This window comes from Alosa pseudoharengus, unplaced genomic scaffold, assembly GCF_046254945.1.
Source record: "Alosa pseudoharengus isolate Yale_2024_CS ecotype anadromous, Long Island Sound unplaced genomic scaffold, YU_APseudo_1.1 YU_APseudo_1.1_scf_1, whole genome shotgun sequence".
Taxonomy (NCBI): Eukaryota; Metazoa; Chordata; class Actinopteri; order Clupeiformes; family Clupeidae; genus Alosa; species Alosa pseudoharengus.
In genome coordinates, this window is record NW_027468564.1 from 2773708 (window position 1) to 2917886 (window position 144179).

Genomic DNA, 144179 nt, shown 5'->3' on the forward strand with positions numbered 1-144179 from the left:
TTTAAGAATGACTATTCCATACGGTCTCGCAAGCAGCCTCCTTCAAATGCGCCGTTGAATGCCAAAATACCGATGCATTTATTTGACATATCGCGCGTTGCGCCGTTAAAGGGAATGACAGATGTCATTCTCATTGGTTTAAAATGATGTTACGCCCCAAACACACCCATATGACTGATTAAAAGACCTAGGAACACCTTGTTACGCCATGCGCTCCACTTTTGAGAACGAAACCCCTCCCGATGTGAACTGGACATCCTACTAAATTTGAATAGACTTTTGACGAGTGACGATGCACTTTAGAATGTCATGATAGGGCCCTTTATGCTGATTAGCCTATAGCTTAGGCCTACTATTTCTATTACAACTCTACCACATTCAGCTTCTCTGGTTGAAGCCTGGAAATATTGTACACAAAGAAGCATAGTTGGCTAGCTTATCATAGTCTACTGATTGGACTGTTAAGTTTCCTCATGTGTGTTTAAGGTAATACTCTTCTCGTAGGGACAAGCCCTTTTGGGAAACATTGGTATTGAGATGATCACTCAACTTGAATGCAAGAGCTTTAACAAATATGTGCAGCATGCTAATGATGCTAAGCAGATTTAATAGTGTAATGATTGATGAGACAACGTTGTCTAATCAAAAGCTTTATTAAAGGTCGGGAGCAGGGACATCGGCACAGAACATAGCACACGCCAGGGAAGTCAAGAACACTCGCACCTTACACACATAGGGTTGGACGCAGCCGCACCATACAGGCACAAGCACACATAAAAACAACCCCAAAGTTCTCCCAGAATCCCCAGCGCAAACATTGTGGGAATCTCAAGCACAGTCCAGCACGCTGACGTTACACAGCTCCCCCAACAAGCCATTGACGTCCTCGGCACATTCAGTCCAGCAAAGTCTCTGGCACTGCCACACAGCAGGTGGGGTGCACACACTGCAAGAGCCCTACTCACCCAGGGGAACCACAACCACCAGCAGCCCAATGCGGGTAGTGCTGGCAGTCACCTGGCCTGTTGCCGCTCGTCCCCAGCTCCCTTCAGAGAACGCCCACAGGTCGCACTTTCGCAGTGTGCACCACCACAACGTTCCTCCAACACCTGGCGGGGCCTAGCCTCCACTGGCATAGACTCCCCACCACTGAACACCGTAACTGGCACCGTACCTCCAACGCTCTGCTCCGTCGTCTCGCCAGTCGAGGCAACACACTCCAGCTCCGTCGTAGCCGGACCACCCTGCGCAATCGGGCTACAGCTACCGACGTTGGTGTCCCTCCTCTGCTGCCTCGTCGCAGAGCTGTCCTCCGCTGCTCCCGGCCGCTCCACTCCGCCACGGTCGCGCCAAGACGTAGACCTTCTCTCTGGCTCGTGCCATCGAATTTCACACAACAAACTTTTTTCCCCCTTATTTTTCTAAAGAGCGCCGGCAAACAGGCCAACAAGAACAGGCACCCGCACAGCATGGTGCCTCCCACACGCACAGCATGGTGCCTCCCACACGCACAGCATGGTGCCTCCCACACGCACCCAAAGGCTTAGAGTTCTGTTTTTCAGAGGGCCCTTCTGCCGGAGCTGCCCAACCGTCGTGTCTCAAATGGCTCCGCCAACCGTCCATCCTCAAGGCACCACCTCCTTGCCGCTCCACCTCTGCTCTGCTCCGCAGACAGGGCCACCGCCAACTCCAACCTAAAGCTGCCTGGCGGGGCCAGGGGCTCAAGGTCTTCTCACGGTGAAGCAGGTCAGCGTCACCACCTCATCTTCCAAGGTCGCGTGAAGCCCTTCTCCGCCGTGTCCACTGCATCGAGATCCTCTTCAGGCTAGCACTCCTCCCGTAGCCAGGCCCAGGCGACGGCTGGTCTCCTCCCGCAGCTTCTACTGAAGGCCTCTTTAAGCTTGTTAGTACCCCTTACAAGGGCTCTCTTCGGATCCTTTTGCTTGGGCCTCCACCTAGCGGTGAGCATGGACGGATTATGAACTTTCGGGCCCCTGGGCCCAGATGTATTAAGGGCCCCCCACTAATTGTCGCATGTGGAAGGGGGGTTTGGGGGTCCTTCCTCAGAAATGTTTTAATTTGTTTGATGTGATTTCCTGTATACTGGTGCATTTTGGGGATGGACTAAATTCAATCAGATTCATACACCATACATCCTGATGTGTTGATATTGAGGCAATGATTTCATGCAAAGGCTTGGGCTTCAGGGCCCCCTGACCCTGGGCTCGGTAGGCCCGTGCAGTAATCCATCCCTGGCGGTGAGGCCTCCCATTCCCGGCTCCTCCAGCACTGAAGACACTGTCTCCTACAGAACGCAACTTACTCCTCCATGGAAAACATGCCCATCTACAGGTGCTGCTTTGGAAAGCAGCAGACCGCCCTGATCCACCGGCTGTGGATATCACCGCGTTTGGATGGAGTAAGAAGACAGATATGAAGAAAGGAGAGGAACTCGCCCACCCTCGATTCAAGTCCTGTTGCTCCTCCTGATTTGTTAGATGTTATCAGCTGTAACTGCAAAGCTGGGTTAAAACTGTGTATACATGTATCTGGAAAGTGCAGCTGTGCAGCTGCAGGCCTGGCCTGTACTAATTATTGTTTCTGCAAAGGCAGTGATGTTACATGTGGCAATATATTTACACAGCAAAAACAGCAGAAGGACAGGGATGAAGAGTCTGGAGAAGATGGCGACAGGACAACGGATGAGGACAGTGAGGAGTAGTAGAGGCTAGTTCTTCCCTTTGTTACTCAATTGTGAGTCACAGCAGAGGGCCAGTGAATAGCTATTTCCAAAATGATTGTGGAATTCAGAAATAACTTGTAGATCCAAATTATTCCTGAACACTGAACATTTTTATCCTCCAAAAATCCGTCTAAATCGCCCCCAAAAACTCAGCAAAATCAGCTTAATGACAGTAAGAACGTGACCAAACCATGTTAAAATAGTGATTTTGAGTCTTGATATGGACTAACATTGTCCATTTTGGCCAAGCAGCTCCTATAATATGATCAATATAGGCGATTATGCTACTTTATGCTAATTAGCTTAATTACACAAATTGCCCAACATATGCAAATTAGCATCCGGCAGTTTCTGCATGCTGGGAACCCATACTATATATTTCTATCATAAAACTTTGGTGTACTCAACATTTCCGGGTTCACCTTTCTGTCAACTAGACTATATGTAACCTACATATTTATGTTTTTGCCAGCTAACTTTTAACATGATCTTCATATTCATTGTGATGCTATATGGGCCTCATGCACATGAAAGATTAATATCATGCCATTATGTTGTTTAACACCGTGAAATAAAGTTTTCACCTTACAACTTTGCTGATAACATTTCAAATAAATGTCAGTTAGCGCATTAGCAAGGATATTGTGTAATGTATAGGCTAGCCTACTGTTGATGTTGTTTCATAGCCTTTTGCTTGTGTGTAGTTAGGCCCACTGCTAGATTTTGACAGGAGCTCGCAATATCGCTTTAAAGTAAGCTACTTGGGCTCACGCAAGCTGTCAAACACTGTCTACTTGCTTATGTGGTGCACCCCTCTGGTTTATACATCCAGTGTTTATCATATGTTAGCTAACTGTATCTGCATATGTTGCTATCAGAGCAAGACGTTAGAGATGGCGCATGACATGCAGTGATGCCTTGTTAAAAATGTGTAAAAAAAAAAACGCTATTTAAGCACCGAAATGAGGCACCGAAATCCACGTTGTTATTCGATGCAGTTACTACCGTTTGTGTCGGCACCGGTGCCATTTTAGGACCGTGTCTCGGTGCCCAACCCTAATCACATGGCAGTGCAAGATAATACTGAAATTACACTTTGTGTGTGTGTGTGTGTGTGTGGGTGTGTGTGTGTGTCAGTGAGAGGGAGGTGTGCCGTCAGATGTGTATCTGGTCACTACCATGGCCTGTGGGCCTAACCGGTCTGTGAAGATGGAGATTGAAGTCTTACCATTTAAGTCTTCGTGCATATCACCATCTTTTCTGACCTCCATCTCGATCATTTCTTTTGCCTCTGTAATTTTAGACTGAGAAAGATTTTAATCAACTCAAATTCTGCAATATATAGAAAACAAATTCTCCAAGTGAAATGGAATAGAAGTACAAAACAAAGTACATGAAAAACATGAAGTTGTGCTGATGGACTTTACTCTGCAATCAATTCAGATTAATCACCTCTAGCTCCCGTTTTGCCGCCTGGATGCGATACATGTCCATATTTGCCTGGATCTGTGTCTGATGGCCACTGATGACATAGGAAAGAGTTGGCATGACAATGGTGACCCTGTTTTATTTTACGTTGTTGGTGTTAGGGTTAGTTTAAAGATCATAAGCACGGTTGGGTATGTGTGTAAGTGTGTGTGTGTGAGAGAGAGTGTGTATATCCGTGTGTGTGTGTGTGTGTGTGCACTGCAAAAAATAAAATCTAACCAAGTGGTATTAATCTTATTTGAAGATCAAAAAATAGCGCTCTCTCGAAAGGTGTCTTAAGGTGTCTTTAAGGTGTCTTATCAAGACAAATTTATTTAACACACTGGCAGAAAAATGTGCTTGTTTTAGGACAAATTTGCTTAATGCTATTGTGACCATTAACATGTTTACTCATTCTGCAATTTGTGAATAATTACAAATGTATATACAGTACCCTAGCTCCAGAATTATTGGCACCTCTGCTAAAGTTGACTAAAAACCTAATAAATAATCTGTTGGTGATTTATTTTAATCTCACAATGAAAATAATAGGGAAAACATTGAAGGGAAGCAAATTTATTTTGAGAAAATGGAAAATCTCATAAAGAATTTTTTTTTTTTTAACAAAAACACTTAATTACTGGCACAATTATTGGCACCCCTGCTTGTAATACCTTCTTAAAGGAGAATTCCGGTGTGATATTGACCTAAAGTGTGTTGAAACATGATACCGAGTGTGAACGTATGTCTCATAGCTCATCTCGGCTTGTCCCCTGCACTCCGAAATCTGGCGCTAGTTAAGCCCTGCTTACACTGACAGACTTTGGAAAGATTTGCAAAGATTTGGAAAAGATTTTTGAAAGACTACAGTCTCAGACCCTCTCACATCTAAAGACAAGTAGTAGAGTTTTAAGTCACAGACTATGATTTTGCAATGACTAGGGATCTTGCAGGGTCACTATTTACAAGACTGCAACTAGATTCCTTTAAATTATTACCCATCGTGCAATAGACAGGAACTGAAATGATAACCTACTAAACTCAAAGTCGTATTTTCGTGTTTCTGCAGCATTGTTTCATGTATGACATCCCTAACCGATATAGAGTTGGTCTGTCACGTGGAAGAGCCGACTAAATATGTATAAGAAATGACAAGTATTATACAGACTTTCTGTATCCCATCTGTAAACAATTCTGGGTCTTAAATTTAAGTTGTATGTTTGCCATTTCTGTGCTACTGGTCCGTATGCATTTCCATGTTTGCAATGCACTGCTATACCAAAAAATATTTTTTGACTGTGGCGCCCAACTTTACGCACGGGGCGCACCTTGAAACAGTGTTTACCCAAATTCAGCCCTTCCCATAACGTGTAGGGTGCATTGTGCTTGCTAGTATGATTAGTTTCTTTTACCTTGTTGGTCAGCCAGCCACGGTCATATGACCTTTATTTCGAAGGAAAATTGACTGTGAACCATAAGTGTGAAATCATGTGCAAGCCTATATAAAATGGAGAGTGACGTCACCAGTCTAAATAGCTGTACCCCCCGAAGCTCACGGTATAATTCGAACACTGACTGACTCTGCCATGACACTCCTGTTCCTAGATACACTGAACCAAAGATAATTAATGCGTAGCAAGATGGGTCATCCTAGTTCATATCTATGAGGGCAAAGTGGAGTTCAGTCAGAGACGGACTCTGGTTCAGTTCCCGCTTGCACAGGGGCATGTCACTGACGTATGACTGACGTTTGAACGCCTCGGTTCCACGCCAGACAGAAGCCGGAGTACAAAACAAACTTGGTGTACCTTCATTAATGTTGATTTTCTCCCGACTGGAGGATCATACCGTCACGACATTCTCCTGAAATGGGGATGAGGGTTTGGAGATCATGATACCGTGTCCGAAATGTGCATCCATTGCTCAGAAAAATATGCTTTGACAAATTCTGGGAAATTCTTGGATTCTGCCATAGACCTCAATGTTAAAAAGGGAGCCCGATCACTGCATAAATGGGGGATAGTGGGCCCCTCTCGTGCGGGGCGTGTACTACTGCTACCCTATTTACATACATTTCCAGGGACAGGAAATGGCCTCTCAGGAAGTATCTTCGTAATCAACCATTTTTGACTGAACTGATTAAGTTCTGGAGAAAAGAGATAAAAAGAGAAAAAGCCCGCCTACACTGAAAACTGAGGATGCTCTCTGTCTTGACACGCAACACCCCTCTCTCTCCCCCCTGTCATGCACGCGGGATTTTAAGTCTCGGTATCGCGTGCGTGTCTCGCTCTTGATCGCTCGCTCTAGATTCCGGGAGATTTTATGTAATTTGCGGGCGTCAGGGAGCCGCTATCAATATGCAGATAATATGCCGGAACTTCTGGAAGACTTGGGATGTATGCTATGTATGCTAAAGCACCCCCCCCCCCCCCCCCCCCGATATAAAATTGAGGTTTGTATCGAACCGTGGGTCAAAAATCGTGATACAAACTGAATCGTGAGGTTGATATCGTTACAGCCCTAATACTCAGTGCCCACTTAGTAGGCTATGATTTTTCTCTGCTGGAGTTTTAACAACATGGTTCAAAGAAGCATTACTACATTTGTACTGCAATTCTGTAGTAGCAAGGTTAAGAATAAAATGCAGTTGTTTTGTGTCCAAAATATTGCGTTATCATGCAGATGTACTGCATTATTCAAATCAGCAGTATTACTGCAAGATTACTGCAGTAAAACTGCAGTTTTGATATTGCAGTACAATGCAGTTACGATAGACAGCTACTGGATATATGGTAATCTCTCTCAGATGTCTACTGGGACAAATGAAAAAGTTTCTAACAAAGAAACGGGAAACGAAATGAGTTTGATTTGATATCAATCATCTGGTGCACTTGATAACACCGTTCCGTTTCATTTTCACTATTCACTTCTTTCATTCACATTAGGCTACTGAAAAACTAAGAAAAATGCAAGTTCAAATAATGATTAGTGAATTTAACGAAGCAGGACAAACAAACAGTATTGCAGGTCTACTCACCAAGAAATAGGTTCCTGTAGGCTAGTAAAATATCAAGTTTCTAAGACGTCTACGATCTATAACCAACAAAGCCTGTCTGCTACACGCAATAACTTTACAACCTTTCACTTTCGATATGGGAGTAAGCGTCAGTTAGGTTTCTGTGGTCAGAATGACAGAGGTGCAGATCTGCCGCGGAGGTACCGTTTACAAATCTGACATGATTTTAAAAGGCTAATTGACAAAACATCAACAGCAAAAGGGTTTGCCAATGTTTTCTTAGTTAGCTTAGTTAGTTATAACATTTATATCAGATTAGTAAACAGAATGTGCCTTTGGAACATTGGATGAATGGTTGCTGATAATGGGCAATGTAGATATTGCATCAAAGATCAGCCATTTATTTCTACAACAGTCGAGAACCCTTTTGCAATTATGTAAGCGCATAATCTGAATATTCTGAATCTTGTAGTCTATAATGGAGTTTTTTAGTTTTTTTAGGAATTTCTTAGTGACCCCAAACTTTTGACCAGTAGTATTTATATATCTTGCATGAAAGTCTATGCTGAATATATTTAATTATAAGAAAATATAAGAAAATGGCCTATTGAATATTTACTCAATTTTTTTTTTATTGATAAATACATACATACAAGTATATTTATTTAACTTAGATGTGCTTATACCGCATGTCCTTTTTGGACCCCCAAAAATAGGAGGAATCATTTCGGACCCACTAATTAAATAGCGCATTGACCGTGGATTAGATAGATAGATAGATAGATAGATAGATAGATATATAGATAGATACTTTATTGATCCCTAGGGGAAATTCAAATCATTCATTTCAGACCCGTTATTCATCCGGCCGTTTAGGACCTGTTCATGAAGTAGTTCATCTGGTCCATATATCTTATTTTATAATGGCCAAAACTAGCACCTTATGTTTTACAGCCAAATGCCATCATTGTGTGAAACAGTATATACATGAAAATAGGGGTTTTACTAGCAGTACATTAATTATTATAATTTAATGAATATTAATAACATGTTCTAAAACACAGATAACCTTCATATCAGTCTAAGCATGGAGCTGTTACTCTTCAAAGAGACACAGCTCATCATTTCAGCTGCATCACATGTTGCTAGGCAAATCACAAGCTACAAGGTTCTTAACAATTCTCTTCAAAGTTATTTTGTCATGTAGGCTACATCTCAATGGTTACATAGGCTACATCTCATTTGTCACGTAGGCTACATCTTTTAGGTTTACAGGAAAGCCACAGACATTTGCTTTAAAACTTTGCTTTTCTCTGAGTCGAACAAACAAATAAAAGATGTTGGAGATGCCCTCACATACTCTAGCCTACCAAATGCCCAAAAACCTCATCAAGAATACCATCAATATCACGATTATACAAGTTGAAATTCTTACAATGTAGAAAAAAACATCATGATATACAGCACCCTCCACATCTACTGGTACCTCTGGTAAAGGTTCATTTGTCACATAGGCCACATGTCATTTGTCACGTTTCTTTGTCACAGGAAAGCCACAGCCATTTGCACAAGCATGTTTTTTTTCTCTTAGTAAAAAAATAAAAAGAAATGTTGCAGACACTCTAACATACTCATTTGTCACATAGGCCACGTCATTAGGCTACATATAGCACATAGTCTTTATCTTATGTTAGTAAAAAACATACTCTAGCCTACCATATGCCCCCCCCCCCAAAAAAAAATTATTATATCATCAATATCACAGTTATACAAAAACTGTGTATCATATTTCAATAGAGAGAAAGAGAGAGATCCAAAGTCTGTCTGATGATAAATCTTTATTTAAAAAAATCTGTATATTTTTAAACACTAGGCTCGACACAGCATTGAGAACATTGTTTGTAGAGTTGATTAAAAAGAAATGTTTTTGGACAACTCACTTCTTGACTGGCAAGATGACGGCGAGTGGAAAAAACAAGTGAGTAGTTAAAAAGTGAGTGGGAGATATAACGCTCGTGTGTGAGTTGCTGTTACAAGTGTCCGGTTTACTTCACATGGCCTGTATGTTACAGTATGTTGCCAACTTTCTCAACCTCAAATGAGCGCTGCTGGCGTTACATAGTTTTTCCACCAGATGGTGCAGCAAGACAGAGCCGTATTAGAGCTGTAGGACACATTCATTACTCAACTTCACGTCCAAAAACCACAATCGGACATTCATGCTTTCATAACTTCCAGACAACTGCAATGCCCTGCTCTTTGGTGTCTCAGCAAAGAGATTAGACTGACTACAACACATACAAAATTCCGCTGCAAGAGTTCTCACCTGTACCAGGCCCTGGCAACATATCACTCCCATCCTCCATCAACTACACTGGCTCCATGTACAATACCGTATTCAATTCAAAATCATCCCTCTTGTCTTCGAAGCCCAACATAATCCTGCACCCTCTTATCTTTCAAGCCTCCTGACCCCTTCACTGCGTGAAAAGTGTGATTTTCGTCCCCGTAAACGCCCGGAGATCTCCCTCATTTTCGGCAGTTGCCAACAATTTACAACCCGCGAATGTCGCGTTTGTCTGTGCCACAAATTGTCGGAACCGTATTATGACGTATGTGGAAACCGCCGGGTGAATTTTCTCTTACCGCTTTCACACCTTTAACGACACCGGTAAAGAAAAAACTTGCGTGCACACTGTAACCGGCTAAATGTGCTGTAGTGCATATGGCAGACCAGTCGATGGCGCCGGCCATGCATAAGCTTCACGTTTAATTTGCGTGAATCGCGTAGAAGAAGAAAACATTGTTGAAACAGTTTGTTAAGCAGTCGCATGAAATAAGAAGACTACAGACAATTCGGTTTTCAATTCAACTGTTAAACTAATAAAGTTCATTTTCAAGGTATATGACTGCTAGGTGAAATTTCAAATGCTTAGGCCTAGTCTACGCATTGCATTAGGTCTGAGCACCACTGGAGAAAAAATTAACATGCAGTAAGCTAATGTTTAACTAAGTTAAGCTAACGTGTGCTTCTAACTTAGCCACAAAAGGCTGATAGGCTACATTGTGCACATAAATCATGACAGGGGAAAGAAAAAATATTTTAATATGATAAATAAATGGTTTGGTTTGTTTTGACAAGCAGCGTGTCAGGTCGAGTGCCGTGTCTGAGTTGAGAGGTGGGGCTATGTCGTCATAAAATTGCCGGCTTCGCACCTACAGGCGTCTACATGGCGAAAGTTAGCCGGCGGTGTCAAAAGTTCCCACTTCGGAAGCCGGTTTCAAAAACTCTCGGTTACAGTCTCCTAAACTGCCGGCGTCGTATACACGCAAGGCGTAACCGATAACAAAACCTCACCGGTTTCACAAAAACCAGCGTCGTGTAGACCGCCCTTCAGTATTGGATGAAACCACTACTTTCAAACAAGAAAAATCACTCGTGATTGGTTGGCAGATCTGTTACTATTGGTCACCCTGGCTCATAATAAATGTTAACCCCAATAATAAAATAATAATGTATATGTAGTGGAATACTGCATAGTAGCCTAGTCGAGCAGGCAACCTTGATTAGGGGAAGGGACGAGCTGATTGGTTGTTAGACTAAGACTATTTAAGCCAGCCTGGGTCCTCCACTTGCGGGACATTTTCCCTCTATGGCGCTCTAGCGTGAACGCATTCACAGTGGTGAATGGCGGTAGGTAGCCTTGTCCCACTCGGTGTGCATCTACCGACATTAGAGGTCACTGAATTCGCTATTACTCCTTGGCAGCCTCCCCACTTCCGCATTTTGTATGGGTAGATATTGACGGCGCAGGGGTGCCATCAGCTGGTTGCTGTTTTGCCCTTGTGTAACTTTGTGTAATTGTTTGCTTTTGTCTGTGTTGGATTCCTCCCTCATGAGGCTGTGATTGTAACCCAACTGTAGCGCATGTATGTGTGAACTGTTTGTGAGCGGGTCAACTGGTAGCATAGTCTCTTTTTAAATGTGTAGCTACTGTTTCCTAGTTTGTGATACTAAGGCCTCCTGGCGTGGTGCGCTGTCTGGTGGTGGGGGTGTTCTTGTAGCTAGCCCTCCTCTTCACTGTGTGTAGTCGCACCTTACTCTTTGATCTCCACATTTTCTAGACTTGCAGTGTAGCGCATGGCGTGATTGTACCCACGAAACACCGGAGTGATTGCATGTGTTGCGAGGTTCCCTAGTGGTGAGTAGTGACACTCCACCCTTTTCCTCACAGGCAGCGCTGCTATTAATGATTTATTCCCATAGCTGCTTCCAGACTACGTTTGTTCCAAATTAATAAATGGCAGAACGAATAATTTCCGCCTCTGGTCTGCTTGTTCCTTCTTTTTTATGTAACTGAAATGGTATGGTTTGAGTTTATATAAACACCTGTGTCATTCTGTTAGATTCATATATTCATATTATATGTTATTATGCTGTAGGCCATTGTTTTCCAAAGACTGGGTCACGACCCAAAGTTGGGTCGCAAGAGATTTTTTTTGGCTCGCCTTGTCACGATGTAGGTCTGCAATATACCTTTCTGACACATGAGAGCTAGTTAGTCGGCGAATCCAGAGTTGTGTATATATACCGCTCTGGGCGAATCAATCGTATCTGCCAGCCCTGAAAGAGTGTAGGCTACCTGCAGATAGGTTTAAAATAAAGTTGAGAAATGCTTGCTTGGTGGTTGAGAAGGAAGGGTAAATGATGATAAATCAGCAAAGGTGCAGGTAAACACAAAGCATATGGGGAACAGGCAAAACTAAACACATGGCAAAACAAACAAAGGAGCACATGGCACAGGACACAGGAAGTTAACAAAGCAAACCGGAAGACACAAGAGGAGCAGACATGAAAGAAAACACTAAACAGGGAAAACAAAACACGACAGGACCCTTACAAAAGCAAGGGAAGTCAGGTGCCAATCCGCAATGAAGCTGCAACTAGTGTTAGCGTTGAAAATACAGAGGATGTAGGCCTATGTGAAAATGAGGCTAGCATTAAAGGGGTGGTTCAGGATTTTGGACATAAGACCTCATTTCCAAGTAAGCAAGTGTGATATTTATCAGTGGAGACGTTTTCAACACGTTTCATCCAGTCCTTCTAATTGCAGAGTTCGCAGGTGCTAGGCTAGCGCAAGTCAACGGTATGTGCTAGCCTGCCACTAAAGACAGTCTTACCCACTCCAAAGTACACCTGAGGCAAATTCCAGACAATCGATGTAAATGTCTGTGTTGATAGAATAGTGTTAGAAATACAACTACCCTCGCATCGCGTTGCAATAGTTATACTTTGGTCCCTGAAGTTGGTAGTAGTCATTTTGCATCTCAGCAGCGGACTGATATTACCAAGGCTACTACTAAGTATCCCCATTGGAGTGCGCTTTACTGTTTACTTTTCGGCGCAGTACTACTAACCGGAGCAAGTATAATTCCGTCGTGGTAAGAAACTAGTCCCTCAAAATGTAATGCGATCGTTGAAATGCAAGGATAGAATAACGTTAGAAATAACAGTATCAAAACAGACATTTACATCGATAGTCTGGCGTTATAATTCTTCCTGAATTTCCCCTTGGGGATCAATAAAGTATTTATCTATCTATCTATCTATCTAATTTATTTGCCTCGGGTGTACTGTGGAGTGGGTAGTGTTTTTAGTGGCAGGCTAGCACATACCGTTGACTTGCGCTAGCCTAGCACCTGCGAACTCTGCAATTAGAAGGACTGGATGAAACGTGTTGAAAACGGTCTCCACTGATAAATATCACACTTGCTTACTTGGAAATGAGGTCTTATGTCCAAAATCCTGAACCACCCCTTTAACGCTGCAGCACAGGGATCTGAGCCTCGGCCTCCTGCAAAGAAAAGAAAAAAAGCGACAGCGGCAAGGCCGTACAAAGACTTTTTGAATTATGGCTTTGCACATTGTGCTGGTCCTAGCCAGGATGCCAGACCAATGTGTGTCATTTGCAGTGAAAAACTGGCGAAGGACAGTTTGAAGCCAACTAAATTTAAGAGACATTTAGAAACTCTGCACCCCAAATTTCTGGACAAACCAACAAAACAGATATTTTGTGTCTTGTACGACTATGTGGTTAAGTGTGGACTTGACTGTGGCAATTGTGAGGGCATAACGAGCGATGGGGCCGCAAATATGACAGGCAAGAATAGCGGAGTTGTAAAACGAATAAAGGAGGCAGCAGGCAAGGAAATTACATGGAATCATTCATACACCGCCAGGCATTGGCATGCAAGGGTATACCCCCCGAACTTGACAAACCACTTAGCGAAGTTATTCGCGTTGTAAACTTCATTAATTATTTACTGATGATTGGCTGCTCAAATTGTCTTATCTGGCCGATATCATTTCATCGCTCAACGAACTAAACTTGAAATTACAGGGACGGCACGTCAATGTTTTCCTTAATTGGAAAAATGTTCAAGCTTTCCAGAAAGTCCTTGAAGTTGTGGCTTGCACGACTCAGAAGGCCAGACCCAAGTCTATACATGTTTCCCACGGTGTTGCAGCACGTAGAAGAACATGATGTTGCGGCCTGTTACGGCCCTAGTGTGTTTCGGCCGTCTGTCTCGTGTTTTGCCTTTGCCCTTGTCTAGGTCCCACCTACTGCTGATTGCCGGAAAATGAGTTCCTAATTGGGGTTGATTGGACAGCCCTTAAAAGACCCAAGATGGCATTAGTTCAGTGCCTTTGAGCCCGCCAGCATCCACGGCTGTGTGAGAGCCGTGGATGGCTGTGTGTATTGTGTTTATGTTTTATGTTGTGTATTGTCCTGAGCTGTTGTCATGCTGTGTGATCTTGACCTGCTCATTTTTAGACTACTACAGTGGTAGTGTGTGCCGAGTGCGGCAATTACTCCCAGTGGGGAGAGTGGCTACGATGTAGCAAAATACTGGCCTAGTGTGGCCAGGGTGTGCCGGGTTCGGCAAAAGACGTGCAGGGGGCTGACAATCCTGTTTGTTTTAGCTGTTCAAAGCCAATTGTTACTAGCCTGCTAACAGACCCATTCACCCATCCAAATTATTATTATTACCGTTTATTGCTTTTGTCTTGCTTTATTGCCACATTCAAAATCGATACCGAAACTGCAACATCATAATTTATTTGCTCAACTGGCCATTGGAGGGTCAGATGAATTTATGACATGTCATAAATTTTGGTCACCCCTCGTGACGGTATTGCGCAGTTGAACGAGAGCCATGAACTAATTTGCTGAAATTCACTTGATTTTACCTGATCTTTTGATGCACCTGTGCAAATATACTGTGACGATGGAGATAACTACAAACACGATGAAACGTGTGGTTTTGACAGAACCTGCAAGTTCTATCAAACTGGCTGCAATGTAATATAGGAATATATGTTGCTTAATTGCAAAATGTTGCTGGTTGTAATATGTAAACTACAATAGAGTTAAAGATCATATGACTGAAAGGGAATTCTTTTAGTAAAGTTTCTGCATAGATAGGTCATTTGTTACTGCATTTGGCATCAGAAGTTACATAAATATAGTCAAAATTCAAAAAGTCAAAATTTATAAAATATCTAAAAATTGGAAATGTCCCCTCAAAGGTCGTTACAATCCAACAAACAAAATGAGTGCATTATTAAAATGAGCATCCCTTTGTTTGAATCTTGAAAGCATTTATAGTACTGTGGGTTGAGAAGTGTCATTAGTGGGATAAGTAGTTACTTATCCAATGTAATCCAGAGAGAAGAAATACTCTTTTCTGATTGGATGGTGGGGTGGCTATTAATTCTGAATAATGGGACACCTATAAAGTAACCTGACTCTCGCCAGATGAATTTCGTCCTGCCTAGCTCCACTCACATCCATCCAGTGATTTCGGCACCAGATTTTATGGTAGAGCCAATCAGGACGCAGGACGGGAGTTTCATAGATGTGACGTAGCGTAGAAGCGACTGTGAGACTGTTCTCAGCGCCATGGGTTGGCTTCGATGTGAGTGGTTGAAGTAGCACATCAATATATGACAAACAAGTGGCTTATCCAATCAAGGATTTTTGATAAGCCCCAGCCTTCTGAAACACCACTCCAATGGATCGATCCAAGATGGATGAGTGGAGCTAGGCGGAACGAAATTCATCTGGCGAGAGTCAGGTTACCTATGAAGTACATCTGGTAAGAAAAGTTTAATCACCGTTTCATAGCAATGCTTAATGAATGGTAACTATAACAATCATAGTAGGACAACGGTACGCTAAATACGCTGAAGTAATTAAATACGTATTTCAAATATATAATTAAAATACTGCCCATGTCTGGTAACAGGTGATGCCCGATCCACAGCCAGCAGGAGCAGCTGACTGGTAAAGACCTCATCCCTTTAAGGCCCCCCAAATGATGAGACCAATAATTAGAACCACCACAATGGCTATCAGAATGCCGATCTTCATCCTCGACTTGTGCTGGAAATATATAAAGGGCCATTTGTGAACTGATACATTCATATTAAAGTAATTTATAACCCGGAGAGAAGAAATACTCTTTTCTGATTGGCTGGTGGGGTGGCTATTAATTCTGAATAAAAGGGCACCGTTCCATATCAATGCTTATGAATGGTAACTATAACAACCATAGTAGGACGACGGTTGCAGGCTTCACAACAATGGAATCAACTGTAAACAAGTTAACTGTCCATGCTATCGCTGTTATAGGGCCAACTAAAGTTGTACAAGCTGAACTAGTGAGCTTCTTTTTAAACGGAACCGCGTGTTTCCTTTGCTTTACAGTGGCAACCGGGTGATAAGCGGGATAACGGCCTTCGAGGTGTGTCCAGTTATATGGAATTAATGGACTCGGGCGGAGGCAACTTTTGCCCCTCGCCCTCGTCCATTAATTCCGTATAACAGGACACCTCGGCGGCTGTTATCCCTTACATAAATAATAAAGAAATACAAGGACACCCCCTGCTGCCGGTGCCCTAATCACCTGGTACATTACCGGGCTCCACAGGTCCTGGATTTTATGTCTCACTCTCACATTGCGGAGATGCACCTGTTGACCCTGCACCAGTGGTGTGCCATGGACATGTTGGTCATGGTGGGCCTTCCGGCGATCAGCAGCTATCCGCAATCGCTCCTGGGCTCTCTCAAAGCCTACCTGGAGCCGGGACTGGTGTTCAAGGATCCAATCATGCACCCTTTCAACCTCTTGCCCAACCATAAGGAAGTGAGGGCTCTCCCCTGTGGCTTGATGTCTTATAACAGAATAACAGCTGAGGAAGACAGGACACCCAATCCCTTTTCTTAGTCACAGGCAGAGTGCGCAGGAGGCCATGCAAAGGTGCGGTTGAACCGCTCGCACTGGCCGTTACCCTCTGGGTGATACGGGGTGGTGCGGGACTTCCGGACCCCATAGAGATCACAGAGCTGATGGAGGAGTAAAGACTCAAGACTCCAACCCTGGTCCGAATGGATCCGGGCCGGCACTCCAAACCTATAAAACCATTCTAACACTAGAACTTGGGCTACAGTGTTGGCCCGCTGATCCCTTGTGGAGATGGCCACAGTGTACTTAGTAAACACGTCGGTCACTACCAGGATAATACTTTTTGGGTTTTCTCAATCTCCATGAAGCTCTACCTTGAACGTTATTACACTATGCGCTAGGCTGGTGAGAAGGCTCTTTACCATTGGCTGCATTCACTGATTTGGGACATGTCATGGCAAATAATATAAAGATTACTGCTTTGCCTGTGAAGAATTGAGTTGGTGAGTCTTCAATCATTTGTTTCTTAAGCTAAGCATTTTTTTTTAACCTTTATTTTACCAGGAAGGTCCCATTGAAAATCAAAGGTAATGCACTCCACCGCCATGGCCTCTATGCACGCTCACCCCACATGACTCTTTTACTGAAGAAAAACATGTCGAAGCTCATTGAAAGTTTGCTACACAACATTTGGACAAGCCTATGAAATACTGAGAGAATGTATTCTGGTCAGGTGAGAGCACACATTTGGACAAGCCTATGAAATACTGAGAGAATGTATTCTGGTCAGGTGAGAGCACAATTTAAATCTTTGGATGTCATACTACACACCATATTTGGAGGAGAATTTGCACTTGCAGCATACATTCCTTGAAGCATACAGTATAGACAGTAATACAGTGACGGCCAGCATATATACAGCATACATATATATATATATATATATATATATATTACATTAATACACCTTATTTATAGCAAACTTCTTATCTGTTACCTTCCCTTTAATAATTGAGAGACTCCTAGACTTACTTGGTTTCACCTTCATTCTGGCCCATTGCAGATTACTATTTAACTTACCCAGCAACCTGTTGGTGCATGGAACGGTTGTCGTCAAGGTTGTCATGTCGTCCATGAAAGCCCGAATCGGGGGGAGGCGTGGCCCTCCCTGCAACTTCTCCCCGCCCACTACCCATTTTGAGGCCCTAATAATGACCTCCATTGCCATTGTAAAAGCAAGTGGGGAGATGGTACATCCGGCCATGATTCCTATCTCAAGTTGTTGCCAACCTGTGGTGTAATCAGCTGTAGTAAAACATAATTGAATATCCAGAAAGTATGCTTTTACTAGGCTTTTAATGCTACCTGGGATTCTGAAATAATCAAAGGCCTCCCACAACAGACTATGCGGCACAGACCCAAAAGCATTAGCCAAATCCAAGAACACAACGTGCAGGTCTCTCTTCTCACGCTTTGCTAATTGAATTTGGTGCCAAATCATGCTGGTATGCTCTAAGCACCCGGAGAAGCCAGGAATTCCAGCTTTTTGCACCGTGGTATCAATTAGTTTATTCCTTTCAAGGTAATTTGTCAGTCTCCGTGCCACCACACTAAAGAAAACCTTCCCTTCAACATTCAGTAGACTAATTGGCCTAAATTGATTAATCTCCACTGCGTCCTTTTCTTTGGGAATAAATATTCCCCCAGCCCTCCGCCAAGCCTTGGGAATACTCTGCTTTTTCCAAACTATCTTCATTAATTGCCATAAAAATCTTAAAACATCTGGTGCACTCTTATACAACCGGTAGGGCACTCCATTAGGTCCCGGGGCTGAAGAGGCCCTTGCACGTTTTATTACTTCTTGCACCTCTTTCCACCTTGGTGGACTATCGTCGCATTGGCTACTTAATTCACCAATAGGTGGGATATCAGCAGGAAGTACCATCTCCCTGAACCTCTCCCTATCTTTGTGCACTCCCTCTAAATACTCCTCAAGCTTCTGCTTAGGTTTCAAAAGACTACCACTCTTCTGCATTACGAATAAAGACTTAACAAACTTAAATGGGTCTTTATAGAATGCTAGTCGGGCTCGTGATTTCTTCTTCCTATTTTTCCTAATATTTTCAGCTCTTCTTAGCACTACTAACCGCTCCCTCACATCTGCCTGTAGACAGTCAATACCTTCCTTCTCATCATCTGTAGCTTTTCTCCACTGCTTCTTAAGCTGCCTCCTCTCCTTGATGTCCTTCTCTCAATAGTCCCAAATCTTTCCTTACCATAGCTATAAATAATGTCTCCCATTTTCTCTAATTTGCTTTCAGCCGTCCCCTTGAGCTGACCCAGGATACTGACCAAATCACTATTAACATCTTCCCACATTCTACATTCCGCTGCGCCTGGCCATCTAACCCCAGGCCTATGACCATTAATCTTCTCCCTCCTTGGCTGACTGGCCTCTCTCTCTGCCTCAGTGCTAGAACTTACCTCAACAACAGGGGTACTGATGTCCTGCGAACTGTGGGTTTCTTCCTGTCGCTGGACTTCAACCGACTGACTTGATGCACTTCTTAAGAAATAGCTATCAATGCCAATGTGACAATGCACCAATTATCAAAAATACAGTACAAATTGAAAATACACACTAATAGTGTAAATTATTGGCCTTTTGTTTTACTTTAGTCATGTGTGTTACATTTTTGTCATCATTTTAACAATCATGGGTAGTTGCGCCCCTGATGGTAGGCCAGGCCTATTTTCCTTTCGTAGCTCCTCTCTCTGAGTCTGATGTCACGTCATGTCACATTGTCAACATGGTACATGGATATATGAAGCAGAACATAGCGGGTCATATGTCTAATGCTTTCTTCTTCATAACACGTGTCAGACATCATCACATTTTTGCTTTTATTCATTTACATTAGTAAGCTACAGGACAGTGTTTTTCAAAACATGATCTGTGCTAAAGAGAAAAAAGAGTTGTTGAAGAGTTATGAGGTGTCTAAATGCTTTTCCACACTGGTAACATTTATGAGGCTTGTCTCCCAAATGAATTAGCATGTGGCTTTTAAGATTTTGAAAAAGATTTTCCACACTGGTGAATGTGGTTTTTAAGATGTGAAATTTGTGAAAATGCTTTTCCACACTGGACACATTTATAAGGCTTCTGTTCAGTGTGTATTAGCATGTGGTTTTTAAGATGTGAAATTTGTGAAAAGCCTTTTCCACACTGGACACATTTATGAGGCTTCTCTCCAGTATGTGTAAGCATGTGGCATTTAATATATGAACGTTGTGAAAATGCTTTTCCACACCGGGGACATTTATGATGCCTCTCTCCAGTGTGTACTCCCATATGACGTTTAAGGTTTGAGGATATTTTAAAAGCTTTTCCACACTGGTCACATTTATGAGGCTTCTCTCCAGTGTGTTTTAGTGTATGGCTTTTAAGAGCTGATCTTCGTGAAAAACGTATTCCACACTGGGTACATTTATGAGGCTTCTCTCCAGTGTGTATACGAATGTGGTGCTTAAGATTTGAGAGTTTTGTAAAAGCTTTTCCACACTGGGCACATTCATGAGGTTTCTCTCCAGTGTGTATTAGCATGTGGCTTTTAAGATCTGAACTTTGTGAAAAAGCTTTTCCACACTGGACACATTTATGAGGCTTCTCTCCAGTATGTGTAAGCATGTGGCGATGAACATCGTTGGAAGATATAAATGCTTTTCCACACTGGGAACATTTATGATGCCTCTCTCCAGTGTGTATCAGTACATGAGTTTTAAGATAAGAAACCTGTGAAAATGCTTTTCCGCACTGATTACATTTATGAGGCTTCTCTCCAGTGTGTATTAGCATGTGGCGTTTAAGACTAGATATTTGTGAAAAAGCTTTTCCACACCGGACACATTTATGAGGCTTTTCTCCAGTATGTGTAAGCATGTGACGTTTGAGATCTGTGGAGGTTATAAAAGCTTTTCCACACTGGGTACATTTATGAGGCTTCTCTCCAGTGTGTGTTAGCATGTGGCTTTTAAGATCTGAACTTTGTGAAAAAGCTTTTCCACACTGGGCACATTTATGAGGCTTCTCTCCAGTGTGTGCAAGCATGTGGTTGACTATTGAGGATGTTGTAAATGCTTTTTCACAATCAGAATATTTATGTGGCTTTTTGCGAGGCTTCTCATTTTCTGAGTGTGTTTGCTGGTGTTTCTTGAGTTCACTCAGGGCCATGAAACTCTTCCTGCAGACGGTACAGCGGTGCAGCCTTCCTTTGAGTTGCAGGTTGAGTTCATCATTCTGTCCATGAATCTTCTGTTGCATTACATGTTGGTGTTCTGGTACACCTGGAAGAGTTACAATATGCACTTAGATTGACAGATAGAGGTGCAGATACAGATAGATAGAAATACTTCTGCATTTAATTGCTATGTAAAACTAGGTATAATCATTTGTTATGACACATTATTACACTAGACATTACAGACCTCATATCATCTATTCTAACGGTTATTCCTTAAGAACCTATTAGGCTAGTTTGTGATATATAGTTCCGTTTAGAGGCAGTAGTAATCCAGATTTTATGATTTGTGTACTTGGCGGCCTTAAGAGGCAGTGCGGTATCTAAGATTTTATATCTATGGAAGAAACTATATACACATCATAAAGCCCGGCTGATTTATCGGCGGGCCGATATTAGGCATTTTCCAAACTATCGGTATCTGCATTTATAACTGCCAATAAATATTATAAAATTAAATAAAGGAAAACCGAATATTGATCCTTCATTAAGATTTCCAGTATTGTTGTTACGTGGTTTGTCCACCAGATGGTGCAACTTCTTTCTGCTTGACTTGGTTCCACTTCTGAGCCTACACAACGACAACGAATTGCAACTTCCATGTTTGTGTGTTCATGGTAGGATGATTTTCACATAAAATATAATTATCACCTCTTCTAGAAGCCTAAATAAACTTAAGAATGTTTATTGGACATGCTTGGTTTTTACTGCAGTAGGCTAGCGTTAATCTTAGAGCTTAATGTTACGTCCAAAGGTAAGGTAACTTTGGCATTGGTTGAGTGATGGAGGCTAATTTGACTGTTGTCGTATTTGTGAAACATAAACGCGGTCATGACCGAGTATATTGATAGCAGCACTCAGGGCCGTAGTCACCATAGACATTGAGGGGGACGTGTCCCCCCCAATATTCAAATATGACCAAAATGTCCCCCCCAATATACGGACATAGAAAAATAAAGAATAAAGCGCTATACTAGGCCTACAGGAAACCAACACGCATCTGAAATGTAATCAAACGTAAATAACGCACAAATTAGTGACCTATGGTTCCAGAGTAGCCTACAGTGGTTTGTCCTGGTGATTTTTTGTTAGTGGCGTGCGCAATCAAAAGCTTCCATTTACTGCACCCTACTGCGGTGAGGTAGGGCTGTCAACAATATCGCAAAAGCTACCGGTACAATTTTCACAAAACTTCTTGGAAAGGTGTAGCACAGGCTAAGGAAATCCCATACATGTTTGGAGCCGATCAGACTGAAAGGGAACATTTTCCATATTGTAGCCTATTCTCGCAATGATAGCGAACGTGAAACGTTTTATTTTAAATGATGAATTTGTGCAAGCCTGTGTCATTTCTTTCACGTCTTTCAACATAAATAATGCATTCATATGCTAGTAGTAATGCCAGAAATTACCGTTTATAGGCCTCTTGCATATTATTTAGATGCGCACTCAATCGCGCATCCATGCAGGCAAAACGTGATCAAATGTGGCGACGGCACACAAGTTGGAAAAAACGTTTACAATACGTGATAGCCTACAGTTAATGTGAATCGCGGACAATAACCAAAGAAAGGAATTTTCACCTCCATTCACCAATTAAAGGCTGTAGTAGGCCTAGTGTTTCTACATGTTTCTACATGCACAAAACGTCATTTCTGTCAGAAGCCAGTCTATAATGCATACAGGGGTAACATGAGGTGAGTCAGACAGAAGAGGGCCTGTCTTAGTAGCCTATTCCTGAATCCTGTCCCTTTCAAACTACGTTAAAATTGTGTGATTAGCCGCCAGCATAATAAAATCTAAATTAAAAGACAAAATCTTATTAGGCTCCGTATGAGTCTAAGCCTTAGTTTAAAAAAATCTTCAGGTGTAAGTAATAAGTCAAAGAACCACATTCTGTGTAATATAGAGGTTATCATAAAATACTCTAGTTTGTAATTTCTTTTAAAGTATACATTTTGAACACAAATGGAGTCACAGGTCCAGGGATGGATTACTGAATGGGCTTAATGGGCCCAAGAGCTCAGGGGGCCCTGAAGCCCAAGTTGCTTCTTCTCCACCCTTCTCTTTTCACAAAACTCACCAGAGGGGGGGGGGGGGGCATCTGTGTCCAGGGGTTCATAATCCATCCATGCCATGCCTATGTCCATCAAAAGTTTGGAATAACCTAATTGACTGACCTAACTAACAATTTGTTTGTGATTTTTAATAATATTTTTGCTTGGTATGAAATGTATTAAAATTCTGTTTGTGGGTCCCTCAGACCCCGCCACAGATTTGGTCCCCCCCAATGTTGACATCATGACTACGGCCTTGGCAGCACTATAATTGTCTCTTTCGACTGTCATCCCATTCATTTTCTGATCATAAAGAGAGGAGCTAAGTTAGTGCCAACATTTAGCCAGTGCCAACATTTAGCTAATGCCATGGTTCACTGGTGGAAATACGACACAACCTTGGGACAGTTCTGTTGGCTAAGACTGTTTAGCTGTTGTTGACTCATTCACAACACTGTCACATCTCTCAGACTGTCATTGGTGGTCCTGTCAGTGAGTGTGAACTGTTGTATTAAGCTCACAAAGACTGCACACAAAATAAATGTGAGCATATGAAACAAATCTTTTGAGCTAACGTTAATGCCCAAACACTCACATACTCCTCAGTTTCAGTGCATATTGATAACTCTCCTGTTGAGAATGTGTGCAGCTTTGAGTTTTTAGACATTCATATTGCTGACTCCCTCACCTGGTCCTTACATGTTATAAAGTGAGCACATCAGAGACTCTACTTTCTGAGATGTTTAAAGAAGTTCGGTATGTCAACAGAAACCCTGCTCAACTTTTACCGGTCCAACATAGAATTTAGAAAGCATTTTAACTGGCTGTATTACTGGTATGGTTGGGTAACATCACTGCACATGATTACAAGCTCCTGATGAGAATTGTCAAAACTGCATCCAAAATCATAGGCCCACCCCTACCGCAGGTAAATGACATGTACTCCACCCGCTGCAAGTAGAAGGCTCTCTCTATCATGAAAGACCCAAGCCACCCTGCGCACAATATTTATGATCCCCTTCTGTCAGGGAAGAGGTTAAGATGCATTAGCGCCTGGACCTCTTGCCTGAGGAATAATTTCTACCCTAAGGTGGTCAGACTGTTAAACAGTGGCTTTTAATTGTGGTTGTTGTGGTTATGTTGTGGTTACCGTGGTTTTTAATTACATTACATTTCTTTTTTTTTTTTTTGACGAAAGTGACTTATATATGTCAGCTATATTACAAGGGATTACATTGTTCCCGGAGCAACTTGGGGTTAAATTGAACCGACAACTTTCAGGCTACTGCACGCTAGCCCAGCTCCTTAACCACTACACTACCACAGTTTAATTGTGGTTGACTGTTACATTTTCCATCAGTGTGTGTTGTCTCTGTTTCCCTTTTTCACCCCTACTATTATTCTGTTTTTACAATGTCATGGTGTGAGCTGTACTTTTTTTTATTTATTTTACCCCCGAAGGGGGTTTATCTGACACACATAACGGCGTCAAAGCATAGCCTAGGCCTACTTTGTAGTTTGTAGTGACATTGTCAGAAAAGAGAGCGAGTGTGTATGCTAGTGTGTATGCTAAATTATCAGGGATGTCTACCAATACATAACCCAAAAAAGGCCAGTGTAAAACATTGTAATATTCCCTTTGCCCTTCAGCATGCACATTTTGCCCCTTTTTGCGCTTTGTAGATCAGCTATGCCACCAAACAAGAAAAGGAACAATCAAAGCTTTTTCATTATGCAGAGTCTAAGTAGGCAAAGTAACTACAGACTGTGGCAACTGGTGACAAGGCTTTCAAATGCGGATTTGACTAAGGAAAATAGCATTAACTGTTAGGATATTACGCAGGATATTGTTACAGTTAACCTAGCTTTTGTAATCTTTTAACCAAGGTTAGGAGTCATGTTGAATAGGGGTGTGGCGCACAGACAGTCTCATAGCACAGAATAGAAGTCACCATGTCACTGACTTTTAATTGGGCTACCAATCTTGCAGTCGCAATAAACAATGGATCCGAGACATTTTCCTGTTCCTATATTCTGTTGATGTAGGCTAATATATTTGTGAATGTAGGCTGCACAGTGCAAAGAAATAAAAGATAAACTATGGTGCATTTCCATACTCATAGAAATGAACATTGCAAGTCTCTTACGTAGGCCTATCTCCTTTTATGATCTCATTCAAGAAAGATTTTCTTAGTTTTTCTTAGTTTTTTGAAGATTTTCTTAGTTTTTTTCTAATGACATAGCAAACATGATGAATCCACATATCCTTGCACTATGCAAAACTATTTTCCACTAGCCTAAACCCGTGAGTCTGAAAGCTAATTGCGTTCATGTTCTCCTTAAAGTGACAGGCACATAATTAGACTTGCACACCACAAATGTGATGATATTGAAGACAAGTGTAGACTAATAATTTAAATATCAATATGATGTATTCAGATTACCAAATATGTTTAGCTATTAGTAATTATGCAGACCATAACATGCTATAAATAATTAACAATAAACAGTATATAACGTTTATAATTCCAAAATATGAAATAGAAACCTATGACAACCAGGTCCGTGTACCTTCTGTTCATTTGATTTTCAAATTCGAAACGAAAATTGAAAATCGAAAAACGACCTTATATCTGTATTTTTTAAAAACAAAATAGGAAATTCCCTCGTGTTTTTGTTTTGGATATTAAACTTTGTATCCTCACGACCAAAATCCAAAATACGCACAACAATAATGTGAAATCGGCACTTTCCTTTTCATTTGGCCTATCCCCGCTAGGCTGTTCTACATTGAAACCTATGACGTTTTAATTAAAGACATGTTTGTAAACAAGCTAACTTACGCAGAAATGTCAGCTACGTTGTATCAACTAGGAGCAAGGGGAGTGAAGCCGTTGAACGCAGAGCTGGAAAAAATCTTACAACAATTCACTGCGTGAGGCACGGAAATAATGCATTTGGGCTCCTCTGTTGTTCTGTATGCGCGACTAGCCTATCGTTGCCTGTATTATATTGGTAAAGGAGAATAGTAATGGAGAAAGAATCGAGAATGAGCTGTCCTTGCATTGGGGGGGGGGGGGGTGGTGCACGTGATAAGGCCTAAGGAAGCATATAGTAGCCAGCTGACCAAGGACGTAGGCTATTTGGTTATGGTTATGATAATGGTATTTCGCAGATGCTTCTGTTCAAAATGACATAGGCCTACAACTAATTTATATTTATATTCATATTGTAACAACTGAGGCAACAAGGTTAAAATCAGTAGCCTACATTTATTGGGTCAGGAGCGGGGAACACAGACAGGTCAAATCATCATTATAGAACACACAAGGCTAGTCACTAACACATGCGCAATACACGAACGGGTAGTCACACACAACACACATGAATAAACACATGAGGTACAACCATAGACTGTATATATATATACATATATGTATACAGTCTATGGGTACAACCAAGGGAAGACTACACATGCTAACACACCACAAGGTAAATGCAAATACAAAAGGCCTACTAAAACCGATATATCACATTCCAACATGCACATATGCATGTGCACGAGTCAAAGTCACCGACGTTAGATTTTTTTTTTTTCTTTTGCAGTTTAAACTGTTAAGCTAAGCCTAACATAGGCAAATAAATGCATGATGTCGATTGTCTTTTCAGTGACATTTCCCCTCTTTTTTCGAAGGGTGCACGCAACCTTAATCCCATCCCTAGCACACCTGGGACATAAATTAGGCCTACATATCGATCAAAATGAGAAGCTTGGAATGTTCTGGCGACTTTTCTATGTGCAGATCACTGTCCTTCAACATCACCATCTTGCTCCCTTTGATGAACATATAGGCTAGCAATTATCCATTCGGGCAGTGGCAAAAAAATGCTGTCAGCATGCAGTAGTGAATGTGGAGTTCCTGTTTTCATTTTTAACTTGAATAATGACTAATTGAAATTACAATATTGAAATTCAAACCCTCATTGTATATTTGATTATTTTTTCCACAAAATGCTTCAATATTTGTGTTTTATTTTTCTCTGGGAAGTACTGTTTTAGGTAAAGGTCTTCTAATCCGTTTTTTGATCACTGTTTCAACCTTGAAAATCAAATGAACAGAAGGTACACGGACCCAACCATCACTTTCTGTGTGTGTGTGTGTGTGTGTGTGTGCGTGTGCGTGTGCGTGTGTGGAGGGTCAATCAAATTCTATGATTGCCACTGATGTGAATGATCACACAATATTCAATATTACTGATGGCGTCAAGGTGGTGGGGGCCCCCAAACCGAATCAAATTTTTAAAAATCGTAAAGGTATCGAAATCGAGATTCTTCACTTGGTAAAGAAACAATAATGTTGGTATCGTGATAGCTGGAGTTGGGGATGTGTCCCCACCAAAGCTGAGACCAAACCTACGCTCTTGGTGGTTATCAAAGGTGAAGTCTGTACACTATTTTTTTAAAAATACTATATAAGAGTAGCCTGGGTTTTCCCATGCTGCCTTACGCGGGCAATTTTATTCACGCTGCTAAGCAGCCTGGATACCATGGAGCAAATTTTCGCCTCAGTTAGGGGACCAATCACAGAACGGAGGGATGGCAGCAAGACGATGACGACACACCGAAGCCGTTATGAGCTACGTACAGACGCATTTGATAGACATTCGTAGCGCCCAATAAATGGCTCTGGGTATTCGTAAACCACGTTTCAGACCGTTTGGGAAGTAAATTATGTTAATCGGTGGAGGAGATTATTGTTTGCATTAGCAAATAAATGGTTTATAGCTATGGAGCATGGAGCCCCAGGTGTACTGTTAGTCTATTCCCCCCAATAGACCTTTAGAGATGATGCGCCATCTAGGTTTCTATATCTGTTAGACTATTTCCCCCAGTAGACCTTTAGAGACAGGGTGGCATCTAGGTTTCTATATCTATTTAGGTGATGGTTTATATTTCTCATTAAGAGTCGTATTTAAAGGAAATATCTTGGATTAAAACAACCTGGTGTCTATTAATGGATGATAAAGAGTTCTCTTTTGTTTGGGAGCAAAATTATGTCAATCAGAGGAGTTTTGAGCTAGATAGTTATTTGCATTAGCAATGAAATGGTTTATAGCCTGTAGCTATGGAGCATGGAGCCATGTAAAAATAAATTCCTATTTTCAAACTACTGACGAGGCTCAAAATAGCCTTACACTTCGGTGGTAGCGTAGATAGGGTCCCTACAGACATACGGTAGGACTATTAACTTTGAAAGTTTTCATAGAGGCTATAACAAGGGTTGTTTCTGAAGGAAGCGCATTGCCTAACTTTGTGTTTCCAGCGTTGTACAGATCTGGATGAACGTGATGCATGTTTGTATAGATCCTTTCAACAATAAAAACAAAAACACGTTCTATTTGGTTCCAATCTACTTCCTCTGCATTAAGATAACATATGTAATGTTAAAACGGAGCCTTGTGGGGCCAACTATGATGCTGATAATGGAACTCTCTTGAAAGGGTCTATAGTAAGATTTATCCAGATCTGTGATTCAATGAATGGCTCCTCTGTTGAATGTCATTAAAAGAAACGCATCAGTATATTTTATTGAGCAAAAATTCAAGTTTACATTGGTTATAACCATTTCTCTCTAGAATCAATGCATTGCAATGAACAATGTGGTCAAAAAAATTGAAAATAAAAAATGAAATAAAAAACAAGAAAGAAAAAACAAGATATTAAAATAATAAAATAGTAAATTCTTGCTACTTATTTATAGTTATATAAAACATACATTTCACAGAAAAGATCCTTGTAGAGTTTGCACGTAGAAAGCAAAGATTGATGGGTTAATACTTTGCAGGAGCTGCAAAATCTGATATCTACTTACTTTCGCATACAACTATTTGACATAAAATAAGTCCAAATCTTCTTAAATTAAGACAAACAATTTAAGATACATTTACTTAGCCAATTGACAGATAATTTTACTTGTTTTTTGTCCTAATTTAATTAGATTTTGACTTACTTTGAGCTTTTTCGTAATATTATTTGGCTTAAAATAAGTATACTAAAAACAATACGAACTAGATTTTTTTTTTTACGTTAATATAAGATTATAACACTTGGCTAGATATCAATTTTTGCAGTGTACAAGTTGGTTTACTATCAAAAATTTGAAACTTTAATGAGTTTAAAAGAAAACTTACATAGTTCTGTAGTGTGTGCCATTATATGGTTTTGAAGATTTCAGCATGGATCTAGAATGGGGCTGGGGGTCTTCTGCCCCACCTAATGTGTCTTACATACTCAACGTTCCCGACCGGTAGCGCAACAATGTGACGTCAAAATGACGTAGATCTCGCTGGCGCGCCAGGATTTTGGCTAGTTCGCGCCAGGCCGTGCACCACTATTTTTTTCAGCTGAGGGCGCCAAAGCAGAAACCGTAAAATGGATTAGTTCGAGGGCAAGCAAGAGTTGCCTTTTTATGTCAGTACATACATTCTTGTAAATTGCTTAGCAATAGAGTATCCTTTCTATTCCATTTTCTATTTATTCATTTCAACTGATGACAGAAAACAAATGAATTGCATCCACATATCCTTATGAACAACTATTTTTCCAAACTCAAGCAAGCCTTCCTCAAAAATTAAATTACTCTCTTGCATCCTTAAAGCGGCAGACCACCAAAACAATGTAATATCATTAAATGATGTTAATAGTTTAGCTCACAGGGGTTAATAGTTTTCTGTGCTGTGCCATTTTATTTTATTATTTTTTTGTTTCATATGAATTTCTACCAATAATGTCCTCCGGTAAATGAAAAAGCAAAAGAAAACCATGAATAATCCTGTCTATGCTGATTTTTGTTGTGACTGATAATCCTTTGTAACTGCCATTTTTTCCATAGCAGATGCTTTGAATCGGTTGATGTTAGGCTGTGTCATATTTGCAACTTAATCTGTCCATTTCTTTTGACAAGACTCGCCAGAAGTCCTCATCTAAGGAGGCATTCAACATTTTCTTCTGGGGGAGTATGCCCCCCCTAGCATAACTGTGACTAACACCCTATTGCTGGAAAAAAATGTCTAGGGAAAACAATGATTTTGGGTTCCCAAATCAAAGTCTACATGATGTTTACTAGGAAAATTGTCCATTCATTGTGCCCCCCATCAATGATGAATGAGTCTTCACACTTTGATCAATGGTGAGGCTTCTCTCCAGTGTGTGTGTTTGCATGTGGTGTGTTAAATCTGCCATTCTTGGAAAAGATTTTTCACACTAGGCACATTTATTAGGCTTCTCTCCAGTGTGTGTGAGCATGTGACGTCTTAGGTCTGAAAGTCTTAGAAAAGCGTTTTTACACTGGACACATTTATGAGGCTTCTCACCAGTGTGTATTCGTACATGGGTTTTAAGAGCTGACCTTTGTGTAAAAGATTTTCCACAATGGACACATTTATGAGGCTTCTCGCCGGTGTGTATTAGCACGTGGGATTTCAGATGTGAAATTTGTAAAAAAGCTTTTCCACATCGGACACATTTATGAGGCTTCTCTCCAGTATGTGTGCGTATGTGAGTTTTAAGAGTTGAGAGGAGTGTAAAAGCTTTTCCACACAGGGCACATTCATAAGGCCTCTCTCCAGTGTGCATTAGTAAATGGTTTTTAAGATCTGAACTTTGTGAAAAAGCTTTTCCACACTGGACACATTTATGAGGCTTCTCTCCAGTGTGTGTTAGTACATGGTATTTAAGAGCTGAACTTTGTGAAAAAGATTTTCCACATTGGACACATTTATGAGGCTTCTCTCCAGTATGTATGAACATGTGGGTTTTAAGAGTTGAGAGGTATTTAAAAGATTTTCCACACTGGGCACATTCATGAGTCTTCTCTCCAGTGTGTATTAGTAAATGGTTTTTAAGATCTGAAATTGATGAAAAAACTTTTCCACATCGGACACATTTATGAGGCTTCTCTCCAGTATGTATGAGCATGTGGCTTCTAAGAGACGAGAGGTGTGTAAAAGCTTTTTCACACTGGGCACATTTATGAAGCTTCTCTCCAGTGTGAGATAAAATATGGAATTGAAGTAGTGAAACTATTGAGAACCCTTTTCCACACTGCGCACATTTATGAGGCTTCTCTCCTGTGTGTATTAGTACATGGGTTTTAAGAGCTGACCTTTGTGTAAAAGATTTTCCACATTGGACACACAGATGAGGCTTCTCGCCGGTGTGTATTAGCACATGGGATTTCAGATGTGAAATTTGTAAAAAAGCTTTTCCACACCGGACACATTTATGAGGCTTCTCTCCAGTATGTATGCGTATGTGAGTTTTAAGAGTTGAGAGTCGTGTAAAATCTTTTCCACACTGGGAACATGCATAAGGCCTCTCTCCCGAGTGTATTAGTAGATGGTCTTTAAGATTTGAGAGTCGCACAAAAGCTTTTCCACACTGGGCACATTTATGAGGCCTCTCTCCCGTATGTGTTAGTAAATGGGTTTTAAGATGTGAAGTTTTTAAAAAAGTTTTTCCACAATTGACACATTTATGTTTTCTTTTGCCAGTACTCTGGCTTTGATTAACACCAAGAGAGTGGGTTTGCTGGTGTTTCTCAAGTTCACTTAGGGTCTTGAAACTCTTCCTGCAGACTGTGCAGTGGTGAAGCCTTCCTTTGAGTTGCAGGTTGAATTCATCATTCTGTCCATGGATCCTCTGTTGTGTTACATGTGGGTGTTCTGATACATCTGGAAGAGTTACCATATGCACTTAGAATTACAGATGTTCCACATTCAGCAGTTAAATATTGATTCAGCTTCAAATAGAATTCAAATGATTAAGTATTTATATGTAAAACTTGGTATACAGTGCCTGTAGAAGTATTCACCCCCTTGGATATTTCCCCCTTTTTTGCTTTTAAAAATGGTTAATTAATCAAATATAGCCGCAAGCAGCGATGGTGGGCCCGAGTGACATTGTGACATTTCAGAATTCAACAATGCACTCACATTTAAATGTAAATCAGGTATATAGGCCAAGTATACTATACAAGCAATTTTATCTCTATAGTTCTCCCATCTACGAATTAGTGAAACACACAGAGCACAGAGAGGTGTTATGTAGGCCTATTTAAAATAAAATAGCCTACGAGTAATTTACATAGGCCTATTTAAAATAAAAAAACCTACGAGTAATTTACATAGTTATAATTAAAAAGGTATTCAGAATACAGTTACACTGATCAATTTAAGTGATTTTGGTTTGTGTAGCCTACTTTTGCGTTCATTCATTATTCTATTTTGGATGTGAAATGGAAAATGGAAAAACAAGTGGTAGGCCTATATTACTTTTTGTATGTTGCATTTTCATCTATTTCAGGGATTAGGTTAGAAAGACAATGGTGACTTAACTAAGATTACATGTCATTAAAATAAACTTGTCCTATATATTTTATTGATTTTCTTTTTACCCTGGAAAATCCAGAGTTCTCGCAAGAGCACAATTTGAATTGTCACTGCTAGACACTCTGGCAATGAGTAATGATGCATGTTACTTTTGCCACTTGTATCGCGGGGAGCCAATCAGACTGGAATCGGTCAGTAAACATTGGTCGTATAGTCTTATCCAATTGCGTGCAGTGAGATTTTCAAATGCACGCTTGGTGCCGCCCCTCGCGTTGGGCCATTACATTATTCGTGGCCAGACCTTTAATCTTTCTAGATTTCCAAGGGCTGGAATCTCCAGGCTAATTTCTTTCCTTACAATCAAGGGTTTCTTACTATGAACGATGTGGTCAAATAGACAAAAAATATAATAAAAACACAAGGTATGTTAATAAAAATGACCGAATTAACTTTTTTACAGTTAAATACACATTTTTAGAAAAACAATGAAAATAAAAAAATGAAAATGAAATAAAAATCTGTTAAACATGTGGGGGATTCGACTTCATATAGCCGCCAGCAGAAGTCTTAAGCTGGCTGCATAACGTGATTATTACTGAGATTTAGGGCTGCACGATTATGGCCAAAATGATAATCACGATTATTTTGATCAATATTGAGATCACGATTATTTATCACGATTATTAATTAATTTTAGTGACAAAAATATTTTTTCCCTAAACATATTGGACTTGCTATCTGGCTCATCCAAATTCTTCCCTTCACATTTACTCCCCTAAATTACTGCAAATATATGTATTTGTATTATTTAAACTTAATTTCTTAAGAAATACTTTTGATGCTGTTTAAATCATTTATAAATGGTGCACTGTCACTTCAAGACTCTTTGCTATGGCTAGTGCTGTGCCTATGGCTGTGCCCTCTTACAGTTTATAATGGTCAGTAGTGGGAACTACTGTTGCCATCGCGCTCTCTCCCTCTCGTGCACTCAAATACGTTCCCAAATGGAGTAGCATAACATATTTAGATCTGCTGCTATGGAGATACTATCTATCTCGATGTAACAAGCTGTTTTGACATTGACATTGTAAACGTTGTCTAAGAAGAGTGTAAAGCAGTTTGCAGTAGCCTAAAGTTGACCACAACGTCGTCTATCGCTGGAAAGAAATAGCGAGCAGCCTATGATAAACTAATAAATGCTCAGCGGGCCGGATTAAAGTGCGTGGAGGGCCGCAGTTTGGACACCCTTTAGTCATTCGTTGATATGTAAACCACTGACGTGTAGGCTACATTTTCATTATTGTTCACTCGTTTTGCGTAGGCTGTCTTGAAACGCATATGCATTTTAGGTTACATGTAGCTTATAAAATACATGAATAAATTCACGGATCCCGTCGTTAGCTCAACTCTTATTATAGGCTATATTGGAGGAAGCAAACAAGGACTAAAAGTTAACGTGATAAAAAAGGCATGTGTGGTTTACGCCATGTGATGTGTTTCACGGTATGAGTTGAGAGCCCTACTTTGCTTATGTTTTTGTTTAAACTTCACTTGCCTGATGATCCGTTTCGGGGGACAAGCTCTTGGCCTTCTGCTGCGCCACACATACCACACATTTGATTTTTGATCGTCGTTTTTTTGTATAATCTAACTAGCCTACTAATAGTTAACATAATGCTGTTAGTCCACAGTGCATCCAAACTGAGCAATGCATCAGGCTGAGCAGTGCAGGGAACAGCTATCATTGGTAGGCTGCATGCAGGCACATGGTCAGACAAGTTTAAGGAGCGCTTGATTTGTTTTGTAGCGGAGCGTTCTATGGGTTGCCAGGTTGGTTCTATGGATAGAGCACGCATTTTTAATATCGCTCGATCACGCAAATTTGATCGTGGGAAGCCGAAATCGTAATCGTGATTAAAATTCGATTAATTGTGCAGCCCTACTGAGATTCTTTACAACCATGACATAATATTATGCACAATTTCGGGTTGAAAATGTAGCAGAATCTCAGAAATAATCACGTTATGCAGTCAGCTTAAGACGTCTGCAGGTGGCTACATGAAGTCATATCCTCCTATTGGCCTGCACATGTGTGCACGTAGTGTATAATGTTGTGATGTGTAATGTGATGAACCATCTTATGGCATTGATTCTCACAGAACCAAAGTTACGTCAAGTAGGTTAACCTTCCGTTTTCAAAACAAAACTTCAGGTTGATGGCGTGTCCTCAAACTCCTTACTTATACAAAATGGTGTTCCCCAGGGGTCCATTTTGGGTCCCATTCTATTTACTATTTATATAAATGATCTGTGTCAAAATGTAACAAAGGCAAAGTATAATTTTTATGCGGATGACACGATTTTGTATTGTTCTGCCTCATCCTTAGCAAATACATCAGAAGACCTGCAATCTGCGTTTAACATAATTCAGAAGAATCTCAATAAATTGAGACTTGTACTAAACTAAAATGATGTGCTTCTCTAAATCAAGGAACACAGATGGTGCTTGTCAGATTGTTACACTAGATGGGAAAAAAATTGAACGAGTATCAGTCTACAAATATCTTGGTTTCTTCTTGGAAGAAAGTTTGTCCTTCAAGCATCATATTGAGTGTCCAACAAAAAAAACTTAGAGTAAAGTTGGGTGTCTATTATAGAAACAAATGCCGTTTCTCTTTTACTGCGAGAAAAAGACTTATTCAAGTAACATTTCTGTCAATACTGGATTATGGTGATATTTTATACATGCATGCAAATCAATCTTCTCTGAAAATGCTGGATTCAGTATACTATGCAGCTTTGAAATTTGTAACTAACTCTGGTTTTCATGCTCATCACTGTAGCTTGTATGAGAGTGTTGGTTGGCCTTCTTTGTACAATCGCAGGCTGGAGCATTGGTATATTTTTCTTATTAAGGCCATTCTGGATAAACTTCCTCCTTACTTATGTTCTCTCTTGACTCCTAAAGTCACCACCAGAAATTGTCATCTTCGATCACGTAGGCAAATCATGTATGACATTCCCCGAACGCAAACTGTCTTTGGTGAAAGCCTTTTCTGTTTTTGCACCCTCATCTTGGTATAAATTGCAGAATCATTTTAAATTAGACTGCCTACTAACAATGACACCGTTTAAAACTAGGATAAAGGACTATTTGAGTACACATGTGCTTATACTGAGCGCAGCTGGTGATCATGTTGAGAGAACGTTAAATTGCATACTGTCTTTTTCTGTTTTATGTTGTCTGTTTTACATTGTATATTTTAATATGGAACTTCATGCTGCTGTCTTGGCCAGGACTCCCTTGAAAAAGAGATTCTGAATCTCATTGGGACTATTCCTGGTAAAATAAAGGTTAAGGGTAATTCCATGCAAAGGTCATCCTTACCATGGAAAAAAAAAGTTGTGCACACGCAAATAGAACTGTTGTTAAAATCTTCATTTAGTTCTATATTTTATTGTTTGTAATTGATCTGATTGAATTTGATGGAGAATTACACTCTTTTTACATCATAAATATGGTGTGCAAAATTTTTCACATGGTAATATTATGCATATTTAAAAAGTGCAATGTGTATGCTCAGCATGCCTTTAAAGGAGAATTCCGGTGTGATATTGACCTAAAGTGTGTTGAAACATGATACCGAGTGTGAACGTATGTCTCATAGCCCACCTCGGCTTGACCCCTGCACTCCAAAATCTGGCGCTAGTTAGCCGATGCTACCAACAGCTTTTTCAATGGTGGTGCTTCGGCATCGGGCTAGCCATGCAAATAAATCACTGTTTTAAACCATTTACGAGGCTCAATGTATCTCCACATTTCATTGGTAGACTTCCGAGGGCCCTGACATTTAAAACGAGACATTGAGAACTTTGAAAAAGCACTGGTAGTTTACTTACAAGACGATTTATACAGACAGTATCTTCACGAAGTCTAGCGTTTGCAGCCAATTTGAATTTAGTCATGATAAGTCGAACGACGAGTAAGAATGAACAGCTATGATAAGGGATCAGATTCCAAAAATAATTCCGTGGAAATGCATGGATTCCAGTTGCTGCTACTGGAAGAAACTGGAATCCATGCATTTCCACTGAATTATTTCGCGTTTAGCGTTTCGTTAGCCTGCCTGTGCTGTGGATGCAGGATGTAAACTGATCCTGCTTCGATAGGCGGGTACAATACACTGAACTTGCAAGCGGGATATTCTTCCTACAGGCAGTAGGGGCGGGCGAGAGAGTCTTCATTCGCCCTGTGATGAGTCATTTAAACATATACCGACTTACGAAGATAAGTAATTAACACGAAAACGTTGTCTGGTGTCCCTTTAATTTAGCAGACTAATCTAAACATGCTACTTTGTTGGCTGAATGAGCTTTTGTTACGTGGGTAACAGCGCCCTCTAGTCACAAAACAAAAGTGCAACACACCAATCTATTTAGCTCTCTGTGAGAGGACTTACTTTCCAGCAACCAGTCACATTGTTGCTCCTTCTCCTCTTCTTCGTCTTTTTCAGTCTTCACTGTTTCATTGTAAGTCGACCGTGGTGACTCTGTGACGTCTGTTTCAGTTTTACTGTCAAAATCTGCAAAGGGCTTTTCCTCATCATGTTGAAATGTAATCATATGATCATATTCCTCCTCTTTTATGTCTTCTTCTTTTACTACAACTCTCAGGTCAACCTGGTGTGTTTCAGCACAGCCAGAACTAAATGGAAGTCCGAGATCCATGTTGCTGGTAGAACAAAGATGATCCCGTCCAAAATGTAAAATTGCCTGTAGTCAGAGAAACAGAATAAAGACAAATAGAAAGGTCAAGTCAGCTTTATTTCATTTGAATAAGTAGAATATGTGCTGAAGACTTAATTGATGTTTAGTTTTTAGAAAAGTAACACAATTACATCTAACCAGTAGTGCAAATGAGTAGGCTAACTGACATGTCAAAAAGTGAAAATTATGAGTCCCTAGACCGCTCCATACACATAGGATGTTTCTCAAAGTCGAGGATTTGTGCTTGGTAGAACGAGCCCTGCCGGATCAAATCCTTCACAGACGAGGCAAGGCTTCTTATTAGCATTCGGAAAACACACAACGGAACAGACTAGCGAGTGTGCAGGAAGCTGCAGGTGTGTGTTATTGAACATCATTCCTCCTGCCCGCTTCTTTTTGAAAAACAATGAATGCACCAGTCATTCTCCCACGTGTATAAATTCAATTATACATATTTGATTAATTTACCAATATAAACCACATAGAAGCAACTATTAAGCAAAATTGTAAAGAGAAAAGTGTAATATTTAGCTCGCAATAGCTATCATTAGAAAATGTTTTAGTACCCTTCCTAAATGCCTTATATTTACACAATCACGATATGAGTTTAAAGTTGTCAAAATGAGTCGAGCCCATATATCATTTAGGTAACTTCGCATAGTGACAATATGGGATTGTGGGTGTTCCAAGCACACAGTGGATCACTGTGCATCTATGCATCCTCGAAATTATTATAATAATAATTATTTATTTATTCATTCAGGGAAATTTGTCTGAGCAGAAAGCCATTTTACAGCAAAGTACAAAATTGATTCCAAGACGAATACAATAAAAATGTAAGAACATAAAACAGACAAAAAAATGTAAGAACATAAAACAGACAAAAGCGAGTTAGTTAAAAACAGGAGCTCTGTACCGTAGCCATATCATTAAGAAAACACTTGAAATTATCAACTGATAGAAATCGGCTTAGTTTCAGACTTTCTTGTAGTTTGTTCCACTTATACGTTGCAAAAAAGTTGTAAGTAGATTTTCCAAAGTCAGATCTGGGGTTTCAAGGGAGATGAGACTCTGTGTCCTGGCCCCTATTATGACTTACATTTCAAGCTAAGGTAAGGGGGTAGTTTCCCTGCCTTAAATAAAAGGAAGGCAATGTCTCTCAGGGGGGAAAGGCAGCTTTGGATCCGTCAGTAGCCTACTGAATATAGCTGTGGTTAAAGCAGCCCTAATAAAATTGTCGTGAAGGGTTTTTCGGAACCGATAATGTTCTTGTAACAGTTAATTAAGTGGTCTGTTACAGATAAAGTGCCGCCCCTCCCCCGAGCTCTCCGCTGTATAGCTCGAAATACCGGTAAGCACTTCGCCATCACAGTACTACTCTCACCCATAACTTCCTTGAGAAAGTGCTGATCTGTTATGAAGGTTTGGATACAAAGTTATGTTGAGATAAGCACAGCGGTCACTCCCTGGAAGTTTAATACCTGGAATGTTTGGCTAACTAGCTCGTGGCTACTGTTTGTGTCCATACCTTCCTCCAACAAGTTCGTTGCTCCGTCAAGTCTGTTGATTTGCTGTTTGTGGCTGTCTATAGACGTGGGATCGTGTTTATATCCGAAAAATGTCGTAAACCAACATTTATGCATCTTCTCCCGTGGTTGACTGCATGTGAATTTTTTTCTGCTTGTGACTTGACCTACGTGAGTGGTGGAAAAGGAACCGGTGGAACAGTAAAAGAAATGTTCTTCTTCTTCTTCTTCTTCTTTACATTTATTGGCGGTTTGCATACCAACTTGGTGCATTACCGCCACCAGCTGTTTGGGGTGTGGCGCTTCAATGCGGAATTAGCTTGTTCGACTTGAGGCCAACAAGGGGGCAGGCGAATTCCCGGAAGTAGAAGCATCGATGTAGCGGTGGTTATCAACTCTCTGCTAACCCCATAGAACGCCCATCCATTTAGGATTTTTTTGAACTCCCATAACTTCATATAACATATATCATATGCCGATATTTTAGCTTCTGTGTTATCTACATAAACAATAAAAGGCAAAACAAGACTCGACTACCTCGTACGTAACGTTAGGTTCCCGTAAGAAGAATGTTTAGCATGTCCGGTTGAAGGGAAGCTAACGCACTGAAGGGAGATAACCGTATTGTTTGGATAAGAAGCGTAGTCCAGCCAGCATGGAAACTCGTGAACAAAGCTATGTAGCCTACAATAGCATTGTAGCCTATGTTAAGGTAAAGCATAGAGGCAAGTAAACCTAATGGAAAAACAGTAGTTTTACCGTTAGGTAGTCTAACGATAATCATTTCAGAGGTTTTCGATGGATTGACGTAGGTCAGAAAAGTGGAAAGAAGATTAGCCTCAAGGCTATAACTTTTTTGTTTTGTTTTACCATGACTGTTTTTGAAGATGATCATGTGTGGTAGTTTCAACATTAACACGACTTGATATCACTTGTGAAGATGATATTAATAATAATACATAAATAAATGTTTAACTTTGATGACTTTGAAGGCGAAGGAAGTGTGAGAAGAATTTCTGTGTAGCCTATCTATTATATGAGTTACAAGATTCAGTTCGATGGCTAACGTCACGAAGTTAAGTGCGAGTCTGCGCAGTACTGGGGGGACCAACTGAAAAATGACTCAGTACCCTCCCATTGAGAACGACGGAGTCTGTTCGTCCATTTCTTTTACTGTCTATGGAGGCCAAGGGGGCAGGCGAATTCCTGGAAGTAGAAGAATCAATGGAGGCTGGAGGGACCACTTCTTTGCTATCCCCCATAGAAGCCCATTCATTTTAGGATTTTTTAAAAATACCATAACTTCATATAGCATATCCTATGCCAATATTGTAGCTTCTGTGTTATCTACATAAACAATAAAAGGCAAAACAAGACTCGACTAACTCGTACGTAACGTTAGGTTCCCGTAACAAGAATGTTTAGCATGTCCGGTTGTAGGGAAGCTAACACACCGTAGGGGGATAACCGTATTGTTTGGATAAGAAGCTCAGTCCAGCCAGCACAGAAACTCATGAACAAAGCTATGTAGCCTACAATACCATTGTATGTTACGGCAAAGCATTGCATAGAGGCAAGTAAACCTTATGAAAAACGGCACTAACGATAATCATTTCAGAGGTTTTCGATGGATTGACCGTAGGTCAGAAAAGTGGAAAGAAGATTAGCTTCAAGGCTATATAACTTTAACAATGGCGATAACTTTTTTTGTTTTGTTTTACCATGACTGTTTTTAAAGATGATCATGTGGTACTTTCAACATTAACATGACTTGATATCAAGTGAGGATGATATTAATAATAATACATAAATAAATGTTTAACTTTGATGACTTTGAAGGTGAAAGAAGTGTGAGAAGAATTTCTGTGTAGGCCTATCTATCATATGAGTTACAAGATTCAGTTCGATGGTGGTTAAGTGTGGACTTGACTGTGGCAATTGTGAGGGCATAACGAGCGATGGGGCCGCAAATATGACAGGCAAGAATAGCGGAGTTGTAAAATGAATAAAGGAGGCAGCAAGCAAGGAAATTACATGAAATCATTCATACACCGCCAGGCATTGGCATGCAAGGGAATACCCCCCGACCTTGACAAACCACTTAGCGAAGTTATTCGCGTTGTAAACTTCATTAAAGGAACACGCCACCCAATGTCAGTATTAATATATGTTCTTACCTTAACTTTCACGAGTTGAGTCATACCTCTCCCGTGTCGGTACGTGCACTCAAACGCTCTGGTGCGCGGCTGGACTGTGTTAGCATGTTGCTATGCTAGCGGGCTTTGCCATAACTAGCCGTAGAAGTAATCAAAAACATCCACGTTTTCCCGACTTAAATACAGTTGCACGAGTAGTTGATAGAAATGTCTATGGCCACGCAACATGTGGCGATTTTCCAAGCGAATAAACAGGAGAACTACAATGTGTGGCGCAATAGCACTTGGGAGTACTTCGACCTAGCGTAGTAGTATTGTTAACACCTAATTGTAGATCCTATCCACCACAGAGTTTAGAATCCATGCTGGATCTGAGCGAAAGAGAGGCACACACACTAGAGATGCGCTGATGGGCTATTATTTCAACCATAACTGCATAGCAAAACTATTCATCCATCAGCACCAAAGTTTTTTGACCAATTTTCAAAACCGCACCCGCCCACCATCCGCTGGTTGTTTTAATGTAGGCTATATGAGTAATGCAGCGCTGCTGACGTGAGGCTAGAAAGCCCTTGCCTGTTTTAGAAAGACTGATCCAATGCATCAAATATATTAAAAGGCTAAAGTCGTACATTGGCTATGTTGTAGCCTATCCCCAGAATATCAGCAGCAAACTCAGTCTCTGTCTCGCAAAACAGTCTCCAAATAAAACGCACATCGGCCTGTTGCCTATTCTGCCAGCTTGTGACAATATATCGTCCAAAATGCTTGATTGCATTGCATTCTCCACATTTTAGCTACATTTTCATGTACCACATCAGCATTTTTGTTCAGTGAATCTTTTGTATTGCCTGGCTTGCCTCAGCTTCGGTCACGTCCTTTTACAATTTTATCATTGTAATAAAAAACGCAATTTGCCACATAATTTCAACATGCTCCTGGCCTACTAATTAATGCCTATTGTACTTTCTTTTTTGCAAAAAGAAAGAAATCCTTGATAAAATAACAAGTCATTCACATTATAGGCTACTTTACGCACTGTTATGTCAGGGTGACTGACAAGCCTGTTCTGAAGACTCCCATTCATTTTGACTGCACGGGAAGAGAGCGCGTCTTTTTCAGTCAGACAGCGCAATTCATTTTATAGCAGGCCGATCGGACAAACTATATGACGCCTCGATATTAAAGAAACTCCGACTCCATTCATTCTGAAAGTCCACCGCACAACAGTGCAACGTGTATGTTCACATTTTTAGTAACAACCGCCAAACTTGCTTGCTTGCCTTACACATCTAAGTTTTCCGACTATTTTTCCGCTGTGGATGTTATTGAGTTTGTAGAAGTTTTAGCTCTTACGTTCTGAACATCTCGCACTGCCATCGCCCGATGTCATTTCTGAGTCATATCACTCTCTGTTTCTCTTTTAAATGCCTATTCCCTGAATGGTAGGCTAATATCTAAACAAAATAACCCAGGCAGTCTCATCTAGGATATAACACAGGTTGAAGTCAACGTCAAGTTGGTTCTATTTAGGGAGGTGAATGTGTGTAAACATCTGTAGATGACTCAGAAATGACATCGGAAGACAAGGAGTGAATAGTGGCAAGAGGCAAGCCGAAGTCTGCTGACAAGGGCCCGACGGTAATTGTAAAGCAATTTACAAAAGATTCACTGAACAAAAATGCTGATGTGGTACATGAAAATTTAGCTAAAAATGTGGAGAACGCAATGCAATCAAGCATTTTGGACGATATATTGTCACAAGCTGCATGGCAGAATAGGCAACAGGCCGATGTGCGTTTTATTTGGAGATTGTTTTGCGCGACAGAGACTGAGTTTGCTGCTGATATTCTGGGGATAGGCCTAGCCAATGTACAACTTTAGCCTTTTAATATATTTGCTGCATTAGATCAGTCTTTCTAGAACAGGCAAGGGCTTTCTAGCCTCACGTCAGCAGCGCTGCATCACCCATATAGCCTACATTAAAACAACCAACGCATGGTGGGCGGGTGCGTTTTGAAAATTGGTCAACAAACTTTGGTGCTGATGGATGGCTGATGGATGATAAGTTTTGCTATGCAGTTATGGTTGAAATAATAGCCCATCAGCGCATCTCTAGTGTGTGTGCCTCTCTCTCGCTCAGAGGGGAGGGAGAGGCTGAGGGTCGATCCAGCATGGATTCTAAACTCTGTGGTGGATAGGATCTACAATTAGGTGTTAATAATATTACCACGCTAGGTCGAAGTACTCCCAAGTGCTATTGCGCCACACATTGTAGTTCTCCTGTTTATTCGCTTGGAAAATCGCCACGTTTCATGTTGCGTGGCTGTAGACATTTCTATCAACTACTCGTGCAACTGTATTTAAGTCGGGAAAACGTGGATGTTTTTGATTACTTCTACGGCTAGTTACGGCAAAGCCCGCTAGCATAGCAACATGCTAACACAGTCCAGCCACGCACCAGAGCGTTTGAGTGCACGTACCGACACGGGAGAGGTATGACTCAACTCGTGAAAGTTAAGGTAAGAACATATATTACTACTGACATTGGGTGGCGTGTTCCTTTAAGGCCAGCTCACTTAACAACCGGTTATTTGATCAACTGTGCACTGACATGGGAGCAGAACACACGCACTTGTTGTTTCACACTGAAGTGCGCTGGTTGTCAAAAGGCCGAGTTTTGACCAGATTTTATATGAACGTAGAAACGAAATCCATGCTTTCCTTCTACAGAAAAAGTCCACTCTTGCTGAATTATTCACTGATAATTGGCTGCTCAAATTGTCTTATCTGCAGGGGCGGAGCTACGTGGTGGCCAGGGGGGGCCACGGCCACCCTGCTGGCCCCCCCAGCTCCGTTCAGTGAAAAGTAAAAAAAAAAGATTGCTGCCGTTTTCAACGGTACTTTGAAAGGAAGTGTAGCCTACGGTTCTAATCAAATCGTGAGTAGGCCTAGTGCAGCAGCAGCAGGGGACAATTCAAGTCATCTGTTAAAAACACTTGACAGTAGACTACTACTTACTTAACCTCAGTGACAACAGGTGAGTTGATGATGACTTGGAACATTAAAGGGACACCAGGCAAGCCTGATGCTTTTTCTCTACGAAACTCCCCCTCGCTCGGTCTGAAGCTCTTTTCCTTTTCTTTGCATCTTCCGTCAAGGGTTTTCGCTGCTTCTTCGCCGGCTCTGCCATTATACACACGTTTGCAACAATCGCTAGCGTTTCGTTAGCCTCCCTCTGTGCTGTGGATGCAGGATGGAAACTGAAACTGCTTCGGTCGCCGGGTACGATACACTGAACTTGCAAGCGGTATATTCTTCCTACAGGCAGTAGGGGCGGGCGAGAGAGTCTTCATTCACCCTGTAATGAGTCATTTAACCATATACTGACTTGAGTGAAGATGAGTAATTAACACGAAAACGTTGCCTGGTGTCCCTTTAATGTTAATAAAATGTTAAAATGTGACACGAATCATAGCAAAGTGAGCTGCGTTGGGCTGTTCTTGTTAGGTAGGCTCTGACATTGACGTGTGAGGCTGATCAAAAATAAGCGGATGCCCGGTAACGCTGTTACAAAAATATTTTGATAATATTCGGGTGAAATGCAAGCATATTAGGCACATATCTCCGGATGGCTCCAATAAAAGTAGGCTAATAGTGTCTAGCCTAGGCTACTTTATAAAAACATAATTTGCTGACTGCGTGTGGTTCTTGCCATAGCTGGTCAGGCAGAGGCAGGCTGCTGCGTTGCCTGAGTTCTTTGTTACATTGCTCCGGTAATTACAACGAGATGAAACCTTAACTGCGTGACAGAGCAGACGTGGGGCTTTCCAACGAGACTAAACACTTGTCTGTGCGATCAAGTATGAAAATACAAAAAATCATGAAATTAAATCAAATTACATCATATTTAGTTCACCTGCGCACCCACACTCTCGTTTGAATTAGGCTACTCGTGAACCCGTGATCGCATAGATACGGCATATCAGAAGAAAGAGGGGGCACAGGGCTATCCATTGGTGCCAAGTATATCAATCCTTCTGGGCTATAAAAACAGACAACGTGACTGCAAAATAACATCATGTACAAAAACCAACGCTGCACAGCCATTACTCTCGTTTGAATAATAGGCCCTACTCACGAACCCGTGATCGGATAGATATGCCACGCATGTCAGATGAAAGAGGAGACACAGAGCTATCATTTGATACCAAGTACATCCTTCTGGGTTATAAAACAGACGAAGTGACATCAAAATAATAACTTCATATAGCTCGACTTACTTACCCCACATTTTTGTGTGTTGTTGTGGTGGCTAAGCATGTTCATAATCCAACGCTATAATGTGTTTCTCTATGGCATAGCACAGTGTTTTTCAACATTTTTTGTGCCACGGCACACTTTTGACACTAAAATGTCCCACAGCACACTAACATCCTGTGTGAAGAAAAAATAAACATACCATAGCCTAACAATTCAAATAATACATAGATATGGCCTTATTATGGCTTCTATGCAAGACCTGCTCAATAAAACAAGCGCCCTCTGATTCATTTGTAGGTGACTATATCTAATTTAATTGTTGTTATGAACTGGATATGTGATGATTGAATACTGGATATGGGGCCCCCATTGTACAATGCCTGCATACCACAAATAGTGCAATCATACAATCAATGAGGGCATGTGGTTATAAATTATTTGATGCAACAGTTGCTTTTCTGGACTAGTGAGTGACATTTGGGTAATTTTCTGCGGCACACCTGATGATCTCTCACGGCACACTAGTGTGCCCCGGCACAGTGGTTGAAAAACACTGGCATAGCAGGTTCATAATCCGGTTTTGAGATCCTAGCAAATTCCTACATTGCATCCCAATTTATTCGACGAAGAAACACATTTTTCCCTTCACTTTGTTCATGGCTCATTGTTCTTGTTTGTGTATGGCACTTACAATGACCAGGATAAATGCTTCTAACTAAAGGTAGTGAAAAAGCCCTTAAAACAGTCTAGGGTTCTAAGGGTTAATGTCTTAATTCAGAGCCATGTTACTTACAGCCAAGTACTTGGAGTGGATAACAGAAAGAAATATAGTTTTGCCATCAGTATAAGATTAAATATCTGCATACCATATTTGTAGTATTTATTATTGTTCTTTGAGTTAAAATCGTTTGAATATGACTGATTAAGTAAGGTGCATTATCCTAATGTACTTTTTATAGCATTGGCCTATTTATGGAAAATGTGTTGGAGTGGACAACAAACTGTTCAGGTTGTCTGTGAATGGACCTGTGTATCAGTGTTGGCTTTACACAATTTATTGCCATTATTAAAATCCTAATCTTCAAAACTTTTGAGTAGTTTTCATATTGTAGTTTTGATTCCCAAGTGCCACCCCAATAAAAAGTCTGGACCCAGCTGGCCCCCCCTATAAAATAATCCTGGCTACGCCCCTGCTTATCTGGCCGATATCTTTTCATCACTCAACAAACTAAACTTGAAATTAAAGGGATGGCACTACAATGTTTTCCTTAATTGGAAAAATGTTCAGGCTTTCCAAAAGTCCTTGAAGTTGTGGCTTGCACGACTCAGAAGGCCAGACCCAAGTCTATACATGTTTCCCACAGTGTTGCAACACGTAGAAGAACATGATGTTTCAGCCACACACGTGAAACACCTCTCTGCTCTTATTCAGACTCATCTCGCTGCGCTTATTGAGAATTTTGATCGCCATTTCCCAACAGAGAGGTATGACATTCTGAACGATAAAAGGTGGATTCAAAATCCCTTCGAATTTGAAAGTCTTTGCTTGAGTTGACGCTTAGTCCTGCAGAAGAAACTGAGTTGTTGCAGCTCACCTGCGATCGCACTCTGCAAAGACGCTATGGACCTGTGACCTTATCATCATTCTGGATAAGCATTTCGTCAGAATATCCTGTCCTCAGTAGGGCCAGTATTTCTATGCTTATTCCTTACACTACTACATATATGTGCGAATTGGGATTTTCTGTGCTCACAAAAATGAAAACAAAGCACAGAAATAGACTGAATGCTGCGCCTGATATGCGCGTTGCGCTCTCCTCCTGCACCCCGGACTGGAACGCACTACAAATACGCAGACAGGCCCACCTATCCCATTAGCAAGGTTGAAATGTTATTAAAGGGGTGGTTCAGGATTTTGGACATAAGACCTCATTTCCAAGTAAGCAAGTGTGATATTTATCAGTGGAGACCGTTTTCAACACGTTTCATCCAGTCCTTCTAATTGCAGAGTTCGCAGGTGCTAGGCTAGCGCAAGTCAACGGTATGTGCTAGCCTGCCACTAAAGACAGTCTTACCCACTCCAAAGTACACCCGAGGCAAATTCCAGACAATCGATGTAAATGTCTGTGTTGGTAGAATAGTGTGAGAAATACAACTACCTTCGCATCGCGTTGCAATAGTTATACTTTGGTCCCTGAAGTTGGTAGTAGTCATTTTGCATCTCAGCGGCGGACTGATATTACCAAGGCTACTACTAGGTATCCCCATTGGAGTGCGCTTTACTGTTTACTTTTCGGTGCAGTACTACTAACCGGAGCAAGTATAATTCCGCCGCTGCTAAGAAACTAGTCCCTCAAAATGTAATGCGTTCGTTGAAATGCAATGATAGTGTTATTTCTAACGTTATTCTATCAAAACAGACATCGATAGTCTGGCGTTATAATTTATTTGCCTCGGGTGTACTTTGGAGTGGGTAAGACTGTTTTTAGTGGCAGGCTAGCACATACCGTTGACTTGCGCTAGCCTAGCACCTGCGAACTCTGCAATTAGAAGGACTGGATGAAACGTGTTGAAAACGGTCTCCACTGATAAATATCACACTTGCTTACTTGGAAATGAGGTCCTATGTCCAAAATCCTGAACCACCCCTTTAAAGCCATGTTTTGTATAATTTGTAATCTTTTTATTGATTATTTTGTTCCAATATTGCTGGTTCAATTGAATATTGAGAAGAAAAAGAAATGGGCTAGCTTACGTTTTTTTTAAAAAGCCTTTTAAAATGTCCAAATATGCTACTTATTGGATACCTTATTATTTTAATATTGCTGGTTCAATTGCATTGTTTTTCATTGTTTAAATCTTGAGTAGTACTAATTGTTCAGAGAGGCCTGATGATCACTCATAACAATAAAATATCATTTATAAAATAAAATAACAATAAAATGTCATCATTAATGTTCAATTATGGTCAACTCCACCTTTATTTTGTGATTCACGAATAATGCATATTGACTTGGGTCGCAATGGCTTGCGACTTTTAAAATATGGGTGCCCTGAAAAAAGTTTGGGAAACACTGCTGTAGGCTATATTCATGTCATTGTTATCCTATGTAGGCTACACTATTATTACCATCAAGGACATGAATGAATTTTAAAGAGGAAAGGAACATTTGCCAGGAACATGTGTATGCAAAGAAAGAGCTCTATTAAAACAAACACACAACTATATGTGCAAAGCGAGGATCTGCCCACACAACATATGGGTAGCTCACAAGCAGCCCAAAAGCTACAACTCCGTGAACTGGCTGTTTGCCGCCTCGGGGCTGTAAGTAACTGGCGGTTCTTTCTGAAGCAGGCCCGTTTTGCAGATGCCTATGGTGCGTGGCTCTGTACTTCGGAGTCGCCTCTAACTGGGACTGCAGCGTGGCACAGGGTTCAGAGAGCTCCGGTCTACGAAAGGACAGCGATCGTACAATCCATTCAGACACCCAGCCAACGCCGTCTTCATCAGACATCGGGTCTAAGGTGGCGGACTTCCAAAGTTCCACCTCCTCTGCTAGCACACTCTGTCTCGATTCCAGCAGCTGTAAAAAACAATTAGGCTAATAGACAATCAGTACTGTGCGATGCACTGAATTTATCAATGCACCTGGAAAATAGTCACCAAAAAAAATCTTACCCTATTTCTTCTCAATCGACTCAAAAAATACACTTTAATAAAGCAACTTACACTGGTTCTGCTCACTTGTTCTTTTGCAAGGCTATAGGCTACTCTTAGCTTTGGTTTTAGGTTAGGGTACTGTTAGCTTAGCTAGCAGTCATGGAACATATTTTTACCCAAGCTTGGGATTGTGCACCCGTCTTCTCTTCTCTTCCGTCTCCCACTCACTGCGCCGGGATTAGTGTGTGCTTCACCTCACTGTGTGTTCACTGTGTGCTGAGTGTGTTTCACTAATTCACGGATTGGGATAAATGCAGAGACTAAATTTCCCTCACGGGATCAAAGTAGTACTTGTATTTAAATTAGCCTACTACACATGTTCTGACAGTTGGTGTCATTACATTCACACACACACTAATACACTCTTTGTCACGTAATTTGCAATTTTTATTATTAGTTAAAATTGACTTTTGTTACAGCAGGCAATAATGTTTATGCATGTAAAAATGAGGGAATACACCAAAACATTATGGTGGCTTTTGTGTGTGTCCCCACCTACCGCATGAGTATTAACCTACCTCACAATCATAAACAACTTAAACAAATAATATCATATTAAATAATGCCATATCAAATAATACCATATCTGGATATCCCTGACTGCCCTGATGCCTATTCTAAGTCATCGTAATATAATGCTGAACACTTAAAGTCTTAAAGATTGCATATTACCACACATTTTCAGAAATAATCTCTTCTGTAAAGTCCCTTTCTCCTTATCACCTCTAACCTGTCCCCATACTGATACTTTGAACTTGGCTTGACAAGTCAGAACGAAACTAAGCCAGTTTTTTTTTTTTTTTTATCTCTGGATTGTTTTATGATAAGCAATATGACATGAGTGGTAAAGTACATTGCCACGGCGGTAATTCGGCCATTTGGTTAGGGAGACGTGCATGGGGGTGCACTGACAATCCTGAGATTAAGGGCAGGTTTCTCTGATGTCTACTGTGTATTTAGCTGTTACTTGTTATCTCGGCTCTTTGAAGTAAATATGCAGTTCACGATTACATAACGTTACTATGCTATCTCTGGTTAGGGAGACGTGCAGGGGGCCACTGACAATCCTGCTGTTGGTTTGTTTTAGCTGTTCAAAGCCAATTGGTACTAGCCTGCTATGAACAGACCCATTCACCCATCCAAAATATTATTATTACCGTTTTATTGCTTTTTTCTTGCTTCATTGCCACATTCAAAATTGATACCGAAACTGCAACATCATAATGTGTTTGCTCAACTGGCCATCGGAGGGTCAGATGAATTTATGACATGTCATAAATGTTGGTCACCCCTCGTGACTGTATTGCACAGTTGAACAAGAGCCATGAACTAATTTGCGAAAATGTGCTAATTTTTACCTGATTTTTTGATGCACCTGTGCAAATATACAGTGACCATGGACACGATGACATGTGTGTGGTTTTGACAGAACCTGCAAGTTGTATCAAACTAGCTGCAATGTAATATAGGAGTATATGTTGAATAATTGCACAATATTGCTGGTTGTAATATGTAATATCTACTTTGGAGTGGGTAAGATTGTTTTTAGTGGCAGGCTAACACATACTGATGACTTGCGCTAGCCTAGCACCTGCGAACCCTGCAATTAGGACTGGATGAAACGTGTTGAAAACGGTCTCCACTGATAAATATCACACTTGCTTACTTGGAAATGAGGTCCTATGTCCAAAATCCTGAACCACCCCTTTAAGGCTTTCTTCTTCATAAAACGTGTCGGACATCATCACATTTTTGTATACATTTTTATTCATTTACATTAGTAAGCTACAGGACAGTGTTTTTCAAAACATGATCTGTGCTAAAGTGAAAAAAATAATAATGTGTTATTGCATTTCTGAAAATGCACTTCAGAATGCATCTCTGTCCCCAGCACATTTCAAGCCAAACTGACGCCTGTGAGTATACAACCAGATAAATTGTGTCTTAGGCAAGATTTATACCCTCAGCCTACTGATTGCAACTCACTTGACTCCATTTGACATGTGGATTTTTAACTTTGGATCTTTGATAAAACTGAATAAACTGAAACTGAATAAGCTACTTGAATGCTGTCCACATTGGCAGGGCCGGCAGAAGGCAATCCTGCACCCTGGGCGAAATAGGAATATGTTGCCCCCATGTTCATAGACTGTGTGCCACAAACGATTTTTTTTTAAACATGTTGATTTACATATCTGAATGAAAAAACATGAATTCTCTTAAAATTCCAAAATAAAAGACTTTATGTATAATGCAAAGTAATACATTCTTAGTCAGAGGTAGCATTCAATAAAGTTCAGTAGTGTATACACGAATCCGACGAGCGTTCTGTGGAGGCTACCATCTTGTGGAGACGCCATTACTGAGCTGTTATTGGTATGTAAACAAACCTCTGTGATAACGCACCCCCAATGACAGCTACAGCCAGGCAGTATGGCTTGTTGGGTTGATTATGTTAGACAGTGGCCTCCAGTCATAGATGAAGGTACAAGCGATCTTACAGATTATTTATGAAAATAGCTTAGAGTAGAGAATGAGGAAATAAAGACATAATTGGGACTAGGTTGATATTATATCTACTTAACTACTGTAGCTAGCTAACGTTAGCAATAACTATGCTAGCTAGGCTAGCTAACGAGGTAACTATACAAGTAGTTCGTACTTCTCCTTGGGACAAGCACTTTTGAGTCTTGGAAAACACTTTTCCATTTACATCAGGATTTTGCAAACATTCAGAGTCAATAAATAAAATGAGCCCTGCAAGAGTAACGAAATTGACAAGCAGCTGTAAGTAAGCATGCTAAACTCGACATCCAAACAGTATTTCTAACCTTAGCTTTGAGATACTGCTTGATTGCATAACTTAACTCAATGTACTATGTTGTGCTCTGAGGCAGGCCCGTTAGCAGAAGACCTTAGACCTTAGCAGAGTTAACTTTAATGCAGCAGTTTTGAACAAATTTGCGCAGCATGGTCACAATGCAGTGTGTACTACCATATGACGTTTAAGACTAGACATTAATGAAAAAACTTTTCCACACTGGACACATTTATGAGGCATTTCTCCAGTGTGTATTAGCTTGTGGCTTTTAAGATTTGAACGTTTTGAAAATGCTTTTCCACACTGGGAACATTTATGAGGCTTCTGTCCAGTGTGTATGATCATATGCTTATTAAGATTTGAAATTCGTGAAAAACCTTTTCCACACTGGACACATTTATGAGGCTTCTCTCCAGTGTGTGTAAGCATGTGGCGTTGAAAATCTTGGGATGTTCTAAATGATTTTCCACACTGGGAACATTTATGATGCCTCTCTCCAGTGTGTACTACCATATGACGTTTAAGGTTTGAGGATATGTTAAAAGCTTTTCCACACTGGACACATTTATGAGGCTTCTCTCCAGTGTGTATCAGAATGTGGCGATGAAGATCGTTGGAAGATATAAATGATTTACCACACCGGACACATTTATGAGGCTTCTCTCCAGTATGTGTAAGCATGTGGCGATAAAGATCGTTGGAAGATAATGATTTTCCACACTGGGAACATTTATGAGGCTTCTCTCCAGTGTGTATCAGAATGTGGGTTCTAAGAGAAGAACTTTGTGAAAAACCTTTTCCACACTGGACACATTTATGAGGCTTCTCTCCAGTATGTGTAAGCATGTGGCGATAAAGATCGTTGGAAGATATAAATGATTTTCCACACTGGGAACATGTATGATGCCTCTCTCCAGTGTGTACTACCATATGACGTTTAAGGTTTGAGGATATTTTAAAAGCTTTTCCACACTGGTCACATTTATGAGGCTTCTCTCCAGTGTGTATCAGAATGTGGCGATGAAGATCGTTGGAAGATATAAATGATTTTCCACACTGGGAACATTTATGAGGCATTTCTCCAGTGTGTATCAGTACATGAGTTTTAAGATTTGTAATTTGTGAAAATGCTTTTCCGCACTGATTACATTTATGAGGCTTCTCTCCAGTGTGTACTAGCATGTGGCGTTTAAGACTAGACATTACTGAAAAAGCTTTTCCACACTGGACACATTTATGAGGCTTTTCTCCAGTATGTGTAAGCATGTGACGTTTGAGATTTGCGGAGGTTATAAAAGCTTTTCCACACTGGGCACATTTATGAGACTTCTCTCCAGTGTGTGTAAGCATGTGGTTGACTATTGAGGATATTGTAAATGCTTTTTCACAATCAGAATATTTATGTGGCTTTTTGCAAGGCTTATCATTTTCTGAGCGAGTTCGGCATTTCTCAAGTTCTCTCAGGGCTGTGAAACTCTTCCTGCAGACAGTGCGGTGGGGCAGCCTTCCTTTGAGCTGCAGGTTGAGTTCGGCATTCTGTCCATGAATCTTCTGTTGCATTACATGTTGGTGTTCCGGTACACCTGGAAGAGTTACAATATGCACTTAGATTGACAGATAGAGGTCATTAAAGATACAGATAGATATAAATACGTCTGCATTTAATTGCCATGTTAAACTAGGTATGATAATTTGTTATGACACATTATTAGACTAGACATTACAGACCTCATGTCATCTATTCTAATGGTTATTCCTTAACAACCTACTAGGCTAGTTTGTGATATATAGTTCCGTTTAGAGGCAGTAGTAATCCAGATTTTATGATTGGTGTACTTGGCGGCCTTAAGAGGCAGTGCGGTATCTAAGATTCTATATCTATGGGAGAATCTATATACATCATAAAGCCCGGCCGATTTATCGGCGGGCCGATATTAGGCATTTTCCAAACTATCGGTATCGGCATTTATAACGGCCAATAAATATTTTAAAATTAAATAAAGGAAAACCGAACTGAGAGACTCAGGAGAAGTTTTTATCCCCAGGCCATCCGAACTCTGAACTCACACTACACTGACTTTGCACACATTCACTCCTCAGCACTCTCAAACATTTCCCAACTCTGAATTCACACTATACTGAATTTGCACTCATTCACTCCTCAGCACTCATGACCCCCCCCCCCCCCCACACACACACACCTACATGACTTTTAGCACTTTTACATCCCTCTCCCTATGCTACAGATCTTTTATTTATTTTCTTATTTCATCACACATCAAAACACACACGCACACATCTGACTTTCTCCAACTTTTGCACATCTCCATAGAACTTTTTATTTATTATTTTTGATTTCTCCTCCATCTATCTACCCATGTCCTTGATTGCCTAGCCTTTCTGCCCCCTAAACCTATCTTCTGTAATCTTTCAACCAAGGTTAGCAGTCATGTTGAATAGGGGTGTGCCGCACAGACAGTCTCATAGCACAGAATAGAAGTCACCATGTCACTGACTGTTAATTGGGCTACCAATCTTGCAGTCGCAATAAAAAAATGGATCCGAGACATTTTCCTGTTCCTATATTCTGTTGATGTAGGCTAATGTATTTGTGAATGTAGCCTGCACAGTGCAAAGAAATAAAAGATAAACTATGGTGCATTTCCATACTCATAGAAATGAACATTGCAAGTCACTTACGTAGGCCTATCTCCTTTTATGATCTCATTCAAGAAAGATTTTCTTCGTTTCTTGAAGATTTTCTTAGTTTTTTTGTAATGACATAGCAAACATGTAGCCTGGTGTTACCATCCTACGTACTTCCGGCCAAAATTTGATTTCAGCCTCGCACGTAGTCTGGCCCAACCGACAGTATGCGGTTCGCGTACGACCGCGCCAATCAGCGAACAGTTGAGTGATGACGCGGAACTTGCCTGCCGAGTTGCTTGTAGTCCAGCGAAGCTTGTAGTTCAACAGCATAGCAACAATGGCGACAGAGGAAGAGACGCTAGAAGCTATCCACAAAGTTGTCTCAACTCTCGAGGGCATTACGCAATTAAAGCAGGAACAAGAGGCTTGTCTTGTCAATTTTATAAATGGCAAGGACGTGATGGTGATAGCTAAACCTAAACGCACAAGTGTAGGCTATTACATGCATCACTACTTATCATGTTTTCAAATAAACGTTTGCTGCTCGTTATTCTCCCCCCTACTCTCAAATTACCTTAACAAAATCAATGCGGCATAGGCCTACTTAAGGAATGGAATGTTAGCTACCCTACCGAGCGGGGCTCAAGGCGAGGCGGTGTGTCTTGACGTGAGCTAGCCTGTTACCGAGCGGAGCTCAAGATAAGGCTGCTGTGATTGTGCTTGACTGGGACTAGCGGTTACTGAACTGGGCTCAAGGTAAACCGCTCCGTGTTTGTGTTTGACAGAGGCTAGCCTGTGGCCGAGCTGGGCTCCAGGCGAGGCTACCGTGCTTGTGGACAGTAACGTTAGCCAGTCACCGAGCGTGGCTCAAGGTAGGCTGCGTTGTTTTATGCCGAGGCAAGCTCCAGGTTAAATAACACGTAGGTCGTCAGTACAATCCAACTTATCCGAGAGTGTAGTCTGAACAGCCCGTGGAGAACAAAGTAAGCTCCGACGAAGTCACCGGGCTGCGTAGAACAACAATCGTCTGATAAGCGGCGAGAAGAGATACGAGGGAAAACTGCCGTGTGACAAGAGCTGATATAATCTCGGCGACGTGACGCTTTTGGTATACAACTCTCGGTCTGTGGCTGGCGCAAGTTAGAGATATATCCACTACGAAGAGACTGCCCTAGCGGTCAGGTAGCCTGCATACTAGCCAGCGGTCTGTTTACTACTGAGAGCAGAAGAGCCTGAAGCGGAAGTGGTAAGCGTAAAAGCCTGAACTCCGGCGCACAGCACACGTCATTACCAAACGTTGCTGATTGGTTAAGGGAACTCCAATGATTTTAAACCTCAAAATAAGCATCCGCCCATTACGGAGACAGATTATTATTACTTTGTTCCAGACTGTATGACGAAGAGAATTCGTAGTCACAGGCGGTAAGGGCCAGGCTAGCAAACATGATGGATCCACATATCCTTGCACTATGCAAAACTATTTTCCACTAGCCTAAAACCGTGAGTCTGAAAGCTAAATGCGTTCATGTTCTCCTTAAAGTGACAGGCACATAATTAGACTTGCACACCACAAATGTGATGATATTGAAGACAAGTGTAGACTAATAATTTAAATAACAATATGATGTATTCAAATTACCAAATATGTTTAGCTATTAGTAATTATGCAGATCATAACATGCTATAAATAATTAACAATATACAGTATATAAAGTTTATAATTCCAAAATATGAAATAGAAACCTATGACAACCATCACTTTCTGTGTGTGTGTGCGTGTGTGTGTGTGGAGGGTCAATCAAATTCTATGATTGCCACTGATGTGAATGATCACACAATATTCATTACTGATGGCGTCAAGGTGGTGGGTGCCCCCAAACCAAATCAAATTTTTAAAAATCGTAAAAGGTATTGAAATCGAGATTCTTCACTTGGTATTGGTATTGAAACAATAATGTTGGTATCGTGATAGCAGGAGTTGGGGATGTGTCCCCACCAAAGCTGAGACCAAACCTACGCCCTTGGTGGTTATCAAAGGTGAAGTCTGTACACTAATTATTGAATTTTTAAAAAAATACTATATAAGAGTAGCCTGGGTTTTCCCATGCTTCCTTACGCGCGCAATTTTATTCACGCTGCTAGGCAGCCTGGATACCATGGAGCAAATTTTCGCCTCAGTTAGGGGACCAATCACAGAACGGAGAGGGCAGCAAGACGATGACGACACACCGAAGCCATTATGAGCTACGTACAGACACATTTGATAGACATTCGTAGCGCCCAATAAACGGCTCTGGGCATTCGTAAACAAATACAAGAAAATTAATGCCTAGTTCCCAGACCCCATCTCAATGAGATGAGGTCTGACGTTAGCCAGACTAATATAAGAGCCTTTCATTAGGAAACTAGATAGTTGGGACTATTTAAACAGATAATGTCTTACACTAATCAAAAATTTGTTATGGGATAAAGTTTTTTAAATTGTGTTGGTTAAAAATGACTATTGTCAGTTTAGAACTTCTCAAATATCAATATCGGCCTTCAAAATCCCATATCAGTCGGGCTCTAATACATAATGTATATTTCACATGAAGAGTTATGTTTAAAGGAAAGATTCGGGTTAAAACCTGAGGTTTATTTATGGATGATACGTTCAGACCGTTTGGGAAGGAAATTATGTTAATCGGTGGAGGAGATTATTGTTTGCATTAGCAAATAAATGGTTTATAGCTATGGAGCATGGAGCCCCAGGTGTACTGTTAGTCTATTCCCCCCAATAGACCTTTAGAGATGATGCGGCATCTAGGTTTCTATATCTGTTAGTCTATTCCCCCCAGTAGACCTTTAGAGACAGTGTGGCATCTAGGTTTCTATATCTATTTAGGTAATGGTTTATATTTCTCACTAAGAGTCGTATTTAAAGGAAATATCTTGGATTAAAACAACCTGGTGTTGTTGAAATGGTTTATAGCCTGTAGCTATGGAGCATGGAGCCCTACAGACATACGGTAGGACTATTAACTTTGAACGTTTTCATAGAGGCTATAACAAGGGTTGTTTCTGAAGGAAGCACATTGCCTAACTTTGTGTTTCCAGCGTTGTACAGATCTGGATGAACGTGATGCATGTTTGTATAGACCCTTTCAACAATGAAAACAAAAACAATGCTTGAACGTTCTATTTGGTTCCCAATCTACTTCCTCTGCATTAAGATAACATATGTAATGTTAAAACGGAGCCTTGTGGGGCCAACTATGATGCTGATAATGGAACTCTCTTGAAAGGGTCTAGTAAGATTTAGCCAGATCTGTGCAGTGCTGCGAGAAGTCAAACGTGCCCAGTGATTTGACGCTTTTAGATCACAAAGTAAGGTAATGCACTTGTTTCTTAAATAGCCACTAGGCTAAATTGTGATAATGTAGTCCCATTCAAAGGCACTAGTAATCCATATTTCATGATTACATACAATGCGGTTTCTATACTATTTACATAATGGTTTATATTTCACAATAAAATGTTTAAATTATTCAATGAATGGCTCCTCTGTTGAATGTCATTAAAAGAAACGCATTAGTATATTTTATTGAGCAAAAATTCAAGTTTACAGTGGTTATAACCATTTCTCTCTAGAATCAATGCATTGCAATGAACAATGTGGTCAAAAAAATTGAAAATAAAAAATTAAATAAAAAAACTACTTATTTATAGTTATGTAAAAACATATACATTTCACAGAAAAGATTCTTGTACAGTTTGCACATAGAAAGCAAAGATTGATGGGTTAATACTTTGCAGGAGCTGCAAAATCTGATATCTACTTACTTTCGCATACAACTATTTGACATAAAATAAGTCCAAAATTAAGACAAACAATTTAAGATACATTTACTTAGCCAATTGACAGATAATTTTACTTGTTTTTGTCCTAATTTAATTAGATTTTGACTTACTTTGAGCTTTTTCGTAAAATTATTTGTCTTAAAATAAGTATACTAAAAACAATACAAACTAGATTTTTTTTTAAACGTGAATATAAGATTATAACACTTGGCTAGATATCAGTTTTTGCAGTGTACAAGTTGGTTTACTATCAAAAATGTGAAACTCTTGAGAAACTCTCAGAAAACTTACATAGTTCTGTAGTGTGTGCCATTATATGGTTTTGAAGATTTCAGCATGGATCTAGAATGGGGCTGGGGGTCTTCTGCCCCACCTAATGTGTCTTACATACTCAACATTCCCGACCGGTAGCGCAACAATGTGACGTCAAAATGACGTAGATCTCGCTGGCGCGCCAGGATTTTGGCTAGTTTGCGCCAGGTCGGGCACCACTATTTTTTTCAGCTGAGGGCGCCAAAGCAGAAACCGTAAAATGGATTAGTTCGAGGGCAAGCAGGAGTTGCAGTTCGAAGGACTGTTGTTACAATCGTGAATTTTTAATGGTTTGCTGGATAAGTTACCAGTGAGAGTCGCCACACATGGAATTAAGAGGACCTGATAGAAAAGATTTATTTTCAACCAAGGATATCTGCTAAGACTTGAACAAAATCTCTTTCCACTTTAGGAAATTACACAAACTCAGCCCGCTGCTAGCTAGCTAGCTAAAATGTTTAAATTATTAAAATATCCCTTGTTATGAATAAAGTATCTATCTATCTGTCTGTGGTATCACAGAGGCTAGCTTTTATCTTTTACTGTCTCTATGGATTTTACTGCCATTGACGCCAATGCTACAGACAGCTTATTCTACGGTGTAAAGTAGGTAGCGATAGCCTTTTCACAACAGCAACATCTCTGTTCAGGAGAATATTGCAACTAATGGTGCGACCACCTCGCGTGAGTATAAATGGTTACGCCGCTCCTGTGACGTGTGATGTGAATGAGCGGAACTAGGGCTTTCCAATTATATTAGCGCCAAGAGAAAAGTAATGTTAAACTGACATGACATTCTGCACACCCATTACTCTCAGTGAAATATCTCACAAACTCTTCACTCAACACATGGCAAGCCATATATCAAAATAAACAGCAGACCTTACCGGATATGAGGATATGAAGCATGCATCTGTACAATAAGTTGTGGAGTGTGGTTTTGAAATTGCACAATACTACATGGTTGCCAAATTTGGGCTGAAATTCTAATGTAAACTATTTATGTCAGTACATACATTCTTGTAAATTGCTTAGCAATAGAGTATCCTTTCTATTCCATTTTCTATTTATTCATTTCAACTGATGACAGAAAACAAATTAAATGCATCCACATATCCTTATGCATTATGCACAACTGTTTTTCCAAACTCAAGCAAGCCTTCCTCAAAAATTAAATTACTCTCTTGCATCCTTAAAGCGGCAGACCACCACCAAAACAATGTAATATCATTAAATGATGTCAATAGTTTAGCTCACAGGGGGGGGGGGTAGTGACCTACAGTGGGCAGTGCTTCGACTTGGCCAGCTTCACTCGCGGTCTGCGCGCGGCATCACGCGACTTTAATTTGTATTTTTCCAGTGAGACGCTGCAACAACCCAAACAACCGGTAGATGGCTCAAGTGAGCAGGGTGTCTCGTAAAAAGAAATGGAGCCTGGAAAACCCTACACAGACTTCACTACAGACTTTAGCAGACTGGTTTAGAAATAATTTAATAGCCAGAAATATGCCTGCCCTGTAAAAAACATTCTGGTTTTCTCCGAGTGCAACGATGATAGACAGACATCATTTGGACAAAATATAGAGCATATTAACCTCCTTTGCTCAGCCAAATGCCTTCCTGTTACGTCCTGTTATCACGGAGTTACAGGCGATAAACGATTTTTCAATTAGTCCAAAAAGACGTGACCCTCCCTCGCCAGCAATACATTTTTCTATGACCCTCCAAAGTGATTATGAAAAAATCACTGTCAACTTTTTACGGGTTTATCACGTACTGTATTTTAACGTTTTTACATATTTGGCCATAAGCCGTTTATCATAGGCTATCACGAAACCAAACTACAAAGGCGAACACTTTAACAGGGGAAATGAATTGGGCATGAATCATGCTGAACGCTATTTCGCTACCTTAGAATAATAAGGTTATCTACGTGTTGAGTAGGTACAACCGGGACGATTGAAACGGGGGACGAATGAAACATTCCGGTTTTCTCCGAGTGCAACGATGATAGACAGTCATCATTTGGACAAAACATGGAGCATATTAACCTCCGTTGCTCAGCCAAATGCCTTCCTGTTACGTCCTGGTATCACGGAGTTACAAGCAATAAACGATTTTTGATGGTCACAAGTTTACTTCATTAGCGGTTTATTTTTTTGGATTATTAAAGAGTGTTTTTCATTTAAAGGTTTGACTTTGTGCTTATTCAGTAGAGCATTAAGTGCTCTCCCCAATCCCAGACGTTCACATTGCATGTTTGTTTGTAATGGATGCAACCGCGAGATAGGCTATGCGTTTGACAATGAGTTGTTAACAGAACCAAGACATATAGCCCAGCAGCAATCTAGGGACTGTTCGTTATTTATTGAAGGGGCCACCGGAGGAATTTTGAGTGCTTCAGTTGGAAGTTGTATGACCCTCTCTTGCCTGCTAGAAATTGTTCAATGACCCTCCGACAGAATTGTTAAAAAAGACATGACCATCCCCTGCCAATTGTCGCTGTCTTCCGCCCGCGCCACAGCCACACACTTTGTGATAACTAAATCAATCTTTCCCGTGAGCTTGCATGCTACCAGCCCTTCCTTTTCAAATGTGTTGCGCCTGTTTGCACAATTTCACAAATCATATGTGATTAATAATATGACAAATAATCCCTGTGCACAGGGACCGAAACAATGCATGCCAACTTTTTCCATGTTTATCACGTATTTTAACTTTCCCCCGCTGTCTTGCCGTTTTAATGTTTTCCCGTAGAATATCCCATATTTTAATAGGCCTACTCTCATAACAGCCCTGCCATCGGGCCTGTCTCTGTGTTGCCCTGTTGCTACCCCTTGCCCTTCCAACGAAACAGATGTCTTCAAATCATCGTTTTCCTTGCTTGTAGGAGAACTTAGAGTGATGTTAACCTATTTAAGTTTAACGGCGTGATTGTCGTGAGCGCACGATTGGCGCTTGCATGTTCGGCCTTATGTCTACGTGCGCACCTGAGGCTACTCAGCTGCAAGAGAAATAATTTCCCCTGTTTGTATGTTCACTGCAAGTTGGCCTACCATAACTTAACAACTCTGCACTGTAGACCCTAACTGGCTATTTATATTTTTCTGTGAAATAAGCAAATGTATTTGTTCAACTGAAGCAGAATTATGCATAGGCTACTTGGAACATAATACATTTGACAAAGGACAGATGTATGTTGCTAGTGACAAAATATTAACTTTCGGTGTTTTACGATGTCTGTCATGGGGAAGTGTTTTTCCCCATGCATTTATTCTAGGTTACTGTCAGTGACTGCCGTGAGAGAAGCGGGTTCTGTGTTTCGTTCATGTCAGTGACTGACGCGAGAGAAGCGGGGTCTGTGTTGTGTTGCGTTAATTTATTTTCATTGGGCATACTGTGCCGTGCCGTCCACAGCTCTTCAGTTCTGACAAAGCCAAAATTACTCCTTTTGAAACAATGAGTGCAGGAAGCGCGTATGTATGGTTATATGGTTGACGGGGGGGGATCCCAAGCAGCTTTCAGCCATAAGGCTACTTTGAGAACATTTCAATTCACCCGACACTAATATTCAAAATGTTGAAAACTATTTCGGCATAGCCTATAAAGCAGTTTAATTAAATGGAATGTTAGTTGTAAACAAACGAGCTACTTGGTGAGTCTTGGCCTCACAGATACGCTCGTGCCTTAGATGGCAGGAAAAATCTTCACGATAGGCCTATTAACTAACCACCCGATTCACGTTGGCTGGGGGGAAGGGGGTCCATCAGACATTTGTGCCCATCCGGCCCTGCCCCCAAAACATCACACCTTCCCACCTCTGACAGCTTAAAAGAAGTCAAGGACTCCTTACTGACAGACCTATTCACAAACCTGCGGCATTTTGCCGTGTTTTGAAATCCTATGCAGCTACAGGAGCTTCCAATCGTGAGGAAGCAATTTTGCATTGTAGGCATAACTAACATGCAATAATGCCGCCAACAACAACCAAAACTAGGCTAATCATTGTCAACATGTAAATTAAATGTAACATTATTGCGAATCAAATTAAAATGTTCTCTTTTGCAAACGTAGGCATAGTAACAGAATAATTTAATAATGTTACAAAGATACTACATCAATCCGTATGTTTCATTAGGCTACTAGGCTATTTGTTTTGCCTTGATTCATTTAGGCTAGGCCTTTTTATTCAGGGGCCGTATTCACAAAGAATTTTAAGGCTAAAAGTAGCTCCTAACTGGTGAATTTAGGAGCAACTCCTAAAAATAATGGGCGTGTCACTCCTAACTTTAGGACACCTAATTTTTTCATAAAAAGTAATTCACGAAGCATTTTAGACCTAAAAGTAGCACCCAAGTCTGGGACAGCTTAAGTCGAGAGGACTCCTAACTCACTAAGACCTATTCATAAACAGCTTTTTTGTGGCATTTTACCTTGCGATGTTTTGAAATGCGTAGCCTATGCGCAACAGGTGCTTCCAATCGCGAAAGAACAATTTTGCATTCATAAAAGGGATGCAATAACGCCACCCAAACACAACCAAAACTACTCATTGTTAACATGTAAATGAAATGTAACGTTTCATTGTGAATCAAATTAAAATGTTCTCCTCTTTGCAAACGTAGCCTATGGTGACAGATTAATTTAATAATGTTGCAAAGGTAGGCTACTGCATCAATCCATAGGCCTGTTTCATTAGGCTACTAGGCTATTTGTTTTGCCTTACTCTTTATTCATTTAGGCTAGGCCTTTTTATTCAGTTATTAATCATCTTTCGTCCTTCGCACTACTTGTGTAGCGCACGCATTCTCCGACCTGTCACATGTCACTCATCATCGGAAGAGAGGCGTTTGGAATTCCCGCGTTACAATCGTCAGCCAATCAAGGTGGTCACTTCAGTCAAGCTCGTGCACGAGTAATGACGTCATCCATACCCACGAAGACTCACTCCTAGTTTAGGAGTTGTCTGAAAGGCTTTGTGAATAACTTTTAAGAGAAAACTCCAAGCTAAAATCTTTAAGTGCGATTTAGGAGTAACCTACTCTTAGTAGTAGGCTAAGATAAAAGCCTTTGTGAATAGCTACGGCCCCAGTTATTCATCATCTTCCGTCCTTGTGTAGCGCACGCATTCTGAGACCTGTCACCTGTCACTCATCATCGTAAGGGAGGTGTTTGGAATCATGCCCGCATTACAATCATCAGCCAATCAAGGTGGTCACGCTTGCCCATTTACCCAAATTAATGGTCGAATATTAGCCTACTGATGATCATTGTTATTTAAGAACATGCAGTGTGCGTAGGGTACCAAAAACATCTTGCTCGTAAAAAAGCATCATAACGCACATTCTGGCGGGTCTGTTATACTGTAGGCTGCGCAAACCACATGCCTTTATTTTGGGCAAGCCTGCATTCATTCAATCATTCATTCATTCAACATTTATTTATTCTCGGAGGGTCATTGAGGGAAGCCCTCATTTTCAATGAAGCCGAGATTACAGAAGCGAAGCAAAGCGCTCCACAAACAAGACAACATTCAAGGCCTTCTGTTGAAGAATTTTATATAAAGCCTGCGCTAACAGTAATCCTCCTGCCCCTGATAGGCCTACCACAGCTGTGGATAGTGTGGAATGTTCAAGTAATAACACAATCCAATGTGTGTCTCAATTGTCCCCCGCTGACCACCTCACACATTTCTCTAGATTTTGCAACGAACTTACATGACACAATGCCATAAAATATGCCAGTTTTAGGACACAGAATAATGTTTGTAATGATACCAGGTAGGCCTACGTTTAACAGTAACAAGTGTAATGAGCTATTCATTGTCGAAGGTGCATGGTGAAGTGAAATTCTTACTTTGGAAAACAAACATTTGCCGATATCATCGCCGATCATCAGAATATTGCAACAGATTCTGTGTTCTGGACTGCAGGTAACTTGTTAAGCCAGTGGTTCTCAAACTTTTATTTCATTCCCCACTTTGGTCAAGGGGCATGACTGATGATAGTGGAGATAACGTGTTATCCCGAGGCTTTTGCAAGTCAGCATCTTCGACGGTAGTCTATTAAAAATATACGTTTTCGATGTCCCAACGGAGAGCCATATTTTATTGTTTTTAACGATCTCTATGCTACTCACAAAAATGTAGGCATGGGGACATGATGAAGTAGGCTATCCAACTGTCGTGTGTTAAATTATTGTGATTACAAGCCAGTGGTTATCAAACATTATGCGTGACTCGGACATCTAACTAAATGCAACAGGCTCATATCGTCCTTGCATTCGCAAAATGAGGAGCAGTGTTTTGTCAAATTGCAAATAGCTATTCGTTTTAACGATTTTTTATGATAGTAGCCTATACAAAAAGCACTTCATACTATCTTAATCTTGGAATATGGGGAGGGAAGTGGCGTGTCTGCAGTCAGCCAAATATGAATGTAATTCTGCGGCATAAAGCAGATGTATTTGTTTATTGTACAGAAAAATAAAAATGACATGTCAAGCAGTCAATTGACTACATTGCAGTCAAGAAGTAGGGCAAATTAAGACACTGTTTTGATTTGCGTAGTTGCGTTACCCCCAACACTGACAATAACATAGACAACAAATTAAGATATTTTTTCGTTTTGTGGAGCGGCACCGGTAGGCTATCAAAAGCAGATTTCGATTTTCGCTACCACCGTGTAGTCAAGCCTTAAGCCATACCCAAGTAGTCTTAATCGAGGTAATGTTTAATTACGATTTATTTTGTTATTGAATTCGTAGGCTGGGATTCCTCTCAGTAACAATTACGTTTAAAGGTAGCCTAGCCTCCTGCTTTTTCAGAAGGGGCGGCAGTCAGGCTACTGACAGAGAGGATGTAAACTGATCCTGCTTCGGAAGGCGGGTACAATACACTGAACTTGCAAGCGGGATATTCTTCCTACAGGCAGTAGGGGCGGGCGAGAGAGTCTTCATTCGCCCTGTGATGAGTCATTTAAACATATACCGACTTACGAAGGTAAGTAATTAACACGAAAACGTTGCCTGGTGTCCCTTTAATTTAGCAGACTAATAACAGACTAATCTAAACATGCTACTTTGTTGGCTGAATGAGCTTTTGTTACGTGGGTAACAGCGCCCTCTAGTCACAAAACAAAAGTGCAACACACCAATCTATTTAGCTCTCTGTGAGAGGACTTACTTTCCAGCAACCAGTCACATTGTTGCTCCTCCTCTTCTTCGTCTTTTTCAGTCTTCACCTGTAGCATTTCATTGTAAGTCGACCGTGGTGACTCTGTGACGTCTGTTTCAGTTTTACAGTCAAACTCTGCAAAGGGCTTTTCCTCATCATGTTGAAATGTAATCATATGATCATGTTCCTCCTCTTTTATGTCTTCTTCTTTTACTACAACTCTCAGGTCAACCTGGTGCGTTTCTGCACAGCCAGAACTAAATGGAAGTCCGAGGTCCATGTTGCTGGTAGAACAAAGATGATCCCGTACAAAGTGTAAAATTGCCTGTAGTCAGAGAAACAGAATAAAGACAAATAGAAAGGTCAAGTCAGCTTTATTTCATTTGAATAAGTAAAATATGTGCTGAAGACTTAATTGATGTTTAGTTTTTAGAAAAGTAACAAAACTACATCTAACCAGTGGTGTCAATGAGTAGGCTAACTGACATGTCAAAAAGTGCAGCCGTGAAATGAGTCCCTAGACCGCTCCATACACATAGGATGTTTCTCAAAGTCGAGGATTCGTGCTTGGTAGAACGAGCCCTGCCGGATCAAATCCTTCAAACACGAGGCAAGGCTGCTTCTTAACATTCGGAAAACACACAATGGAACAGACTAGCGAGTGTGCAGGAAGCTGCAGGTGTGCGTTATTGAACATCATGCCTCCTGCTCGCTTCTTTTTGAAAAACAATGAATGCACCAGTCATTCTCCCACGTGTATGAATTAAATTATACATGTTTGTATATATATATATATATATATAAACCAATATAAACCACATAGCAGCAACTATTAAGCAAAATCGTAAAGAGAAAATTTTAATATTTAGCTCGCAATAGCCATCATTAGAAAATGTTTTAATACCCTTCCTAAATGCCTTATATTTACACAATCACGGTTTAAAGTTGTCAAAATGAGTTGAGCCCATATATCATTTAGGTCACTTCACATAGTGACAATATGGGACAATGTGGGTGTTCCAAGCACACAGTGGGATGTACACATGCATCCTCGAAAATTATAACAATAATAATTATTTATTTATTCAGGGAAATTTGTCTGAGCAGAAAGCCATTTTACAGCAAAGTACAAAATTGATTCCAAGACGAATACAATAAAAATGTAAGAACTCAGAAGAAAAATAAAAACATAAAACAGACAAAAGCGAGTTAGTTAAAAACAGGAGCTGTGTACCGTAGCCATATCATAAAAAAAAACACTTGAAATTATCAACTGATACAAATAGGCTAGTAGACTAGTAAAAGTAGATTTCCCAAAGTCAGATCAGGGGTTTCAAGGGAGATGAGACTCTGTGTCCTGGCCCCTATTATGACTTACATTTCAAGCTAAGGTAAGGGGGTAGTTTCACTGCCTTATAAATAAAAGGAAGGCAATGTCTCTCAGGGGGAAAGGCAGCTTTGGATCCGTCAGTAGCCTACTGAATATAGCTGTGGTTAAAGCAGCCCTAATAAAATTGTCGTGAAGGGTTTTTCGGAACCGATAATGTTCTTGTAACAGTTAATTAAGTGGTCTGTTACAGATTAAGTGCACCCCCCCCCCCCCCCCCCCATCCCCCTCCCCCCTCCCTCGAGCCCTCCGCTGTAGCTCGAAATAAGCACTTCGCCATCACAGTACAACTCTCACCCATAACTTCCTTGATAAAGTGCTGATCTTTTATGAAGGTTTGAATACAAAGTTGTGTTGAGATAAGCAAAGCGGTCACTCCCTGGAAGTTTTGTTTGGTTAACTAGCTCGCGGCTACTGTTTGTGTCCATACCTTCGTCCAACAAGTTCGTTGCTCCGTCAAGTCTGCTGATTTGCTGTTTGTGGCTGATAGACGTGGGATCGTGTTTATATCCGAAAAATGTCGTAAATCAACATTTATGCATCTTCTCCCGTGGTGGACTGCATGTGAATTTTCCTGCTCGTTACTTGAGGTGGGGGTGGAACAGGGGTAGAACAGTAAAAGAAAAGTATTTTTTCTTCTTCTTCACATTTATTGGCGGTTGGCATACCAACTTGGTGCATTACCGCCACCAGCTGTTTGGGGTGTGGAGCTTTAATGCGGAATTAGACGCTTATAGGGAGGGAAAGTAATCTCATCGCCACCTACTGGATGCGTTCCTAGAGTTTAGCGGAGTGGATGGGATTTTTTTTTTAAAAAGAGGACACAGAGTCAACAACAACAACAACACACTAACACAGAGCAAACAGAATCAGAGACAACAAAGACTAAGGAGAGCTAAAAATATATTAGAATAAAATAGAACACTAGAAGCAGTGACACTGCTCAGTGTAAGCCAGCTTTAAAATACTTTTAAAGACATTTAAGGAGGGTAAGGAGCAGGGGCGTTTCTAGACTTTAAGAACAACCTGGGCTTAGGCCGGCTGGACCGGATGTAAATGTAAAGATTAGCTGAGGATTTTATAAAAATATATATACCATACATAAAAGGTGTTATTATAGTAGACAACCGACTACATTAGACTGCCCAAATGATTTATTATTGAATTACTAGGTACATACACATTTAAGTGTGAGGTTGCATGCAATGTATCATTAAGCAAATGTTCAGCACCTCCTTCTGTTGATCTCCCTTCCCTCTCCATTACCTGACTGCTCTTTTGTTGTTTGATCTATGCCAGAGATCTACCAAAAAGACAGTAAATTGTTTGATGTTAAAGTTCTGTCTCAGTCGGTTTCTCTGTCTGTTCTTATCACTTACTCTCTTCTTTCATCACTTACTGCTGTCCTTCTCATCATTTGCTATTTTTGCTTCTCATCACTTACACTTCTCTCTTTTCCTCCTCATCACTTGCTGTTGTCCTTCTCATCACTTGCTGTTGTCCTTCATCACTTACACTTCTCTCTTCTCTTTCTCTGAATAATGGTTACCAATGTCCATGCCTGATCCTGACATAGGCCTATCTGCTCCTGCTGTTGGCTCCTCCTCCTCTGTTTGTAGCCCATCTTTGCTGCTACCCTCTACAAAATCATGGAATCAGCAGTGTGTGGCAAACCAACAAAAATATACTACATTGCCGGATACAAAGAACTTTTGAGATTGCAATTTTCAGCTCTAATTACAAATGCTTTGCTTATGCATAGGGCATTTGCATACATTTCAGTGGACATTTAAAAACATTCCCATGAAACTTGTTTTTTTTAATGCTGTTTTATGTTTATGTCATCAGCTTTGTAATCACTTTGATGGTTAAATGGCTCATTACAGGGTGAATGAAAGCTGTGTCAGCCCCCTCTAGATATTTAATGGTTTAGTTTGTCACTGTTAAAACATCTCCCTTACGAAAAAATCCTACATCGCAGGCCAACTGTGTATCAAAACTGCAATTTTTTGCTATAGTGTTAGAGAGTGTAACATCCTCGTCTGCTCCTCAGAACATCAGTACAAATGTTCAACAACGGGGGAAAGCATTTAGCCCTTCTGACTAAATTTAGTTATTTAGAGCTGAGTGTAATAAATCTCTCTCTCAAAACCAGCACTGAAATGTGTAGTGCCAATTAACCTGACCAGATGCCTTGCAGTTGCCTAATGCTTGCTTAGCCTACTAGCAGGGCTCAAAATTGCACCAGATTAATGCTGGTAAATATTGAAGTTGGCTAGTAGATTTCAGACAGAAAATACGGATTGCCTTTGAATGGCGGGTGAATTTCGCCACCTCATTTGTCAGTGACTGGTAGATATTCACATTTCAAAAAGTTAATTTTGACTCCTGCTTAGTGTTTACTAATGATAGCTTGCTAGCTAGCCAGCTAGCGATAGGATAGGTAAACAACACTAATAGCTGGCCTTTATGGTGTCGGTCGGACATGAATTCTTACCCTTTGCCTTTCGTTTGAAAAAGCCAAACAGTTTCAATAGTTTTTTTGCTGGCCATGTCACGTCTGCTTTCTCAACATAGTGCAACCTATGATGCTGAACCACCCAGTGAGTTGACAGCAGTAACGTTAGTTGAGAGCACAGATTTCACAGACCAGACCGCGAAGCCATAGCCTAGAAATCTAGACGCACCCCCAGCACCGCCCCGCCAGTTCTGCTTCTCCTTGTCAGAGTTTAGTGTTCGGGATTCCTTGTTCTAACAGGCTACGAGGGATAGAACGCACAACAAAATAAAAAAGTTAAATATCAATTTTGGCTACCCGGGCTGAGCTCAATTTAGCCCGGGCTGAAGCCCCGGTAAAATCGGCTGGCGACGCCCCTGGTAAGGAGTCCAAGTTGAGTGTGTGTTGAAGCTCATTCCAAGCATGTGGTGCAAAGGATAAAAAGGCAGATTTTCCCAGTTTAGTTTGTGAAGTTGGAGACTGTAGGAGGAGCTTGTTTGAGGAACGGGTGTTGTATGTAGAAGGGCAAAATGACAAAAGACTACAAATATAACTAGGAAGTTTGCCCTTGCTGTAAAGATTAAAATATGGATTTTTCTTCTTAGATGCAAAGAAGTCCATTGAACCTTTTCATATAGCATGCAGTGATGTGTTCTAGAAGGTGCTCCTATTACAAACCGCAAAGCAGAGTGATACACCACATCAAGTTTCTTTAGGAGGCCTAAAGAGGCATGCATATAGACCCTTTCAACAATAAAAACAAACAATGCTTGAACGTTCTATTTGGTTCCCGATCTACTTCCTCTGCATATATATTAAGTCTCCATAATCTAACACTGATAAAAAGGTACTTTGGACCAATGTTTTTCTTGCAGCATACATTCCTTGAAGCATACAGTATAGACAGTAATACAGCGACGGCCAGTATACAGTATACAGCAATATTTCCTTGAAGCATACAGTATAGATGCTGATTGAAACGTAGCCTATACCATTCAGATTGCTAGGTGGCGATCAGGCTCATGCACTTTTAATTGCAAACAGAAATGTCAAGCTAGCAACAACTCATAACATATTTCCATATCCTAACAATGAAGGTTTGTAATAACTTGATCGTGTACTGTCAATGTGAAGCAAACAAACAAGGCTAGAGTTGGATCAACCTTATCCTTTGTGAGCAAGAAGAGCTGGCAAAAGGATGTTATTATAACATTCTAGATCAGCGGCCCTTAAAGTGACAATGCACCAATTATCAAAAATACAGTATAAATTAAAAATACACACTAGTAGTGTAAATTATTGGCCTTTTGTTTTACTTTAGTCATGTGTGTTACATTTTTGTCATCATTTAAACAATCATGGGTAGATGCGCCCCTGATGGTAGGCCAGGCCTATTTTCCTTTTGTAGCTCCTCTCTCTAAGTCTGATGTCACATCATGTCACATTGTCAACATAGTACATGGATATATGAAGCAGAACATAGCGGGTCATATGTCTAATGCTTTTTGAAAACTTAAGGCTTTCTTCTTCATAAAACGTGTCGGACATCATCACATTTTTGTATACATTTTTATTCATTTACATTAGTAAGCTACAGGACAGTGTTTTTCAAAACATGATCTATGCTAAAGAGAAAATAATAATGTGTTATTGCATTTCTGAAAATGCACTTCCGAATGCATCTCTGTCCCCAGCACATTTCAAACCAAAATGACACTCATGAGTATACAACCAGATAAATTGTGTCTTAGGCGAGTTTTATACCCTCAGCCTACTGATTGTAGGTTTGCCGGTTCGAACCCCGACCAGTAGGAACGGCTGAAGTGCCCTTGAGCAAGGCACCTACTGTAACCCCTCACTGCTCCCCGAGCGCCGCTGTTGATGCAGGCACCTCACTGCGCCGGGATTAGTGTGTGCTTCACCTCACTGTGTGTACACTGTGTGCTGTGTGTATTTCACTAATTCACGGATTGGGATAAATGCAGAGACCAAATTTCCCTCACGGGATCAAGAGTATATATACTTATACTGGTCATTTATGGGACTTCTCTCCTGTATGTATTAGCAAACGTTGTTGAAGAGTTATGAGGTGTCCTTGAGGTGAGCTTTTCCACACTGGTTACATTTATGAGGCTTGTCTCCCGAATGAATTAGCATGTGGCTTTTAAGATTTTGAAAAAGATTTTCCACACTGGGTACATTTATGAGACTTCTCTCCAGTGTGTATCAGTACATGAGTTTTAAGATGTGGAATTTGTGAAAAGCCTTTCCCACACTGGACACATTTATGAGGCTTCTCCAGTATGTGTAAGCATGTGGTGAAGATCTTTGGAAGATCTCAATGATTTTCCACACTGGGAACATTTATGATGCCTCTCTCCAGTGTGTACTAACATGACGTTTAAGACTAGACATTAATGAAAAAGCTTTTCCACACTGGACACATTTATGAGGCATTTCTCCAGTGTGTATTAGAATGTGGTTTTTAAGATTTGAAATTTGTGAAAATGCTTTTCCACACTGGGCACATTTATGAGGCTTCTCTCCAGTGTGTATTAGCATGTGGTTTTTAAGATGTGAAATTTGTGAAAATGCTTTTCCACACTGGGCACATTTATGAGGCTTCTCTCCAGTGTGTATTAGCATGTGGTTTTTAAGATTTGAAATTCGTGAAAAGCCTTTTCCACACTGGACACATTTATGAGGCTTCTCTCCAGTATGTGTAAGCATGTGGAGATAAAGATCTTGGGATGTTCTAAATGATTTTCCACACTGGGAACATTTATGATGCCTCTCTCCAGTGTGTACTAGCATGTGACGTTTAAGGTTTGAGGATATTTTAAACGTTTTTCCACACTGGTCACATTTATGAGGCTTCTCTCCAGTGTGTATCAGAATGTGGGTTCTAAGAGCTGAACTTTGTGAAAATGCTTTTCCACACTGGACACATTTATGAGGCTTCTCTCCAGTATGTGTAAGCATGTGGCGCTGAAGATCGTTGGAAGATATAAATGATTTTCCACACTGGGAACATTTATGATGCCTCTCTCCAGTGTGTACTACCATATGACGTTTAAGGTTTGAGGATATTTTAAAAGCTTTTCCACACTGGTCACATTTATGAGGCTTCTCTCCAGTATGTGTAAGCATGTGGCGATGAAGATCGTTGGAAGATATAAATGATTTTCTACACTGGACACATTTATGAGGCATTTCTCCAGTGTGTATTAGCATGTGGGTTTTAAGATTTGAACCGTTTGAAAATGCTTTTCCACACCAGGGACATTTGTGAGGCTTCTCTACAGTGTGTATTAGCATGTGGCGTTTAAGACTAGACATTACTGAAAAAGCTTTTCCACAATGGACACATTTATGAGGCTTCTCTCCAGTATGTGTAAGCACGTGGCGTTTAAGACTAGACATTACTGAAAAAGCTTTTCCACACTGGACACATTTATGAGCCTTCTTGTGTGTAAGCATGTGGTTGACTATTGAGGATGTTGTAAATGCTTTTTCACAATCAGAATATTTATGTGGCTTTTTGCGAGGCTTCTCATTTTCTGAGGGAGTTTGGTGTTTGTCAAGTTCTCTCAGGGCTGTGAAACTCTTCCTGCAGACAGTGCGGTGGGGCAGCCTTCCTTTGAGCTGCAGGTTGAGTTCATCATTCTGTCCATGGATCTTCTGTTGCATTACATGTTGGTGTTCTGGTACACCTGGAAGAGTTACAACATGCACTTAGATTGACAGATAGAGGTCATTAAAGATGCAGATACAGATAGATATAAATACGTCTGCATTTAATTGCCATGTTAAACTAGGTATGATCATTTGTTATGACACATTATTAGACTAGACATTTCAGACCTCATGTCATCTATTCTAACGGTTATTCCTTAACAACCGACTAGGCTAGTTTTTGATATATAGTTCCGTTTAGAGGCAGTAGTAATCCAGATTTTATGATTGGTGTACTTGGCCTTAAGAGGCAGTGTGGTATCTAAGATTCTATATCTATGGGAGAAACTATATACATCATAAAGCCGGGCCGATTTATCGGCGGGCCGATATTAGGCATGCTACTTAGACTTTGGCAGTCATGTTTTAAACCCTGCTAAGGTCGCAAGTGGAAACGCATGTAGCAAAGCTGCGTGCCTGCCTGCTTTCAGCGCGATTCATTATTAGGCAGTTAAGCGGGGGAGCTTAAGCTAGTACGCTAGTCCAGACTCTGACTAATATAGTATTGTGGAAATTGCAATAAATGAAGTGAAGAGAGTGGCTCACGTTGACAACGCAACGGCGTATCATTTATTCATTCATACAAAAAAAAAAACGTTAAAATGAATATGCCGCTGCCCGTGATATCAACAATCAAGGTGAGCGTTATTTCCCATGTTCAATAAGTCACGATGCATAGGCTATTTTTTAGCGTTCAAGCCAACTGATAAAGTGAGGTAACCTATGTGGTAAGACGCACAAAGTGCCTGTAGCCTACTTGTTTTGAAATTAGTCGAAATATTAGTCGTTAGAAAATTAGTCATTAGTGGCAGCACTAATGATTTTCACATAGAATATAATTATCATCTCTTCTAGAAGCCTAAATAAACTTAAGAATGTTTATTGGACATGCTTGGTTTTTGCTGCAGTAGGCTAGCGTTAATCTTAGAGCCACTGGTCACCAGCTTAATGTTACGTCCTAAGGTAAAGTAACTTTGGCATTGGTTGAGTGATGGAGGCTAATTTGACTGTTGTCATATTTGTGAAACATAAACGCGGTCATGACCGAGTATATTGATAGCAGCACTATAATTGTCTCTTTCGACTGTGATCCCATTCATTTTTTCTGATCATAAAGAGAGGAGCTAAGTTAGTTAGCCACAGTCCCAACATTTAACTAATGCCATGGTTCACTGGTGGAAATACAACGCAACCTTAAAAACACTGGACTGGGACAGTTCTGTTGGCTAAGATTGTTTAGCTGTTGTTGACTCGTTCACAACACTGTCACATCTCTCAGACTGTCCTTGGTGGTCCTGTCAGTACTGTCAGTGAGTGTGAACTGTTGTATTAAGCTCACAAAGACTGCACACAAAATGTGAGCATATGAAACAAGTCTTCTGAGCTAACGTTCATGCCCAAACACTCACATACTCCTCAGTTTCAGTGCATACAGGGATGGATTACTGCACGGGCCTACCGGGCCCAGGCCCAGGGGCCCAAGGGGTCAGGGGGCCCTGAAGCCCAAGCCTTTGCATGGAATCATTGCCTCAATATCAACAAATCAGGATGTAGGCTATGAATCTGATTGAATTTAGTATTGGCCATCCCCAAAATGCACCAGAATACAGGAAATCACATCAAACATATTTAAAAAATTCTGGGGGAGGACCCCCAAACCACCCCTCCCACATATACGACAATAAGTGGGGGGCCCTTAATACATCTGGGCCCAGGGCCCCGAAAGTTCATAATCCGCCCATGAGTGCATATTGATAACTCTCCTGTTGAGAATGTGTGCAGCTTTGAGTTTTTAGACATTCATATTGCTTACACCCTCACCTGGTCCTTACATGTTATAAAGTGAGCACATCACTCACATCACACTAAATGATATCTTAAGCTGGTACTGTACATTTATTATTATGTATTGTTATATTGTAGCTATTATGGGCTGAGAGAGAACCAAGGGCAGAAAGCATTTCGATACTTTTATTGTCATTCTCACAACATGGGAGCATGAGGAGAACAAAAAAAGAACTCAGGTCTCAGTGCCGACCAACTACTATAGTGATTATTAAATAAAAAAAAAATAAAAAAAACTTTTCCACATGAGTACTGTGCTATCCTTCTAAAAACAGTCCTATCCTTCTAATAACATAAGAACAATACATGACAGTGTTTCAGAATAGCAGCAAGTAAGCACAGTAAGTGCAGAGCAATTCTGAATTTGCACTTACTCTAAAGATTGCACATGACCAATAAAACTTGAACAAGTTTCAGTCTTCAATTTTTTTTTGCATTTTAACAAAGGTGTTTATACCAAGCAAGGAAGTGCATGGTTTACAAAGGCTAAAAGCAAAGTAAAAGTAACATTTTGTAGATTGTGCAATGGTGGTTATCATGGGCGTAGGTTAAGGGTGGGTGACTAGTCCCAATCAAAATTTTGAGATGACAAAATTGTCCCCACCAATATTTTGGCAAACTCCTTTGTGCTGTTTGGATTATTCCGATGGCCAGGACGACAGTAAAAGAAACACTGTCATTTGATTGGCTGAAACCGAAGGGGGTTTATCTGACACACACAACAGCGTCAAAGCATAGCCTAGGCCTACTTTGTACAGTTTGTAGTGACATTGTCAGAAAAGCGAGCGAGTGTGTATGCTGTGTAACTGGTGACAAGGCTTTCAAATGTGGATTTTACTAAGGAAAACAGCATTAGCTATTAGGATATTACCCAGGATATTGTTACAGCTAAACCTAGCTTCTGTAATCTTTCAACCAAGGTTGGCAGTCATGTTGAATAGGGGTGTGCCGCACAGACAGTCACATAGCACAGAATAGAAGTCACCATGTCACTGACTGTTAATTGGGCTACCAATCTTGCAGTCACAATAAACAATGGATCCGAGACATTTTCCTGTTCCTATATTCTGTTTATGTAGGCTAATGTATTTGTCAATGTAGCCTGCACAGTGCAAAGAAATAAAAGATAAACTATGGTGCATTTCCATACTCATAGAAATGAACATTGCAAGACACTTACGTAGGCCTATCTCTTTCTATGATCTCATTCAAGAAAGATTTTCTTAGGTTTTTGAACATTTATTTTATCTAATGACATAGCACCATGATGAATTGAATCCACATATCTTTGCACTATTCGAAACTATTTTCCACTAGCCTAAAACCGTGAGTCTGAAAGATAATTGCGTTCACGTTCTCCTTAAAGTGACAGGTACACATTTAGACTTGCACACCACAAATGTGATGATATTGAAGACAAGTGTAGACTAATAATTTAAATATCAATATGATGTATTCAAATTACCAAATATGTTAAGCTATTAGTAATTATGCAGATCATAATATGTTAATAATTTACGATATACAGTATATGAAGTTTATAATTCCAAAATATGAAATAGAAACCTATGACAACCATCACTTTCTGTGTGTGTGTGTGTGTGTGTGTGTGTGGAGGGTCAATCAAATTCTATGATTGCCACTGATGTGAATGATCACACAACATTCAATATTACTGATGGCGTCAAGGTGGTGGGGGCCCCCAAACCAAATCAAATTTTTAAAAATCGCAAAGGTATCGAGATCGAGATTCTTCACTTGGTATTGGTATTGAAACAATAATGTTGGTATCGTGATAGCAGGAGTTGGGGATGTGTCCCCACCAAAGCTGAGGCCAAACCTACGCCCTTGGTGGTTATCAAAGGTGAAAAGTCTGTACAGTAATTATTGAATTTTAAAAAAAATACTATATAAGAGCCTTTCATTAGGAAACCAGATAGTTGGGTCTATTTAAACAGATAATGTCTCACACTGATTAAAACTTCGTTATCAGAGAAAGTTTTTAAATTGTGTTGGTTAAAAATGACTATTGTCAGTTTAGAACTTCTCAAATATCAATATCGGCCTTCAAAATCCCATATCAGTCGGGCTCTAATACATAATGTATATTTCACATAAAGAGTTATGTTTAAAGGAAAGATTCGGGTTAAAACCTGAGGTTTATTTATGGATGATACGTTCAGACCGTTTGGGAAGGAAATTATGTTAATCAGTGGAGGAGATTATTGTTTGCATTAGCAAATAAATGGTTTATAGCTATGGAGCATGGAGCCCCAGGCGTACTGTTAGTCTATTCCCCCCCATAGACCTTTAGAGATGATGCGGCATCTAGGTTTCTATATCTGTTAGTCTATTCCCCCCAGTAGACCTTTAGAGACAGGGTGGCATCTAGGTTTCTAGGTAATATATTTAGGTAATGGTTTATATTTCTCATTAAGAGTCGTATTTAAAGGAAATATCTTGGATTAACACAACCTGGTGTCTATTAATGGATGATAAAGAGTTCTCTTTTGTTTGGGAGCAAAATTATGTTAATCAGAGGAGTTTTGAGCTAGATAGTTATTTGCATTAGCAATGAAATGGTTTATAGCCTGTAGCTATGGAGCATGGAGCCATGTAAAAATAAATTCCTATTTTCAAACTACTGACGAGGCTCAAAATAGCCTTACACTTCGGTGGTAGCGTAGATAGGGTCCCTACAGACATACGGTAGGACTATTAACTTTGAAAGTTTTCATAGAGGCTATAACAAGGGTTGTTTCTGAAGGAAGCGCATTGCCTAACTTTGTGTTTCCAGTGTTGTACAGATCTGGATGAACGTGATGCATGTTTGTATAGACCCTTTCAACAATAAAAACAAAAACACGTTCTATTTGGTTCCAATCTACTTCCTCTGCATTAAGATAACATATGTAATGTTAAAACTATGATGCTGATAATGGAACTCTCTTGAAAGGGTCTAGTAAGATTTAGCCAGATCTGTGCAGTGCTGCAAGAAGTCAAAAGCGCCCAGTGATTTGACGCTTTTAGATCACAAAGTAAGGTAATGCACTTGTTTCTTAAATAGCCACTAGGTTAAATTGTGATAATGTAGTCCCATTCAAAGGCACTAGTAATCCATATTTCATGATTACCTACAATGCGGTTTCTATACTATTTACATAATGGTTATTTCACAATAAAATGTTTGAATTATTCAATGAACCGCTCCTCTGTTGAATGTCATTAAAAGAAACACATTAGTATATTTTATTGAGCAAAAATTCAAGTTTACATTGGTTATAAACATTTCTCTCTAGAATCAATGCATTGCAATGAACAATGTGGTCAAAAAAATTGAAAATAAAAAATGAAATAAAAAACAAGAAAGAAAGAAAAAAACAAGATATTAAAATAATAAAATAGTAAATTTCTTGCTACTTATTTATAGTTATGTAAAAACATATACATTTCACAGAAAAGATTCTTGTAGAGTTTGCACATAGAAAGCAAAGATTGATGGGTTAATACTTTGCAGGAGCTGCAAAATCTGATATCTACTTACTTTCGCATACAACTATTTGACATAAAATAAGTCCAAAATTAAGACAAACAATTTAAGATACATTTACTTAGCCAATTGACAGATAATTTTACTTGTTTTTGTCCTAATTTAATTAGATTTTGACTTACTTTGAGCTTTTTCGTAAAATTATTTGTCTTAAAATAAGTATACTAAAAACAATACAAACTAGATTTTTTTTTAAACGTGAATATAAGATTATAACACTTGGCTAGATATCAGTTTTTGCAGTGTACAAGTTGGTTTACTATCAAAAATGTGAAACTCTTGAGAAACTCTCAGAAAACTTGCATAGTTCTGTAGTGTTTGCCATTATATGGTTTTGAAGATTTCAGCATGGATCTAGAATGGGGCTGGGGGTCTTCTGCCCCACCTAATGTGTCTTACATACTCAACATTCCCGACCGGTAGCGCAACAATGTGACGTCAAAATGACGTAGATCTCGCTGGCGCGCCAGGATTTTGGCTAGTTCGCGCCAGGCCGTGCACCACTATTTTTTTCAGCTGAGGGCGCCAAAGCAGAAACCGTAAAATGGATTAGTTCGAGGGCAAGCAAGAGTTGCAGTTCAAAGGACTGTTGTTACAATCGTGAATTTTTAATGGTTTGCTGGATAAGTTAACAAAGTTACCAGTGAGAGTCGCCACACATGGAATTAAGAGGACATGATAGAAATTATTTATTTTCAACCAAGGATATCTGCTAAGACTTGAACAAAATCTCTTTCCACTTTAGGAAATTACACAAACTCAGCCCGCTGCTAGCTAGCTAGCTAGCTAAAATGTTTAAATTATTAAAATATCCCTTGTGATGAATAAAGCATCTATCACAGAGGCTAGCTTTTATCTTTTACTGTCTCTATGGATTTTACTGCCATTGACGCCAATGCTACAGACAGCTTCTTCTACTGTGTAAAGTAGGTAGCGATAGCCTTTTCACAACAGCGACATCTCTGTTCAGGAGAATATTGCAACTAACTAATGGTGAGTCACATTGTCGCGCTACAGGTCGGGAATGGCGAGTGTGTAGGCGCCTTAACATGTGGCCGACTGACTGAAATTGCATACAAATTCACACCCCTCCTTCTCGGTTGTTTTGCTCGCAAAGTACTCGTCCCACGCACATCATGTGAATGAGCGGAACCAGGGCTTTCCAATTGTATTAGCGCCAAGAGAAAAGTAATGTTAAACTGACATGACATTCTGCACACCCATTACTCTCAGTGAAATATCTCACAAACTCTTCACTCAACACACGGCAAGCCATATATCAAAATAAACAGCAGACCTTACCGGATATGAGGATATGAAGCATGCATCTGTACAATAAGTTGTGGAGTGTGGTTTTGAAATTGCACAGTACTACATGGTTGCCAAATTTGGGCTGAAATTCTAATGTAAACTATTTATGTCAGTACATACATTCTTGTAAATTGCTTAGCAATAGAGTATCCTTTCTATTCCATTTTCTATTTATTCATTTCAACTGATGACAGAAAACAAATTAATTGCATCCACATATCCTTATGCATTATGCACAACTATTTTTCCAAACTCAAGCAAGCCTTCCTCAAAAATTAAATTACTCTCTTGCATTACTCTCTCTACCACCAAAACAATGTAATATAATTAAATGATGTTAATAGTTTAGCTCACGGGGGGGGGGGGGGGGGGGGTAGTGGGCTCTCTGAACTGCCATTTTTTCCATAGCAGATGCTTTGAATCGGTTGATGTTAGGCTGTGTCATATTTGCAACTTAATCTGTCCATTTCTTTTGACAAGACTCGCCAGAAGTCCTCATCTAAGGAGTCATTCAACATTTTCTTCTGGGGGAGTATGCCCCCCCTAGCATAACTGTGACTAACACCCTATTGCTGGAAAAATGTCTAGGGGAAACAATGATTTTGGGTTCCTAAATCAAAGCCTACATGATGTTTACTAGGAAAATTGTCCATTCATTGTGCCCCCCATCAATGATGAATGAGCATGTGACGTCTTAGGTCTGAACGTCTTAGAAAAGCGTTTTTACACTGGACACATTTATGAGGCTTCTCACCAGTGTGTATTCGTACATGGGTTTTAAGAGCTGAATTTTGTGAAAAAGATTTTCCACAATGGACACATTTATGAGGCTTCTCACCGGTGTGTATTAGCACGTGGGATTTCAGATGTGAAATTTGTAAAAAAGCTTTTCCACATCGGACACATTTATGAGGCTTCTCTCCAGTATGTGTGCGTATGTGAGTTTTAAGAGTTGAGAGGAGTGTAAAAGCTTTTCCACACAGGGCACATTCATAAGGCCTCTCTCCAGTGTGCATTAGTAAATGGTTTTTAAGATCTGAACTTTGTGAAAAAGCTTTTCCACACTGGACACATTTATGAGGCTTCTCTCCAGTGTGTGTTAGTACATGGTATTTAAGAGCTGAACTTTGTGAAAAAGATTTTCCACATTGGACACATTTATGAGGCTTCTCTCCAGTATGTATGAACATGTGGGTTTTAAGAGTTGAGAGGTATTTAAAAGATTTTCCACACTGGGCACATTCATGAGTCTTCTCTCCAGTGTGTATTAGTAAATGGTTTTTAAGATCTGAAATTGATGAAAAAACTTTTCCACATCGGACACATTTATGAGGCTTCTCTCCAATATGTATGAGCATGTGGCTTCTAAGAGACGAGAGGTGTGTAAAAGCTTTTTCACACTGGGCACATTTATGAAGCTTCACTCCAGTGTGAGATAAAATATGGGATTGAAGTAGTGAAACTATTGAGAACCCTTTTCCACACTGCACACATTTATGAGGCTTCTCTCCTGTGTGTATTAGTACATGGGTTTTAAGAGCTGACCTTTGTGTAAAAGATTTTCCACATTGGACACACAGATGAGGCTTCTCGCCGGTGTGTATTAGCACATGGGATTTCAGATGTGAAATTTGTAAAAAAGCTTTTCCACATCGGACACATTTATGAGGCTTCTCTCCAGTATGTATGCGTATATGAGTTTTAAGAGTTGAGAGTCGTGTAAAATCTTTTCCACACTGGGAACATACATAAGGCCTCTCTCCCGTGTGTATTAGTAGATGGTCTTTAAGATTTGAGAGTCGCACAAAAGCTTTTCCACACTGGGCACATTTATGAGGCCTCTCTCCCGTATGTGTTAGTAAATGGGTTTTAAGATGTGAAGTTTTTAAAAAAGTTTTTCCACAATTGACACATTTATGTTTTCTTTTGACAGTATTCTGGCTTTGATTAACACCAAGAGAGTGTGTTTGCTGGTGTTTCTCAAGTTCACTTAGGGTCTTGAAACTCTTCCTGCAGACTGTGCAGTGGTGAAGCCTTCCTTTGAGTTGCAGGTTGAATTCATCATTCTGTCCATGGATCCTCTGTTGTGTTACATGTGGGTGTTCTGATACATCTGGAAGAGTTACCATATGCACTTAGAATTACAGATGTTCCACATTCAGCAGTTAAATATCGATTCAGCTTCAAATAGAATTCAAATGATTAAGTATTTATATGTAAAACTTGGTATACAGTGCCTGTAGAAGTATTCACCCCCTTGGATATTTCCCCCTTTTTTGCTTTTAAAAATGGTTAATTAATCAAATATAGCCGCAAGCAGCGATGGTGGGCCCGAGTGACATTGTGACATTTCATGGGAGAGCAGTGCTCAATCACTGGGGGGGTGTTATGTAGGCCTATTCAAAATAAAATAGCCTATGAGTAATTTACATAGGCCTATTTAAAATAAAATAACCTATGAACCCTCCTAATGATCTTTTTTTACCAGCTCCATTCAAATATAGCTATGGCTAGTCAACAAACTCTAACTTTGTTTGTGCCACATCATGTATGTAAGGGATAATGTATAGAACGCCGGTCATTATGGGGAAAATAAGTCCCGACAGGGCGAACCGGACCCCGACACGCCAGCGGAGGGGTCTTGTTTCGCCCTGAAGGGGCTTATTTTCCCATAATGACCGGCGTTCTATACATTATCCCGCTTATTATACGGCTACTTGCCAAAACGAAAAAATAAACTCCATGATATGTCTCTTTACACTTATTTGTTACCGTTTCGTCGTGGCTTTTGCTGAGAAACAAATAGTTTGCAACACACGCTGAACTTGAATCAAACATTCTTTAGAACACAGCTGATCAACCGACTTTTGAATTAAGTTCCAAGCGCAAACTCCGTTGCCATTGACAGCGGTCATTCTTGTTTTCAGAGGTCCTTTCCCAAGAAATAATGACCGCTAGAACTTTCGGAAATCCCATTCAAGTCAATGGAGCATTCTACTTGCATTGTGAAGAGCCGTATAATAAAGCACAATATTAACAATGATAAGCATGATATTAAGTTGGCACAAACAGCTTTCATTCCTTTGGAAATAAAAGCATGTAATGACATGATGCTTGCTAGATATTTTCTGTTTGCAATTAAAAGTGAATTATGAGCCTGGTAGCCAGTGCACCTAGCTAAGTGGAATGCGTTTCAATCGGCATAATATTATGTGCTTCATGTAAACGAATTATTGAAGACTTCAAGACTCACCAGTTCCATTACACAAAGGCAAAGACAACTCTTCATATCCTTGTCCATTTTCCAAATCACAGTGAGTGCAGCCTATGTCAAAGTGCCCTGGCTCTCACAGTTTATAACAGTAGTGAGAACTGGACAAATCCGCAGTTTCCTCTAATCTTGTCTTTGTTGCCTTCATGATTTCCTTTAATACATTTCTTATTAAAAGGAGATATCAGTCATCATCAACAATGACAAGCCAGCTGGAATCTGCCACTTGTTTTATCTCCCTTTCGTGCGCGCTGAGACACGTTCTCAATTAAATGGAGTAGGCTAGCATACGTTCAAGTTGGATCTTAATGGAGAGGACGCGATAAGTATCATCTTTATGTAACATGCTGTTGGTGCATTTTGACATTGTAAACGTTCTCTAACAAGAGTGCAAATCAGTTTGCAGTAAAGCTACTATTTATTTAATTTTGGTCCTTCCTTCCTCTGTCTCTTGGTGCCCTACACACAGTGCGTAATGTGTGGTGGTAACAGCAGCACTGATCACTGTGCTCTGCCCGTTTGTGTCCACTATGTGTTTTGTTTTTTTTGTCGCGGAAGTGAAAGCATCTCTGGGGTGACTGGTCCACGATCAGGAAATGTATTTTTTGACTCAAGACATGTCAAGTCATTACAAGTCAAAGAGGCAAAGTCCGAGTCAAGTCTCGAGTGAACAGTATTCAAGTCCAAGTCGAGTCGCAAGTCATGCCGAATTTTATCAAGTCGAGTCTGAAGTCATTAAAATTATGACTCGAGTCTGACTCGAGTCCAAGTCATGTGACTCGAGTCCACATGTCTGCTATTGACTCTAAAGAATATTGTGCTGCACTGTTCTTAGATCTTTCAAAGGCATTTGACACAGTTGACCACTCGGTCCTGTCTCAGAGATTGGTGGATATTGAAATGTCTTCAAAAGCTGGCAAATGGTTTGGCAACAACTTGAGTGGCCGAACACAAAGTATTTAGGTTGATGGCGTGTCCTTAAACTCCTTACTTATACAAAATGGTGTCCCCCAGGGGTCCATTTTGGGTCCCATTCTATTTACTATTTATATAAATGATCTGTGTCAAAATGTAACAAAGGCAAAGTATAATTTTTATGCGGATGACACCATTTTGTATTGTTCTGCCTCATCCTTAGCAAATACATCAGAAGACCTGCAATCTGCATTTAACATAATTCAGAAGAATTCTGAAGACTGAATTCAGAGACTTGTACTAAACTAAAATTATGTGCTTCTCTAAATCAAGGAACACAGATGGTGCTTGTCAGATTGTTACACTAGATGGGAAAAAAATTGAACGAGTATCAGTCTACAAATATCTTGGTTTCTTCTTGGAAGAAAGTTTGTCCTTCAAGCATCATATTGAGTGTCCAACAAAAAAAACTTAGAGTAAAGTTGGGTTTCTATTATAGAAACAAATGCCGTTTCTCTTTTACTGCGAGAAAAAGACTTATTCAAGTAACATTTCTGTCAATACTGGATTATGGTGATATTTTATACATGCATGCAAATCAATCTTCTCTGAAAATGCTGGATTCAGTATACTATGCAGCTTTAAAATTTGTAACTAACTCGGGTTTTCATGCTCATCACTGTAGCTTGTATGAGAGTGTTGGTTGGCCTTCTTTGTACAATCGCAGGCTGGAGCATTGGTATATTTTTCTTTATAAGGCCATTCTGGATAAACTTCCTCCTTACTTATGTTCTCTCTTGACTCCTAAAGTCACCACCAGAAATTGTCATCTTCGATCATGTAGGCAAATCATGTATGACATTCCCCGAACGCAAACTGTCTTTGGTGAAAGCCTTTTCTGTTTTTGCACCCTCATCTTGGTATAAATTGCAGAATCATTTTAAATTAGACTGCCTACTAACAATGACACCGTTTAAAACTAGGATAAAGGACTATTTGAGTACACATGTGCTTTTACTGAGCGCAGCTGGTGATCATGTTGAGAGAACGTTAAATTGCATACTGTCTTTTTCTGTTTTATGTTGTCTGTTTTACATTGTATATTTTAATATGGAACTTCATGCTGCTGTCTTGGCCAGGACTCCCTTGAAAAAGAGATTCTGAATCTCATTGGGACTATTCCTGGTAAAATAAAGGTTAAGGGTAATTCCATGCAAAGTCCATCCTTACCATGGAAAAAAACAGTTGAGCACACGCAAATAGAACTGTTGTTAAAATCTTCATTTAGGTCTATATTTTATTGTTTGTAATTGATCTGATTGAATTTGATGGAGAATTACACTCTTTTTACATCATAAATATGGTGTGCAACTATACAGAAACAACATTTTTCACATGGTAATATTATGCATATTTAAAAAGTGCAATGTGTATGCTCAGCATGCCTTTAAAGGAGAATTCCGGTGTGATATTGACCTAAAGTGTGTTGAAACATGATACCGAGTGTGAACGTATGTCTCATAGCCCACCTCGGCTTGACCCCTGCACTCCAAAATCTGGCGCTAGTTAGCCGATGCTACCAACAGCTTTTTCAATGGTGGTGCTTCGGCATCGGGCTAGCCATGCTAATAAATCACTGTTTTACACCATTTACGAGGCTCAATGTATCTCCACACTTCATTGGTAGACTTCCGAGGGCCCTGACATTTAAAACGAGACATTGAGAACTTTGAAAAAGCACTGGTAGTTTACTTACAAGACGATTTATACAGACAGTATCTTCACGAAGTTTAGCGTTTGCAGCCAATTTGAATTTAGTCATGATAAGTCGAACGACGAGTAAGAATGAACAGGTATGATAAGGGATCAGATTCCAAAAATAATTCCGTGGAAATGCATGGATTCCAGTTGCTGCTACTGGAAGAAACTGGAATACATGCATTTCCAATGAATTATTTCGCGTTTAGCGTTTCGTTAGCCTGCCTGTGCTGTGGATGCAGGATGTAAACTGATCCTGCTTCGATAGGCGGGTACAATACACTGAACTTGCAAGCGGGATATTCTTCCGACAGGCAGTAGGGGCGGGCGAGAGAGTCTTCATTCTCCCTGTGATGAGTCATTTAAACATATACCGACTTAACACGAAAACGTTGTCGGGTGTCCCTTTAATTTAGCAGACTAATCTAAACATGCTACTTTGTTGGCTGAATGAGCTTTTGTTACGTGGGTAACAGCGCCCTATAGTCACAAAACAAAAGTGCAACACACTAATCTATTTAGCTCTCTGTGAGAGGACTTACTTTCCAGCAACCAGTCACATTGTTGCTCCTCCTCTTCTTCGTCTTTTTCAGTCTTCACTGTTTCATTGTAAGTCGACCGTGGTGACTCTGTGACGTCTGTTTCAGTTTTACAGTCAAACTCTGCAAAGGGCTTTTCCTCATCATGTTGAAATGTAATCATATGATCATATTCCTCCTCTTTTATGTCTTCTTCTTTTACTACAACTCTCAGGTCAACCTGGTGCGTTTCTGCACAGCCAGAACTAAATGGAAGGCCGAGGTCCATGTTGCTGGTAGAACAAAGATGATCCCGTCCAAAGTGTAAAATTTCCTGTAGTCAGAGAAACAGAATAAAGACAAATAGAAAGGTCAAGTCAGCTTTATTTCATTTGAGTAAGTAGAATATGTGCTGAAGACTTAATTGATGTTTAGTTTTTAAAAAAGTCTAAAACTTTAACAGTCTTTAAACATCTAACCAGTGGTGCAAATGAGTAGGCTAACTGACATGTCAAAAAGTGCATCCGTGAAATGGGTCTCTAGACCGCTCCATACACATAGGATGTTTCTCAAAGTCGAGGATTCGTGCTTGGTAGAACAAGCCCTGCCGAGTCAAATCCTTCAAAGACGAGGCAAGACTGCTTCTTAACATTCAAAAACACACAACGGAACAGACTAGCGAGTGTGCAGGAAGCTGCAGGTGTGCGTTATTGAACATCATGCCTCCTGCCCGCATTTTTGAAAAACAATGAATGCACCAGTCATTCTCCCACGTGTATAAATTAAATTATACTAGAGATGCACCGATAGATCGGCTGGTGACCGGAATCGGCCGATTTTCACGTGATCGGCCATGACCGGCGACCGGCCGGTCAGTCTGAGACATGCCGATTTTATGCCGGTCAAATACACTCGTGCGCCACAATTGTAACAACACCCAGCTGAGTTTGCAAAGTTTGAAGAAGCTAGCAACCAGGCCAACACTCAGGGCTGGATGTAGGGCTACAAAGAAAGCGCTGATAGGCTACTGAGTTTTTCTATGCAGCAAACGCTGTGCTTTGCCATTGGCCTACTGCGTGGAATTTACTAAGCTGTCACTTCATTAGGCTACGTAAACATCGCTCATCACCGCCCGTCACTGCCGCTAATTGCGTGCACAGCTGAACCACAAGCGCTGCTGAACGGAGATAACCGATTGTGACATTAAAAATAATCAAAGTTTAGCAATCATAGGCTACTAGGGCTGTAACGATACACCAACCTCACGATTCGGTTTGTATCACGGTTTTTGACCCACGGTTCGATACGAATCTCGATTTTTCTTTTTTTTTGGGGGGGGCTAGACATTTTATTAAATAACATTTTAATAGCCTCCCTTAGAACACCAGAGGATTACAATATATCTATTATTTTATATCCTGATATAAAAATATTTTTCTGAATGACTGATATTTATGACAGCACACTTTATACAGATTAGCCTATAGCCTAGGCCTACTATTTTTTATTACAACTCTACCTCTTTAATTCAGCTGTCTGGTTGAAGCCTGGAAATATTGTAATTGTATTAACGTTTCAAAACTGTGCAACTCACCGAGTGGTTAGTGGAGTTCGTTGACTATTAAAAGCAAATATATCGGCGCAATGTATGATTCGTATTTGAACCTGAAGCATAGACGGTGGCACAACGTGCAATGAGTCTTCCAACAGAAATCAATGGGATTTTACAAAATGCCAAATAAAAGACGACAGAAACTGTATTTCGCTACGCTACTTGTTTTGGAACATCAACGAACACCACTAACCACTCGGTGAGTTGCACAGTTTTGAAAACGAACGTTAAGGGTTGTTTTAGGACATGTTTGAGTAGCCTACTACAGTATGCCCATTGCCAGCCACCCTGAGAGGTGAAAAGGCGATTCAAAACGAGTCAGAAAAGTCGAGACAGGACCAATCGTCAAAATTTCGGTGTCCACCACTCTAGTTCATCCAAAACAAACCAGAAAAGGGCCTTAAAGTGCTAAAAACCGGAATTACCCTTTAAATACCCCAGTCTAGCAGATTGAGAAGTGGATGTCGTGAAAGTGAACAAACGATAGCCTATTAGAAAGGCAAACAAACGTTAAAGTTGCTTTTGACATAGTAGCCTACAATGAAGAAAACTGATGCTCTGAATACTGAATCAGCCGTCTCTGAAAGTTTCTATAGCCTAATTGATGCATTTAACCGGATGGATTTTTTCACCGCAAAACAGACGTGCACTTTTCATATGGTGGAGCACCTAATCGCTATTAGCACTTCTCCCCTGTGTTTGCGTGATAGCCTAGGCTTCTACCACTTTTCCCTCGCCCTCCCATAAATTCATCAATATATATGAAAATATGTTACATGGTAGCATGTTCAAATGTATCATGAAAATTGTTCTTATATCTTTAGCTGGATATTGGATGTGAGAAGAATAAAATGGGTGTTCCATAACTTAACTTAATCCATAATTTGATACTGCAGCTGAAGTTAGACTTGAAGAAGAATCTGTCTGCTCACCGGTTCCATTTTTTAACAGCCATTTCATTATTTATAAGTTGATTACATGTCTATATTAAAATGTTCTATCAAAGAGAAGATAGAAAATAACTATTTGTGTGTGTGCTGTAAAATGGTTAGAAGAAATGAAATCGGAATCGGCTAAAATCGGCATCGGCAGGTCAAACTCTATGAAAAATCGGAAATCGGTATCGGCCCAGAAAATTGCAATCGGTGCATCTCTAAATTATACATGTTTGTATATATATATATATATAAACCAATATAAACCACATAGCAGCAACTATTAAGCAAAATCGTAAAGAGAAAAGTGTAATATTTAGCTCGCAATAGCTATCATTAGAAAATGTTTTAATACCCTTCCTAAATGCCTTATATTTACACAATCACGGTATGAGTTTAAAGTTGTCAAAATGAGTCGAGCCCATATATCATTTAGGTTACTTCACATAGTGACAACAATATGGGATTGTGGGTGTTCCAAGCACACAGTGGACCATACACACTATGCATCCTCGAAAATTATTACAATAATAATTATGTATTTCTTCAGGGAAATTTTTTGTCTGAGCAGAAAGCCATTTTACAGCAAAGTACAAAATTGATTCCAAGACGAATACAATAAAAATGTAAGAACTCAGAAGGAAAATAAAAACATAAAACAGACAAAAGCGAGTTAGTTAAAAACAGGAGCCCTGTACCGTAGCCATATCATTAAGAAAACTTGAAATTATCAACTGATAAAAATAGGCTTAGTTTCAGACTTTCTTGTAGTTTGTTCCACTTATACAGTGCAAACAAGTTGTAAGTAGATTTCCCAAAGTCAGATCTGGGGTTTCAAGGGAGATGAGACTCTGTGTCCTGGCCCCTATTATGACTTAAATTTCAAGCTAAGGGGGTAGTTTCACTGCCTTATAAATAAAAGGAAGGCAATGTCTCTCAGGGGGGAAAGGCAGCTTTGGATCCGTCAGTAGCCTACTGAACATAGTTGTGGTTAAAGCAGCCCTAATAAAATTGTCGTGAAGGGTTTTTCGGAACCGATAATGTTCTTGTAACAGTTAATTAAGTGGTCTGTTACAGATGAAGTGCACCCCCCCCCCTCCCCCTCCCTCGAGCCCTCCGCTGTAGCTCGAAATAAGCACTTCGCCATCACAGTACAACTCTCACCCATAACTTACTTGATAAAGTGCTGATCTTTTATTAAGGTTTGAATACAAAGTTGTGTTGAGATAAACACAGCGGTCACTCCCTGGAAGTTATGTTTGGCTAACTAGCTCGCGGCTACTGTTTGTGTCCATACCTTCCTCCAACAAGTTCGTTGCTCCGTCAAGTCTGCTGATTTGCTGTTTGTGGCTGATAGACGTGGGATCGTGTTTATATCCGAAAAATGTCGTAAACCAACATTTATGCATCTTCTCCCGTGGTGGACTGCATGTGAATTTTCCTGCTCGTGACTTGACCTACATGAGTGCTGGAACTCTATGGGTGGAAACGGTGGAACAGTAAAAGAAAAGTACTTTTTTTTTTCTTCTTCTTCTTTACATTTATTGGCGGTTTGCATACCAACTTGTGCATTACCGCCACCAGCTGTTTGGGGTGTGGATCTGCAGAGAATAGGCTTGTTCGACTTGAGGCAGATCTGTGCAGATCTGACTTGATGTGATGCATGCTGGGTTGAACACAATGCATACTGGGATGGACGCAATGCTTACAGGGGTTAACCCTTAGAACCCGATTGACGCAAAGTGCGTCAAAAAACACACCCTTTCTTCTCTGTTACATTGCTCCGGAACGGTTCATCGCAGCGAGATGAAACCTTTATTGCACGACAGAGCAGAAGTGGGGCTTTCCAACGAGACTACACACTTGTCTGTACGATCAAGTATGAAAATTAAAAAAAATCATGAAATTAAATCAAATTGCATCATATTTACAGTCTATACTTCTCTGCATTCACCTGCACACACATTACTCTAGTTTGAATTACTCGCGAACCCGTGATCGCATCGATATGGCAAGCATATCAGATGAAAGAGGGGGCACAGGGCTATCCATTGGTACCATGTTTATCGATCCTTCTGGCTTATAAAATCAGACGAAGTGACTGCAAAATAATGTCATGTACACAAACCAATGCTGCACACTCATTACTCTCGTTTGAATTACTCGCGGACCCGTGATCGCATAGATATGCCACGCACGTCAGATGAAAGAGGAGACTCAGAGCTATCATTTGATACCAAGTACATCCTTCTGGGTTATAAAACAGACGAAGTGACAGCAAAATAATAACTTCATATAGCTGGACTTACCCCACGTTTTTGTCTGTTCTTGTGGCAAAGCATGTTTATAATCCAATGCTATCATGTGTTTCTCTATGGCAAAGCATGTTCATATTCCGGTTTTGAGATCCTAGCAAATTCCTGCATGGCATCCAATTCAAGGCTCACATTGCATCCCAATTTGTTCAACAAATAAACACCTTTTTTGCCTTTACTTTTTTCATGGCAATGCAGTAAAGAGTTGAGAATTATTATGACTGCATACACACAGGCATGCAGGCTAACACGCAACCTCGGGTCAAGTCGGGTCAGATCAGTTCGTGTCACAGATATGGAGCGCAGAAAGGTCATTTTTCATCACTAAATAAAAAATGGCATTTATTTCGTAAATCACACAGCAAATATTTCTGTAAATTGCTCAGCCCCAGAGTATCCCTCCAACATGGCAATTATATTGCCCGATTCAGGACAGTCTGCCCTACACACACATGAAATGCATGTAGAGCTGTGAGCTTGCTGTGGTGAGATACATGTCGAAATATAAGATTTTTTATAATACACTTTTTATATTTTAATTCTTTAAAAATCTAAATAAAATCAATGCTAGTATTAATACATGAAATTATGGCAGATCTGAATAGCCTAAACTCTCCTAAAAAAAACAATATATAATATATGTGTGTGGCACTTACAATGACCAGAATAAATCCTTATGAATAAAGGTAGTGAAAATGCCCTAAAAACAGCTTAGGGTTCTAAGGGTTAAGTCAATAGGCTTGTTCGTCTTGACTGAGTCTGACTTTCGTCTGGCTTTCTACGTAAACGTGATCTTCAGAGGCTAGCCGGGAGGAGCTACAACAGAGGGCAGCTCATCCCGGACAGAAAGGCTACAGTCTGCCTGACGTGACTCGCGGGAGACATCGCGGGAGATATCCCGGAATGTTGTTTGCAATAAACACAGCAGAACTTTCATTCTTACTCATTAAAATGACCATGATGACTGACGAAATAAATTGTTATGATGTAGTTTAAATAAACCACTGTTGTCATACAGTTAACAGGCCTGCATTGTAGCACATAAATTCAATATCAAGTGTTTTCCCTATATGTGTGTCTATCTATTTAGCCAACAGCAGAAAATAACAGAATATCCAAACGTTTTCAGTAGGCTAGACTACCATTGTTGCAGAAATCACATATAAGAAGGTATCCCTTCGATTTCTGTTTATTTTCGCATATTCCAACATAAGGGACCGTTCGTTATTTATAAACGGGGTCACCGGAGGAAAATAGGGGAGGGTCGTGTCTTTTTATTCTTTGTTGAGGGAAGGGTCACCTAACTTTTTTTGTCTAGGAGGGAGGGTCACCCATCTTTTGTATTAATGAAAACAGCAAAAAATCGAAGTGGCTTGTTTGATTGTTGATTTCTGTCACCATAAAACGTTCTCTTTCGTTCCATAGCTCTGTCAACATTGAACAATGAAAATAAGGGAGATTTCCCGGGTTTCTCACGCAAAATACGGAAAATGTCAACATTCGTCCCCATTAACGTTGGAAGGGTTGGAGCAACAAAGTAGCCTACTTTATTCACGCCTAACAGCCTATATCCATTTGGTCAACTTTATCCAGCCCTAAAAAAGCTAAATTTAACTTTGGTTTACTTGTAGTTTACCGTGTAGCCTAACTTTAAACAGTGTGCATGCTTAATACAAAGCATACTTGTGCTTCATTCATCCACACATCCAGCTCCTAACGTTTTGACAAGCATTTCTACCAATTGACCTTGTTCCTGCCCATCTCTAGCCTTGCTGTCTCCATCCTTTCTGTTTTTGTTGTTTGCAAAAAATATATAGTATTTATTGGTAACCAGCAACAAGTGCAATTTGTTAATCGCTGTCATCCTCTCTCCTGCCAACAAAAATGTGTTAGGCCTACGTTCCAAGTAGCAGTGCGTAATTCTGCTTCATAAAGTTGAACAAATACATTTGGTCATATAAATAGCCAGTTTATGGTGTACAGCAGGGCTATTCAATTAGTTTGTAATGGGGGCCAGTTCATGAAAAGCATCACAACTGAGGGGCCGGAGAAATGCGGCTTGAAATATGAGTAATCACATTAACAGCTGTATATACAATGAATTACAACAGCAGCAATATGGGTGTTCAAATGTGGTATTTTGTACATGCATAACAACATCATTGGCTGGTTGATGGTGGCTAATATGGAATGAAATCTGTGATAACAGATAACACAAATGGAATCTGTGCTTTGCACAGTAACTGCTAGGTCCAAGATTTCCAGTGAGTACAAACAGGATTCAAACACTGTTCAGGTGAATTAAATGTGTAATCAGTCGCATATGTAGCTCTTCTGACTTATATACACCTGTGGAAAGGGACCTGATGAAACCCATGAATAGGCCTACTTGTTACATTTGACGTTCCCACCATTTTTGAGATGACCGTGACCCCTAGATTTTTTTTAGCAGTGGGGGCAGGCTGTCATAATAGCCTAATAATAATAACACGGGGGTCCGGGGGTGTCTCCCCCGGGATTTTTTTTATTTTCTGGTTGCTAATCACGCTATTTTAACATGTGTTGAGAGGGACAGGCCCATCTTTTTTCTGACGCACCTCACGTTACCCCATGCATTAAACCAAATGTCACTGCTTGAATAAATAAAACACAGCCTACTGAACACGGGCATCGTCATAGTTCACGATGACAATGAAAACGTTTAGCCTACTTGGTTTCTGACAGAAATTACGTTTTGTGCCAACATATTGTAGAAACACAACCACGGCCTTTATTTGGTGAACGGAGGTGCAAATCATCTCCTTTACTTTCTTTATTATAAAGTCTACGATTCACTTTAACGTTTTGCCGTCACCATTTACAAATATGCAATTTACCTTCGTTAGGCTATCATACTTTTTGCTTCGAATCGCAATTGAGTGCGCATTTAATGGAACATGCCACATGATTTCCAAGAGGCTTTTAGACAGGCTCATTTCAGACTTCGCTAGTCTATAATTGCATTTGTTTATGTTGTAAGACGCGAAGAAATGAAGGACATCGGCAATAGCCAGGCTACTATATAGAAATACTTTGAAATTCCCTTTGAGTCGGATCTGCTCCACCTTTCCACCAAGTTTTGCAGAAATTGTGCCCGTGTTTTTTTGCGATATTGTTGACAGAAACTATTTGTGTGGTGTAACCTGTTCAATATTAGTAGATAAGGGTTGAAACTAAACTATGGCACTTACGTTCAGCTTATAAATGTACAAATGTAATGAATTGTAATGTAACTTGTTCAATGGGCTGAGGTGCAGTGGCTGCAGGACTAAAGCGAGTGAGAGATGCAAGAGTGGAGAACAGCTCATGCCTTGCTAGAGATTACATTTTTTTTTAAAGGGCCAGTACAAATGACCGCCAATTGAAGAGCCCTGCTTTATTGTTTTATTTCATGTGAATACTTATATTACTAGAGGAGTAACTTTTCAAGTAGGCTAATGCAGTTGCAGGAAGTGTGCATTTAGTTTCCATGCTTATTGTGTTTCCACAACAATGTTAGGGAGTAAATCTACTGAAATGGCCACCATCTTGGTGAAGTGTGATGTGTAAGATCAGAAAGCAGAGGTTGATTTTAGGACGGTAGCATATGTTGATGTGTTACCATAGCGTGTAAGAGCGTGGGTGGAACACGTCGACAATTGGCCGGGGAGGGTCATGTCATTTTTGAAGATGCTGCTGGAGGGTCGTTGAAAATTATATTGCAGGAAGGGGAGGGTCATGCAACTTTTGATCGAGGCACTTAAAATCCCTCCGGTGATCCCGTTTATAAATAACGAACGGTCCCTAAGGAAGCAGCATGAGACTCTCGTCAAAATGGTCATGAAGGGATTCCTCCCAAATGGCCCTATCACGTCTTTGAACTGACGTCATGAGGGCGTGTTTCAGCTCGTGCAGCTCGTGGAAGGCAACTGCAAGATCTGTCTGCAGGCTAAGACTCCCGCGATATTTTAAGGCCATGTGACATGGTGTCACGGTGGTAAGTCCCTCCCCGGCTGACAGAAGTCGGACAGAATTTCTAACCAGCAAGCATTGCGTCCATCCCAGTATGCATTGTGTTCAACCCAGCATGCATCACATCAAGTCAGATCTGCACAGATCTGCCGCAAGACGAACTCGCCTATTTACAGACCTCAGACCAGACGAGTCCAGGAAGTGACGTCAATTCTTGAATTTTCCTTTGGGGATCAATAAAGTATCTATCTATCTATCAATTCCGGAAATAAGTAGCCTACATAATTTACTTTACTCTTTATGGAGAATACATCGGGAAAAAACGTGTTTTCTTTTTTTTATATTTTTTTATATAAAAAATAGTCACATTAGGTAGAAGCTTTTTATTATTATTCATAATTCACATTTATTTATTAAATAATCAATCACGACTGATTGTCCATGTGATCTGCCAGAGTCAGCTGGGAGGAGCTCGTGACTCATGCATAGGGACTCACGGGAGATATTGCGCGAAATTTTGGTTTATGGCTATGGTTTAAGTGTCCTTCCTATTCATTAACATGAACATGATGACTGACGAAATAAATGACTATGATGTTTAATAAACCATTGTAGGCATACATTTAACAAGTTATCATTATATCACATCAATTAAGTGTTTTCTGTAGGCTAGGCTACTGTGTGACATGCTTTACACTACAGTGTAAAACAATAGGCTATCAACATGTTTGCAGTATCACTGTTGCAGAAATCACATACAAGAAGGCATCCTCTTGATTGTTTGTACATTTTTGCACATTCCAACATAAGGAAGCAGCATGAGGAAACTTGTCGTTTTCTGCCTTATTTTTTAACTAATTTAATGAGTCTGCAGTATCACCGAGTACAGCTGTTACAAGAGGGTCTGGCGTCCCTTTGTTATGATGCACTTGTGACATTAAGTCATTCGTCTCTAATGACTCAACTCCCTCTCGCTTACTGGTTAGAAATTCTGTCCGACTTCTGTCAGCCGGGGAGGGACTCACCGTGTCACCATGTCACATGACCTTAAAATATCGCGGGAGTCTTCGCCTGCAGACAGATCTTGCAGTTGCCTTTCCACGATCTGCACGACCGGAAACACGCCCTCATGTCAGTTCAAAGACGTGATGGGGCCATTTGGGAGGAATCTCCTCATGACGATTTTGACGGGTATCTCATGCTCTTATGTTGGAATATGTGAAAATGAACAGAAATCGAAGGGATACCTTCTCATATGTGATTTCTGCAACAATGGTAGGCTACCCTACTGAAAAAAGTTTGGGATATTCTGTTATTTTCTGCTGTTGGTTAAATAGATAGACACACATATAGGGAGAACACTTGATATTGAATTTATGTGCTACACTGCAGGTAGAGGTCTGCACTCCCGCGGTAGACCCACGGGGCCCGACGCAAAAAAGTGTGGCGCGGGTCAACTTTTGAAAGCTCTTTGCAGGAGCGGGCGGGATGAGAGAGGTGCGTTCGCGGCTGCGGGACAAACCGATGATCACTGCACTCCCACAAATTAGTGCGTAAAATTAACTATGGAAATGATTCGAGTAGTGTTCATAACTATAGTTTAGCTGGATGTTCTGTTAGACAGCATTAAAAAACAGGGTTTAAGCATAACTGACGGATAGCAGGCCTATAGCCTATATTGTCGTTTAGCCTACGTGGGTTCCTGCTGTTCATTGTCAAAACTCGAAATCGAAAGCATGACAAAGGAAGAGGGCTGGAGTCTTTCTCAGGTGTGTGTGCTCCTTTCGTGCAACAGAAAGAAAAACTGAATAGGCTATCCCTCCTGCATGCGGGCTTTAGCGGGCGGGAGCGGGACATCATGTTACAGATGCGGCCAGGAGAGGGACTAAAAATGACACATTAATGCGGGAGCGGGACAGAATATTGCAGGAGCGGGCGGGCGCGGGACTGAAAAATCCTCCGCAGACCTCTAACTGCAGACAAAAGTATGACAAAAGTGGTTTATTTAAACTACATCATAAGAATTTATTTTGTCAGTCATTATGCTCATTTTAATGAGTAAAAATGAAAGTTATGCTGTATTTATTGCAAACAAAATTCCGCGATGTCTAGACGAAGATGATGACTAAGATCCAAGACCCTACCTTTTCGAACCTGAGTTCACTGAAGAGGAGTTGCGAGCTTTGGATCTAGGAAGAGGACATTGCAACTAGTCAAGGCGAGTTGGATGAGAGAATGAGAGCAAACACGAACTGGTGGTGTGAGTGTGGAGTGTGGAAAAAAACTGAGGACTGCAGGATGGATCATTGCTGAGAAGTCGTCGGTAGCAATGACACAAGTGCGGTCACGCTCCTCTTCGGGAGCGTTGCCCACCATCGATGGCAGTATTTTATCCCACTCTGCACAGCATAAACACTCCATTTCAGTCGGCATGGGTTGGCACACACACCACCAGTTCGTGTTTGCTCTCGTTCTCTCATCCGTCTCGCCTTGACTAGTCGCAACGTCCTCTCTTCCCAGATCCAAAGCTCATTTTCAGTGAACTCCGGTTCGAAAAGGTAGGGTCTTGGATCTTGGTAGTCGAAGTCATCATCTTCATCTATCGTGTAATCTTCCATATTCATCACCATTAGAACTCTTAGAGAAAGCCCACCTGTCAGTGTCAGCCTAGTAGCAGAGAACTTGGTAGTCACGCTGGTGTATTGCCGGAAGTTGAGGGTTTACAGATGCTGCGTGATGTCTTTGCGCCTGGCAGCGGTGCTTTGCCGGTGCTATGCCCGAAAATAGTTCCAAATCTAAATTGGTCTAGTAAATCCCTTTGTGTTAATTTGCATTGATATTTGTACTCGATGTGAATGTACAGGTTACAAGAAATAATTATAAAAAATCTTAGTTATTTGATTCACTTTTGCAATGACATGCTATCTGATATCGCCGGATTACAGCGACTACGCTAAACTAAAGCTAACCGGGCCGTTTCTAGATTAGGACAATGGCTGGGTCGGCTATAAAACGCTTTGGCTCACTCATCCAACTCTAGGAACTGCGGGGAGTGACCCAATTTCACCTAGGGGTGGCGTATTCCTTTAAGTTGGGGAATTTTGGAAATATTCCAAATTGGAAACTTTCATGGAATTAAAGGAAATTATGGGAATTAATGTGAATTTACGGGAATTAACTGGGAATTTTGGGTAATTCATACAAACTGTTTCGTATACAAACATTAACATTTTGTTTCGTAATAAGCAATATGATTTGTATGTTGGTATTTTCACTTAGCTTAGCATACAAAGCTAGCTAGCATGCTAGCGGGAATCCCATTCTCTGCCTATGGTTTACTAGCATGCTAAACTAGCAACACTGAACTGCCCAAGATACACCACACCACTCAACAACAAAATCCGATTGGTTGGAACATTTTTTCCCCATGCATATGAACGCACCATAGGTTTCCTTTATGTCTAGCATCCTATGCCGATTGCTGTGTGCATGTGATTGACATATGTGCAGGGTAGAAATTTGACTGAAATTGTATTAAATCAGGTTGTTTTAACTAATATTAGACTCCAAGATGGGGTTTTGTCCACTACATTTAAGTTCCCTGTTATAGACTAACTTGCCATATTATAAATTCACAGTTTATTCCCATTAATTCCCGTTTATTCCTGTTACCGGTTTTAGAAAAAAAAAAACGCACTTCTACCTCCACCTAGAGCCTGTTATTTGTTTTGCAAAAATCCACAGCTCCGGTTCTTCTGGTCCAATCAGAGCAGGGCTGTGTGAGATCCGACTGTCAATCACAGTCTGGTGCAGTCTGGTGCACACTGATAGGTACAAACTCGATGAGAGGGTGCTCGGTGGGGGAGGGGCATGAGAGTTGTAAACATTCAAAATTTTGGCTAACTCCCCTCAATCTGTCAGACTTGCCAACTGCAGCTTTAATCTTGATATTAAATAAAATAGGACTGCATACACCCTTGTGATACTCCATTTTTATAGAGTAAATCCTGGAGTGGGATAGCCCAACTCTTACCTCTATAGTCCTGTCCTTCAAAAAATTCATAATCCAGTTGAACATTCTTCCACCAATACCCATGGATTCTAATTTAGAAGACCCTCTTTCCATAACATATCATAAGCCTTCTCCACATCAAAGAAGAGAGCATATACCAGTTCTTTTTTAGCTTGAGCCTTCCTAATTCCATCTTCTAAACATATATAGGTAGGTATAAGCAAGCTCCTGCTCTCTAATATGTAAGTTAACCTGTCAGTGACCATACGCTCCATTATTTTACATAAATTAGATGTTAGTGCGATAGGTCTATAGCTAGTTGTTTCGCCTTTGTCTTTCCCAGGTTTCCCAATTGGAATAAGAACAGAGTGTTTCCAAGCTGATGGCAATACCCCTGACTCACACACCTTATTATATAACTGCAGAATCACCAACTGCGCTTGATTGAGTTAAGTTTTCAACCATTTTATAACATATCTCATCCGCAGGTGACGTTGCTATGGCTCCTGCCAACGCTCTTCTCAGTTCAAAAGAAGAAAAGGAAACATTTAGTGTTCCATCAAAATTGTCCTTCTCCATTAACCCTTAAAGGTGTAGGTTTTTGAACATTCTAAGTTCCGCAACAATTGAAGGTTCTAAAATTCTATGTTGAATTCAATGAACCCAGATATTCTTTAGAATGTTAATTTCCCAACATTCCCGTCACACCGGTGTGACGGTACTCCTTTAAGGGTTAAAATTATATTGTGTGTAAGCTCCACAGATCGTGGCAGGACATTGAATTGATTGTAAGCTTCTTAGGGGCAGCTGTGGCCTACTGGAGGGGCAGAAGTGGCCTACTGGAGGGGCAGATGTGGCCTACTGGTTAGCGCTTCGGACTTGTAACTGGAGGGTTGCCGGTTCATTTCAATGGAGCTGTGAACTGAAGCTGTCTTGAGTGTGTCGGCCTGTTCGGAGCTGCTGGACAGCCATTGGCTCATCCGTGTTCGATGGGCGGGGCTCGCGATCTGTCAATTCCAGAGAAAATACACGTCTAGATCTCTTTTACACAGTCGACGTCGACAGTACAGCCATCTTGATCACTATCTTATCGACAAATTTTGTTTGGAAAAGGTTCCAACACTACAAAACATTAAGAATGTGAAACACAACCAAATCTTTCCTTCAAACCACCCAGCTTGTGGTCAAATCAGTGAATGTGTCCTTACACACTGGACAACAATGTAAACCACAATATTCAATATTCAAGGAGGTCCAACTTTTAATGTGTAATAAGCCATTTGTAGAAAGTTTACATAGTTTACATAGCAGCTTACATAGTTTACATAAAAGCATGAGCGTGTTTCTGTTCTCTCATAATGTTACGGTGACTGACAAGTCAGAACCTTGCACAAAATCATACCTCCCTTTTCCCCAAACACAATCATACACCGTCGTTGTACACCAAGAGCAACCGGTGCCTTGCTCAGCCGGTACCACCATATGTTTGGTAGGCTTCGGTTTAGTTAAGATTTGACATATGTGAGAAAACCTTTTGACACTAGATGAATGAGGTTTCTCTCTTTTGCATATGGTTTTCAAAAAACTCATGAGGGATATAGGGTGTGCGTGCGTGTGTGTGTGCAAGTAAGCATTTCAGAGCTGAGTGCAAATGCTTTTTCATAAAGAAAACATGTATGTGGCTTTTTGACAGTGTGTATTAGCTTATGGGTTTTAAGAGTTGAAATTAGTGAAAAAGCTTTTCCACACTTCACATGTATGAGGCTTCTCTCCACTGTGAATTAGCATATGAGTTTTAAGACTTGACATTTGTGAAAAACCTTTTCCACACTGGTCACATTTATGAGGCTTTTCTCCAGAATGTACAAACATGTGGGTTTTAAGACCTGAAATTTGTGAAAAAGCTTTTCCACAATGGACACATTTATGAGGCTTCTCTCCACCATGAATTGGCATATGAGTTTTAAGACTTGACATTTGTGAAAAACCTTTTCCACACTGGTCACATTTATGAGGCTTTTCTCCAGAATGTACAAACATGTGGGTTTTAAGACCTGAACTTTGTGAAAAAGCTTTTCCACAATGGACACATTTATGAGGCTTCTCTCCACTGTGAATTGACATATGATATTTAAGATTTGACAAGACAGAAAAACCTTTTCCACACTGGTCACATTTATGAGGCTTTTCTCCAGAATGTACAAACATGTGGGTTTTAAGACTTGAACGTTGTGAAAAAGCTTTTCCACAATGGTCACATTTATGAGGCTTCTCTCCAGTGTGTGTAAGCATGTGTTTTTTAAGATTTGAGGATTTTTTAAATGTTTTTCCACAATGGGTACATTTATGAGACTTCTCTCCAGAGTGACACTGGTCACATTTATGAGGCTTTTCTCCAGACTTCTCTCCAGAGTGACACTGGTCACATTTATGAGGCTTTTCTCCAGAATGTACAAACATGTGGGTTTTAAGACCTGAAAGTTGTGAAAAAGCTTTTCCACACTGGTCACATTTATGAGGCTTTTCTCCAGAATGTACAAACATGTGGGATTTAAGACCTGACATTTGTGAAAAAGCTTTTCCACACTGGACATGTTTATTAGGCTTTTCTCCAGTGTGGGTAAGTATGTGTTTTTTAAGAATTGAGGGTCTATTAAATGTTTTTCCACAATGGGTACATTTATGAGGCTTCTCTCCACCATGAATTGGCATATGAGTTTTAAGACTTGACATTTGTGAAAAACCTTTTCCACACTGGTCACATTTATGAGGCTTTTCTCCAGAATGTGTAAGCATGTGGGTTTTAAGAACTGAAAGTTGTGAAAAAGCTTTTCCACACTGGTCACATTTATGAGGCTTCTCTCCAGTGTGGGTAAGCATGTGTTTTTTAAGATTTGAGGATTTTTTAAATGTTTTTCCACAATGGGTACATTTATGAGACTTCTCTCCAGAGTGTGTGAGCATGTGCTGTTTAAGATGTGAGGATTTCGTAAAAGCTTTTCCACAATGAGCACGTACATGAGAACTCTCTACAGTGTGTGTTCGCATGTGGGTTTTAAGATTTGACATGAGTGAAAAATCTCTTCCACAATGGGCACATATATGAGGCTTTTTTGTAGTGTGTGTAAGCATGTGCTTTTTAAGAATTGAACGCTTAAATGCTCTCCCACAGTTACGAGTCTTTTTGCCGCCAGTCTTGTTCTGCTGTTCATTCACACTAACAGTGTGTGTTTGCTGGTGTTTCTTGAGTTTTGTCAGGGCTGTGAAACTCTTCCCGCAGACTGTGCAGTGGTGAAGCCTTCCTTTGAGTCGCAAGTTGAGTCCATCAAAACTTCCTTTGAGTCGCAAGTTGAGTCCATCATTCTGTCCATGGATCTGTTGTGTTCCATTTGTGTGCTCTGATACACCTGGAAGAGTTATCAAATTGATTTAGAATTACAAAAATATGATCTACACCCAGCAATGCAAAATCATCTAAAAAAGAAATATTTATCTTCAAAAATAACTCAAATCAAATGCTGTATATCTTTATAAAGAAGTACCATGCATCAGGGCTGCAACAAATGAGTTGACAAAAGCGACAACGTTGAATATGACAATCAATTCGGAATTGTATTGTTGACGAGTCATATTAACTAGAACTGTATCTTCGAGGAACTGCAAGAGTGGGCTTGATCAGGTGCAGTTCGGCAAACTGATCTCAACAGTACTTCATTTTTGAAAATTGGGCAGTTATCTGCATTAACGCAACATCCAGCCAAAACGCATAAATAAAGCTTTGCAATGGTGGTTGCTAGGGTAATCATGTTGGTGCTAAGGTGGCTGCTAAGGTCACAGTGTTGGTTGCTAGATTGTTGCCAGGCTAATTAACATGGTTGCTAGGGTGTTGCTAGGGTAACAAGGATGGTTACTAGGGCGTTGCTGGTTATATATGGCGGTTGCTAAGCAAAATAATACAGGTCAAGCACATGTTCTACAGTGGATCAACATAGATCTGTTTGCCATGGATTGGCAAAGCGCTGTCACATCTTTTTTACCTGACCTTTACAACTGGCACTGCACTGGGATTAATTTAAGGATTCCAACGGTACCTACTTTTTGAAAATTGGACATACGGGTGAAAAGTTACATGCGCACCTTCACAGACACAGACAGCCCAACTTCATAATTAGGCAGCTGCCAGATGGCTTAGAACTCTTAGAACTCGGTGCAAGCAATCAACTCAACAGTACAGAGCTGTGATGTCATAATGAATATTACAATTCAAACAATCAACTCTAGCAGAGAGGGTTAACCCTCTATGCCCCATAGCGGCCGTCGACGGCCGTTCTATATTCTCCCGGCCGGCCGCAATTCTTAAAGAGAAACCTGCTACAGTATAACCTTCATACATGAAATAATACAGCGTTAGTGGATACATGAACACTAGACTTTTATTTTGACACACTTAAATGGCTAGGTCGCTATTAACATTTCTCCAGTATTTTTTGAGTTTAGCCTAGACACGCTGTTGACTGACTGCTGAGGAATTGCGGTGCCTCTGGAGTTATGGCTTCTAACAAGCGTCCGCATCTGTTCTCATTAAATGAGATAGTATTGATGTTCATCCACCGTGTTTTGATGTCAGTGACGATCATATAGATGTAAGAAAATGACAAAATAAAATATTAAAGTGTAATATATTTAATAGGGGTGTCACGATTCTCCAAATCCTCGATTTGATTTTTCGCTTTTAAAGTCATGATTCGATTCGATTTTCTATGTTTTTTTTAAATATTACTATTAAAGCATTCCTTGTATGTTACATACTTTTTTTTGGCCTTTTTTTCTGTTTCGGGGGGCTTTTATTTTGAAATCGCTCTACACAGACAGCTACTGGCGTTGGCGTTATAATTGATTTGCCTCGGGTGTACTTTGGAGCCTAGCACCTGCGAACTCTGCAACTAGAAGACTGGATGAAACGTGTTGAAAACGGTCTCCACTGATAAATATCACACCTGCTAACTTGGAAATGAGGTCCTATGTCCAAAATCCTGAACCACCCCTTTAAAGCGGAGAGAGAGGCGCAAATGTTCAACAATTTGAGCGTTCGATTATTGCAAGCATACAAGAGTAAGAATACCAGAAGAATACCTTGCTGCACTAGTGTTAATGGGGGAATTTTACCAATAAATTGGTTATTATGTCTTTCTGGATTTCTTGAGGGTTTTTTGGCAACTTTTGTCATAATCTGTAAGTTTTTGTGATCATTTCAAGCCTAAAAGTGTAATTTTATAAAATAACTTAATATCAGACCATGCTGCTACCAGTTACTGCCCGGTTGCTAATAAGCTAGCTAGCCTCCTAGTTAAGGTAACATTTTAAGCGGAGAAGCGTAATTTCTTTGAAATGTCAACTAGCTGAATAACATTACTGACATTATTATTATTGACAAATTTCCCCTCACGGGATCAAAAGTGTACTTATACACTAGCTAAAGTGGATAGTTTATACTCAAGTGAACTTGCGACAGTATATCACATTTCAGCAAAGTCTCTCAACTGCTAGTCACTTAGCTGTATTGCCATAGCTACTGCCATCCACTTGTATAGCTTTTTAAGCTAGCGTTAGCTAGCTAGCTAGCTTGGTTCACAGACTAATTAAATCATTCATTTCATGTCCTAAATAATGATTCATTGGTATCATACAAGATTATAGACAATACAACTGTAAACACAAATGTTTATCTGCTTTTATTGCTTGTTAAGAGAGAATGTTTATTTAATGACGTAAGGTGACACTCCCACTTATGCAGACTGGAACTGTCCCGTTTTGTTCCCATAGTAACAAATTATGTTGCTCTATCTTGTTAGTAATCAAGGACCTTTGACTAGCAGTAGAGAGCTGTAGTCGTAGCAGTAATCGACATTCCGCCATTCATTTCGATGGGGCCAAAATCGATGAAAAGCGGGAAAAACGCAAGAAATATACAAGCAGGATACACCGGTTCGGGCCTGAACCGGTTCTGGCCGTGTCTATAGTTTTAAAAGCAGTAGTCCTCACAAAAAGTGGGTGAACGGGAAAAATTAATTTGTGGGCATGCTAGGCTCCCCCCGACATTGCACTGTGCCTACTTCATACTTCAGAGGGCACTGTTCCCACCTATTTTGGCCTACCATCAAATGCTTGACCTCTTTAGAAAGCTAAGACCCTGCAGTTTCTTAGGAAACAATCAGAATATTTGTGTGAAGTACTGCCACATTTCAGCCCTCTAGGTCACTAGATATGATTTTAGAAGCCCTAGCACCTGATCTTCTGAAGCTGTGTGTAAAAGTAGATCAATCTAGAATGAGTACGAGACCATTTTTACGAGACAATCTATATGAGTACTTTAGACCATTATTTACCAAGGTATGCTCATTCGTTTTGTAAAATGCCCTATGGAGAATCCCCATAGAACTCTTGGTTACCTAAAATACATACTGCCAATACAAGGCTTGGTCTCACACTCTGATATAGAATGACTATACAAAATATGGAATAATTACACAAAAGTCTCTATTTTTGCATTATCTTTGTTGGTGCAATGGGTGTGTACAAGATGGACTACACATCTGCACAACTAATATTGGATAAAACAACATAAGAATTCACAGGAATTCTATGGGGGGGGGGGGGGGGGTGCCTTTCAGACACAATATTAATCAAATAAAAAATAAAAGTTCTGATACAAATTAATTGAGACATAGTAAGATTAATCTGACAATGTAAAGCATGTCATGGTCAAAAGGTTGTCATGTATAGATTCCCAAGAGTCCAAGCTTTCAAATGGTGTATAATATTACTATGCTACATATGATGCATACAATTGATTTAGAATGTCGGGGTCTGGTGGGGGAGGGGGGGGGGGGGGGTGCCGTAAAAGGCCACCCTTCCTAACAGGCTAATTAGACCTTCTATTATTATTCTAATATTCTCATTAACTTGAACTGTCAGCTTGTGTCAAAATAAACACATTGCTTTAATGATACAATGACAACACTGTTGTGGACACAATGCTATGACGTGTTAATGATGGGCTATTGCAGCCAATATTGCCCAGGTATTTTGGCTACTGCCAATTCATTTCATTTTTTATTTGATTAATATTGAGTCTGAAAGGATTTTTTTTTAATATTCTCATGAACTGCCAGTCAGGTAAGACAGGCCTATTTAATTAACGATCATCATGCATGAAGTTGAGATTAGTTTGAATAATGACGTGAAACCTCTCTTGGCTCCAAATATCAATTATAACTAGATGACTAGCCAGGCTCTGCCCTCCTACGTACTTCTGCTCAATTTCCCTTCAGTACGTTGTCTGGGTCAGATATTTGCGGGTTTTCTCAAGCCAAAAATGTGCAGGTCCAATCAGCGAACAGAGGGAGTAGCTGGGAACGATGACGTTGAGGTCGTGTGCTAGTTTGAGCATGACATGAGTCACGACCAAACGTTAGCGACACTAAGATAGTATAGAGGCCTGACACCTGATACTTCCTCAATGAGTCTCATTTTTAGTTTTATTTGATTAATATTGTGTCAAAGGGAATCGTGTCTGAAAGGGATATCTGAAAGGACTTACTTTCCAGCTGGTTATCGTGCTGCTCGTCCTCCTCGATCTCCACTTCAACCTCCGCTGGTGTCTGTAGTGTTTCATCGTTAGAGTCTGTATCGTCGGTATCGTCTGTTTCAATTTTACAGTGAAGTTCTGCAAAAGGCTTTTCTTCTTCTTCATCTTTGACCTGACATGATATCATATGACCACATTCCTCCTCTTTTATGTCTTCTTCTTTCACAATCAATCTCAGGTCAACCTGGTGTGTTTCAGTCCCATTACAGCCAGAGATCAGCGGCTTTTCCTCCATTTCATCCATGGTCCCACTGGAGGATCCAAAGATTCCAGGTACTCTCTTTCCTGTAATCAATGCTGCACAAACAAATAGAATGTTGTAGACAATGTCATGATAAAGCAACATTACTGTTACATGAAAAAGACAATCCTTAGAAATACTTTCAGTTTGTTTTAATAATTTAAGAATATAACATTGTCGTTTAGAGCAGCGCTTAAACAGACTAGCCCGGCGTTTGTCAAACTATGGGCTGTGGACCGCCACTGTTCCGCAACGTGTACACTGCTGGGCCGCGGAGCCGTGGAGGGAAATTATGCATGGTGCTTTGTCTGATAATTTGCACAATTGCTCAAGGGACCGCGGAATGACAAAAAAAACAAACGTTTCTGCAATCAGGAAGAAATACTTGCAAATTTGGTGTCATCAAACATAGAGGCATACAATTAAGTGGTGGTATGAGTGTTCATTCAATTCTGGCTCAAAACGAAGGAAACTGCTCAAAGCAGTTCGGAAAGTGAAACCATTCGACGTTGGCAAAGCTCCACTGCAACCTAAGGCTATGTGGCGTCTTGTTTGTGCGATACAGACATTTAACAATTATTTATGAAACACTACATATTAAAGGAAAATTCCGGTTTTTAGCACTTTAAGGCCCTTTTCTGGTTTGTTTTGGATGAACTAGAGTGGTGGACACCGAAATTTGGACGATTGGTCCTGTCTCGACTTTTCTGACTCGTTTTGAATCGCCTTTTCACTTCTCAGGGTGGCTGGCAATGGGCATACTGTAGTAGGCTACTCAAACATGTCCTAAAACAACCCTTAACGTTCGTTTTCAAAACTGTGCAACTCACCGAGTGGTTAGTTGGTCACAGTTTTGAACGCTCAGCACCGTTCACTAGCTCTGATTCGGAGGCATATCACATATGTAAAGATTATAAAAACTGATTATTTTTCGATTCATGGCACGTTTCTTTTTATTTTTTTTATGCATTCTGCAGAGAAGGGAGACTGGCGTTGGTCACGGTTTGGAATGAAAGGGAGAAAACAGGATAGAGTAACACACGGTGGACTACTTTTTTTTTTTGACGACGTAGGCTAGTTAAGGCAGCAGGCCTGTTTTGCCAAGGCGGCCGCCTTGACCGCAAAGTGCTGTGGGAAACCCTGGTGATTGCAGTCATAACCTGTAATAAACTTTTTTTCTGAAAACAATGCTAACAGGACATAATCTACTTAATGAGCATGCGACCAGAGATGGTTAAAGCATCGCACAGGAGCAAATTAACCGTATTCTCTGGATAAGAACGAAAGCATCGGACCGGAGCAACATTTCAGCAAAATTTTGATGGATTGACAGTAGGCTATGAATGTGGCAAGTGCTGTTTATATGAAATCACATTTATCTACGACCAACTAGGACATTTAAGAACGGTAAATGTAGACATGGTGGTAACGAAGTAAGGGCCTACATTAACCCAATCTCTCGGTGCAGCTATCACAAGAGTTATACGAGTCAGACTATGTGCCTACGTTACTACGTCCCCTGACCCTGCACAGAAAGCCTCATCAACCAATAGTAAATGGTTGAAATTTGCTTCACCTGTCTCGACTGACATTTACATGATGACTCATACATGATGACTCATATTTTTTACTGTCTATGGTCGACACTGCGCTGTGTAAATGTAAATGAGGATTTCTAAACCAATATGCTTCAATTTTGGTGGTGGCGGCAATTAAACATAGTATATAGTATTAAGTATATACTCTTTTGATCCCGTGAGGGAAATTTGGTCTCTGCATTTGTCCCAATCCGTGAATTAGTGAAACACAAACAGCACACAGTGAGGTGAAGCACACACTAATCCCGGCGCAGTGAGCATCAACAGCGGCGCTCGGGGAGCAGTGAGGGGTTAGGTGCCTTGCTCAAGGGCACTTCAGCCGTGCCTACTGGTCGGGGTTCGAACCTGCAACCCTCCGGTTACAGGTCCGAAGTGCTAACCAGTAGGCCACGGCTGCCCCATAGCCTAGAAATCTAGACGCACCCTAGCGGCAGCAAATGTAATTTGCAGCCAGGGTAGTCTAGCAACTCTCTGTTGGCTTGCAAGCTGGAAAAATGAAACTTCTATCAGTCCAATCATTTGAAAGAAAACCGTTTAGCCCCTCGGATTGAGCAGTGCCAATGGTAAGTTCCCAGACTCGTCAGGCTAAATTAAACATGAATGGGCCACATTTATGAATGGGATGTTTATGTTTACATTTATGAATGGGATGTTTATGTTTACATTTATGAATGGAAAATGTTGATTTTGTTATCAAACAACTGAAAACGTTACACAGGGGACCTTTAAGGGACACCACCTGGCTTGTACTTTCAGTAGCCTAGGCTACTGTGTGTTTCATAATGGGCTTATTTCTCATGATTATGTACTGTAAATAATAGACTTTTATCATTTTTAATTTATAATTACTTCAGTAATAATAGACATTTACTGAAGTGATATGCTGATTGGCTACTTTCACTTTAAGTGTAACTCCGTAGGAAAAACAACCTAGGGCCTTTTTACGGTAGCAGCTAGTTGACTTCAAACTTTTAGCACCCTCCCCCGTGTAACGTAAAAGCCCATGCAGTGCAAGTAAACGGTCTTGCTCAAAACATCACCAATTAATGTAATTTTGCTCTCTATTAAAGTTTTGAAGTTGTTTACTACCGTAAATAGAGCCTAGGTTGTTTTTCCTTCAGAGTTATACTTATTTTTCCTAGGGAGTTATAGGCTACTAGTCATTTTCTGTTCAAATACCTAGGCGTTACTTCTACTAGGCTAGTGTGGGTTTCGAAAACTCCACCTTACCAGGCGATGGTCGTCCGTCGTAGTCGTGGTCCAAAGCAACACTATCAGCAACAGCAACATCTTCGTGACCACAAGCAAACACTAATCTTGCAGTTAACTCCGACCGAAAAAAACAAGGCACCGCGTCTTTGTTACACAGAGAAACAGAACACCACTGCTTGCTTTTTCTTCTTCTTCGTTTCACCACTGCTTGCTTCTCGTGCGTCTCCTCCATTTTCAATTCACTAGTGATGACCCGGAACCGGAAGTTGAGATCTAATTTGCACGAAACCCATACAAGTTTGGGACTTTCTTTGTTGTTATTATACAGTACAAGTAGGCCTACCTGCACAAACAGGCAGAAACTGTTGATCATTTCTGAAATTATTTCTTCATTTATAACATGAAATGTCTCCATGTAGGGTAGTGTCAAATAGTCTAGGTCAATTTTGAAAATAAATTAACCCTGAAGGCAAATCATGTTAATTTTTGGCATACAAAATTTTTAGGGGTTTTGAAGGGTGCTGAATTCAAATCTTCTGTATGCCAGGCTCAAAAATGTCCCATAATGCCTCAAAACGGAGAAATCCAATATGGCCGCCACCGCCAGGTCAAAATCTAATTAATCACTTATCTTTAGGACTGTACAAGGTAAAAACCTGAATGTAATGTGCTTTTATAGGTTTTCACATATAGGGAATTCAATGCCATGCTCAGATTTAAGATCAAGACTAGAGAAAATGCTTGAAATGAATGTACATGGTTAAAATTGTTGTCTCGGATAACGAATAATTCATGAAAAAAGGACCATGAAACAGGTTGATGGCTTTCTGAAGAATTTACTTGATGTTTTTTATTTTTATATTTTAACTATCTATTTATATTATTTATCTGTATTTTAACTATTTATTTAATATTTGAAGAAAATGCTTGAAACTCTTAAGCTATTACTACTAGATTTGCCTACTATTGAAATATTGTACCTGAGCCTATTGTTTTGATGTCAGTGTGCTATGATGACATGTTTGCCCATCCCACCCCTACCCGTACCCCTACACACACAAATACCCATATGTAACCCTGAATGAGGCCACACCCTCTACCTATACACTAAGGAGGCACTTTTTAGTAATTATGTCGCTCCTCTCACATGATGCTCAGCAGTATCAGGTAAACTATAACATAATATCACAACAATTTGTTTAGGACCATGTAATACATCTATAATAGCATATGAATATTGTTATGTGAGGATTATGTATAGGCTAACTGAATAATTAATATATCGTAAGAAACTAAAAAAATGTTAGCTAGTTAGCCTTTGTGAATAGGAAGAAGCTAACTAGAGCCTCGACTCTCCGGGATGTGGGCCCCCTCTTGACAAGATGTTGGCCGCAGCATACAAGGCCCCCGGCACATGAACTGCTCTGAGAGAGCTGAACAGGGGATCAGCCCAGAGCCACAGGTCTGTCGACAGGCTGCAAAGACCTGGAGACCCCAAGCCCCCCTGTCTGTCCATTGAGACCATTGATGCCCTGACCATCAAGAACGGCGCCCCAGCCTACTGGGGATGCGTCTGTAAATACGACCCAGTCACGAATCTCTGGTTCCATGGCACTCTCCTTCTCGGTGTTGGCGGGATCTCTCCACCAGTATAGGGCCCTGTGAAGCCTGCAGGACACAGTCACCTTGGCCTGGGAGGGCCCTTGGGGGCACAGACCAAGGCTCAACAGGCACCTCTGGACTGGGCGCATGTGAAGGGCCATAAGGCCCAAGAGGCGAAGGCAGAGTTTCCACTCCACCTGGGCATGCAACGTGAAGCAACTGAGACATTGAGACGGTTGCCCTCCTGGAGTCCAGGACCATGCCCAGGAAGGTGGTGACCTGGGAAGGCTGGAGCCTGCTTTACTTGGGATTGGGGCGCAAGCCCAAGTCCTGAATGTGCTTCAACAGCAAGGCCACGTGTAGGCGGCATTGCACTTCTGAGGTTGCAGAGATGAGCCAGTCGTCTAGATAGTTTAATATCCTCAGCCCCCTCTGCCTCCATGCACCTGGTAAAGGTTCGGGGGGCCAGAGAGATTCCAAATAGGGGGACTTGGAACTCGAAGACCTGACCCTCAAACGCAAACCTCAGGAACTGCCAATTATCTGAAAATAAGCATCCTGTAGGTCGATGGTAGCAAACCAGTCCCCTGCATTGATGGCCTGCCGCACCCTCGGAACTGTGATGAACCTGCACCTCAGAGACCGGTGTACGTTGAGAGCCCTGAGGTCTAAAATAGGACGAAGGTCCTCTGTGTGCTTGGGTACAGGAAAATAACGGGAGAAGAACCCCGCTTGGGGGTCTGAACTCCTCACTTCCCTTATCGCCCTTTTGTCCAGGAGGGTGGACAGCTCTGCACATAAGGTCTGAGCGTGGGTCATGGTGGAGAGCACCCATGGATCTGCTCCAGCCAAGCCTTAATGCATCGAGCTGAGAGGTGAGGCTGGCTGGCTCGGAGATTGTCAGGAACGACAAGGGCGCCTGGAGAGGCCACGGCCACTAGCACGCTGGCCCCCCCGGCCAGCTTGTGGGCAGGTACCCCGCCCCTGGGATGCCTGAAGCCGCTGCATGAGATCAGTCGGCCCCCAAGACGGATGCCCCAAGGTAGGTGTTGGCTGAGGCGTGAATGCTCTAGGGCGCCTAGCGCCCCTGGTACGCCTGCCAAGAGACCCTCTCACCTCTTCTGCACAGGGCCAGCTGTCACGCGCCTGCTGTGGGCCGAACATGGACCCAGGCTCCACCGGCACTCTCAAAAGACGCTCTCTGTCTGCCTGCTGGAGCTGAGATTAAGACAGCCAGAGATGGCGTCTAGCTACTTAGAACTGAGGCAAGGAGCGGCCCGATGCCACTGCCTGCTCCTTAGACACTGCAGTGAGGTACACAGAGGCTGACTGGAGCTCTATCAAAAGAGTGGGATCACCGGCACTGCTTTGCAAGAGACCAGAGAGGTGTCGAACATACAGGGCCAGAATGGCCGCTGTGTTAGCCAGGCGGGCTTGCATCACTATGGGCCTATGCAGCTTACCCAGCAGAGCCTCCATAGTCCTGCCATTGGCACTGAGGCAGGAGGGACCACCAAAGAGGGAGTTGGGGGAGTTGAAGAGGGGCTCCAAAGCTTGATCCACTGGGGGGAGCGAGCCACAACCTATCAGCCCTTCACCATGCATGTTGGAAAGCACCTTAGCCTGGCCAGACCACCTATGAAAAGTAGTTGGGGAGGAAAACTGGTGACAGAACAAGTCACTAAAGTCTGGTAGGAGGGGAATGAGCGCCGCCACTGGGCGCTCAGTCATGTCTGTGTGGAACCTAGACGCAGAGGCAAGGGGCTTTTCTGGAAGGGGAATATCAAGAGCCCTGGATGCCCTGCCAACGACCTCCTCAAACAGACGGGCCAGCTCGCCTCCCACGGGGCTGGCTACACAGGGCAGTGCACAAGGTAGCTCCTCTCCCTCAGACGCAAGAACAGTCTCAACGTCCACAATGGCCTCCTCATCTTCCTCCTCCAGCTCATGCGGACTGGTAGAAGGAGCAGGTTGGGGAACTGCAGGCCTTGTGCTAAGAGAAAAAAGTGAGGCTTGTAAGGCTGCTGAGGACTCCCCAAGCGCCCTGGCTACTCTTGCCATCTTCCTTGACGGACCCTCGGAAACAGGAGAACCCGCACGTTTACCAGAGAAAAAACAACAACGGGCTTCTCTTGTGTGCGTAGGCATAATTAAACAATTCATGCACGACTGGGGGGCATCCCTTGCCAAGAAAGCATGTTGGTGGCCCAAACACAACACACACTTATCAGGCCATCCAAATGTGCATGATCAGTTAGTGCCACAGCTACTATCTCTCACCAATTCCAAAAGCTTGTAAGGAGATCACCTCCTGTGGTTGCGTCAAGGGATGTCTGAGCCAGCGCTACAGTTGCAGGAAAAGTTGCATGTTATGCATGGAGTCATGCAGCTGCAGCAGCACCTGTCAGAACACTGCTGGAGAGGAGGAGGATGAGGATAATTAGGATAGCCTAAGTGTGTAGCCTACCTCTTCATACCAAGAAGTTTAAAGAATTGATTAGAACAGAATGGATTAATTACTAAATAAATAGGTAAATATGCATTATTAAATAAATAGTTAAAATACAGATAAATAAATACAGATAAATAATATAAATATATAATTGAAATATGGTAATCAACCTTGCTTCTAAACATGTTTCAAGTAAATTATTCAGAAAGCCATCAACCTGTTTCATGGTCCTCTTTTTTCATGAATTATTCGTTATCCGAGACAACAATTTTAACCATGTACATTAATTTCAAGCATTTTCTCTAGTCTTGATCTTAAATCTGAGCATGACATTGAATTCCCTATATGTGAAAACCTATAAAAGCACATTACATTCAGGTTTTTACCTTGTACAGTCTAAAAGATAAGTGATTAATTAGATTTTGACCTGGCAGCGGCGGCCATATTGGATTTCTCCATTTTGAGGCATTATGGGACATTTTTGAGCCTGGCATACAGAAGATTTGAATTCAGCACCCTTCAAAACCCCTAAAAATGTTGTATGCCAAAAATTAACATATTTGCCTTCGGGACTTTAAATAAGCACATTTTCCAAAATCCTGCCTAGTCTAAAATAGTGAAGTGATAGCAGGTAGATAGGCTAATAGGTGTGTTCGTCTTCATGCAGATCTGTGCAGATCTGACTTGATGTGATGCATGCTGGGTTGAACACAAATGGAGCTCTCCGCTTAATACTGTAAGCCGGTAGTGCAATCGCACCTGATTGATTAATTTTACCCACTATGTGGATACTGTTTTTTTAGAATTGATTTAGATTAGTTTTATTTAGTATAATTTGTATTTTAGTATATTTAGTATATTCTTTATCTTCAACAGTCCTTATTGCTTAGTTGTGTTTTTATATTATATACTTTTAATTACTTTTTCTGCTGTTAGTGAATGTGTGTGTGTATGTTGTCTGTATGCTACTGTGACCTTGAATTTCCCTAGGGATCAATAAAGTATCTATCTATCTATCTATCTATCTATCTATCTATCTTTTAGGCAAGTCCCTCCACTCGGCGGCCATATGGCAACGCTTTTTGGGCACTCGTCGGGCATCCATTTCGGCAGAAATGCGTGTGCGCAAGGCTTCACGACACCAATCTTGCTCCAGCAGCGAGATCACAACACATGATTGGCACGATGTCTTCACAACACACCATATGATTGACTCAATGTATTCACATCACACCACATGATTGGCTCAATGTATTCACATGTCAACGTTTTGCCGTGGAAGGGGTGTGATATACAGCGGGGAAAATAAGTATTGAACACGTCAACATTTTTTTCAATAAGTATTCTTCCAGTGAGGCTATTCGCATGAAATTTTCACCGAACATTAGTATTAACTTAGGTAATCCACACATATATAAAAATCCAAACATTAATGTCTAAAAGTAGTGTTATGAGTAAAAAAGTGGAATGGCACAGGGAAAAAGTATTGAACACGCTAAGAAAAAGCAGTACACAAACGCAAAGAATGGCAAGGAACAAACTGGAATCTATAAGTAGTTAGAGAAATTATCCCTCCTATCTGTACAAATTGATATAAGCTGGGTTAGTACATACTGGTGGGCTATAAAAAGGTTTTTTGTTAGCAAGGTGTCTCACAAGAAACATTTCATGATGGGTAAAAGCAAAGAGCCCTCTCAAGATCTTTGCAACCTTATTGTTGCAAAACATATCAATGGAACTGGTTACAGATGCACTTCAAAACTTCTGAATCATCCAACAAGCAGTATTGGAGCCATTATCTGCAAGTGGAAGGAACATCACTACATCATCAACTGGCCATGCACAGGATCTCCTTGCAAGATTTCTGACCAGGAAGTCAGAAGGATAGTCAGAAGAGTAGCCCAAGAGCCAAGGACCACTCTGAGAAAGCTCCAGAAAGATTTGGAGGCAGCAGGTACAATTGTTACAGAGAAAATCATAGGTAATGCACTCCACCGCCATGGCCTCTATGCACACTCACCCCACATGACTCTATTGATGAAGAAAAACATGTCAAAGCTCGTTGAAAGTTTGCTACCCAACATTTGAACAATCCTATGAAATACTGAGAGAATGTATTGTGGTTAAAAATGTAACTTTTCGGATGTCATACTACACACCATATTTGGAGGAGAAATGGCACTGTGCATCACCCTAAAAATACCCTACCAACAGTGAGGTTTGGAGGTGGTGGCATCATGGTGTGGGCTGTTTTTCATCTCATGGTACTAGCAGACTTCATACAGTTGAAGGAATGATAAATGGAGTCATTTTGTTCTGGGAGAATTTTTACATCCACCAGGATGATGAGGATGAGACATGGCTAGACCTTCCAGCAGGACAATGATCCAAATCATTCAGCAAAGGAAACTCTCAATTGGTTTCAGAGAAAGGAAATTAAGGCCCTGACTTCAATTCAATTGAACAGTTTTGGAAGTTAACTAAAGATCAGGATTCACAAGAGGGACCCCTGAAATCTTCAATATTAAAGGACTATCTGTTTAAAAGAATGGGCCAAACTCACACCAGAATACTGTGACTGATTAGTTTCATCATACAGGAAATGCCTTAAAGCTGTCATTACGAATAAAGGCTTTTCCACAAAGTATTTAAGAAATTTCTGCAGGCGTGTTCAATACTTTTTTCCTGTGTCATTCCACTTTATTGCACATAACTCTACCTATGGACTTTAATGTTTGGATGTTTTTATATGGGTGGATTATCTGAGTTAATACTAATGTCTGGTGAACATTTCATGCAAATAGCCTCATTGGAAGTATACTTACTGAAAAAAATGTTGATGTGTTCAATACTTATTTTCCCCGCTGTATGTAGTAACAGCACAAACTAGCCCCATGCATTTCTATGGAGGATTTTTTGAGTGCTGCGTCTCCTCATTAGAAAGTCTCTGCTTATACTGCTACTTAATGGCAACATGGTGGTACTAATTCAGATATCAATTCAAATCAGAATTTAAAACAATAATCAAAGATGGTATTCATAAACTCTGGCAAGAAAAATGGGATAACGGGGGGAAGGACATGCTAACCGATTCACACACACACACACACACACACACACACACACACACACACACTCACTCACTCACTCACTCACTCACACACACACACACACACACACAGTGCATCTCTTTCAAGGGGCTGCCCACTCCATCTATCTCCAGTATTAAAAAGTGAAACAAGCGACAGGAATGTGCCCTTACCAGAGTCCTGCACGAGTCTGTTTTTTGGAGACCCACCCCTGCTCGCGCCCGTAAAAGTTCAGCATCTCCACTCAGCCTGACTGTAGTGAGTGCACACACAAACACACACACACACACACCTGCAGCTGCTGGTGGTGTTGGGTGCGGAGTATGCCTCTTTGCGCTGCTCATGCTTTAGGCAAGTCCCTCCACTCGGTGGCCATATGGCAACGCTTTTTGGGCACTTATCGGGCATCCATTTCGGCAGAAATGCCTGTGCGCAAGCTGCTGCTCATGCTGCTGCCTCTCTGCGCTGCCCAGGGGGCAGCCGTGGCCTACTGGTTAGCACTTCGAACTTGTAAGCGGAGGGTTGCCGGTTCGAACCCCGACCAGTAGGATCAGCTGAAGTGTCCTTGGCACCTAACCCCTCACTGCTCCCCGAGCGCCACTGTATAGCAGGCAGCTCACTGCGCTGGGATTAGTGTGTGCTTCACCTCACTGTGTGTTCACTGTGTGCTGAGTGTGTTTCACTAATTCACGGATTGGGACAAATGCAGAGACCAAATTTCCCTCACAGGGATCAAAAGAGTATATATACGTATACTTATACTTATGTCTCGGACCTCCAGTCCAGCAGGGCGGCGCTACGCTGCTGCTCCTGCAGAGCCTCCAGGACTGAGCAGTGCTCCGCCTGGGCCTTGTTATGTTTTTTTATATTATATACTTTTAATTACTTTGTTAGATGTAGCTACAGTGTGTCCCATTTAGAAGTGGCCACTTCATTTGGGCTTTCTTTGATTCACGCAGAATGTATTTCAACGTTTCGCTAAGAGGTGGCAGCTTAAGTCCGCTTAATACTGTAAGCCAGGTGTTTTCAACCAGTGGTCCGCTGCGCACTTGTGGTCCGTGAGGACATTGCTGGTGGTCCCTGACCATGGATTCAGTAGTTGCAATGTGGAAATCAGTATTTTTCCCACGAACAATAACGGACGCAGCTCTCAACTTGGCCCATTAAAATGTGAACAGTCTAGCGACGCATTTCATGAAGGCCTTTTTGGACATGTCAGTTATTTGTACCACTGGTTAGATGTAAAACTGCTTTTCGTTTTAGACTATTGGTATTTAATTTGTGCATTGACAATAAAGTTGAATATCATATGAACTAAAGATTACTAAAATCTTGCATAAGAAACATTCACAAAAATCATTGGCATTGTAAGACGTCACTCGTCAGGACCAATGAGGGAACTGGGAGTGGTCGAAGGAAATCGTGAAGCTTCCGCGCGCTGTTGGAAATAACAATTGATTATAGAACCCCTGTTAACCTAATGATTCTGACCCCGCTACATACGGAGAAGTTTCAGTCAAAGTAATATTACTATCCATAGTATGCCGATGTAGGCCTACTCACGATACTGTTACAAGAATGCCTTCTAGCCATTTAATTAGACTCAACTTCCCCAAGAATAGTGTGCAAGGCCCTCCTCGGCCGACTAATTCGGGAGGCACCATTTACTGAGTAATGATCCTAGTGTGAAAGTTGGTCAGAGGCTATAGTGCTGGCCTGGACCACTATGCTCATCTGGACAGAACATCTTACCGAAGCTACAGAGGGTTCAGGGTGTGCTAAGGTTAGCTGTCTAATTCCAGACTACTAATACACCACAGTACAATACGATGGCCAGTTCTCCTGGTAGCATTCCTACTTTCACTGATTTAGCCCCACGGCCCTAGGGATTAATCCTAGCCGTTCCCCCTGTTACATCTTAAACTTTGAGGGATATCTAAAGAAATTCTAGAAAACATTACGGGTCAAAGCATAACAATTTATTTGTCAGATACAAGCTATTCATCCAATACATTATAGAAGGTACATCTAAATGAATAATGTGAAAGTTACGAAAACAGGTTAAAGGAACATTTAGGAAACCATATGAAGCAATCAGAGAATGAACATACCAGCTCAGAGGATGATGACTACACACCTTAGTGGTGCGGGAGATTCTGACTACAGAATGGCTCCCCGAATGCTCTGTAAACTTCACTTAAATAGGCTACCTAGTTTGTGGTTGGTTACATTCACATGATTGGAGGTCAGCTGATTTGGGATCACATGGTTGGAGGTCATCTGATTTGAGAGTACTTTGTTGAGACTTGAGACCATTGTTGTAGTGAGAGTGAATCAATCAAGACATGACAAGGTATACATTTGATTACATTTCCTGTCCCTATAGTTAACTGCCCCTGTGGACATGTGACAGTAGGCCCACAATATGCCCACACTTAGTAGTTGATCAAGAGTCAATATATGACTGAAAAGATTATCATCAGCCTGGTAATTAGGATCCTTACAGCATGACCTCTCTTCTTGATAGCTGTTGAAAACTGCATGGCAATGACAGGGATGGTTTTGTTTGTTAATAAATAAATAAATAGATGTAAAAATGATACCTTCTGCTTTCCCCAAATACAATGTAGCCTACAGGTGTACATGACCTTTCATCAGTCCAGTTGCAATGGATGAACTGTGATGAACTGCCCTACTTGTAATTGTATAGAGATTTTAAAGGTTTTATAACAATGCTACAAATGTTTTGGCTAGTGCTACAAATCTATTCACCTTCGCAGCGCCCGTAGGCTACTTGCTGCACACACGCACACACACAGGCATGCCAAACAAGCATACACAAAAGTTTCAAGAGTGGGGGATGGAGTAGAAGATGGATACAAATTGCTTAGTGTGCTTTATGTTTGCGGAACGAATGTATAGGACAGAGCGGCTGTCATGTTTTGTACCGCTATGCGGTACATCTAGTTTTTTTAGTTACTGATGTCCCTATGTGATCACACCTCAGTCCAGTAGATGGCGGTAATGCGCAGAGATGGCAAGCTGGCAATAAAATCACTGAAGAAGAAGAAGAAGAAGAAGAAGAAGAAGAAGAAGAAGAAGAAAAATGGCACGAATGGCGCAGACGACATGCAGGAGGTGGTGTTCTGTACCTTTCTGTACCAACAGTAAGCAAAGACACCCCTATCTGAGCTTTCACAAAATTCCCCGCGATGTGGATCGTCGGAGAAAATGGCTTCAAGCCATCAGGAGAGAGGAAGGCCCGCAGTCTAAAATTTCTGATGCTGTAGTTATTTGTAGCCAACATTTTCGTAGGAGCGACCTGTTCAAAACACCCAGCGGTTTCACCAGAGTTGAAAGAGACGCGGCGCCTTCTATTTTTCGATCGGAGTCATGTGAAAGACTTGGGTTTGCTTGTGGTCACGATTATGTTGGTGATGCTGCTGCTGCTAGGGATGTGACGCTCGAAGCTGACGTTTCGAAACAGTGTCGAGCTTCCGAAACGCAAGTGTTTCGAACACTGTTTCGAAGTGTGGTATAAAACGCCCATGTCACGTGACCATGGCTTCGTGGTGTTTCAATTTGGTTTGGACCTTACTGCGCGAGCCAATTACCCGAGTAAACACCTGTTTGATCTAAATTACAGTCCCAGAATGCTTAAAAGTCATTCAAACACATCCTATCTTTGTGGGTTTGTTGTGAGGAGAGAGATTTTGAGAGATATAGCGACATAGAGACATATAGAGATATAGCGATTTATAGTGCATTCTTGTGATTGATAGGTTAGTGATATAGATTAGTTGACAGGCTAGAGACAGACAGTGAGCGATAGTTTAGATAGATATAGTCTAGTGACGTTAATATTTAGATAGTAGCAGAAGTAAAAAAATATATGACTGATGCCTTTATTTCAAGAACAGCTGACCCTTTGAAATACTGGCAGGAGAGGAGAGTGGTTTATCCAAACCTAACTGTGATGGCCAAAAAATATTTGTGCATGCCAGCAACAAGTGTGCCTTGTGAAAGAATTTTTTCCAAGGCTGGGGAGGTTTATTCAAAAACAAGAAACAGATGAAATGGCAAGACGGCAGAACAACTGTTATTCCTAAATAAAAATGTATGTTGACATACAATTTTTTTTTTTTTTTCCCATGTTGTACCTGTTTAGTCTAACGCATGTATCCTTTATTTCCCTACAACATGTTCCCAAAAAAAACCCTGGGCCATAAGCATAGCCTACATTTTAAAACCATTGTAGCATTTTCCTCTCCAGCATATTCCAAAGGATAATGTACTATGAAACTGAAATAACAAAACATCTAACTGGCAGATATAAAAATATTCTTGTTATTGAAGGCATATAGTCTGAAATTTCTAAGCACCAGCAGGGAATCGAACACCGGACGCTCCGGCCGAATGCAAGTGTGTTAACCACTCAACCACGAAGCTGTGGACGAAATCGTGCGTTCCATGTTGGCTATTAATATTCTTCGTCTGAAGCAGTTGTGCTTCACGGTCAAAATGTGATGGTGACATCTAGTGGCTAGTTTTGCTAACATGGAGTTACGGGTGTCGGATTGTTTCGAAACCTCGACACATTCCGGCGCAATTGCTTCGAACGTTTCGTTGTTTCACAAAGCCTCGTTCTGCCCATCCCTAGCTGCTGCTAGTCTTGCTTTGGACCACAACTACGCACGACCATCGCCTGGTAAGTTAAGGTGGACTCGGTTGCGTACAGTACTCTATTTACGGTAGTTAACAACTTCAAACTTTTGATTTAGCAAAATTACGTTAATTGGTGTAATTTTGAGTAAGACTGTTTATTTGCATTCGCCTCACTGAATGGGCTTACGTTACAGTGATGCTAACGGGGCAGGGTGCTAAAAGTTTTAAGTTGTTAACTACGGTAAATAGAACCTAGGTTATTTTTTGCTCCGGAGTTACACTTGAAGTAAAACTGAAAGTAACCAATCAGGATATTTTTTTAATGTTGCTGTATGATGTCATTGCCTACAACATTCTATTTGTTTGTGCAGCATTGATTACAGGAAAGAGAGTACCTGGGATCTTTGGATCCTCCAGTGGGACCATGGGTGAAATGGAGGAAAAGCCGCTGATCTCTGGCTGTAATGGGACTGAAACACACCAGGTGGACCTGAGATTGATTGTGAAAGAAGAAGACATACAAGAGGAGGAATATGGTCATATGATATCATGTCCGGTCAAAGATGAAGAAGAAGAAAAGCCCTTTGCAGAACTTCACTGTAAAATTGAAACGTACGATACAGACGATAAAGACTCTAACGATGAAACACTACAGACACCAGCGGAGATTGAAGTGGAGATCGAGGAGGACGAGCAGCATGATTATCAGCTGAAAAGTAAGTCCTTTCAGACAGAGGCGTATCAAGCTTTTTAAAAGTGTGGGGGTTGTGGGATAGGAAAATGAAACAATCTGGCCAAATTATAAATAACTCCCTACAGGAACGTTGTAAGTATTTTCTGAGAGGGGTGCGGACTATATTGGTGTCCGGGAGTTTCTCCTCCGAAACATTTTTGAAATTCTGATTGCTAAACACACCATAATGCAGTTTGGGAGGGACAGAAGAAGCAGGCCCCTCATATGTGTGGCTCATGTGACATGTAGGCCTGATCTACCTGCTATCACTTCACTATTTGACACTACCCTACATGGAGACATATCTCATGTTATAAATCAAGAAATCATTTCAGAAATTATGTTTTGAGCATATGGGTTAGCAGGCTACAATAAATTGCCTAACAGACAGCAGCCTAATTTCGAGGTATCACCTATTAAATAAATGTAAAGGACACAGAATAGTGACAGAACTATAAACTCACATTCAAAAACGTTTGAAGTCTACCCAAACATATGCAAAGGGAATATAAATAAATAGTGTTGCATATAGCCAGCTTAATTAATGTACATTTAAAGATTATGATTAGCAGTTTCTATGTTTTTTTCATCGATAGTTACAGGAAGCTACGTTGTTGTTTAAACTATTGCTTCCCCAGATAGCACATTCATTTTGGCCCAAATTTAGCCTAAAACTGGCTTGGCATTTTGGCAGAGTTTTGGAGGGATGTACGGACCATATATGGCCCAAATTAGGCAAGCCAGAATCAAAACAAAAGGAGGCCAAAACTCACCTAAAACCAATTGTGGCATTCCAAAATATGGCCATAACCATCCCAAAGAGAGCCCAAAATCCCCAAAATCCAGCCAAAAAGTAGCCAAAACTGACCCAAAGTGAGGCCATAAGTATGCCAAATGATTGCATCTACATTGAAACTCCACTTGAAAATCTTTACATTTATTTAATTTGGCATTTTGCAATATGTCTACATTAGTTTTATAGTTAATTGCTATGTCCTAGTGCAATAGGCTCATACTGTTAAATTAGCTTATATGTCAAAAGATATTTTTACAACAAAAAAAACCCACAAAGATTAAATGCATTTCATTGTGATTTGTATTTATTAAGTCATATCAGCATACTTATTACTGTAAACTGTCGACTGTTGGCAGAGCAAACAGAATTTCTTCTCACAGCATCTGAAATTGACAACATACACACAAAGACAAAAGAAAGACAATTACTAAATCTACTCTTTAAATAGCCTTGGAAATTGTTTAGTGAAGTTTAATTCAGATGCAGTCATTGAGTGTAGGGTAAAAATGAGGCTCTAGGCCTACAGTGATTGAAACTTACCCATTACTATTGCCTTAAGGTGCAGCTCCACTGAATGCCTTATGCACTGAAAACAGAAGAGAAAAAAGGGAAATAAGTGGATGTGTTCATTGATATAAGTCTGTCTGTGTTTTAAAAAAGTTTGGCCCCTGCAGAGCATATAGGTTAACATGTTAACTAGCTACTTAGCTAGCTATATTAGGGCAAAATGAGGCTTTATTGCCATGATAAAAACTTACCCATTTATACTGCTTGCTGCAGATTTTTTCTCACAGCATCTGAAATTGACAACATAAACACAAAGACAAAAGAAACACAATTACTAAATCTACTCTTTAAATAGCCTTGGGAATTGTTTGTGAAGTTTAATTCAGATGTGGTCATTGAGTGTAGGGTAAAAATGTGATTGAAACTTACCCATTACTACTGCCTTAAGGTGCAGCTCCACTGAATGCCTTATGCACTGAAAACAGAAGACAAGAAAGGGAAATAAGTGGATGTGTTCATTGATATAAGTCTGTCTGTGTTTTAAAAAAGTTTGCCACCTGCAGAGCATATAGGTTAACATGTTAACTAGCTATTTAGCTAGCTATATTAGGGCAAAATGAGGCTTTATTGTTAAAACTTACCCATTTATACCGCTTGCTGCAGATTTCAAGCATCTGAAATTGACAACATACCGGTACACACAAAGATAGAATAAACACAATTACTAAATCTACTCTTTAAATAGCCTAGGAAATTGTTTAGTGAAGTTTAATTCAGATGCGGGACATTAGGTGTAGGGTAATGAGGCTGTATTAGGCCTACAGTGATTGAAACTTACCCCATTAAGGTGCAGCTCCACTGAATGCCTTATGCACTGAAAACAGAAGAGAAAAAAGGGAAATAAGTGGATGTGTTCATTGATATAAGTCTGTCTGTGTTTTAAAAAAGTTTACCACCTGCAGAGCATTTAGGTTAACATGTTAACTAGCTACTAAGCTAGCTATATTAGGGCAAAATTAGGTTTTATTGCCATGATAAAAACGTACCCAAAATACTGCTTGCTGCAGCTCCACTGAATGTCTTATGCACTGAAAACAGAACAGAAAAAAGGGAAATAATTGGATGTGCAATATTGGATGTGTTCAGTGATTTAAGTTTGCCTGTGTTTCACAAGTTTGCCTTTAGATTAACAAGCTAACGTTAAATAGCTACTTAGCCAGTAGGCTACGTTACAAATACTGTAATAAAAAGACGTCGATAAATAACATATGCATAGTGGGCTGTTACAAAGCTATTCACCAAAATGAAGCTAGTCATATCTGTTATAGAGCTATGTAGAAACACGACTATATTTGTATACAATTCAGACGTTTATTTGAAGACAGGAAAATGTTCTTACTGTCTGTGATAGTGCTGGAGTTAGTGAAGTACTAGACGTCTCTTCTAGAGAAAATTCCCGGTCTTTGATCAGTCTTCTGGCAAACCACAAGGACTCCAAAACGCACCTGCATACGTCAGTAAACCGTCCCGCTATTTGCCCATTCATCTGGTTAACCAGACATATGCCATAACTAGTTATCTACCGCTGGTGCCTTTTTATCTATTATGGTAAACCACAATCTTGCCACAGTTCAGCCGAAAGCATTTACTTTGCCGCTTCTATGCCAAAACAAACCCAAAAATACCAAACGTATGCCAGACTTCAGCCAAAACGTGTGCTATCTGGGTCTAGTCCACGTTACCTCCAATTTCACTTGCTGCAGGGACGCACACATTGCATGAACGCTTATGAGCGTTCTATTTTAGTTCTACATGCTGGAAATCTTTAGCCTAGAAATCTAGACGCACCCTAGCGGCAGCAAATTACATTTGCTTCCAGGGCTAGGAAATCTTAGTTCTCAGATGTAGAACTCAAAGTTGTCTTGATGCCGCCGTTCGTAAGATCAAAATAAGATGTTTTAAATGGAACGTGATCATATTTAAGACAAAGATCTCCAGTAGATGTAGCACTACGACACACATTGACAGTGAAATGCCACCGACGTTTGATCAGATCAAATAAGACGTTCTAAATGGAACACAATGTAATTAAGCTGTTCAGATCTTTTCCAAGCGTCTTGGAGACGTATGTGTGCTGACTGGGCTATGTCTATAGCCTATAGTTGATGACACCAAATTAAAAAATATTTCTGATTGGGGAAACTTTTAGCCTAGTTTATTAATTTTTTTCAGTCCGCGGTTTCATACATTCAATCTTGTTGCAAATGATCAGACGTGTGAAGATCCGGGCATAACTTAATTTCGCAGCTACGTGGACCAGTAGGTTAATTGTTGAGGAGGCCCATAGTTTGAGAAAAGCTGCAGATAAGAGAAAGCATAATGCTCTGAGAAAGTAGCCAAAGGTCTTTACATACATAGACACTAGGTGGTGCTAAAGCACTAGGAAGTTTGCCCTTTATCAACGAAAATGCCCTTGAAACTTGTTTTTTTTTTTTTTTTAATTATTAATGTTATTAAGATTTCACTGAGGTCGGTTTTGAAATGATCTTTTAAAAACCTGAGCCATTAAAAATGACTGAAACAATGCCCCGAAATTAGCTACCTCCTTGCGCACACCCAACCAGCCTATCTCTCTTCCTTTGTCACGTGAACTCGCCTGGTCGCGCGCAGGGCACGCCAAATGCGCAGCACCATAGCAGTTCAGTAAGCGTCTTCAGATAGCAGGCATGGTCGCTGACAGGCTGCTTCTCCCGTGCCCTATCAGCCAGGTAACATACAGATCAAGCAAAATCTTACAGTTTGACCTCTAAGTCCAACATGTAATAATTTTGTTGTGCAGTAAAATGTCTCATTCAGCACCAAACAAGATTTTTTGCCGACTGGTCACCTGATAAACTAGTTGGTAGATGAAGCTAGATAACGTTTTACGCTGTAGCTCAAATCAATGACAGATACGACGACGACCACGATAATTTCGGTAGATTTTGCAAATTTATGTGTTAAGAAGAACGTTTTCTTTGTATATGTTTTGTTAGGCAACATGTATTAACACATTCATTTGTGACAGAAGAAACAGGAAGTTCCCCATTACCTGTGAAAAATGTCCATCTGCATTCATTTAATGACAACAGTCAGTAGCCCACTATAACTCCTTCTCATACTGTTTGGTCTCTATATTGTCTTACAGATCAAGTAAAATCGTAAATCAGTTTGCCCTCTAAGCCCAACGTGTAATCATTTTGTTGTGCAGTAAAATGTCTCATACAGCATCAAAACAACTCAGCATTTTTAGCCGACTGGTCACCTGAAAAAGTTGTACGCTGTAGCCCAAGTCAATGACGGATAACGTGAGGACGACCACATAAGCTACAAATAATTTTGGTAGAGTTTGCAATTGCAAATCTATGTGTTAAGACGAACGTTTTCTGTTGTATAGGTTTTGTTAGGCAACATAAATTCACACATTTTGGTCTCTTTATTGTCTTAATTGTATATTGATTTACTAATTGCAGCACAAGTCAAATTTCATTCAACATGTGTGTGTAAGTTTTTTTTATAATTAAGTGTTCCACGTGCGCTAAAAAGTGCCCCCCCCTCTCCTGAGCACCTGCCCCCCAAAATGTCTGTGCACGCCACTGGTCTTTCTGCAGAAACAACAAGTGCCTTGGTGCGTGCACCCCCACTTTCACTTTGACTCCCTGCATTTCTACATTGTGACAAAAACTGTCAGTCAGACAGTGAATTTTGGTTTACTAAATTAGCATAATGCGGTAACAATTATAATTTCAATTCTACCTGAAATCTGCTCACTGCAGACGTTATAATGCAGACCCAAGCAGCAGCACAGCCTTGAAAGACGCACACTTTGAATTTGATCAGAGCGGCGCTGGTTCTTCACTGGCTAACTTGATGTGATTGGCTGGATGACCGTTCAATCAAATCAACAGACCTATTTGTGTCTCTCTGTGTGTGCGTTATGGTAGATACGGTTTCAACTCTTTGCGTTTATTTCTATATTTTACTTTCATTTTAATCTGACAAAAAGTGTGGGGGATAGAATCGTGCTCCAGCAAAAGTGTGTACGTTATAACACCCACATCCCCCACGCTTGCTACGCGCCTGCTTTCAGATATCCCTTTCAGACATGATTCCCATGTATTAGAGATGCACCGATATGGAATTTTAGGGCCGATAACGATAACCGATTTATTGGTTTGTTGTGGTCGATACCGATACAATAACCGATAATAGTACTCTTAAAAAAAATGTGAAAAGTGATTTGGGGAAAGCATTTAATAAGCATAATTTTATTGCAGTAATTTTACCTACCACCAAATGATGGACAGAACTCATAATAGTCCTCAATAGTACGGCAGTCAACAACATAACAGTAGCCTAGCCCTACAGTATGTGTGGCTCCTTTAAGTGAACCTGACGTCAGTGAATTGCGAGTGAGTGGCTAGAGAGTTTGAATCGTTTTCATTTAGGACTAAACGCTCACAAACAGCTCAGCTTGGAATAAGGCTATAGCGACCAAATCAGAGTTTGTGAGGGAAACTTAGGTTTAGTTTTAACTGCGGGTAACTGAATAAAGCTGCAACTCCTCAGACTGTATCTTATGTCCGTCTACTCTGTTGCGCACAACCTGCTGCAGCAGAAATGAAAGGCGTTAGCCCACAAAGGTTTTAATAACTTATTATGATGACCTGTCTGGAACTGAAGCACGAATGGTTAGCATATTTCTAGGTAATAAAACAAAACCCAAGCTAAAGTAATGCAAATATAATACTAAAACACAACTTAGAACTAGGCCTACTTATGTACTCCTCCCACTAACGAGTTTGTTTATTTGTTTCCCCGACCAGCGCGGTAAAGTGCAAACACACCAGCACAAGACGGCTCTAGATAGGGCTGAGCTCCGCTCTGGTAAGGTTAAATGGTGGATCATTCACGAGAGGATTTTGAGATGCACAGATTCCCAAATGAACGCATATCCACAGATTTTGTTAGAGTGGTGAAATACATTCACACCGGTGACATTATATTGAGGAAAAAGTATAGCCAACCAAGCTCAAGTAGCTCAGTGTAGCAGGACGGACCTTACGTAGGCCTAAATTAGGACTTTAAAAAATATCGGCGCAAATTATCGGCCAGAATTCTGTTATCGGACCGATAATAATATTTAAATTTTTTTCACTTATCGGCTAATAATATATCGGCCACCGATATATCGTGCATCCCTATCATGTATTAATCATGTAAAATCTAAATGAGAATCAATGAGTATCTGGTGTTGGGGCACTACATTATCTTAACAAAACATTAAAACATTAGGAGCACAGACAAAAATGTAGGTGCACCGGGTGTCATCTAGTAAGTTAAAGTTGCTGGTGCTCCCACTATATTCCCACCCTCTTTTTCCAAAAGATAAAATAAGAGGGGCTACAAGTATAGCTAAAATACAGATTTATAAACAGCAGAATCTGATGGAAGGGGTAGGTACAATACACAGGAACTAGCCTAGGCTAGTTCTTGTATGTTTCACACTTTCCCAGAGGGTGTCCATCAAGCTTAATGATGATGTAAGGTGATTTCTATTTTGTATTGAAACTTATAAAAATGACATGAGAGGCGAAAACAGTGTTTTTTTCATGCAGTGACCAGTTTCGAGATTTTGGGCTTGTGTGCTAAAAAAGTTGTGCTTCTGCACAACTCCTTGGGACGGGTGCGTCGGAGAAGGACCACAGGGTCCCCAATGTCAAAGAAAGTAGGAAGCTCCCGCAGTGTCCTCATTTGCAATTGTACTGTTTTTTTATTGCAACGTTTCGGTCAGATGACCATGAAAAATTGCCTGGTGATGGTCATCTGAGCGAAACATTGCAGTAAAAAAACGGTACAATAGAAAATGAAGACAGTGTGCGGGAGCTTCCTACTTTTTTTGGGCTTGTGTGCTTCTCAAACGTTCTCTCACACTACTACAACAAAAAAAGTCAAATCTACACATGTAGGTGTTTATTTCATCACATTGTGTCTACATGCGCTTGTGCATTTCTCCAAATTCACCAAAAGTTGGCATTCTACCAGAACATGCTCTACCGTGAACATTCTCTGAAACATGCCATATCTGATAACACTATGTAATCCAAATATGGACACTTCCTTTGTATCTGCAACCAATCGTGAAAGTTCAAAGGAGAGTCTAGGCTGAGAACAGAATCGCATTGGCTTGTTTCAAGGCTGTTTTCTCAAAATGAGTTCCCTCTCCTACTCTGAGAACGAAATGTCCTCTTCAGAAGCACGTACACCAAACATTCCATTCATACCTTACTACCAGAATATTTAAAAGGCTCTTACAAGCGGGTTTGTTGATATATTATTCCTAGAGTGATTCATATGCTATTTTAGTCCTACAGTTAATGTTTTTTTTTAAAGTCTATTGCCAGTATTTTCTGATTTACTGAATAGCTGAAAGAAATATCCATAATTGGGGGCTTAGCAGTGAAGTTCCATTGAGTTACTAGTTTTTCCTATTATACTTACGCCATTGGAGTCTATGGCAGCCCATAGAACGCCTGGCTAAAAAGTGCAGAAAGTTTCGGGACACTCCTCTGACCACTCATACGAATTTGCGGATTTGCGGGCCGAAAATTGAACCACTGGGTCTAAAGTTATGAAATTCGGCACACTGTTTCAGCACTGTCCCATGATCACTCTCACCAATTTACAGAACTCTATGCCCAACACTCTAGCGTCACCAATGGGTCAACTAGATTGCATTCATGCATGTGACCATTGAACGGTGCGACCAATTTTCACAAATAAAGCACTGTTGGAATCACTGGACCGACCAGAGGTCACTGACCCCAATCGCGTCACTTTCCGCCATATTGGACCTCCGCCATATTGGATTTGGTCCAAACTCTATGAAAAGTTTCAGCGGTTACAAATTTCATCTTATTTTCACGAAACTTGGCGAAGTTTACCATCAGACCGAGCCGCACAAAAGATACTTGTCAGATTTTTCAAATTCCACTTTATTGGCCCATGACAGCCAATCAAACATGGCGATGAAGCCGCAAAACAGGAAGTGGGCTAACATCTCGGTGACTCTTTGAGTTAACATAACAAATCTTGATACCATTAGTTAGGACACTGTCCCAATCACTCACAGCAATTTTCATGCATATACATTGAACACACTAGCGCCACCACCAGTTCAATGCTGGACATGCGTTCATGCGCATGATCCTTGACTGTTTTGTCTGATTTTCACAATTGAGGTAGCGTCTGAATCCTTGGACCATCCCGAGTTCATTGACCCCTATCCCGTCACTTTCCGCCATATTGGACCTCCGCCATATTGAATTTGGTCCAAACTCTACGGAAAGTTTCTGCGGTCACAAATTTCATCCGATTTTCACGGAACTTGTCGGAGATGATCTTCAGACTGAGCCGCACAAACGATACTTGTCATATTTTTTAAATTCCACTTTATTGGCCCATGACAGCCAATCAAATATGGCGATGAAGCCGCAAAACAGGAAGTGGGCTAACATCTTGGAGACGCTTTAATGTATGATGTCCAAACTTGATACAGGGACATATTAGCTGATTGTGAGGACATGCAAGAAAAGTGGTCTCATTTGGCCTCTAGGGGTGCTGTAATAAGGAAAGTGAGCTCACATCTCAACAACACTTTGGTGTGTGAAGTCCAAACTTGGTAGAGGGACATGGTAGCTGATTGTGAGAGCTCACAAAGACATTGGGGCAATTTGGCCACTAAGGGCGCTGTAACAAAGTAAATGAGCTTATTTCTCAGCCATTCTTTATCCAATTGCAATCAAACTTGCTGTGAGTGCTTGCTCATGCCATGACAACGCCATTCCTGCTATAGCGCACTGCTAGGCCCCCGCATTGCTGCTTGCAGCTATATTTTCCTATGTAAAACACTTAATTTAATGTCAACACAATGAAAAAAAAAGATTTTTTAAACCTGGCTTTATCCAATGGTCAGATTTATTGTTTTAAAGTTTATCAGTGCAAATCAGTGCATATTTAATTAGATCATGCCTAATTTGCACATTTAAACATTACATTACAGAAAACTTGTAAATACTAGAGCAAACAAGTTTCATAGTGATATCTGCTAGTTAATATTTTTACACTAATAAGCTGTAGAGTGTCTATCCTGCCGTATTGATATCTTCCTATTTAGATAATTGGTGATGACCTACACAATTAGTGTAACCAGCGTGTTGCAGTATGTCATAGTGTGTCTGCAGGTTATGTGCTTACTCAGTGTCAATGTGTCAACTGGTGCTGTTACTAGGGGTGGGCGATATATATCGTCTGCGATAATATCGTGATTGTTGTTTTAACGATGTGCAAATTTACATTATCGAGTATTTAAATGACTTATGGGGAAAAAACACTCAAAGTCACGCATTGAAACCCCATTCACTAAATCCAGGAGGTGTATGCAAGAGAAGCCCATTGCAGCAGAGCAAGTGTCACATGATCGCTAGTGGGTCCACGTTGTCACACGCAGGCCTAATGTTTATTTTGTGTAGCGAGATCCAGACCTAGCCTACTTGGGATTTTGTGCAGCTGCTTCTGTTCACATAGCATTAATGAGACACATTTTTTCCTACGTGGTATTATATGGAGAGAAAACATTTGCCTTTGAGTATTTTAATAGTCAGTTGTAAACAAAGAACTCTTCTCATGTAACCCTTTTGTAAATGGACTGAATTTGCTCTAAATATCTACGTGTATCGATTATGCTAACCGTTAGCATCTCTATGGGATTTCTCATATACATTAGCCATAAGCTAACGCATTAGTTTCTATTCTGAAACTTGGAATGCGAGCCTACATGATTTCTCTTAAACAAAACATCGAAGGAAATAACTTGGATGTACTCTGTTGGTCTGCTTAGTTTTACAGTGAATCCTAAGTAAAGGTTTTTGAAAGGAACTTCAGCTTCAGACTTTCTCTTGGGAAACTGTTAGGCCTAGTCATCTTCTTTAATGTAGCTGGCTAGACCATGTCATTGCCACACACACAAGTGGGCAAAATTTAAAATGTGTCATAGAGTGACAATGCATTGGTTGATTTGGTTAAAAAGTCACAAGATAGGTTATTGGTTATTATTGTATTGATGCTATTCATAAATAATGAGCTGTAAAGTAATTCAGACTTCTACAATTTTTTTTTAAAGGATTTCGACTAATTTTCGTTATCGTCAAAATCACAAAAAATATCGAGATATTATTTTTTGTCCATATACAAGGATACAAGGATACAAGGATACAAGGAAGTTTATTGTCACATGCATATAGTTACTGGAAGTAAGAAATGCAGTGAAATTAAGTATGGTGTCAGCCTATTTGTGCATTTATGGGGGGGTAAAAAGTGCAGTAGAAGAGGGGTTTAGTAGATTAAGTGGCAAGGGCTGCATAAGAAAGGTGGGGGAGGATTGGGATTGGGGGGGGGGGGGGGCACCAACAAGGAGCACCCAAGAGCAACAGGGGCAAGGAAAAACTCCCTTACCAAGGAAGAAACCTTGGGCATATCCACGGCTCAAGGGGCTAACCCAACTGCCAAGGGTCTTGGTGTGTGTGTTGGGGGGATGACAAGGGAGATGGGATAGTGTGCTGTGTATGTGTATGTGTATGAACGCATATCGCCCACCCCTAGCTGTTACCCTGTTGCGCTTTCATTTTGCTTTCTCCAATGGGATTTATAAATCAATACTACTTAGAACCCTAAGCTGTTTTTAGGGCATTTTCACTACCTTTATTCATAAGGATTTATTTTGGTCATTGTAAATGCCACACACATATATTATATATTGTTTTTTTCTTGAGAGTTTAGGCTATTCAAATCTGCCATCATTTCATGTATTAATACTAGCATTGATTTTATTTTGATTTTTAAAGAATTAAAATATAAAAAGTGTATTATAAAAATTCTTATATTTCGACATGTATCTCACCACAGCAAGCTCACAGCTCTACATGCATTTCATGTGTGTGCAGGGCAGACTGTCCTGAATCGGGCAATATAATTGCCATGTTGGAGGGATACTCTGGGGCTGAGCAATTTACAGAAATATTTGCTGTGTGATTTACGGAAATAAATGCCATTTTTTATTTAGTGATGAAAAATGACCTTTCTGCGCTCCATATCTGTGACACGAACTGATCTGACCTGACTTGACCCGAGGTTGCGTGTTAGCCTGCCTGCCTGTGTGTATGCAGTCATAATAATTCTCAACTCTTTACTGCATTGCCATGAACAAAGTAAAGGCAAAAAAGGTGTTTATTTGTTGAACAAATTGGGATGCAATGTGAGCCTTGAATTGGATGCCATGCAGGAATTTGCTAGGATCTCAAAACCGGAATATGAACATGCTTTGCCATAGAGAAACACATGATAGCATTGGATTATAAACATGCTTTGCCACAAGAACAGACAAAAACGTGGGGTAAGTCCAGCTATATGAAGTTATTATTTTGCTGTCACTTCGTCTGTTTTATAACCCAGAAGGATGTACTTGGTATCAAATGATAGCTCCTAGAGAGTCTCCTCTTTCATCTGACATGCGTGGCATATCTATGCGATCACGGGTCCGCGAGTAATTCAAACGAGAGTAATGAGTGTGCAGCGTTGGTTTGTGTACATGACGTTATTATTTTGCTGTCACTTCGTCTGGTTTTATAAGCCAGAAGGATCGATAAACATGGTACCAATGGATAGCCCTGTGCCCCCTCTTTCATCTGATATGCTTGCCATATCGATGCGATCACGGGTTCGCGAGTAATTCAAACTAGAGTAATGTGTGTGCAGGTGAACGCAGAGAAGTATAGACTGTAAATATGATGCAATTTGATTTAATGTTATGATTTTTTTTTTAATTTTCATACTTGATCGTACAGACAAGTGTGTAGTCTCGTTGGAAAGCCCCACTTCTGCTCTGTTGTGCAATAAAGATTTCATCTCGCTGCGATGAACCATTCCGGAGCAATGTAACAGAGAAGAAAGGGTGTGTTTTTTGACGCACTTTGCGTCAATCGGGTTCTAAGGGTTAAAGATGCCCTGCCATACGTTTTTTCATTACTTTGTTGTAATGTCTCACATTCTGTGGAAAACATGCCTTGGTTAGCTTGTTTCTAGCGTGGTATTGAAAGCCTGCAGGAAGACTCGGCTCAATTTGCGCCAGTTCTCATTAATATTCAACGAGCTAGCTGCTTGACTCTGATTGGCTAATAGCTAGTAGGTTTTGTCGGTAACATGACAGCCGTTATCAACTAATTTTAGTTTCATGGCATGAACTTAGCTTGGCTGGCAAGTGCTAGCATTGTCCAAATGTGCATAAATAAAACCTGCTAGGCTAGCGAGTACATTCAACCTGTATAACATAACACTTCCTTGAGTTGACAACGTTTTTACTTACGGACTCGGCACTGGTCGTAGACTGCCACGATGGTAGCCTACTGCTCCAGGCTTAAACAGCAACCTTTTTGCAAAGCCTGTGGCATTGTTCCAAAAAAATAAATTGAAGCCAATTGATCTTCAATTGAAGTCTGGGTTCTGGGTTCTAAATGCATTGTTGAAGTTCTTTTTTTCTTAAGTGCACCAGCACAAAAGTTAGGTGCACCCAAATTTTCAATCACATCGCATTTAACACGCAGCAGGTTCACTTTTTTTCCTTAGTTACTGTCCTATATAGGTTGTCCTATGACTTATGATTTACAATTCTACAAGAAAAGTAACTTAATGAAGTGTTGGTGCTTTAAGTGCTTCACTGAGCTGAAATTTAAACTTAAAACATCTCAAGATGAATTAAATAAAAATAACAGTGAGTAAATTAACAGTGCATGTCTTTTAAGGGCTTCAAACTGCACATCTCATGGCTCAATGTCTTACATACTATCCTTCATGATCTTTAGGCCTTGGCTAAACCAGCTTGCCATGCTAGCATCTTCCATAAAAATGTATTTGAGCACAATTTAAAGAGATGTTCCATGTAGCCTGGGGGATTTTTATGTGATTTTGCAACGATGATTGCAATAATCATTTGACAGACCCACAATGCAATTTACTTTTTAATTTTAGTATTTTTACTATATGGTTATGGTTATGGTTATGGTTATGGATTTAGCAGACGCCTTTGTCCAAAGCGACATATAAATACAAAACAACATAATAATATTTAAAAATGAACAGGGAACAGATTAAAATCTAGGTCAAATATAGTAAGGAGAATAGTTGTAGTACACAATAATATCAATTCAATCAATAGCCTAATAAAAAAAGCAATGTAAAAAAGGGGAAAGGCAATAATAAAACAATAATGTCAATTCAATCAATAATATAAAAACAATAACATGCTAAGACTACATTAAGGAGAATATCAATAATAAACAATAATGTCAAATTAATTAACAGCCCAATTAAAATAAAACAACATTATATAAACCATAACACATAAGCGCTTAAACAACTAAGTATATGTTGAATAGGAATGTCTTTAGACCCCTCTTAAACGACCCAAAACTACCACAGGAACGGAGAGCACTGGGCAGTTCATTCCACCAACATGGAACCACTGAAGAAAAGAGTCTGGAATTAGACCCAGTTTTTATGACTGGTCGACACAACATACGCTCACCAGAAGACCGCAGTGGGCGGTTGGGGATGTAAGGCTTGATTATTGAATTAAAATAACTAGGAGCAGATCTAGTTAGTGTCCTATAGGCCAAAGTGAGAGATTTAAATTTAATTCTGGCTACTATAGGGAGCCAATGGAGAGTAACTAGGAGAGGAGTTACATGTGTCCTCTTTGGCTGATTGAAGACCAGGCGTGCTCCAGCATTTTGAATCAGCTGTAATGATCTTGTTACACAAGCGGGTAAGCCAGCTAATAGTGAATTACAATAGTCCAGCTTAGAGATGACCATGGTCTGAACAAGAAGTTGTGTGGAATCTTGTGTCAGATAAGGTCTGATCTTCCTAATGTTGTAAAGCATAAACCGGCATGATTTTGCAATAGAAGCTATATGCTCAGAGAAGTTAAGTCGGTCATCAATTACAACGCCCAAGTTTCGTGCCGATCTAGTTGGGGTCAGTGAAGTTGAGTCAAGCTGGATGTTAATCTGTTGGGGAATAGCTGTTTTAGCTGGAAACACCAAAAACTCTGTTTTTGAGAGATTAAGCTGAAGGTGCCGATCTTTCATCCAGGCTGAAATATCCTTAAGGCATGCAGAAATCCGGTGGGAAACACTAGAGTCATCAGGTGGGAAAGACAGGTAAAGTTGAGTGTCGTCTGCATAACAGTGATAGTCAAATCCATGGGAGCGAATGGTATCACCTAAGGAAGTGGTGTAAATAGAGAAAAGCAAGGGTCCTAATACTGATCCCTGAGGCACACCTGTGGTGAGGGCATGAGACTTAGATACCTGTCCCTGCCAAGACACGTTGAAAGAACGCCCTTTAAGGTAAGATTCAAACCAGTCAAGAGCTTTTCCAGAAATTCCCAGTTCAGATAGTATAGATAGGAGAATGTCATGGTTAACAGTATCAAAGGCTGCAGATAAATCTAGTAGAATTAATACTGATGACTGAGCAGAGGACTTAGCTACTCTCAATGCTTCAGTCACAGACAGAAGAGCAGTTTCAGTAGAATGACCACTCTTGAAACCAGACTGCATAGGGTCTAGTAGATTATTCTGATGAAGAAAGTCACAAACTTGCTTGAAGACCACTTTCTCCAAAACCTTTGACAAGAAAGGAAGAAGGGAGACAGGTCTGTAGTTCTTCACCTCAGTTGGATTAAGTGTACTTTTCTTTAGCAGAGGTGTAACCCTAGCCTGTTTAAAAGAATAAGGAACTATTCCAGAACTGAGAGAAGCATTAAATACATGTGTGACTGCTGGTAGAACAGCGGGTGAGATAGACTGTAGAAGAGTGGACGGGACAGGATCTAATGGGCATGTTGTTGGACGACATTGCTGAAGCAATTGAGAGACTGCTTCCTCATCAAGAGGAGAGAAAGAGTCAAATGATGGGGTCATACTAACACAAGGCAAAGCCCTCCTTATAGGAGCATCAAACTGAGCACTTATTTTAGCAACTTTTTCAGTGAAAAATGTTGCAAAGTCATTTGCTGACTGTGAAGTAGTTGATGGTGGTGGTGGAGGATTGAGGAGAGATTTGAAAGTAGAAAAAAGTTGTCTACTGTCAGTGGCGCTCTCAATCTTGCTTTGATAGAATGCCTTTTTTGCAAGTGTAACAGTGGATGAAAAGGATGACCGCAAAGACTGGTAGTTACTAAGATCATTTCCATCTTTGGATTTACGCCATTTCCTCTCAGCAGCTCTAAGTTCCTTTCGTACTGAGACTATACTGTTCGTCAGCCATGGATGGCGAGGTTTAGAACGAGTAGGTCTTGAGGAAAGAGGACATGCTGCATTCAGACAAGATGCCAGTGTAGAGCAGAGAGTCTCTGTAGCGTCATTAACCTCAAGTGTCAAGAATGAGCTAGGAGTAGGTAAAGCAGATGTTACTAATGTTGCAAAATGGTCACTTGAGAGGCTTCTGAGATTACGCCGGAACGAAATTATCGGAGGAGGAGCTGCTGGGTTATCCAGGAGACGCACAGAGAATCTGATAAAGTGATGATCCGATACATGTAATGGATTAACCAAAACGTTGTCTGTATTACAGTTACGTACCAGAATTAAATCAAGATCTTTACCAGCCTTGTGAGTAGGAGGACTGTGGACACGTGTGATATTAAATGAGAAGAGTAAGGACAGGAAGTCAATTGCAGACGAGTTATCCAAATGAATATTAAAATCGCCAAGGATTAATAATGGGCATGCATCCATTGGAATAGCAGACAGTAGAATGTCCAACTCGTTCACAAAGTTCCCAAGTTGTCCTGGAGGGCGATAAATAACCACCAAGTATAATTTGTATGGTTCAGTTATCATGATGGCATGATATACCATCTATATGGTAGGCCTATTATTATAGGCTATTGCAATGACTTGCCATGCTCGATCTAAATTTGTCCATTCAATTCACCGTACACAATGACCACAGTTATACATGCAGAGAATATTCAGGCTTTAAATGTAGCAGCGATATTCGGTTTGCGCCAAATACCGGATTAAATTGATTGATGCCATCAGAATGAGTTTACACAACTCGGGCGCAAAACGAATATTGCTGTTGAAAACCGGGTTACTCCCTGCATGTAACTGCGGTCAATGACGCACTCCTTTTCGGCGATATCTGTATCTCTGTCGTTCGCGAAGACCTTGTATGCATTGTTCGCAATTTTAAGACGTCTTTTCATCTGCAATGACTCCTATAAAATTGATGCAAGTGGCATTCCTGTACGTCAGGTTTACGTTCAAACAATTTTTCAGGTGAAAAATTATTTCGGACTGAACTTGGTGAAGGGAAGTTTCACTAGGCCTATCGTAGGCAACGATAAACTTGATCATCATCTCGGGCTCGTCTGATCGGTTTGCTGCTGATAGCCGCCGAAAGGCAGTGGGGAGAGGGTACATTTATCTCTGCCTATGTTACCACACTGTAATGCAACTACATCCACTCTGTTTATCTCACGGGTCTCTGACATCTCTCTCTCTCTCTCTCTCTCTCTCTCTCTCTCTCTCTCTCTCTCTCTCTGCAGCACACACATTTTCAAATTTACACACAGGCACTGGGCCACGGCCAATCAGAGGGGAGGTCCTGCCCTTCACTATCTGTGATTTGTTTAAACCACGATATTGGCCAAATATGTGTCTGTTATTGAACCAAAGGTAGAGTTTCAATGCGGACACTTTTTCCTCTCTCGAATAGCTGGTCGCACCAGTGCGACCTCCGATTTTTTTTAGTCGCACTTTTGAAAAATTAGGTCGCATATGCGACCAAATTGGTCACACTCTGGAGCCCTGACGTAACATATTAAATAAAATACAAGTAAAAGCGGTTTTGTGTGGCAGGGCACCTTTAACTACTGAATTTGTTTCTATTTTAAATTGAATCTTGCTTCATCAGTTGATGTATAATTGCTGAATGTGGAACATGTACTGTATCTGTCATTCTAAGTCTCTATGGTAACTCTTCCAGGTGTATCAGACCATCCAAATGTAACACAACAGAAGATCCATGGACATAATGATGAACTCAACCTGGAACTCAAAGGAGGACCTTACCGCTTCACAGTCTATAGGAAAAGTGTCACAGCCCTGACTGAACTTGAGAAACACCAGCAAAGCCACACTACTAGTGTTTCACAAACACAGAGGACAAGCAAAAAGACTCATCAATGTGCCCGGTTTGGAAAATCATTTACAAAGGTCACAGCTCTTCAACGCCACATACGTACACATACTGGAGAGAAGCCTCATAAATGTGTCCAGTGTGGAAAAGCTTTTAGAACATCCCAACATTTTAAGTGCCACATGCTAATACACACTGGAGAGAAGCCTTATAAATGTGTCCAGTGTGGAAAAGCTTTTAGAACATCCCAACATTTTAAGTGCCACATGCTAATACACACTGGAGAGAAGCCTTATAAATGTGTCCAGTGTGGAAAAGCTTTTAGAACATCCACAGATCTTAAATATCACATGCGTACACATACTGGAGAGAAGCCTCATAAATGTGTCCAGTGTGGAAAAGCTTTTAGAACACCCCAAGAACTTAAACACCACATACGTACACATACTGGAGAGAAGTCTCATAAATGTGTCCAGTGTGGAAAAGCTTTTAGATCATCCACAGATCTTAAACGCCACTTGCTTACACATACTGGAGAGAAGCCTCATAAATGTGTCCAGTGTGGAAAAGCTTTTTCACTAATGTCTAATCTTAATACCCACATGGTGCTACACACTGGCGAGAAGCCTCATGAATGTGCCCAGTGTGGAAAAGCTTTTAGAACACCCCAAGACCTTAAATACCACATACTTACACATACTGGAGAGAGGCCTCATAAATGTGTCCAGTGTGGAAAAGCTTTTAGAACATCCACAGATCTTAAATATCACATGCATATACATACTGGAGAGAAGCCTCATAAATGTGTCCAGTGTGGAAAAGCTTTTTCAGTAATGTCTAGTCTTAAAAACCACATGGTGCTACACACTGGCGAGAAGTCTCATGAATGTGCCCAGTGTGGAAAAGCTTTTTCGCACATGTCAGGTCTTAAAAGCCACATGATCATACACATTGGTGAGAAGCCTCATGTATGTACCCAGTGTGGAAAAGCTTTTTCAAGAATGTACTCTCTTAAAAGCCACATGATCATACACATTGGTGAGAAGCCTCATGTTTGTACCCAGTGTGGAAAAGCTTTTTCAAGAATGTACTCTCTTAAAAGCCATATGCTAATACACACTAGAGATAATTCTTATCAATGGGCCTGTCCTGAAAAAGGATCTCAGCAAATTTCAGATCTGAATTCCCATATACAAACAATGCACACTGGAGAGAAGCCTCATAAATGTGTCCAGTGTGGAAAAGCATTTCAAAGGTCCTTTGATCTTAAACGCCACATGCTAACACACTCTGTAGAGAAGTCTCATGTATGTACCCAGTGTGGAAAAGCTTTTGGAACATCCAAACAGCTTAAACGCCACATGCTAATACACACTGGAGAGAAGCCTCATAAATGTGTCCAGTGTGGAAAAGCTTTTAGAACATCCACAGATCTTAAATATCACATGCATATACATACTGGAGAGAAGCCTCATAAATGTGTCCAGTGTGGAAAAGCTTTTTCAGTAATGTCTAGTCTTAAAAACCACATGGTGCTACACACTGGCGAGAAGCCTCATGAATGTGCCCAGTGTGGAAAAGCTTTTTTGCAGATGTCAGGTCTTAAAAGCCACATGATCATACACATTGGTGAGAAGTCTCATGTATGTACCCACTGTGGAAAAGCTTTTGGAACATCCAAACAGCTTAAACGCCACATGCTTACACACACTGGACCGAAGCCTCATAAATGTGTCCAGTGTGGAAAAGCTTTTAGAACATCCAAACATTTTAAGTGCCACATGCTAATACACACTGGAGAGAAGCCTCATATATGTGTTCAGTGTGGAAAAGCTTTTAGAACATCCGAATATCTCAAACGCCACACGCTAATACACACTGGACAGAAGCCTCATAAATGTGTCCAGTGTGGAAAAGCTTTTAGAACATCCCACGATTTTAAACGCCACATGCTTACACATACTGGAGAGAAGCCTCATAAATGTGTTCAGTGTGAAAAAGCTTATAGTACATCCCAAAGTCTTAAGATCCACATGCTTACACACACTGGACAGAAGCCTCATAAATGTGTTCAGTGTGAAAAAGCTTTTAGAACATCCCAACTTCTTAAGTACCACATGGTTACACACACTAGACCGAAGCCTCAAGTATGTATCCAGTGCGGATTGTATGCCTCATGTAAGCCTCATGTATGTATGAAAGCGATTTAACAGGAGGTGATGAATATATGCAAAGTCAAAATAGCGAGGTAAAAATGGCTGTGAATTGAAATACTGTGGAATAAATCAATTGATTTAAAGGTGATTTGATAAAAAACAAAACAGAAGTAAAATGGTGAAAGCTGTGGGAAGCCTATTGTTTATATTGCCTGAATGTGACTAAAAATGAGTTGAGTACAATCATTAATTGTACCTTTTTATATTGTTATTTCTTGTATTTTTTTCCCTCTACACTTTTATGTAGGTTTATCTTATTTAGTTTTGTTTTATTTGTAGGCCTATATGTTTTACTACGGTTATTGTCTACTGTTTCTATTGTTGTCTCATTGTATCTGTTATCTTGGCTTCACTGAAAATAAGGACCACCTTAAACTGAACCTCAGAGAATAAATAAAGGTTGAAAGAATTTTAATCCTTACATTCATCTGTATTTTTGTTCTATTGATCTACAAAATTTGTCAAGTATTTTTACAATTTTCAAATAATTAAAAATAAAATAAACTAGGCAACTGCCATCGATCGTCACAAAAATAAATGCACTATAGACGACGCTGACTATTTTTAAGTTACAATGAACGTAAAAAGGAAGTGTCCCAGTATTGTCCTCCAGAGTTAAGGTTCCATCAGTCAGGGTCAATGAAGTTGATCAAGCAGTTCAAACGTGACTTTTAGGGTTGTGATTTGTAACAGACCGCTGTCAATGGTAACAGGTTTTGTGCTTCTGATTTGCGTCTTTCATATCACTCTGTAGTTCATTTGAATTTTATTGAAATTGAACTAAATGAAAACAAGATGCTTCGCTGCTTGGCCCCGAACGAGACGTTTCCCCCCCAAAAAAAGTCAGGCTGCGTGAGAAAGCCATAGAGTGTGTGCCAACCGTTGGGGCAACCGTGGCCTACTGGTTAGCGCTTCGGACTTGTAACCGGAGGGTTGCCGGTTCGAACCCCAACCATTAGGCACGGCTGAAGTGCCATTGATCAAGGCACCTAACCCTTCACTGCTCCCCGAGCGCCGCTGTTGTTGCAGGCAGCTCACTGCTCCGGGATTAGTGTGTGCTTCACTTCACTGTGTGCTGAGTGTGTTTCACTAATTCACGGATTGGGATAAATGCAGAGACCAAATTTATCTCATGGGATCAAAAGAGTATACTTACTTATACTTACTTACTATGCAAATGACTTAAGGTATAACCGTAATTTGATTGGCTGGTGCCGTCTGTTGTTGTCCGTCGGTGCAGCAAAAGTTGAACTTCTTAATGCGAGCGACGGGAGCAACGCGTTGCAACGGACCCACAATTCAGTTCGGCAACGGATGACGTAAGCCCATGTAAAGTGAACGGGATGTGTCTCCAACACTGCAACGCACGCAACTGTGTGTGGGAGCCGTAACAGACCGCTGTCAACGGGTTTTGTGCTTCTGATTCATGTCTTTCATATCACTCCGTAGTTCGTTTGGATTTTATCGAAAGTGAACCAAATGAAAACAAGATGTTTCCCCCCCAAAAAAGTCAGGCTGCGTGAAAGCCATAGAGAGTGTGGAAAAACTTTTTGGCCTTTCCAGATTACATGTAAATGTCCACACTGGTTAAGAAAGGCATGTGAACAGTCCCTAAAATAAGGGTAGCTTCCTTATTACAGTAGGCCTATATGATTAAGGGGCCCTATTAAAACATATCACATTCACATAACATAACCCGTGTTATTTTAGTGAGAGGTCTTATTCAGATATCAGGGATAGTGAACATAGTGACTTCACGCAGAGGCTTGAGCTTCAGGGCCCTGTAGGCCCGTTCAGTGATCCATCCCTGTGTATTCTGGTAACTTGTCATTACAAATGTTCCTCCACATTTTCTATCATTACATCAATAAATGTTAACTACAAACATAGTGGAGAGTGTATGTTGATTTGGTAATTTGATTGACAACTTTATACAAGACTATTTAAGTAGGCCTAACTATTTGATAATGTATGTTTGGATCATAGGCTTATGATGAACTGTATAAACTCTTGTTCGT

General features: G+C 40.6%; 5 protein-coding genes, 1 long non-coding RNA gene and 1 pseudogene across 6 annotated transcripts; 1 reads left to right on the forward strand and 6 right to left on the reverse strand.

Annotated features, from left to right (window-relative positions):
- Positions 1–16513: 16513 nt before the first annotated feature.
- Positions 16514–20796, reverse strand: LOC143123229 (uncharacterized). The gene is made up of 2 exons (XM_076284520.1): positions 19568–20796; positions 16514–16703 (listed from the first exon to the last, which is right to left on the reverse strand). Exons 1-2 carry the CDS (start codon positions 20794–20796, stop codon positions 16514–16516), a joined length of 1419 nt encoding a protein of 472 aa, XP_076140635.1.
- Positions 20797–28383: 7587 nt separating this feature from the next.
- Positions 28384–67464, reverse strand: LOC143120502 (uncharacterized). The gene is made up of 3 exons (XM_076281378.1): positions 67267–67464; positions 65459–65774; positions 28384–31563 (listed from the first exon to the last, which is right to left on the reverse strand). Exons 2-3 carry the CDS (start codon positions 65727–65729, stop codon positions 30095–30097), a joined length of 1740 nt encoding a protein of 579 aa, XP_076137493.1. The 5' UTR covers positions 65730–65774; positions 67267–67464; the 3' UTR covers positions 28384–30094.
- Positions 67465–71008: 3544 nt separating this feature from the next.
- Positions 71009–72987, reverse strand: LOC143120762 (uncharacterized). Its single transcript, XM_076281397.1, has one exon. It carries the CDS (start codon positions 72811–72813, stop codon positions 71698–71700), a length of 1116 nt encoding a protein of 371 aa, XP_076137512.1. The 5' UTR covers positions 72814–72987; the 3' UTR covers positions 71009–71697.
- Positions 72988–80139: 7152 nt separating this feature from the next.
- LOC143120518 (uncharacterized) lies at positions 80140–90248 on the reverse strand. Its single transcript, XM_076281379.1, has 3 exons — positions 90081–90248; positions 86261–86570; positions 80140–81887 (listed from the first exon to the last, which is right to left on the reverse strand). The coding sequence occupies exons 2-3, from the start codon at positions 86523–86525 to the stop codon at positions 80443–80445; spliced, it is 1710 nt and encodes a 569-aa protein (XP_076137494.1). The 5' UTR covers positions 86526–86570; positions 90081–90248; the 3' UTR covers positions 80140–80442.
- Positions 90249–100336: 10088 nt separating this feature from the next.
- On the reverse strand, positions 100337–110030 carry LOC143120380 (uncharacterized; annotated as a pseudogene).
- A 13447-nt stretch (positions 110031–123477) lies between these two features.
- On the reverse strand, positions 123478–124032 carry LOC143120848 (uncharacterized). Its single transcript, XR_012986343.1, has 3 exons — positions 123895–124032; positions 123677–123722; positions 123478–123519 (listed from the first exon to the last, which is right to left on the reverse strand). It is a non-coding gene; the product is annotated as an uncharacterized LOC143120848 (long non-coding RNA).
- Positions 124033–140057: 16025 nt separating this feature from the next.
- Positions 140058–142582, forward strand: LOC143120428 (uncharacterized). Its single transcript, XM_076281373.1, has 2 exons — positions 140058–141052; positions 141140–142582. The coding sequence occupies exons 1-2, from the start codon at positions 140128–140130 to the stop codon at positions 142153–142155; spliced, it is 1941 nt and encodes a 646-aa protein (XP_076137488.1). The 5' UTR covers positions 140058–140127; the 3' UTR covers positions 142156–142582.
- Positions 142583–144179: the final 1597 nt, after the last annotated feature.

Coding starts and splice junctions, on each gene's coding strand:
- LOC143120428 (XM_076281373.1), top strand. CDS start 140,128: ATGCTAATACACACTGGAGAGAAGCCTTATAAATGTGTCCAGTGTGGA. Junction 141,053..141,139: donor GTACTCTCTTAAAAGCCATA/TGCTAATACACA, acceptor ATTCCCATATAC/AAACAATGCACACTGGAGAG.
- LOC143120518 (XM_076281379.1), bottom strand. CDS start 86,525: ATGGACCTCGGCCTTCCATTTAGTTCTGGCTGTGCAGAAACGCACCAG. Junction 81,888..86,260: donor ATGTGACTGGTTGCTGGAAA/GTAAGTCCTCTC, acceptor TAACTCTTCCAG/ATGTATCAGAACACCCACAT.
- LOC143123229 (XM_076284520.1), bottom strand. CDS start 20,796: ATGCAACAGAAGATTCATGGACAGAATGATGAACTCAACCTGCAACTC. Junction 16,704..19,567: donor CTTAAAAACCACATTCACCA/GTGTGGAAAATC, acceptor ATGGTTTTATAG/GTTTGGAGTGCCGGCCCGGA.
- LOC143120502 (XM_076281378.1), bottom strand. CDS start 65,729: ATGGACCTCGGACTTCCATTTAGTTCTGGCTGTGCAGAAACGCACCAG. Junction 31,564..65,458: donor ATGTGACTGGTTGCTGGAAA/GTAAGTCCTCTC, acceptor TAACTCTTCCAG/ATGTATCAGAACACCCACAT.
- LOC143120762 (XM_076281397.1), bottom strand. CDS start 72,813: ATGCTTACACACAAGAAGGCTCATAAATGTGTCCAGTGTGGAAAAGCT.